Below are 144,179 nucleotides of genomic sequence, written 5' to 3' on the forward strand. Positions count from 1 at the left end.
CTATCCCTCAGGTGTAAAACTTACAAACAACAGATTGGCGAATCAGTTTCAAAGATCTTGGGGAGAAAACTGAATTGGATCCAGTGCAGTGAGGGATGGAATCTGGAAATGAAACGTGCTCCCATTAAGAAGCTGCTGCAGACATGAAGGAGAACAAGATATGTAGGAAATCCCAAGTGCCCCTCTCCACAGAAAGATAGAGGTATGTCTGAAGAAAAAGACTTAATTCCCTGCTGCTATTCCCAATGTGGGGGTAGGGGGTGGGGTGAGTAGAGGAAGGGAGGAGAAAAAGAAAAGAAAGAAAAGAAATAAACCCTCCTAGATGCTGTGCATTTAAGGAATAAATCCGAGCCATAAATGTGCATTGATTCTTCGGTTGCCATGGCTGAGGGAATGGTTTCTATGTTGTGATGGCTGTTGCCATATGTTCAGCTTCAAATCAACTGATTCCATTACAAAAGGACAAATGAGCAGAGGCGGGCCACATAGCCTCACCTATCCCAAGATGCCAGTTAGCACTGAGTTGTCTTATGAGCCTCGGTTCTGGGCCTGACCCTAAAAATATACCATGGCCATGGTCTCTAAGCAAACACATTTGCAAGAGATTCTTATAAATCACTCCCTGAGGAAGCTGATCAGTACCTAACCCAAATAAAGTGCTTATCTGTTGAAAAATGGCCTATGAGGTGATCTGAAAAGGATGCATTGCCAACAAGGGACATATATTTTAGAGGGGCAGCTGGTGCAACCCATGTCCTGTCTTAGGGAGCAGGAACTCGAGCATGCAGAAGGAATATGTGAATTCTAGGACCATAAGTGGAAACGAGAAGTGTTTAGTCACAGGAGATAAGTCTTGCTGCTGCTGCTAAGTCGCTTCAGTCGTGTCTGACTCTGTGCGACCCCATAGATGGCAGCCCACCAGGCTCCCCCGTCCCTGGGATTCTCCAGGCAAGAACACTGGAGTGGGTTGCCACTTCCTTCTCCAATGCAGGAAAGTGAAAAGTGAAAGTGAAGTCGCTCAGTTGTGTCCAACTCTTAGTGACCCCGTGGACTGCAGCCCACCAGGCTCCTCCATCCATGGGATTTTCCAGGCAAGAGTACTGGAGTCCTAAGTGAGTTTTAAGTGTTGGAAGGCGCCTGGACCCTTTGAAGCAACATCTCGAAGGGTAAGTTGGTCACATTCTTGCCCAAACTCTCCCTCCTCAAAAAATTTCATCTTTCTTTGTCTGATTTAATGTTATGATGCCAATTAGGGCATGACTATGTCCTCTGTCGGAACACAAATGAGTGTTTTAAATGTCCAAGAGATTAGTTTTTGGTATTCCTCCAGTGTCCTGTGAGTAAATTGACTGTTCACTGATAGAGGAGTTTATTTTTTTCTGGAACTCCGTGCTATACATTATTAGATTCCTGCTGCAGGATCAAAGTAACTCCTGAAGAAGCCAGAGCCCTTCCACAATGCAACCATGTAAAAAGAACTTTTGACGCTAAGAGTTATGGCCCCAATCTAGGCAATCTACATGAATTTGTTGTCTTTATGGTGGTTCAATTATGTCAAAGCACCAGATCATGTTGCTATGCACTTTCTAAATAGACACCACGATAGGACTTTCATTTATCAGAGCATCAAATCAATAAGGAAAAGACAGATTACCCACTAAACAAATGGGCAAAGATGCTTCACAAGAGAATGCCAAACAACCAACAAATCAAAAACAAGCCTAATCTTATTCATAATCAGAGAAATGCAAATTAAAACTATAGGAACATACCACTACCCATCCACCAGACTGGCTCAAATTGAAGTCTGGCAACATCAAGTATTGACGAAGCTATGAGGCATGCAGAGCTCTTATGTTGCTGGAAGGAATGTAAACTGCATAAACCAGTAGCCCCACTTTGGAAAATAGCTAGGCATTCCTCAATAAAATTGAAGAAAAGCAAATATTATGATCCAATAGTCGTCCTCTACAGTATGTGTTTCCAAGATACAATTGTGTGTGCACACCAATGAGAATGCTCATAGCAACATTGCCTGGAGTAGTACCGAGTCTGTCGGTACTAGAGTGGATCAGCAAATCCATATATCAAAAAAAATGTTATGCAGCATTGAACATGAGCAAACTCCAGCTAAACTTGAAGACACGGTTAACTCTATGGAGTAAGGAGTGTCGTCAAGAAGGCACATATGGGTGCTTGAGCTGGTGCCACACAGAATTGTATTTGCTGTATGTACACACACACACACATATTTTACTCCTCAGTAAAGTATACTCGCAATAGAAAAATGTTTAATGAAAAGCCAGTATCCAACAGGTGCCTCAAGCAGACAGTAATGACTATTTTCATGAAGATGTTATCCAAAAGTTTGGATAACAAACCTCAGTAACCATCTAGGAATGCGTTTTCCATTCATCTGTTTCACTCCCTCTTGGAGCTGCTTATATTGTCTACCTAACTGTTCTTTGGGATAATGAGTTTCACAGAGATACATGTAAAGAAAAATTGTAGAGGGACCAGAAGAAGAGTTCACAAAGCCAGAGATCTTTAGGAAGGCCAAAAAAAAAAAAGAGAGAGAGAATTACATCTTCTCTCTGCAAGGGGGCAGGGACTCAGGAATAGAGGATCCTCATCAAACTGTGTGTTTCCTCTGATGAGCTCTTGTTATGATAATTATTATCACTCCAAAGATGTTGATAATTATATTTAGACAGTTTTTAAAGCAATATTGTATAATATTTTCCTCCATTTAACACTCACGACAGAGCTGATGAATACTCAGTCAGATGAAATGCAGGGCTGCTGGTTTGTCCACAAAGTGCTCCCATCAACCGTGTAAGTGAGTTTTATAATGTATACATTATAGCAGGGGGAAAAACACACTCTTTTGGAAAGGACCGATTCTTGGCGCATAATCAGTTCCCATTGAATTTAAATGACTTTTGGTCCTACACTGATGCTGATAAAATACTTTCAAATGTACAGAATATTAACCAAATGTTTATATTAAACATCTCCTTTCAGGTGAAAATGCGCTCGGTGGAGCGTAGCTCCCTGGAGCAAGTTAGTGAATATTAATGTTCAGCAGATCATAAGGAGGTACAAGTCCTGCGATGTAAGAAGCCGAGGGGGAGATAAAAGAGCAAGGTTGGTGGATGGGCCCTGCCTGGGGAAGGTACAATCACATTGGACATAAACTCATTGAGATGGAAATGGAGTTTGAAATATAAGCAATTGGGGCTGCCAGGAACTAGGCAGCAGGCGCGGGCTGGGGAGGAAGAGCATTAGGCTCTGGCCCCTGTTTCCAAACTCAACCATGCCACAGACCTGGCCTCAGACCTGCCTGGGGTCCCATCAGCAGAGAAATTTACAGGATATGCCTCATAATTATCACCAGTCAATTGCCAGTTAATCACGGGCCCCGATTTCGAGTAAGTGAAGGCTGCTTATCACAGGAAACATTTGGAGTTATATGAAGTATTACAGTATTTCAAATCTGCCAAAGCACACTGTCCATTTTCAATTATCATTGTTTATCTGCAGGTTTCAGGAAATCACATGTCTCATATGAGGCACATAAATACACAGCAATCTAGTAAATATACACATATTTCAGAAGGAAGACAGCTTTTATCAACCAGGCTGGAGATCAAAAGGAATACTCTACCTATTTGTTGGTGGAGAAAAGGCCATACTGAGAACGCGAGGTCCAGTTGTGATGCTCAGCTCTAGCTAGAACATTGGGATTTCAGTCAGCTAGCCCCACTCTGGACTTCTGCTCCTCTATCCATAAAATGATATTAACAGTTCCAATAATCCATGTGAAGTGCTTTGAGCAGCTTGGAAGAACCACGCTCTCAAGCATAAAGTATTATTTATTAACCTAGTGTTAATAATGCTCTTGAGTTTGACATATATTTAAATTCTTTTGTTGTTATACTTATGGTCTTCCCTTCTGGCTCAACTGGTAAAGAATCTGCCTGCAGTGCAGGAGAGCTGGGTTCAGGTCCTGGGTTGGAAAGATCCCTTGGAGAAGGAAATGGCAACCTACTCCAATATTCTTGCCTGAGAAATCCCATGGTCAGAGGAGCTGGCGGGCACATACAGTCCATGGGGTAGCAAGTGTCAGACATGACTTGGCGACTAAACCGCCATATTTCTAGTGAAAGTGAAGTCGCTCAGTCAGTCTGACTTTTTGCAACCCTATGGATTGTAGCCCACCAGGCTCCTCCATTCATGGAATTTCCCAGGCAAGAATATTGGCGTGGGTTGCCATTTCCTTCTCCAGGGGATCTGGAGTGTGTTGCCATTTCCTTCTCCATATTTCTAGCAGTTACTTTTAAAATTATAAGGCTACCTCTCCTCAGATTTATTCAAGTTCAAAATGAACAATGGTAGAGGGAAACATACAATTACCATTTTACAGACCACAGATTATCAGACCTGAAAACTCTCTCTCAAGAAGACTTGTGTAATGACCGTGGGAACAACTCTCCTCTAAATGATTTCAAAATATGGACTTTCTCTCATCTTCAAATACAATTTTCTGGGAAAACAGAGACTAAAATTTTCTCTAAAATTAAATTCAAATCTCTCTTCATCTACATGAAGAGCCATCAGCTTGCAGATCCAGACTCCATGGGAGACTGTCACCCAGTGGCTATGCCTGGCAACACAAGTGGATTCTAGGGCTTTAAGACAGGGGCTCAAAATCAACACCACTAAAGGCTGAACTGGGAGAAGGCAATGGCACCCCACTCCAGTACTCTTGCCTGGAAAATCCCATGGACGGAGGAGCCTGGTAGGCTGCAGTCCATGGGGTCACTAAGAGTCAGACACGACTGAGCGACTTCACTTTCACTTTTCACTTTCATGCATTGGAGAAGGAAATGGCAACCCACTCCAGTGTTCTTGCCTGGAGAATCCCAGGGATGGGGGAGCCTGGTGGGCTGCCGTCTATGGGGTCGCCCAGAGTCGGACACGACTGAAGCGACTTAGCAGCAGCAGCAAAGGCTGAACCAAGATTATAATCCCCATTCAAATGTCTCCCCTATCATGCTAAATCCCCTTTGGGCCTATTGTCAATCAGATACTCATCAAGCATCCACCAAGTCTTCGGCCTCTGCTCCATTGCAAGGCAGGCACGGACAATCAACAACAAATACTTATTGAGTGCCAATGTGAAAGTGAGACTAGAAAAACAAACCCTTATGAGTCTTCCTTTTGCTCTAAGAGTTTACAATCCAGTTAAGAATAAAAATTAGGAAGATGTTCAATAGTTAAATTGCCAGATAAACCAATGCCAGCACAGTCAACAGGTCAGACAAAATGAACTCCAAACTTTTGAGGGCAGGCTCCCTAAGCTATGTTCTCTGTCTTCCAGGGCACTGCCATCACACATTAATGTTCATATGAATCTACCTGAGCATACTGTTAAAATGAGCTTCTGATACAGTATATCTGGGACAGAGTCTAATATCTCAATTTTCTAATAAGCTTCCAGGTGAAACCAAGGCTGCTGGTCCCAGGACCACACTTTAAGGCCACAAGGAGGTAGGTGCTCACTCAAGGATGTGACACTTGGTTTCACAGATCGAGAACAAAGTGCTGTAGGAACATAAGGAGGACACGATGATTCATTCTGCCTGGATGGGGAGTCAGTGGAAGAGTGTCTTGGTATATTTCATGGGGTGAAGTTGTTTGAGATGATGTGTGAGATGTGACTAGCATTTGTCCAAATAGAGGAAGGAAGGATGCATGGATTAGATGAACAGCATGAGCTAAAGAAAGCAGTGGACAGTAGGAGCCAATTCTAGAGAAGATATTTGACTGGACTGGGAAAGGCACTGCATTTTAAAAGTCCATACTTTTCTAAAATTAATCAATTAATTAATTGTTGGCTGTGCTGGGTCTTTGTTGCTGCACAGGCTTTTCTTTGCTTGCAGAGAGCAGGGCCACTGTCTAGCTGCAGTGGGCAGGCTTTTCATTGTGGTAGCTTTCCTTGTTGTGGAGCATGGGCTCTTAGGTGTGTGGGCTTCAGTAACTGCAGTTTCTGGGCACAGAGAGCACAGGCTCAAGAGCTGTGACATTCGGGCTTAGCTGCTCCGCAGCATGTGGGATCTTCCCAGATCAGGGATCGAGCCCATTTCTCTTACAGTGGCAAACTGATTCCTATCCACTGAGCCACCAGGGAAGCTCAAAAGTCCAAACTTTCAACGGTGGGATCCCTGAAATGATACACTGGTGAGAGGGGAATCATGGTGGGCAGGTGGAGGCCTGCATCCTGCCTTCCAGCTAAACCACGCGGCTAACATGCACCCTGTCTGCTCCTGGATTCAGCTCTGCTTTCAACTTTTAACAGGATGTCAGAGAGGTCTTCAAAATGTCATAATTGATAATGCATAATCATTCCCTTTCACTGGATGGGAATTATTCTGTTTTTTAAAAAGCCCTTGGCATTTCAAGGGTTCTTTTACAGGCATCTCCACAAATCTATGAAGCTACGAACTGTTTTTAGCAGTTGGAGACAGACTACTACTGCTTACAGGGTTGTATTCTTCCATTCTGCTTCAGATTTCAGTCCAGCTGTTCTGGGATCTTTTATTTTAGAAACTGGAAAACCAGAGCTATTAATAGTCTGGCAGCTAATTCAAATCTGATAATGTGCTGACACTTGGCTGCATACTTCAGCCCAGATGCCCGTGTGTACAATGTGTATTTATTTCTGTACAAATGTGTACATGCATATGTATATAAATAACAGCAAATACTATGAAGTCAACACAATTTTTCACAGGGCCACCTGGGAGTTATTCTCTTCCTCATAAAGAGGACATTCTTTGACATGTAAAAATCATTTAGAAGGTGATTTAAGCCTGCAGGTTCAGGGGTCAGAGTTATTAGACTATTGGAGGATTATACACAACTCTTTGTCTGGGTAGAAAAAAGACCCATTAAAACAGAATTCAAGCTATAGAATCCCTATATTTTCCCTCATATACATTAAACCACACTCAAACTACTCACTATTGACCATACATATACTACAAGTTTCCTCTTATTTTTCATGTTATTCCCTTTGTGTACTGGATGAGAGTTTGGGCTTTGGAATTACCCTTGGGTTCAAGTTGTAGTTCTGTCATTTTCTAGCTGAGTAATTTGCAGCAAATTACTCAGTAAACCAAGCTGTTCCCTCATGTGTACAGTGGTAACAGTCTCTTACCTCGAAAGACTATTGCAAGGATCTAATGAGATAATGCAAGTGAATACTCAGCACAATGGGCAAACCTAACTTCTGGTGAGAGAAGTCAGATCAGAGTTGCCCATAGTGAAGGGTCATGGGGTGTTGCTTGGATAGGGGCCTCAGGAAGCAGTCTAAGGTAATAAACATAGTGTGTATCTTGATGGGAGTCAGGATTGCATGGATATATTTTCTCTAATAAATGGGATTGATTATTATTATAATTCCTTCCTCTTTATTGCTGTTGTTGTAGTCGCTCAGTCACTCGTGTCCAATTCTTTGTGATCCCGTGGACTGCAGCATGCCAGGCTTCCCTGTCCTTCACCATCTCCCAGAGCTAGCTCAAACTCATGCCCATTGAGTTGATGATGCCATCCAACCATCTTGTCCGCTGTCATCCCCTTCTCCTCCTGCCTTCAATCTTTCTCAACATCAGAGTCTTTTCCAATGAGTCGTCTCTTTGCATCAGGTGGCCAAAGTATTGGAGCTTCAGCATCAGTCCTTCCAATGAATATTCAGGGTTGATTTCTTTTAGGATTGACTGGTTTAATCTCCCTACAGTCCTTGGCATCCTTGGACTCTCAAGAGTCTTCTCCAACACCACAATTCAAAAGCATCAGATCTTCGGCATTCAGCCTTCTTTATCCAATTCTCACATCCATACATGACTACTGGAAAAGCCACAGCTTTGACTATATGGACCTTTGTCAGCAAAGTAATGTTGACAAAGGATATAATGTTCCTCTCTATATCTAAATTCTATCCAGTTTTCAAACTTTACCTTAGATACTATCTCCTCCATTAGACCTGTGATAGTTGCCCTAATCAGATGAGATCCCATTTTAGTCTGATCCAACATTCCTATCTTTGCACTTTTAAGACACTTTGATTCTCCCTGGTGTTAAGGTCTATCTCTTTGTACATCTCTTATCTTCATGACTTCAGCCCTCTGATGAGGCACATCGGAGTGATTTTGAGATCCTACACAGGACAGCAATCCATTCATTCTTCATCTTCCCATTAAATCACTGTAGAAAGAGTGAGTTCACTTTAATTCTACTCGTGGGACACGTGATAAGGCCTTGAACCCCATGTCAGAACCTCAGTATATTCATAGTCCTCCCCAAGATTTCCATAACCACAGTTTCCTTCTGGCTTTGGCTATGCATGTTGACTCTGATACCTTGATCTAAACATAAAATTCCATGATTTTTTTTTTATAATTGACATGTGTACACATATCTGTCCTAGATACACATGTGTGAAATAGACTTTCCTGAAAACCTGGGGAACAGGGTTGCAAAGAGGTAGGTCTCATATCACAGCAATGTCAAGAGCTTCAAAGTCAGCCTGTTCTTAAATGTCTTTGCAGCCTCCTTGCAACCAGAGGTTTTACTCTGGCCCTTCACCTGATATAGCTGCCCAAACTTCTACCCTCACTGGTCTGTTCACTCCTCTTCCCTCACAGGAACAGAAACAAATGTCTTGCTCTGTCTCAGGTAGAAAAGTTCAGCCATCATCTTATTTTGCTCATGTCCCAGCCAACTTCTGTCTTTTCAGTCTCATCTTAAATTCTAGCACTTACTGCCATTATTTTTCCATATCATGCAGCTTCCGTCCACAAAATAATTTTGGTGATAGTAGTGAAGATCATTTCCACCCCCATTATAGAATGCACAAACAAAAGCATGAAGGGTAGGAAGAATGAAATAAAACCAAAAGGAAAGGCTGATGGCTCCTTAAAAGAGATCACAGTGAGGAAATGGTAGCTGAGAAGCCCACCTCCCAAATTATCCATCTTACTTGCTGCTGCTGCTGCTGCTAAGTCGCGTCAGTCTTGTCTGACTCTGTGCAACCCCACAGACAGCAGCCCACCAGACTCCCCTGTCCCTGGGATTCTCCAGGCAAGAACACTGGAGAGGGTTGCCATTTCCTTCTCCAATGCATGAAAGTGAAAAGTGAAAGTGAAGTCACTCAGTCGTGTCTGACTCTTAGCAACCCCATGGACTGCAGCCCACCAGGCTCCTCCATCCATGGGATCTCCCAGGCAAGAGTACTGGAGTGGGGTGCCATTGCCTTCTCCCATTTTACTTGCTACCAGCAGCAAAACCATACTGGAAGCATCACCTTGACCAGAAGAGATGAGAATCCTGGAGTTGAAAACAACTGAGTTGTTTCAACAGCCATTGAACCCGTGAGAGTAAAATAAAAGCCAAAAAGAATGACTTATATCTTGTGATAAGAAGACTTTTGCTAATGACTAAAAGGAAAGAATATATGCATTTTAAAAGATTTACCTAGAACAGGTAGGAATGAGGACATAGTTTACACATTCAAGCGACCTGTAAATTGGGTTCAGCTGTGTAAACAGTGCACCAGACATGAAGGAATATTAACTAGAGAATCCTTTGCTGTCTGCCGGAAACTGAGGATGGAGTGGCCATCCCTTGTGGAAGCTCCCACCTTTATTGATGGCTGGCCAGATACTTCTATCCATTCCAACACCACCCAGTCCAAAATGATCTGTGCTTGTTTAATTTATTAACTTTATAATTAAATACTTAATATTGAGGACATATACCATGTTCTTCACACTGTATATAATACAAAATGCAGTTAGGAAACGAGGGAAACTTAAAGACCAGTGGTTGTCAACCTTGACTGAACACCTATTTGGCCTTTCTAATTCTCTTTGAACTTTTCCTGCTGGTTCTTTCATTAATGAACTGAATAAATTTTTGGCTAGTACTCACCTATATTTATATGAGGATCCAGTTTTCAAATTTTGAAAATTATACCTTGACACCAGGTGATAGCAATTGCATCCAAGATTGGGATTCATTGCTCTAGACAGAAGCCAAAATCCTGGGAGGCATCCAAAGAGAAACCACTGTTTTCTCTACACCAAGCAGAACGACTGGTGATCCCTGTACATCTTTGGTGAATCACACCTCATAATAATAAAAATTAATGTTTACTGAGTGCTTACTATTGCCAAGCACTATTCTAAGAGCTTTACAAGCATTATTAATGCTTTATCATGACACAACCCTAAAATATAAGTACTCTCACCTTCACCCCACTTTTACAGATGAGAAAACTGAGGCACAGAAAGTTTGCAGTAACTTGTTCACAGTCATATAGCTGATAAATGATGGAGCATGGATTCACACCTAGGGAATGGGAACAACACCTATGCCCTTCATGACTAAGTCATGTCACTCTTCAAAAAGGAATTGGAAAGATTCATCTTGAGGGTCATTTATCCAGATTCAGGGAAGCCCTCATCTGGACACCTGAATTATTAAAAGAATCAAGGCAAGCCAAAAATTCATGATCTTATAACTGCTTTCTTTGGCAAGGCTAAAACCTATCTCCTCAATTTTTCCCCAACCCCTCTATTAGGATTCATCCTCATAGGGGCAGGTGTCCGGCATCCCAACATGAGTGTCTTATAAACAAATTTGATTATAAGCCAAACAGAAACCTTGATTGGTATCCAAGAGGAGACACGATATCATATAGAAATTTGAAACCCTCGTCATATAATTCTATGGATTCTCAAAGTGCAATAATAAAAATAGAAAAAGAAAAGGGAGAAATATTTTAAATGTCCTCCTATTTTAAACTTATACCCAAATCGACATTTGGGCAGGTCCATCAAAAAGCACTTGGTGAGAAATCATCTGTGCACTAAGTGCTTTTATACCACGAGCAAAGGTCTGAATTGTAAGTAATATTGGCAAGAACAAGCTATAAGTTAAGATGCAAATCCAAATCGAGTGTGCGGTGTTCTGGCTTCAAGCCTGGTAATTGAATTTCCAGTTTATTATCCTTAATGTTTTTTAATGTGAGTTTGCAATTCAAGTCAAAATGGAAAGCTGCTCCTCCAAATCTTTCCCCTGAAGCACTTCCAGGAACAATTTCTTTTCAGAATCAAGAAATGGTTTTGGGTCAGGAGTATACTTTGTAACTTTTTCAAATTCTAGAAAAGTCTGTTGCAGGGAGGGCCTAAACCATGGATCCACTGAAGGACGCTAAGCTGGAGACCAGGGATTCTAGACTCTGAATCTGACACTGGAGCTGCTTATAGAAATGGGAAAGCTAAATGCTGTGAGCTGCCTAAGAGCTGGGAATCCTAAGGACCACACATGGGATATGGAGGCTGTGTTTCAAATGAAGGCTGCTGCTTCAGCAAACTTGGTTTGTCCCCACTCAATAGTCTGAGTCTTTTGGATCTAACTGCTGGACCTTATCAGAAGCATACTGTTACATTTCTTTTTGCCCAAAACTAGCCCTGAATCATGGCTGAGGACTAAATTGCCTTGAACTGGTCTTCTTAATGGAGAAAGAGGTTTATAGGTATTAGCTATCTTACAGTGAGGATAATAACAAAAACAGTAACTATAAACCTAACTTAATGAGAGTTTATTATTTTGCAAGATATATTCAGCTGTATGCATTATTTACTATAAAATGCAACTCATAATAGGCTTGAAAGGTAGGTTGGTTATTTTCCCCCAATTTCATGTAATAAAACTGAAGCTTAGAGACTTCACGTAATTTTCCCAAGGTGATGTAACTGGAATGGGAGCTGAGCTAGGATTCACACCCAAACCCATCTGCTCTGAAGATTGTGTTCTTTATTGTTAGGCTAAGGAAGTGTATACTTTTGCTTTTCTTTTAAAATTATATGTGTTCTTATGTGTGTGAATGTGTGTATGTCTGTGTATGTATGTGTGTGTAAAAGAGTATGGAAAATAAAGGGAAAATGTACCACAAATCCATTGCCTACACATGGACATGACATGAAAATACACATGTAGTAGTAACATAAGATGAAAAGGAATAGATTTCACTAATGGTATTTGTACATTTTCTTCTGTATCCTACCAATAAAAAAGTATTCTGTAATGACTTGCAAAATACATGTATTTCCTCCTCCATATTTTGTTTTGTTTGTTTCCTCCTCCATATTGTTCTTCATTCATGAGACAATCCAATACATGCAATTGTACCTTAGCTTTTATTATCATATATTATATCCTGGTGCTATTTTCCTATATGTATGTAAATATATATTTTAAAAAAATCATTTAGTATTCCATCAACTTATTTAACTAGCTCCCAATAAGCTAATTTAGATTACATAATTTTTTTCTAATGAAAAAATTCTGTGCAATGAATATTCTTAAGCATATCTTCTGACATAGTTCTGTGAGTATATATCCACAGTTCTGTGATTATATAGCAGTCAGATATTTTTAGTCAAGAATCCTATGCATTGTTTAAAATTCCTGCAGATATTGCCAAATGTCCTTCTAAAGAGCTTGCATCAATTCACCCTCTCGCCACCAGACTGTGACCACTGCTTTTTACTGTGTCTGCTAACTTTCACATTCATGTCACCCGGTGATCCCACCAATGTTATGAAGCAGGTTCAATATGGGTGTCACCCTTGTTTCTAGCATGAATCAAGGCTAGGACCCAGATGTTCTGATTCTAAGTACAGAACGTTTTCTCGGACAAATTAAAGATGCAAAGATAAATCGAAGGTTGGTACCCTCTTTTTCTGCCTCTGACAGTTGAAGAGAGCAAATACAATGGGGAATCTGTGGTTCAGAGCTGTGGGATAAGGGCTTTCACCAAGTTTGGAAGCTACTAAAACACCATTTACTTAGAGTTTGGGGTTGAGCCATAACCCTCTATTGTTGAAAGGCATTTTCCTTTGTAATACTTCCATGGAAAGAAAAAGGACTTGAAAGTTGTATTTATTAAAAAGCCCCAAAGGCATGTGAACATCAATTTACATTTTTCTTTTTTATAGAAAAAAATAATGTAGTTAAGTGTAAATGAATGTCAAACATGTGGTTTATGTTTCCTTTAAGTTGCATGTGGGCTTTAAAAACTAATGGAAATACCTTAGGAGAAACACACTCCACAAAATGGTGAATCTAAAATATATAGAACATTTGGAGCAGGTTGGTTCTGGTAGAGGAGATCCTCTGACGCCTCACATGAGATTTCAAAGAGGGAGTCAGTCCTCTAAGCTCAGGGCTCACCTCTGTTTGTGTTCATGACTTAGAGAGATGTGAGATACTTCAAAGTTAAGAAGGCCATTACCATTTCTCCCTATCCATTTAATGAACACTTCTTCTGTTCCGGGAATCAGAGAAATGAAGACAAATTAGAGACAGCCTTGTCTTCAAGGAGCTGAAGTCCTAGTAAGAAACTAGATGAGGAGAGAGATAACAAAAATGGAATGTGATTGGTAAAATAAAACATAGTCAGGACACTACAGAGAGGAATGTTCACTCGCCCTGGGGTGAATGAAGGGTGAGGGAAGACATCCTAATGTCTTCCAATGTCATCCTAATGACATCTCAGAAACAAGGAGGATGGACAGGAGTAGCTGGGCAAAGGATTTACTGATGACATCACAGCACTGAGATAAGCATGTCTAAGGGGAGAGGTGTGGGAAGCCTGGCTTTACAATGGATGCTGGTACTTCCATTTGAGTGACATGTAGACTTGATTGTGGAGGGACTAGTTAGCAAGAAGGCTAGAGAAGCAAGCAGGTGTCAGGTCAGCTCACGCTAAGGTGAATTTTACTGGCAAGAGCCAGTAAAAGGTTTGAAGGGGAAGAGTTTTGAGTTTTAGAAAGATTATTCCATACTATGTATGGAAAACAGATTAGAGAAAAATAGTACTGAGGACAAGAAGGTCAATTAAGACTTGTTGCTGAAATTCTGTAAGTGATTATGAAGACAGATAAAGGGACTAGAGGCAAGAACAGAGAGAAGGGAATGAACTCAAATGGTCGAGGCTGGGATGCCTAGATGTGGTCAGGAGTAAAGGAAGGGTCCATGGTAACCCCTGGGTGTAATACTTCAGCTTGGACATTCAACCTCAGGAACAGATGTTTAGTCCGCAACTGGATAAGAGGCGATATAACCTATTGAAAAAAGACACTCACACTAATTTAATTTTCTTCTAAACAAAAATAGAAGTCAATAGAAATGGGACATATTAATGACTGTTCACATAAACTGTTAAAGGAATAAGATAATCCTTTAAGATTAAGTATTAAGGACTCCCAACAGACTTTAAAATGTAAGCAAAGGAATTTCTCACAAAAATTAAAGTTGACAATATCACACTCTGGACAGGATGTGAGGAAATGGTAACTTAGGTTCACTTTTGCTGGCAATGCATATTGATACAATCCAGAAAATCTGACCTTTTTGTATAAACCTTAGAAGAACTCTGGTGTACAGGTACATGTACAGGATATTAATTGAATCACTGTATATAAAAAATATTCAAAAGTGAATGGATAAAAATGGTGGTATGTTCATATAATAGAAGTGAATAAATATCAAAAAGATCATTTTAAGTGAAAAAATCAAATTGCTGAATGATATTGAAGCAATCCATTGTATTACTTATGGATACTTATGTTAGTAGTAAATATATTACAGTAGATATAAAAGAATATATAAAAGAATTCCTAGGGACACCTAACTCAGGGATAAAGGAGAAATCAAGGATGGATATTGAAAGGTTTCCAAAATGTCTGGTTTATTAAACCATTTATTTATTTTTTCAACCATTCCACTGTTGACATTTTGCAACAGATAATTCTTTGTTGTGGAGGATTTTCCTGTGCATGGCAAGATGTTTACCAGCATCTCTGGCCTCTACATACTAGAAACCAGTACCACTGCCCCTTATCAACCATCAAAAACATCTCTAGACACTGTCAAATTGGTCCCTGGGGGCAAAAACATCCTTGTTTACAAACTACTACTTTATTAGATTGATATTCTTTACAGTTTTCTTTTTAAAATAATTTATTTATTTTAATTGGAGAGTAATTACTTTCCAGTATTGTGGTGGGTTTTGCCATACATTAACATGAATCAGCCACGGGTGTACATGTGTCTCCCATCCCGAACACCCCTCCCACCTCCCCTCCCCATCCCATTCCTCTGGGTTGTCCCAGTGCACCGGCTTTGAGTACCCTGTTTCATGCATCAAACTTGGACTGGTCATCTGTTTCACATACGGTAATATACATGTTCTCTCAAATTCTCTCAAATCATCCCACCCTCACCTTCTCCCACAGAGCCCAAAAGTCTGTTCTTTATATGTGTGTCTCTTTTGCTGTCTCGCATATAGAGTTGTCATTACCATCTTTCTAAATTCCATATATATGTGTTAACACACAGGTTTTTTTTAATATTTTAGAATAAGAGGGGTGGGGGGAGAGTAGCACTCCTTTAGCTATTATTTTAATCAACTATAGCATATGTTGGTGTTCAGCTACCAAGATACATAAAATAGAACCCTATCCCCATGGGAATTCTTCATCTAGACAGATAAGGCAGTGTAAAGGCAAAGAGGCCTTGGAGTGGGACAGATAGAGATCTGAGGATGGATCCAGGACAGAACGAAGGACAGGTCCTGACTCTGCCACAAATTCGCTAGGAGCAGCTCAGCGTCCTCCAGTCTAAAGTAAATATTTTTCTTAAAGTGAGGTTTTATCTCCTAGAACTCTGAAACATAGCAAGCATGCAGGAAAGAGTCATAATGATGTTGCTCTTTGTTTTCATTATTATTCATATGCACATATGAATCATGTAAGACTGTGTCTACCTCCTCCTCAGCAATTTGCCTTTTTGTTGGTATCACAAGGAACAGGAGAGCAGCTTGCTCAGAGTGACTGCCTGTCAGATCACACAATCTCAGCCAGCTCAGAAACACCACCGTTTTGCAGTCACATAAGCATCACAGTGAAGCAAAGGGGAGGGAGGGCATGGGCCAAGCAGCATGAAAAAGCTTGCAAGACTCATGACCCAGAAGTAGGTACTCGAGAAGTTCTTATATACTCACTTGTGTTTTCATGCTCTTTATAAAGTCTAAACCCCTCCTTGTATTTTCTCTCTTTTAATACTACTTAGATTTCCTTCAACTCATTTGTAGGCCCTACAGGGCAATATCTGACCACACTGCCCCTAAGTGCTGCCTAATTGCACACTCAAATAAAAAACGGCATGTTCTTCTGTTGTGGGAAATGTTCTAGAGTCTTGGGAAAACTTGTCTGATACCTGAGCAGCGTTCCTTGGTAATAGTGCTAATACTAGTGATTTTCTCCCAAATATGTGCTACATATATTATATTTTGTAATAAAACATTTGTAAGAACCAGAAATTTAGTTGTCATTATATCTCATTTAACTATTCTTCACAAGCCACTGTTGAATTCAATAATGACAATATTGACATATATTACAGTCAGCTATATGCCACATCATTACATATGACAAATAGCTACAGAGTTGCTCCAAGGGCTAAGAAATGAGAGAATTCTTCTCTCTAGAGCAGAGTAGCCTCTAACCAGGGACCAGTTCGGTGGAGGGGGGTGTGGTGATTGGTTTTAGGATGACTCAAATGCAATCCATTTATTGTATACTTCATTTCTATCATTGTTACACCAGCTCCATCTCAGATTCTCAGGCATTAAGACTCCAGAAGTTGGGAACCCTTCCCCTTAGTTCAGTTCAGTTCATTTCAGTTGTTCAGTCATGTCCGACTCTTTGCAACCCCATGAATCGCAGCACGCCAGGCCTCCCTGTTCATCACCAACTCCCGGAGTTCACTCAGATTCATCATTCATCGAGTCAGTGATGCCATCCAGCCATCTCATCCTCTGTTGTCCCCTTCTCCTCCTGCCCCCAATCCCTCCCAGCATCAGAGTCTTTTCCAATGAGTCAACTCTTCACATGAGGTGGCCAAAGTACTGGAGTTTCAGCTTTAGCATCATTCCTTCCAAAGAAATCCCAGGGCTGATCTCCTTCAGAATGGACTGGTTGGATCTCCTTGCAGTCCAAGGGACTCTCAAGAGTCTTCTCCAACACCACAGTCCAAAAGCATCAATTCTTGGGCGCTCAGCCTTCTTCACAGTCCAACTCTCATATCCATACATGACCACTGGAAAAACCATAGCCTTGACTAGACTGACCTATGTTGGCAAAGTAATGTCTCTGCTTTTGAATATGCTATCTAGGTTGGTCATAACTTTACTTCCAAGGAGTAAGCGTCTTTTGCTTCCCCTAGAGCAACCAAAAAGTCTAGAATAGAAAGGAAGCCTCTGAGGAACTACAGGGAATGTTTGTGATTGGGTTAAGCAGGAATACAAGACAGGCAACCCATGTTCATACAAGAACAAACACACATCAAGGCAAAGCAATAGAAAATAAGTTCTACTGAGGAGGAGAGTCCTAAGAGGAGAACTATGAGTCTGGTTTAATCCAGAACATCATAACTACTTAATTAACAATTCATTCAGCAATTAACTGTGCAGCACCTAAAATGAATCTGGCACCTTACTAGGTGCTATGATATGTATGTACCCGGGATCTTTCTATCATACCAGGGAAGAAACGAATAATTATGGAGTTGTCAGGATCAATGGGTGGAAGGAGGACAGAAATGTGTATATTCTAGAAATGGAGTAAGGACTCCAGAGTGTACTTTGTATTACTCTAGTGCCATATAGTGTCACAAAGTGAAGTGAATTCGCTCAGTCGTGTCCAACTCTTTGTGATCCCATGGACTGTAGCCCACCAGGTTCCTCCATCCATGGAATTTTCTAGGCAAGAGTACTGGAGTGGGGTGCCATTTCCTCCTCCAGGGGATCTTCCCAGCCAAGGGATCGAACCCAGGTCTCCCGCATTGTGGGCAGACGCTTTACTGTCTGAGCCACCGGGGAATCATGACTCAAACATGTCATCTCAATTTGGCTCTGTTTGCTAACATATGAGTTTATATATCATCACCTTTTTGTAACTTCCTGGACAGAACATGACCCAAGATGTACCTTCACCAACCTCCTTTTCCATCACAATTCATGGTTCCCAAGGACTGCCTCTGTCCTAATGAATGAGCCCAATTCACAGAAATTAATTGTTTTCCAGAGTTCTTTTCATCTCTTGAAATATACAGTATCACAGTGGCCTGAGGGAAAGCTATAAGAACAATCTGCATTGCTGCTAAATGATCACATTCTCTGGGCTTTATCTGGGCTGCACATGCCTTTGATCTCCTTTTAAAAACATCAAAACTCATTTAATGTACTTCTAAAAATGAACAGGGCAACAGAAAAGGAACACATTAATGACTCTTCACATAACTTATTAAAATTTTAACCCAGTTTATTATTTAGTGTACTGTAAATCAAATTAATTACAAATATTGGTATTACTATGTATGCATAATTAGTTTCTAATCTTTACCACTTTAACACAGTTACGTTTCAAAAAAAGGCTTCTAAGTGCTATCTGAGCATATTATAGACTGCTTAGAAGTAAACTATTGTAATTCATATGCATTCTATTCACATATAACTCTCTGACAGATCTCTTCTGATACATAATAATCCAGTGCCAACATGGATGGAAATAATTTGGCCAGCACTTACCAGAAATGAAAATTAGTATCTGCTGAGAGATGACATGATTTTAAAGAAACACAACTTTCCAAGCCACTGTACTACAGCATATGGTTTTCAAAGGTTAAATTAATCCAAATTACAAAGTCAGTGTTCTGTTTGTATGAATTGAATTTTGTAATCATAAATTTAAATTAGTGCATTGTTAGATAATATGGCACCCCAAATCTACCTTGCTGCTGGAGACTGAAACAAATGTCTTTGAGATTGAAACAAATGTCTTCATTCTACAGATGAGAATATATGGAACTATCATAGAGGTTTTGTCTTATCCAGGCCCCACTCATAGGAAAGCCTGCCAACTCTAGATCAGTGTTTGATCCTCCATGCCTCATGAACACTCCAGGTGTCCCTCCAGGGCTTCCTATTGTGCTACTGTGACACCAAAAAAGGGGTGAGGTAGCATCCTCCCCGATGTGATTGATGGTTAAGGAACAGGATTCTCTCTATAAGCCAGAGCTTGGAATTTCACCATCTTTAATTATCCTTTGTGAATCTTAAGAGGTTTTATATATTATTTTTTCTAAAATTTCCTGTTGATAGGTAGTCTTTATAGAAGAAAATCTTAAATCATCAGTTACCACTTTGGTAGAAATTCTAGCAAAATAAGGAAAGAATTGTCATATGGCCGATGAATAGAGAGGTAGGATGTTTGAATGCACAGAAAGGGGAAATGATTTAAGCCAAATAGTTAGAAATACATTTCCTACAATCAGGGCAAAGTTAAATGGATGAAGATGGTGGATCTTCTATTATTGGGGTATTCAGTTCAGTTCAGTTCATTTCAGTGGCTCAGTTGTGTCCAACTCTTTGCGACCCCATGAATCGCAGCATGCCAGGCCTCCCTGTCCATACTCTGCCATAAAAAAGCAAGTGAAATCTTGCAATTTGTGATAGTGTGGATGGACACAGATGGTATTATACTGTCAGAGAAAGATAAATACTGTATCTGAATGATTTCACTTATATGTAGACTCTAAAAAGCAAAACAAACAAATATAACAAAACCTAAGCAGGGTTACAGATCAGAGAACAAACAGGTAGTTGCTAGAGGGAAAGCAGGTTGGAGGGAGAAAATAAATAGGTGAGGAAGATTAAGAGGTACAAACTTTCAGTTACAAAATAAATTATTCATAGATAAGAAATGTACAATGTAGGGAATATAGTCAATAACTATGTAATATGTATGGTGAGACTTAGTATAACTAGGGCTTCCCATGTAGCTCAGTCTGTAAAGCATCTGCCTGCAATGCAGGAGACCTGGGTTCCATTCCTAGGTTAGGAAGTTGCCCTGGAGAAGGAAATGGCAACCCACTCTAGTATTTTTGCCTGGAGAATCCCATGGACAGAGGAGCCTGGTATTGTGGTGATCATTTTGAAATGTATAGAAACTTCAAATTACTGTGTTGTATAAAATGGGAAGTAATAATGTTATAGGTCAGTTACACTTCAGATGAAACCGTGGAAAAAACACATGAGCTTTGTGGTTACCAGTGGTAGGGGCATGGAGGGAGGGAAATTTGGATGAAGGCAGTCAAAAGGTACAAACTTCCAGTTATAAGATAATCACTGGGAAGGCAATGTACAACATGATAAATATAATTAACACTGCTGGGTATGTTTAATATGAAAGTTGTTGAAAGAATTAATCCTAAGGGTTCTCATAACAAGGAAAATTTTTTCTAGTTCTTTAATTGTGTAGTGATCTGAGATGTATAGATGCTGCTGCTACTAAATTATTGTGATAATCATTTCATGACATATTTAAGTCAAATTACTATGCTATATACCTTATACAGTTCTGTATGCCAATTATATCTCAATAAAATTGAAGAAAAATAATAAATCATTTTTTGAAAAAAAAAAATCCTATGGATTCAAACAAAGAAGGCGATGGCACCCCACTCCAGTACTCTTGCCTGGAAAATCCCATGGATGGAGGAGCCTGGTAGGCTGCAGTCCGTGGGGTCGCTAAGAGTCAGACATGACTGAGTGACTTCATTTTCACTTTTCACTTTCATGCATTAGAGAAGGAAGTGGCAACCCACTCCAGTGTTCTTGCCTGGAGAATCCCAGGGACGGGGGAGCCTGGTGGGCTGCCGTCTATGGGGTCGCACAGAGTCGGACACGACTGGAGCGACTTGGCATGGATTCAAAATTAGGTGCAGACCTTGCATGGAGCCCACAGAAGTAAGAGTTCCTGAAGCTGTGGTGTTTCACAAGCAATCCAATAAAGACACCATTGGGTGGCAGGTATGACAAGAATCTGACCCACTCATCTCTCAAAGTGGCCTGGTGGACTTGAGGTGGGGACAGTGCCCCCAGACTAGCTGCCTCTAACCAGTCATGGATTTATTTACCCCTTTCAGCTAACATGTTACATCCATCGAGCACTATTCCTAGCAACTTGGAGACAATTTCACTTTCTGTGACTTCAAACACATTATCTTAAGTTAGAACTGGAAAGGACATCAGAACACACTTGGTGTTTCCAACTCTCTAAGGAATGTTAATCTCTTACACAATTTGTACCTCAAAACAATTCTGTAAGGCAATACAGATTTTATTATCCTTGCTTGATTAAGAGAGCAAACAGAATTTTTTTGTCATTTTTAAATGAATGTCCTTTTCATGTGCTTCTTTCTCTCACCTTCTTAATTTCCTGTCATTTATCTTCACTTCCACCAGAAAATACAAATGATATTTTCATCATTTCACAGGAGTGTCTTTAATGTGATTGCCATACTGGTGGCATGAGAACTATGTGAGCATGCTCACCTGTGCAGAAGGAATCCTGATACCATTTTGAGTCTTTCAGTCAAGATTCCATAAGCACACAAGCATCTTGGAAAAAAAAGAAAAACTTAATATATTTGCTACATATTGTTGTTCCAAACATATCACTTCCAAAATGCTCATTTACCAAGAGATCTGCATAATTAGCAGGTGCCAAAAAATGCTACAGAGGAATATTTCCAATCTGCTGAATGACAATTCTTTTCCCCTACAAAGGCTGCAATGGCTTGAGAAAAAGATGCTAAATTTTCTGTGCTGAAAAGTCACACAGGCCCCATCTGGGCATCAAAAAAGTGTTTCCAGCTTCTTCTGTTCATTCTAGGATGATCTGTGAGTCAGGTGAGCTTAGGTAGGACTGCAACAAACTAGGTTAGCATGGAGAGCATTTTGCCCCACTTATTGAAATTAAATGCTAATTGGTCCCAGAGCTGCAGACAATTCTGAGATACAAAACAGTGTGCATCCTGGGCATTTCTCCTCCCACTAGCGTGAAGTCTCCTCAAAAAGCACAGATGCTGGCCTAGAGTAGGTATGTTCCTTGTTGAATGAATGAAGGAGGAAAGAAAAGGGAGGAAGAGAGGGAGGGAAGGAGGGAGGGAGAGAGAGAAAGAAAGAAAGATACAAGGGGAAATTTCTCACTTTTGCTGGGATTTCAGTTTCAAAACTAACTCCTGGCCTATCAGAAGTTGTTAGTAATTGCAGTATTATTCACAACCTTTAATTCGCATGTACAAATCTCATCTAGCCACCCAGGGGATAATATCGCCTACCTTTGGCCTTTCAACAGGTCAGAACTTTCACCTATACTATCTCAGCAACTCCTCTGAGGGTAGACATTTTTATCCTCATTTGTCAAGTAAATAAATAGGGTCACTGAATGAGACTGGATTACCTACTGCTATTCATATTCTGAAAGCCTAATCTCCAATGAGATGGTATTAACAGGTGGGGCCTGTAGGGGACAGTAAGCCAAGAGTGGAGCCCGCAAGATGAGATTAATTTCATTGGGAAAAACAATCTCTTGCATGCAGCCTTTTGACCCCTACTTGGACACAGAAGGATGGGCCTTGGGCCTGTAACACTTCAGTGGTGCTGGTTTACTTGCTAAATCTTTTCCAACTCTTGCAGTTCTGTGGGTTGCAGCCTGCCAGACTCCTCTGTCCATGGGATTGCCCAGGCAAGAATACTGGAGTGGGTTGCCATTTCCTTTTCCAGCAGCATCTTCCCGAAGCAAGGACTGAACCCAGGTCTCCTGCATTGTAGGTGGATTCTTTACTGACTGAGCCACCCAAGAGATAAAGAGCTGGACTTGTCACCTTATGTGGGAAATCTTATCAGGGAAATCAGACTCAATGTGTACCCCTCTGCTTTGTCTAACCATGTGCATCATATAACACCTGCCTAAGCCCACTATCGTAACTGTCCTCTTCAAGAAAGAAACAAGGCCCTTCTGCTACAGCACAAGACAGGGTATGTGCAGACTGAGGGCTGCTGAGTGCGACCTGCTGGCCATGGAAACCCACAACGGAACCACATCTTGTCCTGTCTCTTCTCTACATGAGTAAAGCACTGTTGTATCCAGTACTTGCCTGGTTAGTCTTTTCCTCGGTGACTCTAACACCAAGATCCAGTGGGCAGAAGTGCTTGAAATTCTGCCTCTGATAGTGGATAACGGACGCTAGACAGCATCCCTTGCCATATGAGGATACAAGAAGTGAGTGTTCTCCAGACACTGGATCTGCTGGCACCTTGCTCTTGAACTTTTCAACCTCCAGGACTGTGAGAAGTCAGTGCTTATTGTTTAAGCCACCCCAATCTATGGTACTTTTTTGCTACAGCAGCCCAAATTGACAGAGATATCTATAGAAGTTTGAGAACAAGGAGAGCAAAGAAGTTTCACTGAAATATCATCTTCAGTCCACTGGTAGTGGCTTCTTGGAGTGTGATGCTGAGAAGAGAAGATACATCCAAGTTCAAAAGAAAGGAGAGGACTGAGTGCTTAGCAAAACCTGCCATGAACACTGAAGAGTAGTAAGTATGTGTGCCACATTTTGCTGATCCTAACTGGGAATTATACTTTACTCATTCTACTCTTAGTTTTTTATGGAAATGAACCGTTGCTTTTCTTTAATCCTCCAGAACTGAACTTAAGTACACCTTAGTTGCTCAATGTGGATTCATTCATTAAATCAACTAAATTAAAATGGCCTTCCATTGAGCTAGATGGCAAAGATCATGATGCTGTCAAGGTAACAAGAGTAACAATAACAACAAAACCCACTCACCATCCTGTTTTTATGAGCACAATTTGAATCTAAGACATGCAAAGCCTCCATAATGTGCAGCCTCACCTCCCTGATGAAACCACAGGAATTGAGTAAAATAGCATCTTTTCCCATGGAATGATCTCTCTCCTCCATCCACTGACTTTTAGTTGAAAATCAAATTTGAATGCTGTGTCTTCTCGTGCATCTTCAAGATTTATTCATGAGTCACAGCTGAATGCTCTATGTGTTGTATTTATGTGAACAAATACACATGAAAAAAAAATCAGTTCTATTATCTAGATAGATGTGTGTTTGTCAGCATCTGAGAGAATATCCATCCTGGATGGTATAAATATTCAGCCACTCTTTTAGAAACATCAGTCAGGCATTGTAAGACATATAACCACAGCATAAGCAATGACCCTGTGCGTGTCTTCCGTCCCATTTTATCTACACACTATGGAACAGAAACAAGTTGATATTGGAAATCTCTGTAATATCGGTTAAGAAGCTATTCATTTCAAATGTATTCTGCTTGGTGCACCAACCATAATTTTATTAACAGTGGCAATGTATTGAGACATTATTCAAGGGAATTCTAACAGGTATTCATTCATTCTACCTTACTACCCTCGACACATCAAAACACACACACACACACACACACACACACACACACACACACCCCTTTTGAGAAGAATCAGAGGGTTCTTTTTTTTCCCCTTCCAAAAAAGCATCCTATGGTCACTTAAAATTTTTATAACATTTTTTCAATTAAAGTTCTAAAACCTTATCAGGAGTATGGTATCTTCATACAGGAATTCTACTCTCCAAGCTTTGTAATATTTCAAATGACTTGGTTACAGGGATTAATTTATACTACCATTCTCTAAAAGGTAAATGGCAATTAGAAGCAAAAAAAAAAAAATAGCTTTATTTTCCTAGAAATTTTCCTAGGATTTTCCTTTAGATGTAGGTTGTATTATATTGGTGTTCCAGCCAAACTAAATTCCTGCTACCACTCTTAGCAACACTGGATGACTCCCAACAGTAGAAAAACTGGTGGCAGAAATATTGCTAATTATACTTCATGAAAAAAATCGTAATATAATTTGAGATACAAACTTTTGCAATTAGTCAACTTTGTGCCACCTGGAATTTTCACATTATCCACCTTAAAATTCATTGATCATACAAGTGCTCTGCCTTCTTCACAAGAGAAATCATGACATAATTTCCTACTAACTGCCTGAACACTTTTCAGTGCACGCGTGTGAGCTGCCATTGATCTTCCCCAGGCCGAAAACATAATAGAGTCAAAATGTGCTGTTTTCTAAACCAAGCATAAGCCTAAAAAATGATCTGATTTCATCAATACCTAGTTTCCTATTACCACTGTAACAAATTACTAGCAGCTTAGTGGTTTAAAAAAAAACAAAAACCCAAATGTATTTTCTTGTAGTTACAGAGGTCAGAAGTCTGAAATGAGTCTGAGAGCAATAAAAGCCAAGTGGTGACAGAGTTGGTTCCCTCTGAAGACTCTCAGGAGAGAATCTGTTTCTTTGCTTTTTCACCTTTTAGTGGATCCCTGGATTCTTTGTTTTGTGGCCTCTTTCTCTTCCTTAAAGCTCGTCACTCTAATCTCTGTTTCTTTCATCACAGTCCCTTTTTATCTTCTGAAGTCAAATCTCCTACCTCTTTCTTATAAACACATTATAATTATATGTAGGGCCCACTCAAATAATCCAGGATAATCTCCCCAACTCAAGAGTCTTCACTTAGTCACATATGCAAAGTCCTTTTTGCCATATAAATTAACATTCACAAATTTCAGGGATTAAGACCTAAATATCTTAGGGGGATATTATTCCACCAAACACATCAACTAATTAAGTTCCTTAGAGGGAAATAAAATTGACTTCTCTTTTAAAATTAGGCACTAATCACAGAGAGTAAATAGAATAGAGGTAGTAACTTGAATGTAACTTGCATGTGAGATTGTAAATCTAACCTGTAATATCAAGCTTAGTCTTTAAAATGGTATTTTAAGCAGTTTCTTGAAAATGAGTAGGGATCGTGTTACACAATTAAGAAATTGGAAGCAGAGCCTATGAACAAACAGGATTTTTAGTTCTAAGCAACCATATCCAACTCCAGCTAACTTAAGAAGGAAAAAAATTCATTAAAGTATCTATGAATCAGTGGGCAGTTACAGGGCTCAGCTCTGACTTTGAGAAAAAAAATTCGAGAGAGATGGGACATAATGAAACATGACTTAGGTTACATAATAGGAACAGTTTGATTCACATGATGTTTCTGGACTTTCGCTAAACATGCTTGGGTTTTTAAAGCTCTGATGGCTGGGGTTTCATCTAGCAACCTGCCTGCCTTAGTAGTAAACTGAGACAGCATAGGAGTTGTCACTGTTGTTTAGACACTAAGTTATGTCTGACTCTTTTGCGAGCCCATGGACTGTAGCCCACCAGACTCCTCTGTCCATGGGACTTCCCAGGCAAGAATACTGGAGTGGGTAATCATTTCCTTCTCCAGGGGATCTTCCTAACCCAGGGATCGAAACCATGTATTTTACCTTAGCAAAATACTAAGATTCTTTACTACAGAGACACCTGGAGAGCCACCAGGGAAGCCCATAACATAAGAGTACTCAATCCATAAAGCTATCATGAGGGTCAAATGAGATACCATATATAAATTATTTACAATGATGCCTGCCACATACCATTGAAAATAAATTGGAAAAATCACTGACCCTCACTATTTTTGCAAATCATATCATGAATAATTTCTCAACTGGCCCTGAGCCTTTGCCTCACTTTCCCAAGACTCAGACTCCTGAATTGGATCACTTGAATCCATCATTCCCTAGCTCTTCAAGAGCAGAAACAAGAAAGATCTTTCCCTTTATTTCCATAGGGAAAGCAAAGCCCTGTCTGGACCCTGAACTGTGATAAAGGAAAGGTAAATGGCACCACAGCCGATATTCACAGGTAGAAGGTAGAATCCAATTTATGAGAGGAGTGACCAATTGGAAGTAACACAGGGCCAGGAGCCATGTCCAGTGGAACAACTCAATGGTCACTTGACTGTTCTCCCACCTTTTCCTGTTACCCTGGTGGTGTTAGTTCATTATTTCAATTCTTATTTACCTGATTACCCCTTGATATAATTTAATTCTATATTTTATTTTTTGGAATACATAAAAAAATTAAAACACCAAGAAACAAACACTAATATAACTCATGGAAGTCTATTTATTGTACATGTCCATTGGATATTTTTATTTGAATGAATATTGTTAAATGGATGCATTTCAAATTTCAAAATGGAGCACATGGTAAGGATTTGGAGAACAGACTTTTGGTAGTGATCAAAGGAAAGTTTACATTCATCTGAAATGATTTTATTATCTTATTAAAAATTTTAAATTCAATCAGAGGCAAAAGTGGAAAAATTTTAACAACAGTTAAATTCTGGGTGGTGAAAACACATTTGAATTATATTTTCTACTTTCTCAATTTTTCAATTTCTCAAAAATATTCATACCAAGTTAGGTCATAATAAAACAGCAAATAGCCACAAAACATATTTTAAAAGCCCAAGTATTTAGTAATATGTACAAGCCCATAAACTGGAGAGGAGGGAGAATTCTTTCCAGTTATACAAAATGGAATTTAATAAAGAGTTCATTAAATTCGTTGTGTTTTGTCCAATGAAAACAGAATAGTCATACAAATATGAAAAAGACCACACAGCATGGAAGAGGCAAAAGGTCTGAATACTAATCACTCCAGTTTGACTTTGAAATAGCGCTTTGTTCTACTCTAACACAAAGGTCAAGAGCTCTAGAGAACAGTGGACTTTTCCTAACATGGTGAAGTGGAAAACTCCCCTCCATGAATGCAACGAGTCAACCAACCCTGTTCAAGGAAAGGCTTTCTGACAAAAGCAGAGCAGGAAGAGGAGCGAGGCAAAGAGAAGCCATAACTTATTAAACACTCTACTGAAAAGATCATACACAGCTTAGAATAAGAAGATACCTCAGAGGCTAATCCTCCCTGCATAGAGATGGAGAACCCCAGGCCCAAAGACAGAAGACCAGTGTTATACAAACAGCACCTGGCCACACGCAAGTGGAACCTAGGACTTCCCACCCCCTGACCAATGAATGTTAGCCCCCTCATTTGGATCCCCGAGCAGGGCGACAAATCTCATCCCTCTCTTCCTTTGCACAGGTGTCCTCTGTGCTTTGCAAAGCAGGTCAGCAGAGCTCTTCTCCTCCTTCAATTCTGAGCTCTTTCTTTTTCGAGCCCCTAACTCTCCATTTGAGCTGGTTGCCCATCTGCACTCCATAATGCCTGTTACCTTGCCTTGTCATAACTCCTCACATTTGCTGTGTTGTCTCTGCCACTAGACTGTACCACTGAGAAAAGGGGGAGCACAACTCTATGATCCTTTTAAATGGAGGGATTTATTGTCAAGACTCTATTGCACTGTGGGTCCAGGGATCTTCCCAGAGAGGGAGACGGGAAAATGCATTGCCACAGTGGTGATTATGGAAGCCATCAGCTCTGACATTCTGTCATTATGAAGCCCTGTCATTAAGAATCCCTCCTTTCTAGCTCTGGTTGAGGTATCACTTCCACTTGAAAGTCTTCTCCTTATTAACTCAACACTCAACACCCGATTGGACCCCAAACATCCTAGCAAGATGGCTGCCACTTCCTTTTGATGTGGGTGTCTGTCTCTTCAACTGGATGGTTAATTGCCTGAGGACCGGAACCACAGGGGGCACTTACCTGTGCCTAAAGGACTTTCATACCAACGTGTGTAATAAACAGTTGTAGATGATACTTCTGTTAGTAGAATAATGTTCCATAGGGGCTCTGTTATTGTTAGTATCAGGTTAAAAGATGCTAATGAATAGAGTGTGTGTGTGTGTATGTAATCAAGCTTAGAAATAAGTTGATCTCAGTGAGTCCCTGCCAGTAGCCTTGTGAGACATTATGAAAGATGGCATTGGTTTTTTATTTGTTTTTTCAAATATTTTAATTAATTACTTTATTTGCTTGCACCGGGTCTTGGTTGCAGCACTCGAGGTCTTTAGTTGCATCATGTGAACTCTTAGTTGAGGCATGCGGCATCTACTTCCCTGACCAGGGATCAAATCTGGGCCTTCTGCATTGGGAGCACAGAGTCTTAGGTACTGCCCTACCAGGAAAGTCCCTAGACGGCATTGTTGATAGATCAAAACAGATACTGGGTAGGAAGCCAGATAGAGCAAAGAAAGGGAACAGGGCAAGGAAAGTGCTTGCTTTTTTTTTTTTTTTAATGAATTTGTAAATCTTATATGTGTGAAAACTTCTCATGTACTACAAACTCATTGCTTTTCCTATTAAGTCTGAGTGGATCATTATAGATAATAAATCATGTAGATACATATCCATATTGCCTTGCCTCTTCACTGGTATCACGGTACATAGAAGAAGCCATGAGCTGGGGAAAATCAGACTCTTGCTCTCCCGGTGCCCTGTTGTCAGCTCTCTTGGCATCAGAGCCACCATGGTGCCTGCTGCCTGTCTGTTTCTGTGTCAGTGTTAACTCTCTTATAGAGGGAGAGTGAAAAAGGCATAACCACAACTGGCATAAAATGTGATCAAGTAAATTAGGAAAAATACGGGTCAGTTAAACAAGCCTTTTTACTGCAGGAATTCTCAGAGCCTTTAGTATGCAGATAATCCTCTAAGGAGGGTCTATAAAAATTCACCGAACTTCCCACACTATGATTTTCTATTTTTCAGGAGTAGAACTTTATGAAACATACCTTAAGGAATGCTGTATTAAATCAAATAAAAATCTACTAATGCATTAGAACCTTACCAGGTTAAACAAAGTTAGCATAATATGTAGGAATAGGAGAAAGACTCTCACTCACCATTAAACTTTTGTTTTTTAAACACATTTGTTTTACATGATCACCCAGCTGGAAAATAATGTCGTAGACAAGGAAAACTTATCCACCGTGGCATCATTTTATCTAACATTTCTGTTGATTTCTGGTTCCAACATTTCCCTCTTTGAGAGCACCCACATACTCTAGTCTAATTGGGAATTTGATTGCTAGCCAATTTAAGATTCTGGGGCTCTGCTAGAGATGGCTCAGTTCTTGAAACAAATTAATCTCTCATTGTGTGTCATTATCAATGACTACATGATTGAAGCAAATAAATCGTGAAATACCTTTCCATATATACATCCTGATCAGAATTTTTTTATTGAAAACCCTGTTCATTGGACCCAGTAGTTCCTCCCTCCTCCCTTTAAAAAACAACTAGTGTTTTCATACATGGCTTCCCTGATAGTTCAGTTGGTAAAGAATCTGCAATGCAGGAGACCCTGGTTCGATTTCTGGGCTGGGAAGATCCCCTGGAGAAGAGATAGGCTACCCACTCCAGTATTCTTGGGCTTCCCTTTTGGCTCAGCTGGTAAAGAATCTGCCTGCAATACAGGAGACCTCGTTCAATCCCTGGGTTGGAAGATCCCTGGAGAAGGGAACAACTACCCACTCCAGTATTCTGGCCTGGAGATCTCCATGGACCATATCATCCATGGGGTCACAAAGAATCGGACACAACTGAGCAACTGCTTTCTTCATTCTTCTCCAGTACCACAGTTTGAAAGTATTAATATTAACAAGAAAACAGAAAGACTCAGAAAACTGAATTTTGATCACTGATTTTGATCCTGAAAACGAAACTGCAACTGGTCAACTAAACTTAATGCTCAGATCGTCAGCCCAAGTCCTCCCAAGGTCAACAGCCTCTTTAGGGGGGCACCCAGAGCTACAGTGCTCTAATGTATGGCAGAGGGAGGTGTTTTTAAGCAGTATCTGTGGTGGTCAAAGGTCCATCTAGTCAAAGCTATGGTTTTTCCAGTAGTCATATATGGATATAAGAGTTGGACTATAAAGAAAGCTGAGTGCCGAAGAATTCATGCTTTTGAACTGTGGTGTTGGAGAAGACTCTTGAGAGTCCCTTGGACAGCCAGGAGAGACAACCAGGAAATCAGTCCTAAATATTCATTGGAAGGACTGATGCTAAAGCTGAAGCTCCAATACTTTGGCCACTTGATGTGAAGAACTGACTCATTTGAAAAGACCCTGATGCTGGGAAAGATTGAATGCAGGAGGAGAAGGAGATGTCAGAGGATGAGATGGTTGGATGGCATCATTGACTCGATGGACATGAGTTTGAGTAAGCTCCGGGAGTTGGTGATGGACAGGAAAGCCTGGTGTGCTGCAGTCCATGGGGTCACAAAGAGTCGGATATGACTGAGCAACTGAACTGAACTGTGGTGGCAAGTGCTTAGAAGTTACACTGGTTCCAAAACCAATGATGTACAGTGGAAAGAAATAGTGTGTTTTGAAATGTATCACAAAGTACAAGGTATTCCTTATTGTTAAGTAATATAACCTGAAAGTGTAAATAGACTTTTAGCTTGGAAATATGTGTGAACCTGTACTATGCATTATCTGCACATAGTTTGCATTTACTATGGATACAGCGTTCATACTTACAGAGGTTTAGTTCCTTATATAGAGTTACTTGAATTTTTAAAAAATATACTTACTATGGGCATTTTCAGATGAAGTTTAGAGTGATTTTCTCATCTGATTAAAGAGTAATACACAAACACTACAGAGAAGCTGGCTGCAAATTTTGCATAATGGCAAAAAACAAACACCATTGTGAAGAAACAGAGGTAAAGAAAAAATGGAAAATAAACTTCAAACTGTGTCACAGGAAATAAATTTCTATCAAGAAATATGCTCTTTTCTAAACTTCATATTTATAACTTTGAAAACACATTTTATTTCAAGCAGAAGCAATATAGCAAATGCATTTTACAAGGAAACACATAAACTTATACACATCAACTTTTAAACTTTATGAGAACAGTTCTAGAAGCCTGGTATAAAGATGATATCTGGCAAAATAAAGGCTTGGGGAGGTATTAATTGGCCCCAGTGGGTTTTCCTTTTGGGGAAAAGAGAAACTGAAAACTAAGATGAGGGTCTTCCCAAAGCTCATTATATGATTTCTGAGTCTGAGTTTTAGTGGCCAGTCTCATTCTTTGTCTTTGTAAAATGTTAGGATCCCTTTCCCTATTAGCAAGCAAGAGCACTGATGTCTATCCACATATTTCTGCCTCAGTCTAGTATTCAAGACCCTCAAGAATTTGGTATCACCTCAACAAGCCAACATCAGACCCTCATCATCCTCACCTCTCACAATCTCAAACCCCCATCCAAGCGATCTACTCATTATTTCCAGTCATAGACCAGTATACTTCAATGAGCTCTCTCAATTAATATGTTTCAGTATAAAGCACAATTCATAAATGCCTTTATTACATCATGTAACTGAGAATTTTGGAGTTGAAATAAGCTTCGGAGTGGCTTGATTCAGAGATCCCTCCCACTATTTTTCTCTGATTCCCTTGACCATGTCCTACTCTACCTCCCACCATCCCTCTCCAAGTGGTAAAGCTGAGTTAAAGAGCTGGAACATGGATGGGTCTTTTTTTCTCCCCCAAACCTTTCCCTGTTTGGCTAAACTTTCCTATGTTGAGGGTACATACATGAGACCAAGAAAAACATGGGCCACAGCTTTGCCTGCATCAGGGGCCATATTCATTTATTCAATTTCATTCAACACAGTACTGTTTGCACCCCCCAACAAAATGCTTGCCCATTATCTGAAGTCCAGGAATAAATAGATGAATGAGACCTGGTATTTGTCATCAGGAAATTCGCAGACAATGCCTACTGATAATTACAGATAAATAGATAATTACAGTGAAATGGTTTAAGTGATGAAATGAAGCCCTTCAATGGCATTAAGGGATTATAATAGAGGAAATCACTACAGGAGATGGTCTTTGCTTCATGGTAAGAGGTATAAGAAAAACATAGATAAAGAGATATGGAGTCTGCCAGTCCAGAGAGTGAATCTTGTGGCACCTCACTGAGCCCAGGCTTGGAAGAGACTCTGAGAGATCACTAACTTTAACCTCCTAAGCACCTTGGAAGCTCTAACCTTAAGCATCTAGCCTGGGAAAGATTAGGAGCAACTCAACTCAAGAGTCCAATCCCTTCTCCAAATCCTGAAGAAACAAAAGAGCTAGAGCAAATACAATTGCCATGTATCTATGAAAATAAAACTTCTAATACACTTAGAAAGACAAGAAGTTAGCATTGACCCCAAACTTTGATTCTACCTCCCAATTGCCTCAGTAATGGCTGACAGCTTTACTTTAAATCCAAATTGTACTGAAGACATGCTGAACCACTTACAGAACGGCCAGTTACCAAGAAGTCCTGACACCAAAGGATGCCTACACCATACATAGACTATAGCATTGAAACATATACATTACCGTATGAAAAATGGATGACCAGTGTGAGTTTGATGCATGAAACAGGGCACCCACAGTTAGTGCTCTGGGACAACCTAGAGGGATGGGGTGGGGAGGGAGATGAGCTCAGGATGGGGGTGGTGGACACATGGATACCTATCACTGATTCACGCTGATGTATGGCAAAAACCACAATAATGTAAAGTAATTAGCCTCCAGTTAAATTAATCAATTTATATAAAAAAAGATAAACCAAACATAATCTGGGCTTTCTTCCACGTTTCAAAAGATTTCCTAGGACACATTTCCCAGTTGAAGGTAATCAGAATTTCATCCTGTAGTTTCCCAGTTAATAAAATTCAGGGGAGGGGGGTGGGAATCATAATTTTTCTTATTCAAACAGCAAGACTTCTCTACAGTGATTAAAATAATATAACAGCTGAGTAAAGCAAAGCTCTTCTTTGGAAGGTACAGTCCTCCTAGTGCTTATGGAGGCCAAATTTAATATGGGAAGTCCTAGATAAGGAAAGGGTGATCATCATCAGAAAAGATGAAGGAGACCATATGGCGATGGCCAGATAAGTTGCTTGCACTGATTGCCTGCATCCAGGCCAACTCTATGGAAAAAATTGTTGGGAAATTGAGGGTTAGGCATGAAGTTATTTATGCCAAAACACGCAGCCAGCAAGTGGAGGTGCTAAATCTAGAACCTCAGCCTCTGCCTCTTTCCCCTACAATAGCCTTCCTCTGCTTAACCTTGTACCACCTCTACTTAGCTGGGCAGAAACCACTCATTTCTCTCAGAAGTCTTATAAACAAAAGGCATTTTTCAGAGAAGAATAAAATGTCACAATTGTGAGCTGCATTCTTCTGATTCCTTTTAGCACCATTCTGCTTTTTGCATGCCTGTGTTTTGCCCTCTGGTAGGTTCGGGGTTGATAGAGAAATACGTGAGTGAAGATGGCGATTTACAAACCATCCTACTGGGTGCCTAATAAAATACGAATCAAAACATGGGGAGAAGAGAAGTTCTCTGTCCTTCTCTTTACAAATAAAGTGTTATGTGCCACTTGCGGGGATCAGGAGCACCATGCTGGGGCTGCATCTGCTCTTTCTGACAGCTCCTCAAAGAGCCCTGCTTCTTCATTTTTGCAAGCCAGCAAGCTGTTCTTGGAGAGTACAAAAAGAAACCTGCTGCAGGAAAAAAAAAAAAAAGGTTTCTCTGACAAGCAAGAAAAAATTCAAAATCAACTGAAAAATCAAAACCCAAAATCTATGATAGTTGTTGATGGAAGAAAAACACAGAACCTAAAAAGTGCAAGTTTGGGGACATGACTGAGGACTATAGCCCTGGAAGGAAGCCAGCCCTAGACTTTCCTACTGGCTTAAACGGTAAAGAATCATCTGTGCTGCAGGAGACCTGGGTTCAAACTGTGGGTCAGGAAGATTGCCTGGAGGAGGGCATGGCAACCCAGTCCAGAATCTTGCCTGGAGAATCCCATGGACAGAGGAGTCTGGCGGGCTACAGTCCATAGTGGCCCAAAGAGTAGGGCACACTGAGTAACTAAGCCTTTCACCTTTTCATAAAACCCTGGAGACAGTCCCTCAGATAGCTCTGAGGAACTTCTCTTAAGACCTAAGGGAGGAACCAGATATAGATTTCTTTTTTTGTTGTTGAAAAAAAAAATAAAACATGTAGTCAAATATCAAAGTATTACTGATAGTCAAAAAAATTAGACATCTCAAATTAATGATTTTAGTGCTTTTCTGTGTATGGGGAGATGCAAGACTCTGGGCTTGTTGAAATTGTTCCTTTGATATACATCTTCAATATCTAAAGCCAGTATCCAAAGCACAGAATGCTTCCTGTTTTCCTCCATCCTGTATTCCCCTTAGGGTGTACCATGGAGCTGGGGAGGCAGCCACAGTGGTTGATGACTTGATCCTTGTAGATATGGAATGACTGGCAACATTCTTTGTTTACTGGAATGGCAGACAACGTTCCTTTTTCACTTGCTGCTAAGTTGCTTCAGTCGTGTCCGACTCTGTGGGACCCCATAAATGGCAGCCCACCAGGCTCCGCCATCCCTGGGATTCTCCAGGCAAGAACACTGGAATGGGTTGCCATTTCCTTCTCCAATGTATGAAAGTGAAAAGTGAAAGTGAAGTCGCTCAGTTGTGCCCAACTCTTAGCGACCCCATGGACTGGAGCCTTCCAGGCTCCTCCATCCATGGGATTTTCCAGGCAAGAGTACTGGAGTGGGGTGCCATTGCCTTCTCCGCCTTTTTGACATAGCAAAACCCAAACTCATGTTCTCAATAAAGAAAGTCCTTTTCAGTTAGGAAAAGGAAAGATTGAAAACTCATTGAGTGCAGGGACTGAATGTGTGGCTACGAGAGAAGGGACCACACAGGAGATGATTGGGAACTGGAGAAAGCATGGTGTGGGTGCTAAGTCGCTTCAGTCGTGTCTGACTTTTTGCGACCCTATGGACTGTAGACCACCAGTCTCCTCTGTCCATGGGATTCTCCAGGCAAGAATACTGGAGTGGGTCGCCATGCCCTCCTGCAAGGGATCTTCCTGACCCAGGAACCGAACTCACATCTCTTACATCTCCTGCATTGGCGGATGTGTTCTTTACCACCATTGCCACCTGGGAAGCCCGGAAAAAGCATTCTTTTTGTCAAATAAAAAAGACATTGTTCAGCTCTAGCCAATGATGCATTGAGGACAGGACCCACAGTCCCAGAGCTGGTGGACAGTATAGTTCTTAAAGAGACTAGGATTTGTAGATGTTTATGTGAAATCCTCCAGTTTTCAAGTTTTCCAAATTATTATTATTATTTTGCCAGGCAAACTGAATAGAATTCTTGGAACTCAGTGCTCCCCTTTCAGTGTCCAGGATGGTGGAATGCTAGGACCACCTCAAATACCTGAGTCCGGTCTGCAAAGGGAGACATCCTCCAGAAGAGAAATCCCCAAGAATACGCAAGAAGACACCTGGGGCTGTGGAACTGTAGAATTCCTTGGACATAGTGAGGTACATTACAGCAAAGCTAGCTCTGTGTTTATTGAAAGTTTAACATGTGCCAGGACCAGGGCTAAGCTCTTCAAAGACATCACCACATCCTGTCCTGACTACCACCCTATGAAGCAGGTATAATTCTTATCACCAACATACAGATGGGAAAGCAAGGAGCAACACGACAGCTAGTAAGTGATAAAAAAAGAATCTGGGTATCTTTTCCCTTGGGATTTAATTAAAAAACACAGCGGTGTTTCAAAAATGTCCATTCATACATGATGAATAAATTCTAGGCAGATCCCTGTCCCAGAGGAAGGGAAGGGACCACTATTTTTAAAGGCTGACATAAGAGATCTCTCGCTCATCATGTTGTTCAGGGATCCCCCAACCTCTGAGCCATAGATCACTACCAGTCCGTGGCCTGTCAGGTACCAGGCTGAATAATAGGAGGTGAACAGTGGGTAAAACCAAAACCATTACTACCTACCCCCACATCCACCCCTGGTGTGTGGAAAATTTTTCTTCCATGAAACCAGTCCCTGGTACCAAAAAAGTTGGGGACTGCTGATGTTATTAATATTGATGTTTAGAGTATGTTAATATATTTCATGAATTCTAAGGGGCAAGTCTTACTCTGTAAAATCAAAGCTAAATTCAATTGCAATTGTGTATTTCTTTTTAGTTTGCAGCCTTGTTATTCAATGGATGAAGTCAGATTAAAATTTTAAACTGTGACACAACTAATCAAATAATAAAATGTTTTATCCTTCTTTTAAACATAACTGAGTCTTCTCCTGAGAATTATCTTTTAAATTCTTTTAGTATGTTTTGTCTGTTCACAGACTTTGACAGTTAAATTCATTTCCTATGTTCAACTCACTTCTCCCAAATAGACAATGAGCTTTTCTGAGAAACAACCAGGAAGCTTTGGAAAAAAAAGACCTTGGATAAAAATGGCTCCAGTCATTCCTTATCTAGTCTGGCCTTCAAGACATGGAGCATGCTTACCAAGGAAATTTGGTACAGAAGGCTAGAGTGTCAAAGGAAAGATATATGTGGATATTTTTGAATAACCAGGGATAGGTCTAATTAAATGAGAGATTAAAAAGCTGTACCTGACGTATTTGGGCAGCACTAGTACCAGTAGCAAAAGTCACTAGGAAACAGTTTTCAATTCAACACATTAAGGACTTGGGAGGAGTCATGCTTTTAAGAAATTTAATACCAGCTTCCATGATGGTGGATTTAGACACCATTTCTGTTGCTGAAAGTTTCCAACTAAGACCTGCAGTGTCTATGAAATAAAAGATTCAGCTCAGCAGGAAGTTAGAGAATAAGGTCTTAGGCATTTCAACAATGTTATTATCTATTTCAGAAAATTGTTCATTTTTATTATTAAGACGTGAGTGTTTAAGAATGGTTCAAAGAAAGATAATACAGAGATATGTAATATATGTATAAAAGTTAATAAAGTAAGTATTGGGCTCCAAAATCACAGGAGATAGTGACTGCAGCCATGAAATTGAAAGACGCTTGCTCCTTGGGAGAAAAGCTATGACTAACAAAGACAGGGTATTAAAAAGCAGAGACATCATTTTTGCCAACAAAAGTCCATCTAGTCAAAGCTGTGGTTTTTCCAGTAATCATGTATGGATGTGAGACTTAGACTATAAAGAAAGCTGAGCACTGAAGAATTGATGTTTTTGAACTGTGGTGTTGGAGAAGACTCTTGAGAGTTCCTTGGACTGCAAGGAGATCCAACCAGTCAATCCTAAAGGAAATCAGTCCTAAATATTCATTGTAAGGACTGATGCTGAAGCTGAAACTCCAATACTTTGGCCACCTGATGTGGAGAACTGACTCATTGGAAAAGACACTGATGCTGGGAAAGACTGAGGCAGGAGGAGAAGGAGATGACAAAGGGTGAGATGGTTGGATGGCATCCCTGACTCGATGGACATGAGTTTGAGCAAGCTCCAGGAGGAGGACAGGGAAGCCTGGAGTGCTGCAGTCCACGGGCTCACAAAGAGTCGGACATGACTGAGCAACCGAACAACAACAATAAAATAACAAAAGAATCATCTAAGTACCAACTATCTTGATAAGAAATAGAGCCTTAAAAAGCTCATGTGTATTTCTTTTTATCAAATCCCTTTTCTCTCTTCCAAAGGCAACCAATATTCTGGATTTTGCATTCATACTGTTCTTTTCTTAAAGCTTTTCTATACATATATACATTTACTCCTAAAAAAATTCTGCTTGATTGTGCCTCACATGGAACTTCCTATAAAAACAGCAGGTATATTCTACTGTCTTGTTTTTTTCACAAAATATACAATATTTTAGATACTTACTGTGTTGAAGTGTGCATCTATAGCTTATTCATTTTCATGCTCATTGAATGACTAGCAAAATTTATTCATCCTTTCTATTGTTAATAAACAAAAGTTTCATTCCTGTTTTTTAATACTATGTGTTATTCTGGTCTGAATATTCTTGATGTGCACTCATAAAATGATTTTCTTTAGGATTCATATTTCAGGTCAGTTCAGTTGCTCAGTTGTGTCTGACTCTTTGCGACCCCATGGACTGCAGCACGCCAGGCTTCCCTGTCCATCACCAACTCCCGAAGCTTACTCAAACTCACATCCATTGAGTCGGTGATGCCATCCAACCATCTCATCCTCTGTCATCCCCTTCTCCTCCTGCCTTCAATCTTTCCCAGCATCAGGGTCTTTTCAAATGAGTCAGTTCTTTGCATCAGGTGGCCAAAGTATTGGAGTTTCAGCTTCAGCATCAGTCCTTACAATGAATATTCAGGACTAATTTCCTTTAGGATCTCCTTGCAGTCCAAGGGACTCTCAAGAGTCTTCTCCAACACCACAGTTCAAAAGCATCAATTCTTCAGTGCTCAGCTTTCTTTATAGTCCAGCTCTCACATCCATACATGATTCATATTTAGGAGGACACAAAGAGCTGGTTTACTGGGGAAAATGCAGGCTCACCTTTACCACATGCAGTAGGCTACTTCTCAGTGACATTGGAATAGGCAATATTTTATTATTTTATTAGGTATGACATGAAAAGCACAAGATACAAAATAAAAACAAACTGGACTTCACTTAAAATTTTTGTGCATAAAAGGACACCATCAACCATCTTTGTGGCTGAGTAGTATTTCATTGTATAAGTGTACCACATCTCTTTTACTTTCATTTATTTCTGGACACTTGGGTTGCTTGCACATCTTAACTATGGTATTTGAGTAATACTGCTGGAAAATCCATGGACGGAGGAGCCTGGTAGGCTGCAGTCCATGGGGTCACTAAGAGTCGGACACGACTGAGAGACTTCACTTTCACTTTTCACTTTCCTGCATTGGAGAAGGAAATGGCAACCCACTCCAGTGTTCTTGCCTGGGGAATCCCAGGGACGGGGGAGCCTGGTGGGCTGCCATCTATGGGGTCGCACAGAGTTGGACACGGCTGAAGCGACTTAGCAGCAGCAGCAGCAGCAGACCATTAAAGTGGAGAAGGCAATGGAAACCCACTCCAGTACTCTTGCCTGGAAAATCCTGTGGACGGAGGAGCTTGGTGGGCTGCCGTCTATGGGGTCACACAGAGTCGAACACGACTGAAGCAACTTAGCAGCAGCAGCAGCAGCTATAAACATGAGGGTGCATGTACCTTTTTGAATTAGCGATTTTGTTTTTGCTTTTTTCAGATATAATATCCAGCAGTGGAATTGTTGGATCACACAATAGTTCTATTTTCAGTTTTTTGAGGAACCTCCATATTGTTTTCCATAGTGGCTGTACCAACAGTGTACGAGAATTCTCACCAAGAGTGTATGAGAATTCCTCACAACAGAGTATTCTTCACATACTTGGCAACATTTTTTATTTGTAGATTTTTTGATGATAGACATTCTGACAGGTGTGAGGTGACATTTAATCTCATGATCAGTGATGTTGATCTTTTCATATGCCTGTTGGCTATCTGTATATCTTCTTTGGAAAAATATCTATTCAGGTCTTCTATTTTAATAATGCTATCTTTTTATATTAAGGTGTATGAGCTGTTTATATTTTTCCCTTATTGCTCATATCATTTGCAAATGCTTCCTCCTATTCAGTAGGTTGTCTTTTCATTTTGTTGATAGTTTCTTTTGCTGTGTAAAAACTTTTAAGTTTTATTAGGTCCCATTTGTTTATTTTTGATTTTATTTCCTCTGCTTTAGGAGATAGATCCAAATATATATATATATATATATATATATATATATATATATATATATATATATATATTTATGTAAGTGTTGTTAAGTCATAGTGTTCTGCCTATGCTCTCTTCTAGAGTTTTATTGTTTTAAGTTTTACATTTAAAATTGTAATCCATTTTGAGTTTACTTTTTGCGTATGGCGTGAGGAAATGTTCTCATCTCATTCTTTCCTGTGGGACTCTCCAGTTTTCCCAGTGCTGCTCAGTGAATAGACTGTCTCCATTGTATATTGCTGCTTCCTTTGTTGTAGATTAATTGAACACAGGTATGTGGGCTTACGGGCTCTCTATTCTATTCCATTGATCTGTGTTTCTGTTTTGGGGACAGCATCATACTATTTTCACTACTGTATCTTTATAGTATCATCTGAAGTCAGGAAGCACTGATATCTCCAGCTTTGTTCTTTCTACCTCACTATTGCTTTGAGGGCCTTTTGTGATTCCATATAAATTTCAGGATTATTTGTTCTTGTTCTGTAAAAAATGTCATGGGTATTTTGACAGAGATTGCAATAAATTTGTACATTTCTTTGGGTAGTAGGGCCATTCTAACAACATTAAGTCTTCCAACCTAACAACAAGGGATATCTTTCTGTGCTTTGGTATCATCTTTAATCCTTTATCAGTGTTTCATAGTTTTCAGAATATAGGTTATTCACTTCCTTAGTTATGTTTATTCATAGATATTTTATTCTTTTTGATGAGGTTTTAAACAGGATTTTTTTTTTTTTTGCTTTCTCTTTCTGATAGTTCATTACTAGTGTATAGAAAAGCAATAGATTTCTGTATATCAACCTTATATCCTGAAACTTTAATGAATTATTGGTTTTAATAGTTTTATGGTGGAGACTTTAGTGTTTTCTATGTTAAAATACCATGTCATCTGAAATTCTGCCATTTGCAACCACATGGATGGACCTAGAGACTATCATGCATAATGAAATAAGTCAGAGAAAAGACAAATACTGTATATTATCACTTCTATGTGGAATCTAAAAAATAAAATGAATGTATAAAACAGACAAAACAGAAACAGACTCACCAATACAGAAAATAAACTCGTGGTTACCAATAGAGAGATGGAAGAAGGGAGAGACAAAATAAGGATATGGGAATAAGAAATGCAAACTGCTATGTATAAAATAGATAAATAATAAGGACATATTGTAAAGCACAAGGAATTATAACCATTATTTTATAAAAACTTTAAATGGAGTATAATCTATAAAATATTGAGGCACTCTGCTGTACATCTGAAACTAATATAATACTGTAAAATGATTTTACTTTAATAAAAAATAACAATTTTTAAAAAAATGGACACCATCAAGAAGGTGAAAAAACAACCCCCAAAATGGGAGAAAATACTTGCAAATAATATATCTGACAAGAGATTTACATTCATAACATACAAATAACTATTATAAAGCAACATAAATAACATAATTTTAAAGCAGTCAATAGATCTAAATAGATATTTTTCCAAATAAGATAGCAAATGGCCAATAAAGACTAATACTGTCAGTTATTAAGGAAATGCAAATCAAAACCTATATCCACGAGGATGGCTATAATTAAAAAGACAGTAACATAATAATAACAGGTAATAATAAGTGGATAAGGACATGGAAACATTGCAACCTTCATACATTGCTGGTGGGAATGTAAAAATGGTACAGCTGCTATGGAAAACAGTTCTGAGTTCATGGTTCATTATGGTTTACTCACGCTGTTGTATATTCTATGTTTTGGATACATGTATAATGACATATATTCATCATTATAGTATTATACAGAGTATTTTCATCATCCTAAAAATCCTGTGTTCCATCTATTGATCCCTCCTTCCCTGTCCTTCCCCCAAGGCCCTGGCTGATCTTTTTACTGTCTCCCTAGTTTTGTCTTTTCCAGAATGTCATATTCTTGGAATCATAGAGTTTGTAGCCTTTCTAACTAAATTCTTTCACTTGGCAACGTGCACTGAAGGTTCCTCTTTGTCTTTTTATGGCTTAATAGCTCATTACTTTTTAGTACTGAATAATATTCCATTACCTGGATGTGCCAGAGTTTATTCATTCACGTACTGAAGGGTATCTTTGTCGCTTCCAAGTTTTGGCAATCAGAAATAAAGTAAGAATAAATGACCATGTGCATGTTTTTGTGTGGATGTGTTTTCAACTTCTTTGGATAAATACCAAGGGGAAAAAAATCACTGGTTTATATGTTAAGAATATAGTTTTATAATAAATCATCAAATTGGTATTCTCATCAGCAATGAATGAGAGCTCTTGTTGGTCCATTTCCTCATCAGTACTTGGTTTTGTCAATGCTCTGGATCTTGACCATTTTTTAAATAGGGGTAACATTATATCATGGTTGCTTTAATTTGCATTTCCTGATGCATATGATGTACAGTATCTCTTCAGATGCTTATTTCCTATCTGTATATCTTCTTTGGTGAAGTGTCTTTTAAGGTCTTTGGCCTATTTTTAAATCAGGTTGTTTGTTTTGTTATTGTTGAGTTTTAAGAGTTCTTTGTAAATTTTGGATAACAGTTTCTTATCAGATATTTTTGCAAATATTCTCTCCCAGCCTGAAATTATCTTTTATAGAGGAGAGAGGTTTTAAATTTTAATGAAGTTCAACTTATCAGCCATTTTTTCCATGGATTGTGCCTTGGGTGCTATATCTACAAAGTTATCACCATACCCAAGATTACCTAGGTTTATCTCCCAGGAGTTTTATAGTTTCTCATTTTACATCTAGCTCTGATCCATTTTGAGTTCATTTTTTGAAGCATGTAAAGTCTATGTCTAAATGAATTTTTTTTCGTATGTGAATGTCCAGTTGTTCCAGCACTATTCATTGAAAAGACCCTCTTTGCCTCACTGTATTATCTTTGCTCCTTTGTCAAAGATCAGTTGGTTGTGTTTATGATGAGATTTTTTAAGGCCATGGAAATATTTTTAAATTAGATGGTAGCATTGTTTGCACAAATGTGTGAATATAAAAATCACTAAGCTAAATACTATAAATGGGCAAATTATTATAACTCAATAAAGCTCTTTTAAGAAAAGACTGTGGCTTCTGTCATTCATTCTCACTGTCACTCTGATGAAGCTATAGCTGACATGTTGTGAGAGGCCTTATGTTGGCAAAGATCTGATAGAGGCCTCTCAGCAGTGGACAGCAAGTAGCCAAGGCCCCCTAGTCCAAAAATACATAAGGAACCAAATCCTGCCAACAACTATGCAGCTGAGCTTGGAAGTGGATTTTTCTCTCGTCAAGCCTTGAGATGAGATCAGAGCCTAGGCCGATACTTTGATTACAGCCTTGTGTGAAGCCGTGAGACAGAGAACCCAGCAAGGCCATTCCAGGATTTCTGACCCAGAGAAACTGTGAACAATAAATGTTATTTTAAGTCACTCAACTGTGTGGTATGTTGTGCAGCATAATACAATGAACACACAAGACAACCCCAAATCCTTTTCCCTGGTGGTGGTAATAATTTATACTCCTACTAGCAGTGGATGAAAGTGCCCAATCCTCCATGCCCACATTGTCACTTTGTTGTTTGAATTTTAAATGCATATCAATTGGGTGAGTCCGAAACAATATCTTGGTGATATTTTATTTTGCATTCCCTCACTTACTAATGAGATTGAGTATCTTTTCATATGTTTATAAGCTATTCAAATGTATTTTCTATGAAACATCTGTTTTTTATCTTTTGTGCATTATTCTACCTTTTCTTTGCTTCTTTTTATGATTAGATCAGTTTTCAAATATATTAGATACTAATCCTTTGTCAGTTATGTGTAATGCAAATTCTTCTCCCCATTTGTGCCTTACTCTTCAATCTTTATGGTATCTTTTAGTGAGAAGGACTGTAAACAAATTTAATATAATCAAATTCATCTATCCTTTCCTTTATTTGTAGCACTTTTTGAGACTTAGGAAATCCTTCCCTACTTTGAAGTCATAGGAATATCCTCCTATATTTTCTTCAAGCTATAATCTGGCTTTTCACACTCTAAGTTATTTTATCTTTAAGAAAGCTATGGCTTTTATCATAGATGTAGAATTTTTCACCAATGACTTTCCCCTCATATTTTTCTTTTCTTTTTTTCCCTTCCCAGAAGAAGAGTTCTTCTTAATTTCTCCCCATCACTGGTGTTTCTAGTCTTCTCTTACTCCTCGCCACCTTTCTAACTGCCTCCCTTTTAAAGAGCCCAGTGCGGGACCTCCCTGGTGGCCCAGTGGTTAAGAATTAGCTTTCCAATGCAGGAGACACGGCTTCAATCCCTGGTTGGGGAACTAAGACCCCACATGCCTCAAGGTACCTGAGTGCGCATGTTCTAGAACCCACACACCATAATTATAGAAGCCTTTTTATCACGACAAAGACGTGGTGCAGCACTCCCCAGTAAAGTCCAGTGGCCCATCTATAAGATGGTGAACAAATAAGTTCTGGGTGCATCTATACAATAAGGATGTCATATGTCACGGCTTTTAAAGAATGAAATAAAACTGTATGCTGAGATGCGAGAATATGTGATGAAAGCATGCAACAGAATAGTATAGCTGTGAGGATGTGGGAGTGGATGTACACATGAATAACTGTGGAATAAATATCAAACTTACCAGCAGCTATATCCTTCAAGGACACGACACAGCTACCTCAAGGATTTTACACACTTTTCCTACTTTAATCTATAATCTTTGGTGGTTTTGCAATGGGCGTGTATCACTTATAATTTGCAAAATAAATAAATTAATTAAATAGGAGGCACGAAATAAAACTCCCTACATATCATGTATCTGATAAATATCTGCTCATGCAGAGGCCACATCAGACATTGGGGGCCACAACAGAGACAAGGAGGTCCTAACTTTCATGGAGATCACTTCAATAGACTGGCCTCAAAGTCTCCATCCCTTTCGTTGTGCTTTTGCTAACTGCCCTACCCTGTAACATGAGTCTTCCCTACTCTGTGCTCCTAAAACACTCCTGCTCTTGTCCATTCACTCACAATGACAGATTATCTGATGTGAGGCACTGTGTCTCCTTAAACAAACCTCATTTCCCTGAACAAATTAAGTAAGGCTTCCTAAGGACAAACACCATTTTTCACATGGTAAAGTCTCCCCCAGCACGCATCAAAGTGGAGAAAATCAGAGTGGGCATTCGATGGACAGTTGCTGACTGACTTGGATGAAGTGGAAGTTGGAATGTGCCTTTTGGGAAAAATCGAATTTCATATTTTCACTCTAAGGAAAGGTGGTCATTCTAACTCATATTGCACTCTGAGAATAAAAACTCACCATCCTGCACAAACAAAATGGGGCAATTGTCAATGTAGCTATTAGAATATTGTAGGCATCAATCGATTGTCTGCATGCTTGTTATCCACTTTGTGGATTATTTGTGGCCACACTGATATCTTCAATTGGTTGCCCCCTTTCTGACCTGCAGCCTTCTGCTTGGTTGCAACACCGGTGGGTACCCAGGGAACACCGACTAATTTAAACATCAGCTCAGAGCAAATGTAATTAGGAAGATAAATTTGCTGCAAAGCTACCATACAATGTCTACTCAAATGAAACAACAATAACATTATCATCTAGTGTTTTAGCTGATTCATGATTCTGCTCACCTCAGTAACCATGAATAGTCATAATTTTCTCATGAGAAATTTTTTTTCTTATAAATTTAAACATACCATAACCTAAAATACCATATGACCCAAGAAATCCCACTGCAAATTGACTTGGTGTTTACTCAAGTGAAATGAAAACTTAAATTCACACAAAGACCTGTTACATAAATGTTATCCCCAAACTAAAAACAAATGTCCTTTAATTGGTCAACAAATAAACTATGGTATATTGATACAATGCCATCCTAATCAGCAATAAAAAGCACCAACTCCCAATATCTGCTTTAACATAAATGAATTCAAATGCATTGTGCTAGATGACAGAAGTCAGACACAAAAATCTGTACACTGTTTGATCTGATCTATATGACACTCTGGAAAAGGAAAAATTATAAAGGCAAAAAGAAATGGATGTGTGCTCCCAGGCTGGGGTGGAGAAGAGGTTCAGTACAAAGGAGCAAGAGAGCATTTGGGGGGATGGCAGCACCGTTTTTGGTGCTGCCGAATGTGGTGGTGGTGGCGACGCAACTGAGTGTCAAAACTCTGAAAAGGATGAGTTTTACTGGATGTAAATAAACCTGACTAACAACAAGTTCACCACTCCCTGAATCCTAGTTTCTCTGTCTTCTACAGAGCTGCTTGTATAACACCTTGGAGTGAGAAGTCCTCCTTATAGAGGCATTTGGGGGCTTCCCAGGTGGCACTAGTGGTAAAGAACGTGCCTGCCAATGCAGGAGTTGCAGGCTTGATCCCTGGGTCACAAGATCTCCTGGAGGAGGGCATGGCAACCAGCTCATGTATTCTTGCCTGGAGAATTCCATGGACAGAGGAGCCTGGTGGTCTACAGTCCACAGGGTCGCACAGAGTTGGACACAACTGAAGTGACTTAGCACGTGCACACACACACACACGCACACACACACACACACATGCACACACACACCATGGTTGCAGACCCTAAATCACAATTCCCTGCTGATCCTGAATAAATTTATGTTTAAAAAAAAAAAAAGGCATTTGATAAGTGCTCCTGAGAGTAATGGTGGAGCAAGCTCTGTCACCTCCATTATCCAACTATGCTATATCCTAGGTTTGCAAACTACTAACTGAGGCTCATTATCTAGCCTTTAGGAGGAAGAACCTAGATAGAGCTTTATTTTTTCATACACTTTTATTTCAGTAACTTGAAAAAATTTTAATCCAGAGTTTTCATTTGCATCAGCATTGAATTTGATAAAGCAGCTTAAATTAGCAGAGAATCACACACCTGTGTCAAATTTTCATATCAACCACCTCAAAGACTTTGAGTCAGGGAAGACTTTATATACCCAAAAATGATCTCTCATTTCATCATGCACATTGGTATGGAGGAAATAAAACTTGTTAAAGGAAATAGTAGAATAAAAATAAAATCAAAGAGGTGATATTTGTTTCTACACTTACATCTGATTATGAAGCAACTCTCAGAGACCAAAAATACATCAAGTTAGTGATGAATATGTATCAAAAATCAATCCTAATTGTCCTATATTATGTCTAGCCAATGTCAGGATAGATCATTTTAGGCATTCACTAGTATGTTTTGTGCTCTGTGCATCAGAACATTTTGTGAGTGAAATTCCACCCAACAAAAGGTTATGAACATCCATGAGACACTAGGACCTGTGCTTTCTAGCGTAACACAGAAAGATGAAGCAAGTCATGGGCCACAACCATAAAACTGAAATTTAGTAAGAGAAACAGGCATGGAAACAACTCTATGTAATACACATCAAGGTGCAGTCAATGTTATAATAATATGAGGTCACAGGAGATAGGTTAATTTTGATGCACATACTGGGAAGGTTTCATGGAAGAGGTGGTATATGGTCTTGGTGGGGTTTCAACAGATAGTGATGGCAGCAAGTGCCACTCTGTGAGTGGGGAACGTGAACAGCAAGGGGTAGCATGTGACTGGGAAATGAATGAGCTGCATATAGCTAAAGCTGAAGGGTACAAGTTGCAGAAATGTCCTGCAGAGACAATAGAGAGCAAGAATTCCAAGAAGGGTGGGGAACTGAAGAACAGCAAGATCAGACTAGCATTATGGGCTGGGCATTAACCATATCTCCTGGGAGGCAGAAGAAAAAATAGTGATTAAAGCAAATGCTAAGGAGCCAAGAAACCCTGTAGTTGAGTCCCAGGCCTGCTGTCTCAGAACTCAGATTTGTCTGGCAAGCAGGGACGTCTAATTTTTAGGCCGTGCCACTCAGCATGCAGGATTTTAGTTCCCTGACCAGGAATCGAACCCATACACCCTGCACTGGAAGAGCAGTCTTAACCACTGGACCACCAGGGAAATCCCTGCAGCTGTGTCTATACAACAGCCATTCTTTTCTCGTCACTGCTAATAAAAGTTTGATTTTGATTGGTTAGCTGTTTGTCCATAACTTCAGGAGGTGAATTACTAATTGTCTAAGAGAGCAGTTTTAAAAGTGTGGTCCACAGACACTTGAGGTCCCTAAGACCCTCTCAGGGAGTCCACAAGAAATGAACTATTTTCATAAGAATGCTAAGACATGATTTATCTGTTTTCACTGTGGTGAAATTAGTAGTGGGTAAAATTGCTGGTACCCTAGAATGAATCAAGGCAGGGCACCAAACTGCTTTAGTAGCCAGGTACCACCATAAAAAATATAAGGTCAGTTTCACTGAAAAGAACCCTTGATGGAGCAATAAAAATTACTGACACATTAGTCCTGACCTTAATTTAAGTCCTAACACGTTAAATTCTGACCTTCAAATATCCATTTTTCAGTGATCATGTGCAGTAAAGTGAGAAGCACACAGGAAGCATTTCTGGGCATACTGAAGGACTGTGTCTCAAGGAAAGGCAGCCTGCGCAAAGGTTTGAGTTACAGGCTGAACTAACCACTTTTTTTATTTTTTTAATATCATGGAACATCCGTTTTACTTAAAAGAACAACTAAAAAACCATGGTTATCCAGACTTAGGTATCTGGCAGACGATATGAACTTCATACTTCAAGGAAAACAACGGATAGTGTTTACTGCAAATAACAAAATATGAGCTTTCAAGTGAAAATTGGAATTTTGGGAAAACTTGTATCTGCCACTGAGAGCTTGATAAGGTCCCAATATGTAAAGATTTGTGATGAGATCAATGGTGATATGGATGAATATGATTTGCATATTGTGTAATAAAATATAATATTTGGAAGATCTGCATAACTCAGTGAACCAATATTTTCCAAATGACCAATGCACGAGGTTACAAAGTCATATGTGGGTGCAAGACCATTCAAATTACAAAACAGACCAGTGGATTTTGATAAAACAGAATTCAAAATGTTTATTGATAAGGTTTCAGGTCTCACATTGCAATAAATCTTAAGAAACTACCACTTGGTGAGTCTGGGTAGTGTTAAGAAAGAATATCCACACTTATCTAAAATGGGCTTTAAAAATATACTAAATATTTCCCACTAAATATCTGTATATCTGTGTGAGATTGGATTTTCCTCACATGCTTCAGCTAAAACAACTTATCACAACAGATTGAACAGAAGGAGCTATGAGAATAAAGGTGTCCTCTGTTAAGTCAGACATTAAAGAGATCTACAAAAATGTAAAGCAATACCACTCTTCTAGCTAATTTTTTGGAAAATATTTTTAGTAAAAATATTTTAATATTAAGATGCATTTTTCTTGCTATCTTTAACACACTACTAATTTTTTAATTTACCAGTTTTAATTTCTATTAGCGATAACTAATAACAATAGCTACAACTTATATAAACAAAGCTCTCTGTTTTTAATAGTGAAAACAGGTCTTGAGACCAAAATGTTTGAGAACCACTATTTTAAGCCCCTGGTAAAGAATCCACCCACAAATGCAGGAGACAGAGACACGGATTCAATCCATGGGTCAGGAGGATCCCCTGGAGAAGGAAATGGCAACCCACTCCAGTATTCTTGCCTGGAGAATCCCACGGACAGAGGAGCCTGGCGGGCTACAGTCCATGGTGTTGCAAAGAGCTGGGCATGACTGAGCACACAGACGCTTCTAAGCCCAGCAAGGCAACTTCATTTCCCTTTGCCACATATTCATTTTTCCAGCTTCCCTGGAAGATGAGCATGATGGTATGACTTAATTCTAACTAATGAATTGAAAAATGGAATCTTCTGGGGTCCCCTAGGAAGGATTTTCATTCTGAGTATTAAAGAGCAGGACAAAGAAGGGGCCCTATGACACTTCCTATGTTGTTTCCTGCTCTGGGTGTTTTTCTATGAAGATGTCATGCTTGGGGCTGTTGCAGCCATCTTTCAATACACTAATGATTCATTGAAGTTGTTAGAAAAAAAGCCTCAAAGGAGACTGAAGCCTTAGGGACATTATTGAGCACTGGTAAGGCCTGCTTTGAGATTTCCTGTAAAGCAAACAGTAAGTGATTTTACCAGTTTAACTCTGACCAGGTTTAGAAAGTATTCCTAATCTTTCCACCTAGGGATATTGTCATCATTAAATGAGAGATACAAGATACTAAAAACAGTGCTTGACACATAGGAAGCACTCAGTTAATGTCAGTGATTACTATAAATTTGTATGTGCTATGCTCAGTCACTCAGTCATGTCTGATCTTTGCAACCCCATGGACTGTAGTCTGCCAGGCTCCTCTGTCCATGGAGTTCTCCAGGCAAGAATACTGGAGTGGGTTGCCATTTCCTCCTCTGAGTATCTTTCCAACCCAGGGATCAAACCCACATCTCTTGTATCAGCAGGCAGATTCTTTCCTACTGAGCTACCTGAGAAACCCATAGACTTGTTGTGAAGACCAAATAAAGTAACATATGTAGTAGTGTTTAACCAACTTATTATTTGCATAAGAACTATTTGTGAGAAATCTTTCTTAATGATACCTGTGTACGTATGAGCTCATATTGTCTTCTTATTCTTTTTCAGGTTGAAATAGGTTGGATAACCAGATAGTTTAACAGCTATTATTATAGCAAGAAAGAAATCAATGTTTCCTGATGGCAAAATAGAACTTTTAAGGTGTTCATATTAAGTTTTATTTGTAGTTGTCATATTCCAAAAGGCAAGAAGCTTCCAAACCATGCAATTATCTATAATTCCAGTGAACATGCAATTGTTTTCTATCTATAACACTGTTATTTTGAGGCGTCACTAGGCACTTAGCTTACATGCTTAGATAGATGTTAGCCACAGGAAAATCTAGAATACAAACTAACATTCAGAAATCTGAAATAATTATAAGGGTATTTTCAGGCAACCAAAAATAATAGAGGGAAAAGAAAAATACAAATGTCAGGATCCTAGACTAACATTAGTTAAAGTGAAAAAAAAAACTGGAATAAGACTCTAGAGTCAGAAATGATGAGGCTGCCTCCATAAAGCTATGACTATATCTTAAAACTATATTAATAAAGATACAATATCTAGAAGAACAGACCTAGAAGTCTTAGTTTAGTCTATAGCCATACCACCCTGAATGTGGCCAATCTTGTCTGATCTCAGAAGCTAAGAAGCTTGTGCCTCGTTAGTACTTGGAAAGGAGAAGTCTTAGTCTACATAACTTAGAATATGCCTGAAATGCTACCTTCTGGGAATCTCTTCCTACACAGAAATTTTAGTAACTCAAGGAATTTAGGTCTATGTGCCTGGCACTTTTCTAGGAGAGTTCACCCTAAAGCCAGTGTTTGACAAGGGCCCAACTATGTCTTACTTGGACTTAGCCTGGCATAGGTTTTAAAGATGGATCTGCCATTTACTGGCAGCATGGTTACAACCTTCTCTCTAATCAATGAATGTTTGTGTTGAGTTTTAGGAGGTTATACTCCCCTTCTGTCCCAAGCCCATCCAAAAGCCCTCCATGCTAAGAGCTTGTCCATTTACCCTCCCAGTTAGGGTGACTAAATGCCCTGATTTGCCCAGGACTGAAGAGGTACTAAGATGTTGTCTTTCAATGCCCAAACTGGAAAAGTCTCAAACAAACTGGAACCAGTGGTCACCATACTCCCAGATGAAAGACTGGTTAGAGGCTACCAATATAGGATACGTTTGCAATGTTTTGATTTTCCATTGGAATACCTGTAAGGAATGAAAAAGGAAAGGAATAGGGCCTAAGAAACTGGAATCCATTCTGCAGCCAGTTTGATAGAGGCCTCCACAAAAAAAGACAGTAAATATAGGTAGTTATCCAGATGAGAAGGGGACTGGGGCAATGGGATCAAAAATCAGGACAGAAACAGAGATCACAGGGTGGTTACCTGGTCCCACGCCTGATAATGGATTCTGGGGATTAACCATAGAAAGGCTGCAGGAGGGCTGCCACCAGGAGGAGCATCACAGAAGGAACAAATGTGCAAGAGACAGACAGACTTGGGTTTGAAATTCATCTGCCATCTACAAGGCCTGAACGTGTAACCTAAATGATTAAGCTTCGGTTGTTGCGTCTATAAAATGGAAAAATATTACAGGGTCTCCATAAGACTCAGTGCATTCCTCCTTGTCTAAGTACTTGGCACACTCCTCTGGATTTGTTAGGTATTACATTTATTATCATCATTATTTTATATTAAAGATTCTTGTAGGGACTGATGATGGTCAGCCTGAAAAAGTAGTGGATGGGGCTGAAGGGTCATAATAGAAAGAAAGTGAAGTCGCTCAGTCGTATCTGACTCTTTGCGAAGCCATGGACTGTAGCCTACCAGTAGCCTTCCTCTGTCCATGGGATTCTCCAGGCCAGAACGCTGGAGTAGGGTGCCATTTCCTTCTCATAGCTGCCTTTAAATACAAGTGGGCTAACACTCAGAAGCAGGACTCACCTTTCGCTGACTAATAACTAAAATAATTAAAATAAAAACACTCAAGGCCCACACAAGACTCTCTAGTTCCTAAAGTGTCTTGACATATACTAGGGACAATTAGAAGCAACAAATTAAAAAGATACAACAGTGGAGATTTTTAGATAATAAGGGAAAATTGTTTTTTTAATCACAAAAGACTATCTAGAGGTTCAGAGAGTTCTCCGTCAGGTATGTTGAGGCTGGCCTACATCTAGAATGTTAGAAGGGGTTAGACTAGACCTCAGCAGCAATTTATATCATTTGGCAGGCAGTTGAGAGGAAAAGTCAAGAATATAGGCAGCCTGCCTTGGTTCAAATGCTAGCCCCAACACTGAACAGCTGTGAAACCGTGGGCAAAACACTTAACCCTCCTGAGCCTCAATTACCAACTTATTAAATTGAAGCCAATACTTACACTGACCTCAGAGAAAATGGAGAACAATCAGTGAGCCAATGCACCTAAAGCAGTTAATAGGGTGTCTAGCACGTACTGGCACTCAATAAATATTACCTATTTTTAGCTAAAAATGTCTGGTGAAAAGTTGGAGTATTTTAAAAGCATGAATATTTCATCATCCTTTAATCTTTGAAAATTGCTAAAATATTAGCAACAAATTAGTAATTATCAGTTAATCAAATCTCTAACTGCATGGTATATCCCATTTCCTGATCATTCTTGGTTAAAAAAAAAAAATGAAGAGCAGCAAAGTGTACTGAACAGCTTCAATCCACAAAGTATTGTCTGTCTTACACACTGTGTCACTGTTTCCCCAAAGATAGTCACCTATGATGTATAGTAACACACAGTACTTAATGGATCAAGAGATTTGATATGGGCTTTTAGTAATAAATCCATGGTCCAAGAAGGGGGAATTTTCTTACAACCTTTTCTCCCCAAAGAGCTATTAATAAAAAATAACTCAGAGGATATATTTCTACTAAACCAAGATTCCTGGGATGTAAACCCTTACTCGAGTCATGCTGAGCCCTTTATCCCTACTGAAAAAAAAGCACGCAATGATTGATGAATCCTGCCAGGAGACTGTCACACATTTTGCCTTGCACCATTATGTACATTTCATATGTAGTAAACTTTAATGTGGATATCTTTCAAGCTCTACCTGGAAATGGGAAAGTGTAAAGGAGGCCTTTCAGTTTAATAGCCCTGCAATTTGAGTTCCCATTCTGTATCAACCATGAGGTCACTTAGTGGGAATGGTGAGAGCCCTTCACCTCTCATCACATCTGATTCTACCCACCAAAAGTGAAGCCAATGGAGACCTGTAAATCTGGGCTCCAGGGTAGAAAGTCCAGAAAGCTGGCCTCAACAGAAATTTCTCCTGATTGATGGTTAATTTGGAAGCAGAGCCCTATATAAAGAAGAGGCTGTTCAAAAGAAAAGTTGAACTTGCCTGAATGAAAGTTACAGCTAATAATTATTTCACAGCTTACAATAAATATGATTGAACTAGTGAGGTTTAATGTATCAAAGGGTGTCTAGCAATTCCAGTAGTAATGGCATCTCATTATGTATCTGAAGAGGAAGGTTTGAGTTTGTCAAATGACTCATCCAGGAAAAGAATTTTAAAAGAGAGAGAGAGAGGGAGAGAGACCCTATCAGCAATGTGAATTTTGAAGTTTTCAGATCTCAGTCAACCCAGGTCAACAACTTTATGGTATTTAAAAAAAAATTTTTTTGAGGAACATTCACAGACACACACATAATTAAAGTTTATTCTAAGTAGTTATAAAACTAAAAACATGCTTGTGACAGTTATTGACAAGTCAATCGGGTATCTTAGTAGAAATCAAAAATAAAACTTCCTTGCTCCGTTTTCCTAGTTTACCTTGCCATATTATTGAGATGTGGCTAAATGCTGCTTCTACTCTAAATTAGGGCTTCCCAGGTGGTTCAGCAGTAAAGAATCTGCCTGCAATGCAGGAGATGCAGGTTTGATCCCTGGGTGGGGAAGATCCCCTAGAGGAGGGCATGGCAACCCATGCCAGGAAAATTCTACAGACAAAGGAGCCTGGGGATCTGTAGCCCATGGGGTTGGAAAGAGTGGGACACGACCGAAGCAACTAAGCACGCACACACTCTAAATTGTGGATCTTGTTTACAATATTATGACAGGTAGAGGTGTTGTTAATTAAGTTCACCTGGAATAATTCACTTGCTGCCTGATTTCAGAGACAGGGATTTACATCGCCTCTGGTCAGTCCACTGAGATGCAGCTGCAAAGAGTATGTTAACAATCTGAGTCTCCAGAAGCAGGAGACAGTGCCAGAGGTGGCCTCTCTTTTTCTCAGACCCAAATGTACAATTTTCCCCCAGGCCAAAAGAAATTGCTCCCCAGTCAGACAAGATACCCTGGAGAATCCCAGTGGAATATTTTTGCTCTGTCAGAATCTACACATTACCAAGGGAAAGCCTTTCTTCACAGATCTGAGACCTAGAATGATTCGGGAAAGAGTGTGTGTTATATGTTGCCACTTTAAAAAAATATCACTCAATAAACCAACCCAAGAACTTGCCCAGGGTTAAAATTATCCTTCTTATGTGCATAAACTGGTCTGTTTATACCTATTACTTAACCAAGAGAAGCTCATCTTTTCTTCTTTCCACGGAAAACAATCTTTAAAAGCAATAAAAAGCCTGCCCTCCATGAATTCAGGAGAGATAGGAGCCTTTAGGGAGAAAAGAAGCAGCTGTGTAAGTCAGAAATGTCATTTGGAGAACATGTCATTCGTTCTGCCCAGCTCAGTAATCTTGACACTTAAAGGGGCAAGGCATGCTTTGCCCCATGATAAAACGTGAAATGAAATCGTACATTTATAAATAAATGATCTGACTCTAATTGGCATTTCCAAGCCCTCTCTGGGTAGTAGCTTTCTTGTTAACAAGCTACAGCATTTGACACTAGTGATATAGGAGCCTCAGAAGAGAAATTGCAAGACTATTTCTAAACTCCTATTTAGTAATAGAACCTGGAAACTTTCTTTTAATACCTGCACCTCTGGACTGACATATGGAGAAGTTAACAATAAAAGTTTTTGAGCACAGCTAGAGCTGAAAATAAGAAGCAAAACATTCTCAAGGAAGAAAAAAGTAGATTTTTAAAGGTTCCATATCTTAGGAGAAGTATACATTTGGGATAAGAGATATACAAAATGAGCCTGGAGCATCTCTTCATAGCTGAAAGCAAAGATGTACTAAAAAACTAAAAAGCATAGAAAAACAAAAAATCTACACTGATATGGACATATCAAAGGGACAAAGGAGCCAGCTGAAAGCACTCCCAACTGACAATGCTGGAACAATTAGGCAGCAATATAAATTAAATAATATTAGATTATAACTCAAAGTATATTATAAATATCCATTAGTTCCTATGGACATAGTTGAGCAAATTAAATTAGGGGAGAAGTGATGAATTTGTCATTCAGAAGAACTGCAAATATTTCTATATTATTTTCTCCTTCATGGGTGTGTGTGTGTGTGTATGTGAGCTCAGTCGTATATGACTCTTAGTGGCACCATGGACTGTAGCCCGCCAGGCTTCTCTGCCCATGGAATTTTCCAAGCAGGGACACTGGAGTGGGGTGCCATTTCCTACTCCAGGAGATCTTCCTGACTCTGGGATCAAACCCTCATCTCTTGAGTCTCCTGTACTGGCAGGTGGATTCTTTACCACTAGCACCACCTGGGAAGCACTTTCTTCAAGGAGGTGGAGCATAATTTCCCACTCCTTAAGTGGGGCCTGTGCACAGTAACTTTAAAACCACAATGAGGTACCATTTCATGCCAGTCAGAATGGCTGTGATCCAAAAGTCTACAAGCATTAACTGCTGGAGAGGGTGTGGAGAAAAGGGAACCCTCTTACACTGTTGGTTGGAATGCAAACTAGTACAGCCACTATGGAGAACAGTGTGGATTCCTTAAAAAACTGGAAATAGTTTTATGACCTTATGACCCAGCAATCCCACTACTGGGCATACACGCCAAGGAAACCAGAATTGAAAGAGACATGTGTACCCCAATGTTCATCGCAGCACTGTTTATAATAGCCAGGACATGGAAGCAACCTAGATGTCCATCAGCAGATGAATGGATAAAGAAAGCTGTGGTACATATACACAATGGAGTACTACTCAGCCATTAAAAAGAATACATTTGAATCAGTTCTAATGAGGTAGATGAAACTGGAGCCTATTATACAGAGTGAAGCAAGCCAGAAAGAAAAACACCAATACAGTATACTAACGTATATATATGGAATTTAGAAAGATGTTAACAATAACCCTGTACGAGAGACAGCAAAAGAGACACAGATGTATAGAACAGTCTTTTGGACTCTGTGGGAGAGGGAGAGGGTGGTATGATTTGGGAGAATGGCATTGAAACATGTATAATATCATATATGAAACGAATATATAGTCCAGGTTCGATGCAGGATACAGGATGCTCGGGGCTGGTGCACTGGGGTGACCCAGAGGGATGGTACAGGGAGGGAGGTGGGAGGGGGGTTCAGGATGGGGAACACGTGTATACCCATGGTGGATTCATGTTGATGTATGGCAAAACCAATACAATATTGTAAAGTAACTAGCCTCCCATTAAATAAATTTATATTAAATTTTTTTTTAAAAATAAAGTGTTTAGGAAAGAAAAGAGGAAGGAAAAGAGTGACCTCACCTGGAGACACCTGACAAACACTTCCTTAGCCAGGTGATCAGGTCAATAGCAACAGTGACAAGTCACGTTGATCGTGTAATTCCTTGATGAAAATGGTACTTATTTTTGTGACCTTCTTCCCCTAAACTCGGGCTTCCCTGGTGGCTCAGACGGTAATGCATCTGCCTGCAATGTGGGAGACCCGGGTTCGATCGTTGGGTAGGGAAGAAGATCCCTTGGAGAAGGAAATGGCAACCCACTCCAGTATTCTTGCCTGGAAAATCCCATGGACAGGGGAGCCTGGTAGGTTATGGTCCATGGGGTCAGAAAGAGTCAGACACGACAGAGCGACTTCACTTTCACTTCCCCTAAACTCACAACTCTGGTATAATCATGAGAAAAACATCAGACAAATTCCAGTAGTGTGGCATTTTAAAAAGATGACCAGTACTCCTCCAAATTGTCTGGGTCATCTAAAAACGAGAAGTCTGAGAAAGTGTCACAATCATGAGGAACTTGAAGAGACAGGAAAACTAAATGTAACTAAATACTGGAACAGAGAAAGGCCTTAGGTAAAACTAAGGGATTTATGAACTTTAGTTAATAGTGATGTGTCAATACTGGTTCAACAAGTGTAACAAATGTACCATGTTCGTGTAAAATACCAACAACAGGGCAACTGGATGCAGGTGTAAAGGAATTCTCTGCACTATGTTGTCAAAAGAAATCCAAAGAAGAGGGGATATATGTATACGTTTAGCTGATTCACTTTGCTGTACAGTAAAAACCAGCCCAACATTGTAAAGTAACTATACTCCAGTAAAAAACTTTTTAAATTTTTCTCTGGAATTCTAAAACTTCTAAAAAATAAAGTTGGTATTTAAGAAAGGATACAAAAATAGGGTGAATAATAAGATTTAGGACTTATTTAGGTGAACAACTTCAAAATGAAAAGTAAAACCAATCTAGCATTTCCAGGCTTTTTAGTACCTGAACTGTATCCCTGAAAGTCAATCCAGTTGCCACCCAATCAGTTAAGAAGACAGCTCTAGATTTTACATAGACTCACCTCCAGCTCAATTCTTGGGTGTGAAGGCAATTAAAAGATGAGGGTACTTTGCCAAGAACGTCTTTCCTCCTTGTGAATAGTAATTGCACAGACCTGCATCGCATATTACAAATTTCTACTACTGAGCAAACCTATCCATTACTTCACCCCTTAACAAATACTTATTGACACTTTTGGATTATAGGAATAATATTATAGACCTATACTAGCAATAGTCACCTAACTGAAATAAAAGACAGGGCAGTCTCTCATGGACCTCACATTCTGGTGGACGGGTGGGGGGCGTGGGGGGAGGTGCAGTAAGCAACAGCAAGTCAGTTAATTTCCAGTTGCTCCCACTAGTCAATGACACCAGACCTTTTCAGATGCACCCCTCACCCGCTTCCAAGCTTTCTTAATTTTCTATTCTCTGATTCTGCTTCTTGGATTTAACATATAAGATCTTTTGCTCTCTCTCTGTAGGCAGCTTGAAAAGAGAAAATTTTTTCTAACAGCCAACTAAAGCAAGAAGAGGCAGCTGAATCCATAATTCAACTTCCTTATTTTTACAGATAAAGAGAGTGAAGCTCGGAGCATTAGACAACAAAAAGCCAGGAAATGGGACCCTAAAACTAACAGTCTCCAATTCAGGGTTCCTTCTAGGATCCCCAGAGCACCCACTATAATATTGTAAAATCTATAGAGTCTTAAAAAAGTTCTCACTCTGATATTCTATATAAATATCCAGATAGATATTCCATCTCTAAAGACCTCCAGGGAAACATATCAGCTCTATCTACACAGTCAAGTATTGTGCAATTGACATCCCAGGGAAATCTGACTCTTTTCTGCCTGTTAGCAAAGCGGTGAGGACTTAGCAAGTGAACAAAGGATAAAAATGGGACAGAAAATGTGCAGGCTATGAAAGAAGTATCTTGGATTCTTTTCCTTAAAATATTGTGACATCCTACCCATAGCAGACGTTATTTTCCCTATGATTGCCAGTAATCTAATTATTTCAGCATGTTTTACAGCAGCAAGTAAATGTAGCACCTAACGAGAAGAAATGCTGTGACACACTTAGCAAAATATTACCCTGTGATGCTTTAATCAATTATAGCATTGATGGCTGGTAAAGTTGGCAGAGCCCTGGAACCTCTGACCTCCTGGTCCCTGTTAATACCTGATGCTATTTTATCTGAGAATCTAATTTGGGTTTGTCAGTAATTAAAATGCATGAAAATCAGTCCACTGTTAACCCCAGGTCTACCCTTCTGGATCCCAAATCTCTTATGAAAAGCTCTTCACCTCAACAAAATGTCAATGGCTGTCTTGGATATTTAGATGTGTATGGATTCAGCAATAGAAAGAAGAGGTGCAATGATCCAGAATTCCATTTTAGAGATGGAGATACAGAAAAGGTTAGTCAGCTAACTACTTGAGGAATAGCCACAAAACTATCATTATCTCTTTTTCAAAAATGAGTAATTGTGAAGAAAATGAATAATCAACTTAAGCAATATCTAAATAATATGCTTTGTAGGTATTAAAGTGATATTTGTAAAGACTGTGAAGTGAAATTGAAGATATATATATAGGATAATCAACCATGTTAAAAAAGAAGAAGACTGGAAAGAAATTTATACCACAATAGTGATTATACCAGGGTGTTGGAATTTTTTCTACTTTTTAAACTATCTTCTAATTGTCAATTTTCTCACAGCAGTAAAGAAACCCAAATCTTAAAAAGTGTTTCTAAAATGTCAAAAAAGACAACAACAAAATCTTAGGAGATGACCCCAGCCGTCTGCCTTCTATTTTTTTCCCTCAAAGTATCAGAAGAATCACTGCCACCTCCCTTCCCTCATTCTAAAAATTGGTTAAGAGGAGAGCCTGTCATAAATCTGGTAACACTTGAGATGATCCACATCTATTTGTGTTCCACTCCGGGACCTTACATTGAAAATAAAGCTGCCGCCTCCCTTCCTGTTTGACACCAGACTGCTGAGTGGCTTTGCTTAGCACTCTTTTCCTGAGGCACTTATTGCATGAGTGATATCCATGATGGAGCCTATAAATTTATACGACAAACCGAGGAAATGTTTCCTCACAAAGCTTTAAGAGGCAATATTAATTAAATATGTCTTTTCACATGGGATCATATAATATCTATTGCTGAAGTAATTAAGAATGAAGACATAAACTCATTAGATGTGTACTGTAAAGATGAAAGTGCTCAGAAATTATCGACTGTTCATATATCACCACCTCCAGCCATTTAGAGAAAGTCATGTGCCAAAGGTTTGAGTGAGAATAAAAATAAGTACATATTCTTTTATTGTTTGTGCACATTATTAATTAGCCAACTCAGAAAGTCCTCTAAGAAAGCAATTTTATTTTCTTTTAAATTGAGTATGGCTGACTTTTCTGTTTTTCATCCAATCTTCACAAGACACTTCAATAGGACCTTTAGATAATACCACACAGCCAGAATTCTTAAAAGGAAAGGAAAAAAAAAACAGAAAATAGTAACTGTTGGCAAGAGCTGACAAACTCTTTACGTTGCTGATGAGAAAGTTGATTGATATACCAATTTGGAAACTATATGACACTACTGACAAAACTGAACATTTGCCAACTCTGTCACCAAGTAATTCTCCTCCCAGGTAATTCAAAACGGAAATGCATACGTGTGTTTATTAAAGACATACAGACTATTTATGGCAACTATTAACTAAAAACTGGAAACTAGCTAAATGCCCGACAAGAGGAGAATGGACAAAAAATGGAATCCTAGACAACAACAGGAGTGAATCATTGTCAACACCATGTAAGAACGGGGGTGAATCTCACAAACAAAACGTTTAACAAAAGAAGCCAGTTACATAAGACTACATGATCTATGATTCCACTTACTTAAACTTAAATAAGCCAAACTAATCCATGCTTTAGAAACCAGGATACTGATTATTCTTGAGTGGATAGCGACTAGAAAGATGTTCAAGACGGCTTCTAGAATACAAGAAATATTGTGTAATCTGGGTACTTGTTACACAGGTATGTTGAATTATTGAAATTCATAGAGCATTGTACTTATTAATATACTTTTGTTTCTATTCATATGACACATCTGCAAAAGTTTATTTTTAAAGTTGTGGGATGCAGCTAAAATGTTACTTAGAGACAAAAGTATGTCCTTTAAATGTATGAATCAGAAAATTAAAAAATTATGAAAAAAAATGTGAGCAATTAAGTTGTACTACCCCAGGAAATATGTTCAAGTCCTTGTCCCTGGTACCTGTGAGTGTGGCCTTATTTGAAACTAGGGTCTTCTCAAGAAGTAATCAAGCTAGGATGGCGTCTAACTGGAGTAGGGTGGCCCTAAATCCATTAGGACTGATGTCCTTACTAAAGAATAAGAGACAGAGACACAAGAAGAAGACCATGTGAAGGCAGAGACAGAGACTGGAGTAATGCTATCACGAATCAAGGAACAGCCAGGGCTACCAGGAGCTGGAAGAGGCATAGACGGGCCCTTTCCTGGGAGCCCTATTGTGCTGTTGGTGTGAATATAAACTGATGGAGCCACTATGGAGAATGGTCTGGAGATTCCTAAAAAGCTAGGAATAAATCCACCATATGACCCAGCAACCCCACTACTTGGCATATGCCCTGAGAAAACCATAATTCAAAAGGACACATGTACCCCAGTGTTCACTGTAGCACTATTTACAATGGCCAGGACATGGAAGCAACCTAGACACCCATTGACTGATGAATGGATAAAGAAGTTAAACATATATACAATGGAATATTACTCAGTAATAAAAAGGAATGAATTTGAGTCAGTTGAATTGAGGTGGATGAGCCTAGAGCCTGTTATACAGAGTGAAATAAGTCAGAAAGAGAAAAACAAATATCCCATATGAGCACATACATATGAAATCTAGAAAAAAAATGGTACTGATTGACCTATTTACAAGGCAGGAATAGAGACAGGGACACAGAAACTGGATTTGTGGGCACAGTGTGGGGGGAAGCAGAGAGTGGGATGAGTTGAGAGAGAAGCACTGAAATATATACATTATCATGTATGAAACAGGTGGCTAATGGGAAGTTGCTGTATAACTCAGGAAGCTCAGCCTGGTGCTCTGTGATGACCTAGAGGGGTGGGATGGGAAGGTGGGACGGAGGCTCAAGACAGAGGGGTTATATGTACACTTATGGCTAGTTCACACTGTTGTACAGCAGAAACTGACACAACACAGTAAAACAATTATCCTCCAACTTAAAACAATTTTTAAATGGGTCCTTTCCTAGAGGTTTCAGAGAGAACATGGTCCTTGATCTTAAACTTCTAGCTTCAAGAACAGGGAAATAATAAATTTGTGTTTTTTTTAAATCACTTAGTTTTTGGTACTTTATTATAGCAGTCTTATGTAATAAATTCACTAAATGACACTATGCTGCTGCTAAGTCACTTCAGTCGTGTCCGACTCTGTGCGACCCCATAGACTGCAGCCCACCAGGCTCCCCCGTCCCTGGGATTCTCCAGGCAAGAACACTGGAGTGGGTTGCCATTTCCTTCTCCAATGCATGAAAGTGAAAAGTGAAAGTGAAATCGCTCAGTCGTGTCCGACCCTCAGCGACCCCGTGGACTGCAGCCTTCCAGGCTCCTCTATCCATGGGATTTTCCAGGCAGGAGTACTGGAGTGGGGTGCCATTGCCTTCTCCGAAATGACACTATAAAGGTAACTAAAACAAAATTCAAAGGAAGGATGAGCTAAAAATAAAGTTGATAAATAATAATAAACCTAATAATAAAAGAACAATAAAACCAAAGGAATAGAAACAATAATAAAAAAAGCTGAATCTGTTTGGGAGGGGATAAAAATTTTAAAACAACTTATAAACTAAGAAAAGGGAAAAGCCACTCAACAATAATAGGGATAAAAAACTACTAAACTAAAAATATACCAAATAACAGATATAATACATTTTTAAATACTTTAAAATGTTTTTAATTTTTATTTTATAATAATTTCAGAATTTTAAAAGTATTGGAAAATATATAACCCTCATCCAAGTTTCCTTAAATATTAATGTCTTCCAATGTTAACACAGTATAATGATCCTAAACAAAAAATTAACATTAGTACAATATTAGTAACTAATCTACAGACCTAATTTGAATTTTGCCAATTGTCCAACTAATATCCTTATCTAGACCACGATTTCATAAGGTTGCACTTCATTGTCTTTATCTCTTTAGTACTTTCATTTTGAGACAGTTCCACAGTGTCCTTTCTCTTTATGACTGATATTTTAGAGTTATTTTATAAAATATTCCTTAGGGCTTACCCTACATGTTCTCACAACTAAACTTTGGTTATGCATTTTTGGCAACAAAATCACAGAAGTGATGTGTGTCCTTATCAGCACAACATATAAGGACTATGTAATATCAGTGTGCCTTTTACTGGTGATATTAACTATAACCATGGGGTTAAGATAGTTTCTCCATTGTAAACAAGTTACCTTTTTCTCTTTGGAATTAATGAATATCTTGTGGGGAAATACACTGCTGCTGCTGCTGCTAAGTCGCTTCAGTCGTGTCTGACTCAGTGCGACCCCATAGACGACAGCCCACCAGGCTCCCCCGTCCCTGGGATTCTCTAGGCAAGAATATTGGAGGGGGTTGCTAGGGAAATACACTGGGGCGATACAAATACCTGTCATAGCATAATAATTTCTCCCACTAATTTCAACATCTATTGATGATTTTTATCTGCAAAAATTATTACTATGATGTTTGTAAAGTGATGACTTTTTGTATCATTATTCATTCCACCTCTATTAACTGAAATCCTCTGTAAGGAAAAGCTGTCCTTTTCCATTTATTTATTTAAACACTTATCCAATATGTGTTTGGACTTCAATATCAATATGGACTTATTTGTTATCGTTCAGTCACTAAGTCATGTCTGAATCTTTGCAACCCCATGGACCTCAGCACGCCAGGCTTCCCGTCTTTCACTCTCCCCCAAAGTTTGCTCAAACTTATATGCATTGAGTCAGTGATGCCATCCAACCATCTCATTCTCAACCCCTTCTCCTCCTTCCAATCTTTCCCAGCATCAAGAGCTTCTCTAGTGAGTCGGCTCTTCACACCAGTTGACCAAAGTATTAGAGCTTCAGCTTCAGCATCAGTCCTTCCAATGAATATTCAGGGTTGATTTCCTTTAGGATTGACTGGTTTGATCTCCCTGCTGTCCAAGAAACTGTCAAGAGTCTTCTCTAGCACCACAGTTTGAAAGCATCAGTTCTTCGGTTCTCAGTCTTCTTTATGGTCCAACTCACAGTCATACATGACTACTGGGAAAAACCATAGCTTAGACTATATGGATCTTTGTCAGCAAAGTGAGGTCTCTTCTTTTTAATATGCTGTCTAGGTTAAAGGAGCAAGTGTCTTTTAATTTCATGGCTGCAGTCACCATCCACAGTAATTTTGGAGCCCCCCAAAATAAAATCTATTACTGTTTATACTTTGTCCTCATCTATTTGCATGAAATGATGGAACTGGATGCCGTAAGCTTAGTTTTTTGAATTTTGAGCTTTAAACTAGCTTTTCCACTCTCCACTTTCATCTTCATCAAGAGGCTCTTTAGTTCATCTTCAATTTCTGCCATTAAAATGGTATCATCTGCATATCTGAGGTTGATATTTCTCCTGGAAATCTTGATTCCAGCTTGTCAATCACCCAGCCCATCAAATGATGTCACCCAGTGCATCATTTCCCATGATGTACTCTGCAAAGAAGTTAAATAAGCAAGGTGACAATATACAGCCTTGACATATTCCCTTCCCAATTTTGAACCAGTCCATTGTTTGACATCCAATTCTAACTGTAGATTCTTGTCCCCATATAGGCTTCTCAGGAGGCAGGTAAGGTTAACTAGTATTCCCAAGAATTTTCCACAGTTGGTTGTGATCCACACAGTCAAAGGGTTTAGCATAGTCAATGAAGCAGAAGTAGATGTTTTTTGGAATTCCCTTGTTATTTCTATGATCCAGTGAATGTTGGCAATCTTATCTCTGTTTCCTCTGTCTTTTCTAAATCAAATTTGTACATCTGGAATTTCTCAGTTCACATACTGCTGAAGCTTAGCTTGAAGGATTCTGAGCATAATCTTGCTAACATTTGAAATGACAGCAATTGTGCAGTAGTTTGAACATTCTTTGGCATTGCCTTTCTTTGGGATTGGAATGAAAACTGACCTTTTCCAGTCCTGTGGCCACTGCTGAGTTTTCCAAATTTGCTGGTATGTTGAGTGCAGCACTTTAACAGCATCATCTTTTAGGATGTAAACTAGCTCAGTTGGGGATTCCATCACCTCCACTAGCTTTGTTTATAGTAATGCTTGCTAAGGCCCCGTTGACTTCACACTCCAGGATGTCTGGCTCTAGGTGAATGATCACACTGTCTGGTTATCTGGGTCATGAAGACCTTTTTTATACAGTTATTCTGTGTGGATTCATGGGTATTTATTTTATTCTATGAATTATCATTCAATACTAGCTATTATTATTTATTGTTCATCTAATTATCTAGGAAATGGTCATTCGGAGCTCTTGGATGAATTTCTGTGTATTTTAAACATGATACCATTATGTTGCAGCACATCTTTTCTTTAGGACATCATAAGATGTTTTAGGTTCATCTTATATTTTGGTGTCCTCAACCTGGGAAGCAGCACTTATCCAAGAAGGCCCAACTACTTTTACTGGGAAATAGATTTAGTAAATAAGATACTAAAATTAAGAAATACCATTATCTAATTTATACCAATTTTTCTTAACTTGGTTGAAATTGATATTTTAGGGGGAAAGTAGTCAAAAATAACTTGAGAAGATACATAAACAAACTCATCATCATCAAATAATTCTAATTTAATAGGAAAAAAGAAATCTTTTCCTTACAAAGATACCATGCTCAGACATTTTACACTAATTTTTCCATGAACAGCAAAAAGATAATTCCTGCATTTCACAGCTTTACAGTTTCAGAGACTAGCAATAATAAGATAAAGTTTCCCTAATTATTTTTTTCTTTTCATTCATTCATTATTAAGAGCTTTATTAAGATATAATTCATATACCATATAATTCACCCATTTAAAACATAAGAGTTGATAGTATTTATTTATTCATAGTTGTGCAACCATCACGGCAATTTTGGGATATTTTCATCACCACCCCCAAAAAACTCCATCCTCTTTAGCAGTCCCCATTCCCCTCATCCCACTCAGCACTAGGCAACCACTAAACCACTAATCTACTTTCTTTCTCTATGGATCTGCCTATTTTGGACATTTTAAATGGAATCATACAGTATGTGGTCGTTTATAACTGATTTATTTCACTTGGCATAATGTTTTAAAGATTCATCCATATTATAGCATGCATAAGCCTTTTATTCCTTTTTATTGTGAAATAACACTGCACTGTATGGATATACCATTAGTTGATGGACATGTGGGCTGTTTTTACTTTAGGGTTATTATAAATAATGCTCTTACAAGCATTTGTTCAAGTATACATTTTGTGTTAACATATGCTTCCATTTATCCTGAATATAAACAGGAGTTTAATTGCTGGTCACATGCTGTTCATTGTTTAGCCTTTTGAGGTACTTCCAGATGGTTTTCTAGTGTGGCTGCAATATTTCACATTCTTACCAACAGTGTATGATGATTTCAATTTTTCTTCACATCCTTGCCAGCAATTATTATTATCTGTCCTTTTTATTATGTCCATCCTAATAAGTGTGAAGTGGTATCTCGTGCCTTTAATTTACATTTCCTGACGGCTAATAATGTCAAAGCTTATTTTCATGTAGTTACTGGCAATTTTTATACCTTTTATGGAAAAATGTCTATTCAGATCCTTTGCCCATTTTTCAGTTGGGTTATGTGTCTTTTTATTATTGAGTTGGAGGAGTCTGTATACATTCTAAATACAAGCCTCTTAAATATGGGACTTGCAAGGATTTTCTCCCTTTTTGTGGACTGCCCTCTACATCTTTGTTAATCTTCAGCATAGGTGTTTTACATATTTTTTAAGTGGGATATGAATGCTTCCACATTACTGTTGAAATATCTACTTCTAACTCTCATTCTGTCAGTTTTTATGCTATATATTTGGGGCTCTGCTTTTAAAGGGGGCATGTATTTTATAACTTATATTTTCTGAAGGACAGACCATTATAAGATGTCCCATGCTTTGTTTTCTCTAGTAAAACATTGTTCAGGAAATATTTTATCTTATACTATTATAATCACTCTAGCTTTCTTATGGTTGCTATTTGCATGATATATTTTTTCCATTCTTTTTCTTTCAATCTATTTATATCATTGAATCTAAAGTATGTCTCCTGTAGACAGCACATTACAGGATATTATTTTTCTTCTTCCACTCTAATAGTCTCTGCCTCTTGATTGAATTGTTTAATCCATTCATATTTAATGTAATTATTTGTGCAATTTGCACTTTTACTTTTTGTTACTATATGTCTCTTTCTCTCTTCTATTTTTAACTTTTTTCTTTTGCATGAAGTGAATATTTTCCAAGGTAACAATTTAATTGCTTAAAGATTTTTTCCCTCTATTTTTGAGATATTTTCTTAGTTTCTTTAGGGCTTTATTTCTGAAAGATAGCTTTGCTGGATATAAAATTTGTCACTGACAGCTTTTTTATTACTATTACAGTGCTTTGAATATATCATCTTATTGACTTCTGGCCTTCATTCTTTCTGATGAGGAGTCAGCTTTAGTCTTATTGGAGTCCCCTTGTACATGGGGGACTCCCATAATGACCCCCGTGATGAGTCATTATTCTCCACTTATTTCAATATAGTATCTTGATATATGACTTTCAGCATTTGTACTATGATGTGTCAGTGTGTGGCTCTCTTGCATTTACTCCATTTACAGTGTGCTGTGCTTCTTAGATGCATCGAAGTTTTCATCAGACTGGGAAAACTTTCAACCATTATTTCTTCAAGTATTTTTTCCGACCCTTTCTCTCCTTTCCTATGTATATGTTGGTGTATCACACATTTGATGGTCTGTTCATTTTTCTTCATTGTTGGCCCCTCTATGTTCTTCAGATTGCATAATCTTTAACGATCGACATTTAGGTTCATGAATCTTTTCTGATGTCAGTTCAAGTCTACTATTGAGCCCATCAGTGTTTTCCATTTTAGTTATTGTACTTTTAAACTATAATTAACCCTTCAACAGTGAGGTAATTAAGGACACTGATCCTCCATACAGTCAAAAATCTGTGTATAACTTTACAGTTGGTCCCCCTATCTGTGGCTCCACAGCCACAGATTCAACCAGCCGCATATCATGTAGTACTATAGTATGCATGCATTGAAAAAAAATTCAAATATAAGTGTACCCATGTTGTTCAAGGGTCAACTGTACAAAATATTTTGTTCTGTTTTATAATTTCTATCAATACTCCTTATTTTATGCTACACTAGCATCATACTTTATTTCTTTCACCATGGTTTTCTTTGAATATGTTTAGAATGGTGACTTTGAAGAGCTTCTGTTAAATTCAACGTCTGGTTCCTTTCACATGAAGTTTTTGTTGTCTGTGGGGTTTTTCCTCCAGTTTATGTATCATATGTCCCTGTATCTTGGCATGACACATATTTTGTGCTGTGGGGTGATGTGACATTTTATATATATAAATATATACATATATAGTAACAACTTTGAATACTGGTGCCCTATCTCTGGGGACTCTTGTTGTTGTTTGTTCGTTTTGTTAGTAATGGCTGGAGTATTTTAAATCTATTCCTCACCACTATCCCTATGGTATGTAGCCTTTGATGTTGTCCCTCTAGAGGTACGGCTTTGGGTATGACCACAGTCACCCTGGAATGACAGAAGTTTGAGCAGGACTCCTTTTGAATGTATCTTTCCATGATCACACCCAGCCATTAGGCTCCATTAATCACCAGATAATCACTGTATTGTTTTTGACAATGCCCTGGAGCATAAAAGATTCCAGTCTGCTCCAATTAAATCTGGATCCCTTTGCATGGGTAATTTTTGAAGCTATTGTTTGAGGTTTGTTCTGACCAAGGAAGAGCTCTTAGATGTCTCTTTTCCATGATTTTCCTTGGTAAACTAACTGGCTTAGTATTTAGCTTATTGCTTTTACCTCCAAGACCATTATTGTCTTTGAGAGCACTTTGAGGTTTGAACTTCCCCCACACAGTTTGAAATAAAGTCATTTCCTTTGGGAAGAGCTTTAAAGTTCTCAGTTATTAAGGCTTGCCTCTCTCCCTGGATGAAATTTCTGAGCCACAAGCTCCAGAGCTGGATACAAGGACAGAAACCTTGTTTCTCTCTAAATAACAACTCACTTTGCTTTAAGAGCAGGCTACTAGGTAGGGCAGTAGCCTATGTTTTTATTTGCTTGTCTTTCCTGGCACAGAATCTCCACTCTATGAGTAAGCTAGAGTGAGGATGATAGTGGACCCAGGATTTCCAGCATGTCATGACTGAAGTAGAGCTTCCACACTATTAGTAGTGGCTGGTTGAAAGAAAGGAGCCCAACCTTCAGCCACATTCACCTGGAATTTAGCCTCTGAAACTGTAGCTGGAAAAGATAGGAAATGCTAGTAGCTTGCCCTGCCCAGAACTATAACTTAGATCTTAACTTACAGCTTATGGGATAAGAAGTCCCATGTTCTTGCCTGTATCTGCCTTGAGTATGGTTTCAATACTGAGCTGAGAAGGATAGAGAGGAAACAGGTCATGATTGAAAAGCCATAGATTGTCACTACTCTTACTAAGATTTAGTACATTTTCTTGAATTTTTCTTCATTTACTATTTGCCCTTAGGAAAATTTCCAGAGACTTTAAATGGTTGAGTTTCTTTTCAATAAATTTCCACAATTATGTTTGCTTTGCTGAAGAGCAGATTCATAGAACTAATCATATTGCCATTTCAATAGTGAAATGCCACTAATTCATTTTTATAAGCTACTAAAACCACAATGCATAAGCAAGCAAAGTCAGTCAGGAAAAGTAAATTATAGGCCAACCTTAAGTAAAAGTTCCCAATAAATTGTTAATAAAATGAAACTAGCAGTTTATTTGTTAAAAATAATCTTACTTGGACATGATACATCATACCAGGAATTCAAAGACGTTTCAAGGTCATACCTGTTCATCTTAAAAGATAAAAGCAAGTTACAGAAAAACATGCCATATGGTCCTTTCAAACACATTTGGAAAGTACAAAAAAATTGTATGTGTTTTAATGAATGTGGTATATATGCAGTAATGTAGTACAAGTAGAAGAAATGGGCTGTACATATAAATTTTCATGATAATGTTTATCTCTGGGAAGGAAGGAAAGAAAAGGTCATAGTAGAAGTGGACATAGATTTCAAGTTGGTCTGATGGATGTTTATTAATATATAAAGAATATAGTCTTGAGTTAAACTCTCAACAAGTCTTAAGTTCTCAGCTCTGCCACTTATCAACTATGTGACCTTGAGCAAATCATTTAACTTCTCTGTGCCTCAGGCTCCTAATGTTCAAAATAAAGTTTATAATCCCTACCTTTATGAATCATTGTGAGAACTGGAAATCATGAATTCAAGTATCTGGTACATAGGAGATACTCAAGATATTAGAATCACTATTATTATTATCATGGCTATTGTTTTTACTACTAATATTATTACAAGAGTTTCCTTACATGTATTAAAAATCAATATTGTTGTATATATTCTATTCAGCACTATATCATACCCATTAAAAGATAATCTATAAAATATGGCCCCAACATTGGTTACTACCATATAGACACAGACTGAGTTTCCAAATTGACATGCAACATTAATCTCTTCTTAATGGATATTTCCTCCTCCCAGCTTAGGCTACTCTCTACAATAGTGAAGAATTTAATGTACTACGGCTAGTGAATCTTAATAAACACAAAGCTTTTACTGGGTCCAGCTGCCTAAACTCAACTCCAAAGGTGGAGTGTTACTCAAGTCAGAGTTATCAATAGAAGAAAGATCTATTTATTTCAGATTGTCTCACAAAACAGCAACAAGCCTTGGCTCTAAATCTGTCTCAACTTTGCTCCAATTGCCCTCTGAATTATTGACAGACCTAATTAACTCAAACCATCTTTCGCTAGGCAACAAATCTGATCCCCAAGCCTAGATTTGCTAAGAAGCCTAAAAGAGACAGCAAATAGTCATATCAAAGCCAAAAACTCTATCAAACATCCTGTCAATTAAAATCTTTTATCTCTCATAAAGGACACATGTCAATTTTAAACAAGAATTAACCTTTTCATTTTCATTTTACTTTTGAAGCTTAAGATTAAAAACGGACAGAAACTGATAAAGGAGACACTCAGGAACCACTGCTTTTGGGTCATGGAAATCTTTAAAACACCCTCAGAAACACATAGATAAATCTTTTGGTGAAATACTTCCAATTCTTTAGAGGCATTTTTAGCAAACACAAATGTTTATCCCAATGTGCTTTCAGTGCTGTCAGCACAAGCTTGGCATGTTTATAATGCAGTTTGCATCAAGCTCAAGTCCAAAATCTGGGCAGTTTTCAGAGAAGGCACCCAGAAACCATATTGTCTGCATTATTCACAATGCTGGAAGCAAGATCAATAGCTGCAGCTCACCAACAAGGCTCCAAAGCCCAGCAAGGAGTCATTTTTGACACAGTGAATTTAGTGAGAAAGATGTGCTCTTTTGCTGAACCCAAAGAGGGGTATTCTCAGGTTAACAAAGACGATAATGAAGTAGAAGCCTTCGGGCCAGAGAATACCACCTGGGATCCATTCTTACTGGGAAAGAGCTGTGTGCAAATACAACATCCAAGAGAGGAAAAATCACAATGGAGTTATTGCTTAAACCAGGGTATATACCAATGGAGGAAAGTGCCCATAAAGAGCACAGCCTAGGGAGAGGTCCCTCTACCCGCTCCATTCCCATCTGCCAGCCCGTCTGAAGACCATCAGGTCTTACACAAACTGAAGTCCTGAAGTCTCTTGGTTCTACCACCAGGAAGGGAAGACCCCTGGGGTTCTTCTTGGGAAAAAAGCACCAGGTAAGGACCACAGTGGATTTATCAGACACAATGCAGGGAATGGTGTATAAGGAGTCACTTGTTAACCACTGGGTATGTATACAGGTGGTCTGGAAAACTTGAACAAGGCGAGTCTCTGACAAGAACATCACTGGAACCAGAGGGTGAGTTAAATCCTTTTGAGAGGTGCCAGTACAAATTGAACCACAGTCAGAAGTGATTCTTTAAGTATCAAGACACTTTAAGTAGGAAGATGTTAAGTTAGAATAACCTAATATGATGTGTAAACTGTCTTATGATTAAATAGGTACCTAACTTAAACATAATACTACTATTAGTAACAACAGAAGGAAACCACCATTTCTTGATGGTCTACTACATGTCAAACATCATTAGGTATATTATTTCATTGATTCTCCAATGGGCCAAAAGATGGAGAACGTGTATACCCACTTTAGTGATAAGAACTTAAGCCTTTAGAGCAGGACCAGCAGAATTAGCATCACCTAGCAAAAGAAGAAGGGGGTGGCAGAGGATGAGATGGTTAGATAGCATCACTGACTCAGTGGACATGAATCTGAGCAAACTCTGGGAGACAGTGAAGGACAGGGAAGCCTGGTGTGCCATAGTTCATGTGGTTGCAAAGAGTCAGACACGACTCAGCAGCTGAACAACAACAAGGAACTTGTTATAAATGCAAGTTATCAGGCCCAACACCAGCCCTACTGCATCAGAAACTCTGGAGCTGGGACCAGAAACTAAGTTTAAACAACCTCTCCAGGTGATTCTGATGGTGGCCAAAATTTGAGAATCTCTGCCTTGGAGCAATGATTCTCAGCCTTGGCTGTACACTGAAATCTGAAGTTTTTAAAACTACTGATGCCTGGGTCTCATCCCTATATATACATATGATTTAATTGATCTGGGTGCAACCTCAGTATAAGATTTTTCACCCAGGGGACTTACAATGTGCAGTCAAAAATAAAAGCTGCTGCTAAATCGCTTCAGTCGTGTCTGACTCTGTGTGATCCCATAGACGACAGCCCACCAGACTCCCCCATCCCTGGGATTCTCCAGGCAAGAACACTGGAGTGGGTTGCCATTTCCTTCTCCAATGCAGGAAAGTGAAAAGTGAAAATGAAGTCGCTCAGTCGTGTCCGACTCTTAGCAACCCCGTGGACTACAGCCCACCAGGCTCCTCCGTCCATGGGATTTTCCAGGCCAGAGTACTGGAGTAGGGTGCCGTTGCCTTCTCCGAAATAAAAGCTACCACACTGGAAACTGATTTCCCAAGTTCCTCCATGATAATGAAAACAATGGAGCCAAGGTTTAAACTCAGGTTTAATTGTGTGCTGTGTCCATACACCTTTGCCGCTCAAAGCCTAGCCCAGAACCAGCAGCATCTGCATCACCTGGGAGCTTCCTAGGAATGTAGATGCTAGCTTATACTCCAGACCTATGGTATCAGAATCTACACAATCACAAGATTCCTAGAGGATAGGCATATTTAATAGAGTTTGACTGGCAGGATGTTACTCAATACTAATGAGTAGTATTAGCTAGTCATAGAGTCATACAGACATCAGTTCCAATTTAATTGTCCTTATCAGTATGGTAGATTTATTTTAAGATATTGACTGAGATTTCTTTTCCCATCCAATCTCTTTTTCCCATTTCCTTGTATCCATTAATCATCTGATTCTATTCATCAACAGAAATAGCTGGTTAAGAAGAAGTAATAGTGGGAGAAGGAGGAAGCTTACACAGTCTGGAACAAAGAAGTGAACTAAATGTTTAAACTCATATATTAAATCTATGCAGGTCTGGTGACTCAGACAGTAAAGAATCTGCCTGCAATGCAGGAGACCTGGGTTCAATCCCTGGAAAGATCCCCTGGAGAAGGAAATGGCAACCCACTCCAATATTCTTGCCTGGAAAATCCCATGGACAGAGGAGCCTGGAGGGCTACAGTCCATGAGGTCATGAAGAGTTGGATATCACTGAGTGACTAACACTTTCATTTTCACTTTAAATGTATATTAGAGAAAGAAAAGGAATCATGTATGACCTTAATATACTTACATTATTTAGGAATACATAAGTTTATAGTTAAGTGTTAGTTACTCAGTCATGTCTGACTCTTTGTGACCCCATGGACTGTAGCCCACCAGGCTCCTCTGTCCATGGAATTCTCTAGGCAAGAATACTGGAGCGGGTAGCATTCCCTTCTCCAGGAGATATTCCCGACCCTGGGATCAAACCTGGGTCTCTTGCATTGCAAGAAGATTCTTTATCACCTGAATCACCAGGGAAGCCCAAAGAATACCCCAAATATATCAATATGATAAATACTAAATTCTGAATAGTGGTTGCCTCTTCTGAAAAAGAGGGGAGACAACCAGGGAGAGGGTCATACAGAGAGTTTTAAGTAACTAGTAATATTCTGGAGAAGGCGATGGCACCCCACTCCAGTACTGTTGCCCAGAAAATCCCATGGATGGAGGAGCCTGGTAGGCTGCAGTCCATGGGGTCGCTAAGAGTTAGACACGACTGAGTGACTTTACTTTCACTTTCCACTTTCATGCACTGGAGAAGGAAATGGCAACCCACTCCAGTGTTCTTGCCTGGAGAATCCCATGGATGGAGAAGCCTGGTAGGTTGCAGTCGATGGGGTCACACAGAGTCGGACATGACTGAAGTGACTTGGCAGGCAGCAGCAGTAATATTCTATTTCTTAAGCTGGGAGGTAGGTTTATGGGTCTTTGTTATAGTAGTCTTTTGTATGTCCAAAATATTTAAGTAAATTTTAAGAAGAAAAGAAAAAACAATTCTCTCTTTTTCCACTACTTGTTGTTGGGGATTGAAATTTCCAAGCTTAATATGAAACCAGAATGGCTTATATTCAAATTACTGTTTTCCTAGAAGAAAAGTCCTTTTCCATATTCTGAATGTTTTATTAATTTCTATCTGTACAAAAAAATATTACATAGATCAAGTTGAATAAACCTATAGCAATGTCCACCTCTAGGGTGTGAAAGTTGGAACAGCTGGTGGAATGCTAGAAAGAGTAAATTCTAACTTTCGTCTGAGCCGTGGTTTAAAAGTTGTCACCTGGTCTATTAATACTTCAGATGGGGAAATGAAATAGGATTAATGTCAAATTGATTCTGCTTGAAGTGCAGCTGTTCCAATAAGAAAATGCTTGTAAGTGCTTACTCTCTTCCAAGCACTGTTCTAGTCTTATTAGATCAGACGATGGATTAATGCTATTATGAATTTACAGTAAATCCTATGAGGTAGGTACTATTATTACCTTATTTTACACATACAGGAAGACAATGTATTTAATCAAAATCACAAAGCTTGCAAAAGTCAGACCCAAGATCAAAATCAGGTCGTCCATTTCCAGGGCTCATAGTATCTTCTAGAAGTTCTTAACATAAGATGTTGACTCAATAAAAGAAAAGACCTTACTAATAATTGAAGCTTCTCTCAAATAGTAGGAATTGTCTTTTGGTTGAGAGTTCCATATCTCTAGAAGAATTCAAATAGGATTGAAAAAGAACCTCACTGGTTAAAAAGTTATTCTAAGTCCTTGCAACAAGAAGGATGATCCCTGGATCAGTAGCATCACTGGAGCATTTATTAAAAATGCAGGATCTTGGGCCTCATCCCAGATCTACTGAAACAGAACCTTCATTTTAACAAGCTCCCCCAGGGGAGAAGCACTAATCTAGATCCAGGTTTTGAATCATTAGCTTGAAGGTTCCTGTGTCGCATCACAAACACACTAAATCAGTATTTCTAGATTTTTTTAAAAATCTATATTTAACAAATGCTCTCAATTGCTTCGGATGAGCAATCAGATTTGGAAGTCAATGGTCAGGTGACCTTTAAGAGGCCCCTCTGTCTCTCAGATGGTAGAGAATCTACCTGCAATGCAGGAGACGTGGGTTCAATCCCTGAGTTGGGAAGATCCCCTGGAGAAGTAATGGCAACCCACTTCAGTATTCCTGCTTGGAAAATCCCATGGACAGAGGAGCCTGGAGAGCTACAGTTCATGGGGTCACAAAGAGTCGGACAAGACTGAACAACTAACACTTTCACTTTCCCATCTCTGAAAGTGGATGATCCTGGGTTTCATCCTTTCATCTTCCAGGTGGGGTTCAAGTCAGAGCAGGCAGAGAAGTGATTTCCCAGTCATCTACTGCTAACATGAGAATCCCACCCTGACAAGGTTGGTATATCCTGTCATTTGCAGGGCTTAGGTCATGAAGTCAAGGCCTTTACTTTATCAAACACCACATCTGACAATGGAACACACGTGCTTAGGAGGCTCCCTCATCTGACAGGGCAAAGAGATGTGACTCGTATGACTTCATCAGGGTTCAGAGGCGGATTCTTCCCCCTGCTCCCTTAGGTGGGGAGAGATGCTACTCACAGACCACAAGTGGACCGGCTATTTCCCCTTCAGAATGTTAAGGGATGTTTCAGGGCTTCCCACACTCACTACATTAGGCTGAATTTAAAGGCTGTCCGTTGGCCTGCCTCTTATTCCCAGATGAGTCAGTCTGTACATCTGACTCCATGTCAGATTAGCCCCTCCTCTCACTGGAAACTCCACTCCACTTTCAAGAAACAAAAATAAGTTTGAAATGCTCCAGTCTACATTTTCTCTGTTCCTTTCTTTATATAAATAAAAAGTTTTAAATTTACTCAGTATTGTCCATTGTTAGCATCTAGTCATATTTGAATGGAAAAGCCTCATGCCAGGTCTCAGAACCCAGACACCACTCTGGCCTTGCCTCTCTTACCCAGCCTCCTGCAATAGACCCGCCTTCCTCCTCCCTGCCCAGTGCTTAGCCCCTTTTCATACACTCTCCATGAATCGGTTCACATCCTTCCACTGTTCCAATCAGTAGGTATTAAATGTAATGGTATTAAATGCAACTAGAAATTATAAACAGCAAGTTAATCCTATAATTACTTGTTTGTCTGCCTCCCCTGCTAGACTGTATGCTCCCAGGCAGGCCTGTGGCCACTGTACTCAGCTTCTGTCCCAGGACCTAGAACAGAGTGGGTCGTGCTGGGTGCCAAGTAAATATTTTTTGAATGGATGAATAATTGAGCAAATAATTTAAAAAAAAAAAGATGAATAACCCAAGTGAAATTAGGAGGTAAAACCCACTGGGAAGCAAATCACTGAATATTTCCAAGAGTCAAGTAGGAATACTGAGAATACAACAGGACCAGATTCTGAAGCCAGACTTCTAGGTTTGAACCTGGGCTTTACCCCTTTCTAGCTGTGTGATTTGGGGCAAGTTTCTTAAATTCAATTTGCCCCAATTTCCTCCTATAAAAAAGTGGTAACAGGGGACTTTCCTGGTGATCCAGCAGCCAAGACTATGTGCTCCCAGTGTAGGGGGCCCAGGATCGATCCCTGGTCAGGGAACCAGATCCCAAATGCCACAACCAAAGATCCCACATGCTGTACCAAAGGTCAAAGATCCCACGTGCCACTACTAAGGCTCAGTAGCCAAATAAATAAATACTTTTTTAAAACAATAGTACTTTCCTCAGAGGACTGCTATGACAATCAAATGAGTTTACATACATAAGGACTGGGTATCTTGTACATGGATATCCTTGTAGATGCATCTATTGTGTTAGTTTATTATCTGTGCATCTATTCTGGTCTTATTTGTGGAGATAATGAACACTGAGCCCACATCAAACTCTCCTAGATCAGAATTGCATTTGAAGGATCACAGAGTGTGTTGACTGTCAAACTCAATTTGGGTCTTAAGGACAGAGCAGCAACTTGGCAAATGCACACAGGGTGGGTATTTTGGCAGTTGGGAAGGAGACAAGAAATGCCAGAGAAAAAAAAAAAGAAAAGCTACATAATAATTATGTGGAGTCATATATGTGAACGAAAAGAAAACCTGCTTAGGTTCAATGACAAGACAAATGACCAAAAAGTCACATGAGTTTTGTTTGGTTTTCAGCTTTGTTAATTTTTTTTTTTAAGATTTTTTTATGTGGGCCATTTTTTAAAGTCTTTATTGAATTTTTGTTACCATATTGCTTATGTTTTATGTTTTGGTTTTTCGGCCACAAGTCACGTGGGATCTTAGGCCCCCAACCAGGGATCGAACTCTCAGCACCTACACTGGAAGGCAAAGTTCCTAACCACTAGACCACCAAGAAAGTCCCTATTAATGCTCTTTTAAGGTTTTCCAGATGATGCTAGTGGTATAGAACCTGTAGGAGACATAAGAGGCCCGAGTTATGTTCTTATCTATTCCTCGGTCAGGAAGATTCCATGGAGAAGGAAATGGCAACCCATTCCAGTATTCTTGCCTGGAGGATCCCATGGACAGAGGAGCCTGGATGGGGTCACAAAGAGTCGGATATGACTGAAGTGACTTAGCATGCAAAGCAATTCTGAGCTCCCTGAAATTCCAGCAATCTTACACAGTCCTGAGTCAGGCCTCCTGAGGTGGGTGGAGGGATTCTGACACGGAGTCGTGGCTGCCTCTTCACCTATGGCAACTCCTTCATCTCTACAGGAAAGGTTGAATGACTGGGCCTCACATCTCTCAGTCATGACTTCTTCAAGATTTCAGTTTCTGCCTAATGTGTTTTTCTGGGTCTAGATTCCATGATAAATGTGAAGAAATAGTGAGTGAAAAGAGGTGCTTGTCGGGAAAACTTACTAGAGAATAACCAGTTGTCAAGGGTCAGCCATCCCCTAGCTAAAGTGAACTAGAATCAATTCTCTAACTGAACTCAAATAAATTAGCAAAAATATCTCCATAGACACAGTGTCTCTCATCAAGAAACCATCTTAAGCAATGAAAAAAAGATTAATTTTATTGCCGAGGGAAATGTCCTCAAATTCCAGCATGACGACTATATTTTCACCAGGGGACACATATTTTTTTTCTATTAGCTGAAGCTCCTCCAACACAATATTCTGCTATTGCCTTTGAAGGGAAAAGAATATATTCTCATTAAATTTCTGTTTACTTAGAATGTAAAATGTGGGCAGAGAGAAGGGATTTTTAGTCAGGTGTTTACCATAAGAAAATCTCAGTCTTATTCCCCAATGGCCATTCCAAGCTCCTGTGGCCAATAATGCCTTTAGTTAAATCTACTCTTAGAGAATGGCGATGGAAACACATTAGCAGAATAAGTCATTGGCTGCCTCTTCACCATGTTGAAGGAACTGCAGAAAATCACGCTTGCCTCCCTAAATTGTTCCAATCTCTTTCATTCATGCAGTGATACCTAGTAAATTTTTTACTAGGTATGTCAAACAATAAAAGATTTTATCTGCAAATAAAAGTTGGCTCCAAGCTGGTATAAAAGTCTTAGTGCCACTACTGGGTCAGGGCACCCTGCTATGGCTATCTTGTTTTGCTCCTGTTTCAGTCATGGGCTGTTTCCTTCGGGTAGGGGCACCACAGCCAGTCTTTGCCCTACCACTGAGGACTGGGGCAGCGTCACACCCAAATGGAAGAAAATTCAGCTGACCCTGAAGTGGTTGAAGGGAATTTGTCCTGTAAAAGGTCCCCATGACTGATGGGAGGGAAACCACCCAAGGGAACGCTCACTGTGGAGAGTGAGAATGCAGAATAAATGAAGAAGATGGTAGGGTACTCAGCTCAGGTTCCTACCTGTAAAGAAGATGAAGACTGGGAAGGGGGTACTTCTGAAGGCTTGCATGTGGGGAGAAACAGAATCTAGAGTGTTAGTGTGACTAACACTAACTTCTGAGGCAGATTCTTGTTCTGCCTGGAATCTTCAAGGATCCTTAAAATATACTTCCATCACTCTCAGTCAACTGACACAGGTTTTGTCCTTATGCCCAAGGAACCTGCTTGGCTGACACTATATGGCTACCTCCAACAAAGTGAGATCTCAAACCCAAGAAAACCCTGGCAAACGTAGGTGCCAGGCATTGAGGTCCATGCTTTACATGCATTGTCTCACAAGACCTCCACTGTAATTCTGAGATAGGTTGGAAAAATCCTCATTTCTTGAAGTGAGGAGACTGAGGCTCTGGAAAGGTAAGGACTTTGCCTGAAGTTATCCAAAGGGCAGGTGATAGAGCTGGGGCACAAATCCAGACTGTCGGATAGAGTTTGTGGTCTTCACATCATGAGCTAAAACACCTCATCATGTGTACTTTATTTAGTCCCACAATAACCCTATAAAGGAGGTATGATCACCTCTCCTTGAGCTTGGAAGAAAAATTGATGAACTTGTCTTAATGACATTGCTGATGCTAGGTTTACCTGTCTTGGGAGTCCAAACATTTAACCACTCTGCTTAAAGAATACAGAAGAGGCTGTCCTAAATGGCACAGAGCTCGGTTCTCTTAGGACATGTCTTTTCTAAGAATATTGGTGGTGGAGGGCAGTTCATATCTTTTAAGGGCACAGAGGTACCTGAAATGCGCAGTATTTGTGTATCCTGCCCATCATAATCAGATGGTTTCCCTAAGATCCTACTGGTCTATCTTCTGAATTCATTCCCTACAGAACACACGCAGCCTAGGGGAGATTTAGTTAACAAAAACTCAATCCGTTTGATATTTTAAGGTTTATTTTATTATTATTTTAACTAATAATTTGCCTTGGTTATTCTCCATTTGACAGCAGTTCAGCTGATGGAGAAAGACACTTAGGAGAAGAATGACCTGGCTAGCAGGCAGACCATTGTATCTGAAATAAAAATCAATTGCCCACCATTCAGATTGCAGAAGAAGTTGCAAATAAAATTACTGTAAATTTAATTAAAACATTCCAGTCGAGTCCATACATTTGGTATTGATTACCTGGCCTGCAATTTCAGGGAGTTAATTAACACAGCCTGCGCCTGGACAACAAGCGAAAGCTGGAGCAGGAACTGGTTGTCTTAGCAACAGGTAGGCGAAAGCAGCTCACAGATTAAATGGGAGGAAATACAGAATCTTAGTGAATTAGACTTAAACGCAATGACTGAAAAATACGAAGAGGGAACTTAAAGTTCAAAACCCACTTTATGAACACGAGTCATTGTGTGTTTCTAATTGGGCCAGAACGGAGTGTTTAGACTGAAGGATGGGACGACTGAGTGGGAAGGCTGAAGATGGGGTTCATTTCAGATAATCTGTTATGAGAGGACCTCCTCAGCATTGCTGGCCCAGGGTACTGACTCCTGCAAGAATTCATTTGAAAAAAAGAAAAAATGCCATTATGAATAATCTCCTAGATCCATAAGTAGAATGGATCTATTTATTTTCCCTTCCCCACAATGAGGCATCCTATGGAAAGAAAGCACATTCAAGGGGATTGGTTAATAGGGTGACCACCATGGAAACTGCTCCTGCACCCTGATAATACACATGCCCTTGACCACCGCCTGGGTGTGCACCCAGGGCTCTCTCCTTTGCTTTCCTGTGTGCTAGAGGTTTTATTTTTTTCAGAAAAGAAACACATCTCTGCATTTGGTGGCATCAGCAGAGGATAACTGGTGACTGTGGTCCCTAACAAAAATTAGGGACCATGCATTTACAGAGAGATGATGTCACTTATATTAGGAACTAAATCCCATCCCTACCATCTCCCCTCTCCCCCACCCACCCTAGAACACACACACCCTATTCTCAGATGCCTGAAAGTTCCTTACTGAGTCTAGTATTCTAGCTTAGAGTTTTGCATCTTCTTAAAACACAAATAACTTTGGGAGAGGTGACACAATGATGATGATGATGATGATTAATAAAAAGTTTCCCAGTTATCTAGTATCTGCCACATGCCAAGAATGATGTCAGGTGCTTTCCTATATGTTGCTTCATTTGATATTCAAAACAAACTCTAAGAAACAGGGAAACTGAAGAAATTGAGGTGCACAAATGTCAGTTACCGTACCCTGGATCACATTTCTGGTGTATGGCATGGATTTCCCCAAAGTCTGTGTTCTTTCCACTATACAAGCACTTTTCCAGCTTTTGCTAAGTAACCCCTCACCAATCCCCCTTTTAAAAAACTGAAACAGAACCCTATGTGGCAGGGGCACTCAGACTTATAAACTAGGTAAACGCAGAGAGAGCATGGCAACAAAGCTCACTCAACTCAGCTGCCGGCACACAGACCCCAGCCTCACAGAGGCCCTGGGACTCCTCTGCACAGGTCAGGGTTTTGAGGACATGGTGGCAATGGCCCTGGACACTATCATGACCTCCCCACTCAGCAGAGAGGAGTCAATTCACCGCCTGCCTCTCCCTCCCTCGTGCCACTGCCGTGGAATCCCAGCTGGTGCTGTAGGTCTTGGCTTTTTCCTCACTGGGGATTACCAATAAACAAACACATAATCAAAAGAAAAAGACAGAGATCCTATTCCAAAATGTATTTTAGCTGGCCTTGGAGAGCATGTTTTAGGGATTTGATTTACTTTCCTAATCTCATTTAAACTCGAGTCAACATTAACTGGCTCTCCTTCCACATGTCTTTGTAACAATGCTTGCGTTTAACTCCTGATCTATTAATTTGTTAACAAACATATTGAAAAGGAAACGTTATGTGCTTACCATAAATTTAAAGAACCAAAGTTCTTTTCTAACATGCATTCACATAACTACAGTGGAGGATCGGTCCATTACCAACTAAACAAATTACAGTACCAGCAGTGGTTTGTGTACTGGGCTCTGAGAAACGCTGGAAACATTAGAAACGTTCATCTCTAGGTAATTTCAAGAGCCTCTTCCAGCTCTGCCCTCTTGGAATCTAAACTTCTACTGCAATATGGTAAGGGAGATATCTGAGCAGCATGCAAGGGGACAGAGGGACGTCCAAGGCAGCTGAAGGAAGGCAGGCAGACCGCAGCTAGGCATAGTGGAGATGGCCAGAGGCAAAGGAAGTCGGCCAGGTGGGAACACAACCACCTAAGTTCTGTCAGCTACTCTCTGACCACCTAAAGTTCCCCTCTGCCCTTGGGATTCCTCCCACCCCAGAGAGCTGAATGGGAGGCAAACACACGGATCATCAGGTCCATCCCTACATACGGGCTCCCAGGGTGGACACATTGTGTTAGTCACTCAGCCACATCCGACTCTTTGTGACCCCATGGACTGTAGCCACCAGGCTCCCCTGTCCATGAAATTCTCCAGGCAAGAATACCGGAGTGGGTGCTACTCCCTTCTCCAGGGGAGCTTCCCTACCCAGGGATCGAAGCCAGGTCTCCTGCATTGCACATGATCCTTCATTATCTGAGCCACCCAGGAAGCCTGGGTAGACACGGGAGCTATACAAATTCCATTCTAGGTGCCCCCCTGCTCCACTGTCCACTGCTAACTTCTACACGAGGCTGCTCTTCTGTTCACAAAGTATATTCACATATGTTATCGTTTCTATGAGATACGGAGGTATCTAATGCTCATTTTGCAGCTGAAGAAACTAAGGCTTCTAAAAGGAAATGAGCCACATTGGACATGTCAACCTTCAAACTCAGTCCTGTTTTCCTCCAGGCTGCAGCTGCCTCTACATGCTACAGGCAACACAAAATTCTGATCTCTGAACTCAACAACCACTTTCACAAATTTTTTTTAAGTTTCTCTAGGGAGTTTGACTGAGATGTAGGAATTGTTCCAGTTCCTGGGGACAGGGATGCACAGGCGGACAGTTTCCCCCATTGCTGAGAATGGTTTTGATACATTCGGCCAGTGAGCCACACTCTGAATGTCACTGTTTTACAAAGTTCTAGGAAGGAGCATGGGGTCCTGGGAGTTAAAACCCCAGACCTGCCACATTCTTCTCTCAGCTTGTTTCTTCCTATGCAGTTGAACCCATCATGCCAGGACCCAGAAGGGTCTTTGAGCCTCCCATTTCAGGACTCTGCAGCCCGGCCTGTGTGTGGAGTGGACTGTCAGGTACACTAATTGGCACAGTATAAACGCCTCCTCTCTCTCCGCTTCACAGGAAAATCAAGTGTGTATATTTATTTGGCATGAGGGTAGGGGTGGGTGGGTGTGGGAGAAGGTCCTCTAGAATGAAATGGCCTTCGCTCAAAATCTGGACCTCACCTTTACTAACTGTGTGAATATAGGCAAGTTAGTTAACGTTAACTTTTCTAAACCTGTTTCTTCAACTATAAAATAGGGGGAAAAAAACAAACATCCAAATGACTGATGATCAAATGACGTGAACTCTAAGAGAACTAATATAATATAATACCTGGCTTGTAGTGAATCCTTAAATAAAATAGCTGTTACGAGGATGACTAAGATATCTTTGTTCTCTGCTCCAGCTCTGCCTAGTCCTCTCTGTAGTTTAGAAAAGAAGCAAAGAACTGGCAGAACAGCCTCTGAGGAATCAGCCATATGTTTAGACAGCCCCCTACACACACAGGTGTTCAGTTCCATCTTCCCTAACAAGACAGCCATTAGATTCGGGATGGCGTGGAGTTGTGTTTCAGGAGAGGGACAGAGGGAGGAGGAGTCCAGAGGCCCTCCACTCTAATTCTCCAGCCCAAGGTCACCATCCAACCACCAGTGGGCTTTCCCCGCCTGTGTGTTTCATCAGCCTATAAAATGGCATGAGGTTTCTTGAGCTGCAGTTAGGAGAGTGCATACAGACCAGTAACTCTGTGTGGAACCTCATTAACGTGAGTGATAAAGTGAAGGTCAGCTGCCTTTACAAGGACAAGAAGTGAAGAACCTAATACCCAGAAAGCCAGGAGGCTAAGGAGAAACAGGAAGCACTTTCAGCGCTCAGGATGAAAAGTGGGAATCTATCAAGGGGGCATGTACTCATCAGGAGCATGCCAAAATTCACTGAAAATAGTGCATAAAAGACAAATATTTATAAAGATCTTAAGTTCAGAGGCTTCCAAATAAAACGAAAATAATATACAACAAACCTTTATAGGATACTAAGCCAAAACAGAGATCCTACCTCTTGTTACACAAATTTTTCTAAGCATCTACTATACTCCAAGACTGTTAGAAAGGGAGAAACACGTTCTTTAATTACCAATCACCCCACATCCTGCTACTATTCATTATTCTATGTCTCATCATTCCATGTATCTAGTAACTACTAAGTGTCTCCAAGCTTTTCAATACTCCCCGAGGTATGAAACCAATGGGGATTGTTTCAACTGCCCACTACATATTTCCCTTAGGATGAAACAGCATGTGCCCACAACCAGAAGTAGGGCAGTGAATCATCTGAGTGTTTTCTGTCTCCATGCTCACAGGAATGGTCTATTCTGTGCTGTACTCAGACGCTCAGTTGTGTCTGACTCTGTGATCCCATGGACAGTAGCCCACCAGGCTCCTCTGTGCATAGGATTTCCCAGGCAAGAATACTGGAGTAGGTTGCCATCTCCTCCTCCAGGGGATCTTCCTGACCCAGGGATCGAACCCATGTTTCCTGCATTGCAGGCAGATTCTTTACTGCTGAGCCACTGGGGAACCCTGGAATGGTCTGTAATGGGCACATAGACATAGCCTGCTTAGAGCCCTGCTCTGGGGCTTTTTCACTGGAGATGATGACTTTTCTTTATTCTGTGGTCAGGGAGATGGGGAACTCTGTCTCTGTGGCTGTCAAAGGACTACATCCCCCAGCTGGTAGAGGAAATGACTCCAGAAATGACGAAGTGAAGTGACACACAAAGAGAGGCAAATGTGTGCGTGCACGTGATGTGTGCACACATGTACTTACATGTGTACCCATGGGTATGTGTATATGAGAGAGACAGAGAGAGGGATGAAGGTGGAATGTTTTCAGGGTATTTTATCCCAGGATCTGTAACACCCAAAGCCAACTTTACTTTTGCTCTGTTCTTGTTGTATTATAAAAGCCAAGAAATTACCTAAAGTTTGGTTCCTATAACTCACAGAAAGAGAAGAGGAAATAAAATAGAAAATAGGCTATGATCTCAATTTTCAAGGAGCTTAACACCTAGTTAAAGAGGTAAGCATAGCCATTCGAACCTCTAAGCAGCACAAATGTCCACTTATAAGAGTGTACAAGAATATGAATGACCATAAAACAGTGGGCTCGTCTCTCTAATGGTTGTGTTCTGTGACACTAAACAATATACACCATTCCCTCCTTCAAACTGCTTCATTTCAGTCCATAAATCAGTCCTCGAGAGCAAGAAGATTAGGACAGAAACCCCGTAGAAACCTATTATTCCAAGGCAAGTACAGTGGGCCAGGGCCACATTTCCCAGAAGATTCCTTGAAACATTGATCTCAGGAGATGTGGAACTGAGTATACTCTTCTCAAAATGGCACACCCTGTAACTAGCAGAGAGCCTCGTGTGTGTGTATGTGTTAAACACCAAATATACATTTGTTAAGTGAGTGAATAAGGACATCCCTGGTGGCTCAATGGTAAAGAATCTGCCTGCAAAGCAAGAGATGTGGGAGACACAGTTTCAATCCCTGGGTCGGGAAGATTCCCTGGGGGAGGAAATGGCAACCCACTCCAGTATTCTTGCCTGGAGGATCCCCATGGACACAGGAGCCTGGTGGGCTACAGTCCATGGGGTCGCAAAGAGTCGGAAACAACTAAAGTCACCAAACACGCACACACAAGTGAGTGAAAAAAGCTGCCACGAAAATTCAATCCCTTGTCAAATAAGTTTGAGAAGTGTTACATGTTTTGCCCTCTTCTTTGAGATCCCCAGTCCAAATGAGAAAAAATAAAGCCTCTGAGAAGTTCTGCAGGAAAGAAACATGTTTCACTTGGGTTAGTTCACTGTTCCCCCAAACTGTTTAAGGCTAACACCAGTTAGCACCCTGATTCTCAGATCTAACGCATGGACCATGCACGGGCGACACAGACAGGTGCCACTGGTCCAGAAGTAACCCTTTCCCACCGCGTGGCCTGGATTGGCCAGAGCATGACAAGCAGGAAGCCCAGAGCTTCCCAGTAGCACCTGCTCCAGGCTCCCAGCCCATTTCCATTTCAGCAGGTCTGCTTTCCAAAGGGGTAGAGAGCAAGGGGTGTACCCTCTTAACCTAGGCCCCCCTGCCCCCTATACACACACACACGTATCCACAGCAGCCCAAACAAAACACTGGAGGGTGAGCTTAACCAGGAGTATTTAAATATCAAGGCAAGGAGAAAAGCTCTGAATCTGAATGTAACAGGCTGGCACAAATTAGGAAAGATTAATAGAGTCAGACACACACTCTTTGAGTCATTTTTAGATAATCAGTAGGTTCTCACTGGCATTATCCTAATCCAGCACCACAGTGGAAGAAAATTCACTCGATGGCTCTCATGGTCAACTCCACAGGAACCAAATAAGCTATATTAATGTGCAGAAAAGATCAGGGCCAGGGCAGAAGGGGCAGAGAGCTAATTCCAAGTATGAAATACTGCCAGAATTCAGGAGCGCTGCTTCTTTAGGGAAGACTGACATTCTCCGTAGGAAAATTATATAGTTACAATGATTAATTACATCCATTTGAGTTAGTCTTTGCAAAGCAGACCTCAGGAGCTATGCTCAGGAGTTGATTCTTCAAAGTTCTTAGCCCAAAATATAATAGGGCAAATGGCAAAATGAGGAGCCAAGATAGCACTGACCTTCTCAGCAGTAGTTTCTTTTTTTTTAGTGGAAATTGAAACTGGAGATACAGCCATTCATTAAAGAAAAAAAAAAGGAAGGGAAGGGGTGATGGTAACCACTGCAGTCCTCATTTAGGTAGGTCCTTTTGGCGAGTCACTTAAAACTTTTATTATAGTCAGCTTCACACAATTGTCCCATCTCCAGGGGATCTTCCCAACCCAGTGATCGAACCCAGGACTCCCACATTGCAGGCGGATTCTTTACCAGCTGAGCCATGGACTGTATAGTCCATGGGGTCGCAGAGTCAGACACGATTGAGCGACTTTCCCTATCACTTTCACACAATCTTTCCTAACTTTAATGGTCATATCAGAAGTTGATCTGTCCAGTATGCTTTCTCCTTCTTCTGAAAAGAAATCCTTCACTTAATCTGAAGAATTATTCACCCTGTACTCTATGTGATTCTGATGGGGCAGCCAATTACCATGTCCTGTCCCCAGTTCCCAGGTGTTCATACGTGCCCACACCATTTGAGTCCCATGGTCCCAAAGATTGGGCCAGGGATTAGCACGTGACCCAGACCAGCCAATCAGAACACTTTGCATGGTTATCCTATAAACTTTGGAAGAAGAACAGTTTCCCCACTCAGTGAGAAGGACTTATTTTTTTCTAGGGTTGCTGGCAGCCATTTTCCCATATGAAGGAAGAGAGCAAGACTAATGCGGAGAAGCTCAGGACAAAGAGATGGAAGTGGTGAGGCAGGAATAATGGTGAAATTGAGAGAGATTTGATTATACTGCTTGAGTTCCTCATGTTAATTATGCCTGAAGCCATTAATTTTTTTTTTTAACTAAGGCTAGTTTTTGCTGGATTTTCTGTCACAACTGAAAGAATCTGACCTTAAAGTGACCCCACTGTCAAAACTGGATTAGTGTATCTTCTCTGAAAATGGCACTAATTGCAATAGAGTTTTAATTGTCCATTTTGATGAACTGACAGTGAGCTCAATGAGCACTCCCAGGGCAGAGGAACCATCAATTTTTCCCCAGTTCTTCAACCTGTAAATGACAATTGGCTGGCATAATAGTTCCCTAATACTGTTCTAACAAACTGCCATAAACTACATATTTAAAAAACACATTTATTGTCCTACAGTTTTGAAAGTCATAAATCTAAAATAAACCTTACTGAGCTAAAGTCAAGGTATTGGCAGGGCTGGTTCCTTTGAAAGTTTCCGAGGGAAATCTGTTTCCTTGTCTGTTTCAGCTCCTGGGGCCACTTGCATTCCTTGGCTCCTGGCTGCTTCCTCAGAACACTCCAGGCTTTTGCTTTTATTGTCACATCTCCTATTACTCATTCTGTTCCTCCTCCCTTCTTCTTCTAAGAACCCTTGCGAACTTTTAGGCCTGCCTACATGACCCAGAATAATCTCCCCATCTCAAGATCTTTAACTTAATTACATCTGCAAAGTCTCCTTTACCACAGAAGGTAGCATCTTCACATGTTCCAGGGGTGAAGATGTGGGCATCTTTGAGGAACCATTATTCAGCTTAGCATGCTAAGTTGCCTCAGTCATGTCCAACTCTGTGCAACCCCATAGATGGCAGCCCACCAGGCTCTGCTGTCCCTGGGATTCTCCAGGCAAGAACACTGGAGTGGGTTGCCATTTCCTTCTCCAATGCATGAAAGTGAAAAGTGAAAGTGAAGTCACTCAGTCGTGTCCAACTCTTAGCAACCCAATGGACTGCAGCCTACCAGGCTCCTCGGTCCATGGGATTTTCCAGGCAAGAGTACTGGAGTTGGGTGCCATTGCCTTCTCCGCAGCTTAGCATAGCTGGATGCAAACAGCAGTTGTAGAAAAGAAGTGTGTGGTGTATTTGCAGTCTTTCCAAAGCCCAGTGTTGTAAGACTCTTCTATATCAGGGAAGGCAGAGGATTATAGCCCAGAACAAAGAAGAATAGCCACCAGATCCTCCCTGTGGGCCTGAGGATCCTTGCTGTCATTTTACAACATCCGAACTCCTATTTTAAGTATTTCCTTTCCTAATGTCTTTGTCCAAAGTACATTATTTGCAGTTCTCTACATCAATATGACCTTCCAGCACTTGAAGCAAAAGAAATTTGGGGACCCAAAGAGCCTTCCCTTTAAATCATGCTCTTTACTTGGATCTAAGCATAGATCTGGGCTTGCCCTCAAGGGAGGGCATCACAGATTCTAATTATAGGGAAGATCCATGCTCTTCCAGAGCCAAGGCAGCTAGCTTTTCAGATGCTGGGTGGGGCTGACAAGATTGTTCCTGAATGTCAGACATAAGCTGATGCTGACTCACTCACCAGATTTCATGACTTACAGAGAAACACATTGTAATATATGTCAGTCAGCTCAGTTCCCATTTCTTCCCCTAGCTAATGTCCAATTGCCTATCAGGTTAAGAAAACCAAGACAGGATTCACCAATTATTAATAGTAAGAGTTTTATCCTTGAGTATTACAAGCCTCTTATCCTTATCCATCAGAGGGCCAACAGAATGAAAAGCACAATCACAGAAAACTAACCAAACTGATCACAAGGACCACAGCCTTATCTAGCCTTGTCTAGCTCAATGAAACTATGAGCCATGCTGTGTAGGGCAACCCAAGATGGACAGGTCATGATGGAGAGTTCTGACAAAATGTGGTCCGCTGGAGAAGGGAGTGGCAAACCACTTCAGTACTCTTGCCTTGAAAACCCCATGAACAGTATGAAAAGGCAAAAGATAGGACACTGAAAGATGAACTCTGCAGGTCAGTAGGTGCCCAATATGCTACTGGAGATCAGTAGAGAAATAACCCCAGAAGAATGAAGAGACAGAGCCGAAGCAAAAACAACACCCAGTTATGGATGTGACTGGTGATGGAAGTAAAGTCCAATGCTGTAAAGAACAGTATTGCATAGGAACATGGAATGTTATGCCTATGAATCAAGGCAAATTGAAAGTGGTCAAACAGGAAGTGGCAAGAGTGAACATTGACATTTTAGGAAGCAGTGAACTCAAATGGACTGGAATGGGTGAATTTAACTCAGATGATCATTATATCTACTACTGTTTGCAAGAATCCCTTAGAAGAAATGGAGTAGTCATCATAGTCAACAAAAGAGTCCAAAATGCAGTACTTGGATGCAATCTCAAAAACGACAGATTATCTCTGTTTGTTTCCAAGGCAAGCCATTCAATATCACAGTAATCCAAGTCTATGTAATACTGAAGAAGCTGAAGCTGAACGGTTCTATGAAGACCTACAAGACTCTCTAGAACTAACACACAAAAAAGATGTCCTTTTCATTATAGGGGACTGGAATACAAAAGTAGGAAGTCAAGAGATACCGGGAGTAACAGATAAAATTGGCTGTGGAGTACAAAATGAAGCAGGGCAAAGGCTAACAGAGTTTTGCCAAGAGAACACACTTGTCATAGCAAACACCCTCTTTCAACAACACAAGAGAAGACTCTACACATGGACATCACCAGATGGTCAACACCGAAATCAGATTGATTATATTCTTTGCAGCCAAAGATGGAGAAGCTCTATACAGTCAGCAAAAACAAGACTGGGAGCTGACTGTGGCTGAGATCATGAACTCCTTATTTCAAATTCAGACTTAAACTGAAGAAAGCAGGGAAGACCACTAGACCATTCAGACCTAAATCAAATCACTTACAATTACACAGTGGAAGTGATGAATAGATTCAAAAGATTAGATCTGAGAAACAGAGTGCCTGAAGAACTATGGACAGAGGCTCCTGACATTGTATAGGAGGCAGTGATAAAGACAATCCCCAAGAAAAAGAAATGCAAAAACACAAAATGATTGTCTGAGGAGGCCTTACAAATAGCTGAGAAAAGAAGAGAAGATAAAGGCAAAGGAGAAAAGGAAAGATACATCCATCTGAATGCAGAGTTCCAAAGAATAGCAAGGAGAGATATGAAAGCCTTCCTCGGTGATCAATGCAAAGAAATAGAGGAAAACAATAGAATTGGAACAATAAGGAAAAGACTAGCAATCTCTTCAAGAAAATTAGAGATACCAAGGGAACATTTCATGCAAAGATAGGAACAATAAAGGACAGAAATGGTATGGACCTAACAGAAGCAGAAGATATTCAGAAGACGTGGCAAGAATACATAGAAGAACTATAAAAAAAGCTCTTCATGACCCAGATAACTACAATGGGGTATGATCACCCACTGAGAGCCATACATCCTGGAATGCGAAGTCAAGTGGGCCTTAGGAAGCATCACTATGAACAAAGCTAGTGGAGGTGATGGGATTCCAGTTAAGCTATTTCAAATCCTAAAAGATGATGCTGTGAAAGTGCTGCACTCAATATGCCAGCAAATTTGGGAAACTCAGCAGTGGCCACAGAACTGGAAAAGGTCAGTTTTCATTCCAATCCCAAAGAAAGGCAATGCCAATCATTCTACCACACAATTGCATTCCTCTTACATGCTAGCAAAATAATGCTCAAAATTCTCCAAGCCAGACTTCAACTGTACATGAACCATGAACTTCCAGATGTTCAAGTTGGATTTAGAAAAGGCAGAGGAAACAGAGATCAAATTGCCAGTATCCATTGGATCATCAAAAAAGCAACAGAGTTTCAGGAAAACATCTACTTCTGCTTTATTGACTACGCCAAAGCCTTTGGGTGGATCACAACAAACTGTTCAAAATTCTGAAAGAGATGGGAATACCAGACCACCTGACCTGTCTCCTGAGAAATTTGTGTGCAGGTCAGGAAGCAAAAGTTAGAACTGGACATAGAACAACAGACTAGTTCCAAATCGGGAAAGGAGTATGTCATGGCTGTATATCGTCACGCTGCATATTTAACTTATATGCAGAGTAAGTAAAGTTAGTTAAGTTACATTGCTCAGTCGTGTCCTACTCTTTGCGACCCCGTGGACCGTAGCCCACCAGGCTCCTCCATCCCTGGGATTCTCCAGGCAAGAATACTGGAGTGGGTTGCCATTTCCTTCTCCAGGGGATCTTCCTGACCCAGGGATCGAACCCAGGTCTCCCGTATTAGAGGCAGACGCTTTAACCTCTAAGCCACCAGGGAAGCCCAGATATATGGGGCTGATATATGCAGCCCCATATATATGATATCATTATATCATGATAAATGCTGGGTTGGATGAAGCACAAGCTGAATCAAGATAGCCGAGAGAAATATCAGTAACCTCAGATATACAGATGGCACCACCCTTATGGCAGAAAGCGAAGAAGAACTAAATAGCCTCTTGATGAAAGTGAAAGAGGAGAGTGAAAAAGTTGACTTAAAACTCAACGTTCAGAAAACTTAGATTGTGGCATCTGGTCCCATCACTTCATGGCAAATAGATGGGGAAACAATGGAAATAATGAGATACTTTATTTTCTTGGGTGCAAAATCACTGCAGATGGTGATTGTAGCCATGAAATTAAAAGATGTTTGCTCTTTGGAAATAAAGCTATGACCAACCTAGACAGCATATTAAAAAGCAAAGACATTACTTTGCCAATAAAGGTACATCTAGTCAAAGCTATAGTTTTTCTAGTAGTCATGTATGGATGTGAGAGTTGGACTATAAAGAAAGCTGAGCTCCAAAGAATTGATGCTTTTGAACTGTAGTTTTGGAGAAGACTCTTGAGAGTCCCTTGGAGTACAGGAAGATCCAACTAGTCAGTCCTAAAGAAGATCAGCCCTGAATATTCATTAGAAGGATTGAGGCTGACACTGAAACTCCAGTACTTTGGCCACCTGATGTGAAAAACTGACTCATTGGAAAAGACCCTGATGCTGAAGGTGGGAGGAGAAGAGGACAACAGAGGATGAGATGGTTGGATGGCATCACCGACTCAAAGGACATGAGTTTGAGTAAGCTCCAGGAGTTGGTGATGGACAGGGAAGCCTGGCGTGTTGCAGTCCATGGGGTCACAAAGAGTAGGACACCATGACTGAGTGACTAAACTGAACCAGAGAGTATTATCTCCCATCTGTTGATGATTGCTATATCCCAAATGTATTGTTATCCACATGTAGTAGTTACGATCAAACAAGCTGCTATAACAGATGAACTCCCACATTTCAGGGGCTTAACATAATAAAAGCTTATTTTTTCACTCAAACTGCAGTTAGTAGTGGCAGAGTAAAGAGTTTAGTTGTGCTCCATGCAGCCAAACAGAAACACAATGGATTCCCTCATATGGATCCCTCATTCCCCATAGCCTTGGAGACTTACAAATAGCTGGAAGGCAGAGAAAGACCCTCATGGAGGTGCACCTCTAAGAGGCTTTTATGGACCTGACACATATGACTTTCATATTCCAACAGCTAGAACTTAGTCATTTGACCTCACCTAAATGCAGAGACTCTTGAGAGTCCCTTGGACTGCAAGGAGATCCAACCAGTCCATTCTGAAGGAGATTGGCCCTGGGATTTCTTTGGAAGGAATGATGCTAAAGCTGAAACTCCAGTACTTTGGCCACCTCATGCGAAGAGTTGATTCATTGGAAAAGCCTCTGATGCTGGGAGGGATTGGGGGCAGGAGGAGAAGGGGACGACAGAGCATGAGATGGCTGGATGGCATCACTGACTCGATGGACGTGAGTCTGGGTGAACTCTAGGAGTTGGTGATGGACAGGGAGGCCTGGCGTGCTGCGATTCATGGGGTCGCAAAGAGTCGGACACGACTGAGTGACTGAACTGAAATGCAGAGGAGGCTGGGAAATGTAGGCTGGTTCTGTGTCCAGAAAGAAGATGGAGAAGCTTTCAGGAAATGCATAGGAATCTCTCCGAACACAGGTTTTTCACATGATCTCAGCTAATCCCACCAACAAGTGTACCATTCTCATTTCTGTCATACAGTTGAGCTACAGAGAATTCAGGTACCTCGCCAAGTTCACTCAGCCCAAACTGTACTCAGAATGCAAGTCGTTCTGACTCCTAAACCCATGCTCTTAACCAATGGTTCTCAACGGGGGACAATTTGCCTGTCTACACTCCCCCTACAGAGATATCTGACAATGTCTCTAGATATTTTGATTGTCACAGCTAGGGTGTTGGACCATAAAGAAAGCTGAGTGCCCAAGTATTGATGCTTTTGAACTGTGGTGTTGGAGAAGACTCTTGAGAGTCCCTTGGACTTAAAGGAGATCAAACCAGTCAATTCTAAAGGAAATCAACCCTGAATATTCATTGGAAAGACTGATGCTGAAGCTCCAATACTCTGGCCATGTGATGTGAGGATTTGACTCACTGGAAAAGACCCTGATCCTGGGAAAGATGGAGGGCAGGAGAAGAAGGGGATGACAGAGGATGAGATGGATGGATGGCATCACCGACTCAATGGACATAAGTTTGAGCAAGCTCTGGGAGATGGTGATGGACAGGGAAGCCTGGCGTGCTGCGGTCCATGGGGTCACAAAGAGTCGAACACAACTGAGCAACTGAACAACAACAGGGGGTGTTGGGGGGTGGGGCAGCAGTACTGGCATTAGTCGGAAGAGACCAAAGATGCTGCTACATATCTTACGATGCACAGAAAAACCCCCATGTTCAGACACGACTTAGTGACTGAACAGCAACAACATCTGTCCGAAATGCCAGCTGTGCCCCGATTGAGAAATGCTGTTCTTAACATTATTTGTTGTTGCTCAGTCACCAAGTTGTGTCCAGGTCCTGCGAGCCCATGTACTGTAGCCCTCCAGGCTCCTCTCTTAACATTATACAATTCTATAATTCTAAGGATAAGGGGCCAACCTCCAGAGGTTGCCCCACTAGAAAAGCTCCTGACACTGACATGAAACTGTTAAATTTAAGGGTTACAGGGACTTTTTTCTTTAATGGAAAAAGCAAAGTGCCAAATTATTTAACTTATGATGGAAATTATTGCTCCAATAAAAATATATCCTTTGGAAATATGACTGCAAATAATCGGAGACAGAGCCAAACCAAAAGTCTGCTTCAACCAGAATAGCAAGGGGACGTGGGGGGAGGAGTGCCAGAAAAAAGCAGGCAGATGATTTGTGCTATTAATTTTTGTTTGTTTATTTTTAGGACCACCTAATCTTGGCTCATGTGCTGGAATGAGCACTTATCCAAAGTGGTTTTGGCACAATGGTTATTCTTCACCACAATTCTGAACCTATTTTTTGACAATACAGGTAAGAATATGAGCTGCTTCTCGCATCAAGAAAACTATTTTTCTTTGCCGAGCTCCAAAGCATTTCCTCCAAGGATGAGGGTAAGACAGAGAGAGGTGGATTACATTCAAGTGGAATTTTATAAAGCTCTAGTTTAGGAAAGCTGATTTAAACCTTGGCTCTCCCTTTCCTAGCTGTGTGATCTTGGGACTATTATTCTTTGAGTCAGTTTTCTCGCCTATAAAATGGGAATAATAATGGTATATATTTCACAGAGTAGTAAAGATTAAGTGAGATAATCATGCAGTGATTAGCTCGGAGCCTGGCACAGAGCCCTCGAATGCCAGCCCTTAGCCACATCTTCATCACTATTACTAGGAACACTGCAGGGAGTGGGTGGTGGTAATATCAGGCTAAACCCTGGAGGCAGAAAACTACCATGAAAAGACTTAACTGACTCTGCATCCTGGTAGGAGGGCTCCAGCTTTCCTCCTTCTATTACTGTGAGCCTGGCCACATCAAGTAAGAGCCTCTGAGCCCCAGTTTACCACCAGGGAAAGGGAGATAAAACTAGGCTGTGGCCCCCTGTCTCCAGGCAGCCATAAGGAAGCTGAAATGGGGCAGGGTGATGGCATGGGCTTTGGGGCCACACTGCCAGGGTTCAAACACAGGTCGCACGAATCACTGGCCAAATGACCTTGGGTGAGTGACTCACCTCATCTGTGCCTTTAGTTCCTCCACCTGTAAAATGGGGATAATAATTGCTACCATTAGGGAGTAAAAAGCATAGGGCAGGGATCTTTGTCTATTTTGTTCACATTTTGTACCCCCAGCACTTAGGGCCGTGTCTGCTACGTTGCTCACATTTAACAAGTATTTTTTGAATGAATGGGTGACTGAATGAATGAACAATGTCTCCTGTCACAGAGGCTACAGTGTGACTTAAATGGGATTATACCAGTGAAGGTCACAGAAGGCTACCTGGTCCGTGGTATGCCTACAAGAAACGCTGGATGTCATAACACTGTCCATAGCTTTGTCCAAGTGAGGGATTGTTGTTGCTGTTCAGTCACTAAGTCGTGTCTGACTCTTTGCAACCACATGGACTGCAGCACGCCAGGCCTCCCTGTCCCTCACTGTCTCCTGGAGTTTGCCTGAGTTCACGTCCATTGAATTGGTGATGCTATCCAGCCATCTCATTCTCTGCTGCCCTCTTCTCCTTTTCCCTACAATCTTTCCCAGCAGAGCAATCTTTTCCAATAAGCTGGCTCTTTGCATCAGGTGGCGAAAGTATTAGAGCTTCAGCTCAGTCCTTCCAATGAGCATTCAGGGTTGATTTCCTTTAGGATTGACTGGACTGTCGAAAGTCTTCTCCAGCACCACCATTTGAAAGCATCAATTCTTCAGTACTCAGCCTTCCTTACGGCCCAGCTCTCACATCTGTACATGACTATTGGAAATGAGGGATTGCTGCTGCTGCTGCTAAGTCTCTTCAGTCGTGTCCAACTCTTTGCGACTCCATAGATGGCAGCCCACTAGGCTCCTCTGTCCCTGGGATTCTCCAGGCAAGAATACTGAAGTGGGTTGCCATTTCCTTCTCCAATGCATGAAAGTGAAAAATGAAAGTGAAGTCGCTCAGTCGTGCCCGACTCTTAGCGACCCCATGGACTGCAGCCTACCAGGCTCCTCCGTCCATGGGATTTGCCAGGCAAGAGTACTGGAGTGGGGTGCCATTGCCTTCTCCGAAATAGACACAGTAACAGCCTCAGATTTGATTCACCAGAGCAGGAACAGCCCTGAGTGTACAACCAAGGTGGTCATCAGGAGGGCTTCTTCCTCCTCAGCCTGCTCTCTGCTCTCTGGTTCGCCGCTGTCCCCTGGCAAGGTGTCACGTGAACTTGATGTCTCTCCATGTTTATCTCCCTGGGTTTCTTCTCCCAGCTAGATGTTCACATTTAGACCCCTGGCTGAGCATCCATGGCAGTTCATGAGTGACTCTCTCTGATGTGGTGTGTCTGTCCCTCCGTGAGCTTCTGCAGCTTTGTCTCAGCAAGATGGCTCCATCTGGGGAAAGCTTTCGGCACACAGACTGCCCGTGCGGGGCCCTGTGGATTGTTCAGATCTTAACTGCAGCAGACATCCGTAATGGCCCTCCATGCAGTGATGGAGATGGCCATTCCACTTCCATTTTACCCTCTCTCTAGTGGCTGCAGATGTTGTAAAGCTAAAGACTACTTCTCTGACTCCCCGGGGTTCAGGATGTCGTTTGGGTTTGGCCTCACCAATGCACAAGACTTGGAAGGCAGCAGTGATGCAGAGACCATGCTTCTCTTACTTCTTCCAGCCAGAGTTGCCCTAACAATGTTTGATTTTTATTCAGCAAAGTCAGCAGAAGTCCAGGGAAGAGGCTCACCAACTTTGTAGGTGTCAAGAGGCAGGATGCAGGGTGTGGATCCAGGAGTGGCACAGCTCTGGACCCAATGGTTCTGATGGCAAATGTCCTGAACCTCTGATGGCAGGAAGGTGGCATGACCAGGAGGCAGTGTGGCAGAGCAGCTCCTCAATTCTCTACTTCCTGAGCATAACAGAGCCATTCCCTATGTGGACCAATTCTGTATTGCTCTTCCGAAAGTCATTCCTGGAGCCCAGCTCCAGTTCCTCCAACCATTTGCTAAGCACTGAATATCCTGCAAATTGCTTTCTTCTGAAAAATAACCATTTATGTGTTCTGCCACTGAGCCGTGACTACTGGATCCTCCTTTTCCACTATCAGTCCTGATTTCCAGCTGAAGGCCCATCCAGTCCTATCTCAATCTTCCTAGACCTTCATGGGTAGAATATACAACCCAGGCCTAGGCCAATGAAAGGCCCCAACCCTCTTCACGGAGCCACTGTTTCTGGGGTAAGAGCACATGACCCAAGGCTCCCAAGTCAGAGAAGTTTTCTGGGAATGCTAAAAATAAAAACTAACTCTTTTCTGCCAGACTCGAAGCTAGCAGGAGGGGACCCTGAAAAGCAGAAGCAGGCATCTTGCAACCATGAAAAGAAACGCATCTAAGAATGAGTTCTCCAAAGAGAAAGCTGGGCCAAGACATGGAGAATAAATCACATCTGTGGTGACTTGAGTCCTTATAACTAGCTGCACCTGAAGTAAGATCCACTGTTAGTGGGCGGGCTTCCCAGATGGACTAGAGGTAAAGAAGTCACCTGCCAGTGCAGGAGACCTAAGAGACACAGGTTTGATCCAGGGTCAGGAAGATCCTCTGGAAGAGGGCATGGCAACCCACTTCAGTATTCTTGCCTGGGAAATCCCATGGACAGGGGAGCCTGGAGGGCTACAGTCCATGGGGTTGCAAAGAATAGGACAGGACTGAAGTGACTTAGCATGCACACACCCTTGATGGGTAAGGTATAGAAGCCAAGAGAGTTTCATTCTCTTTTTTTTGGAAACAAAGCCAGTCAGAGCTACATTCTCCAACATCTGCAATCTAAAACCCTGTCTCATCACACAGCCCAATAAAGTAGTACATGTTGTAGGCCTGTCTCTGCTTTGAGAAGTAAAGGTTATATGGGCAGAACATGCAGAACCTGAAGCCAGAGACCATCGCTTTGCTCTTCTCTCCACCTCTGGGCTGCCCAGGGCCCCTTTCCTCCCAACACCCCTGAACATGCATTCTGAGGACCACTCTGCAGAAACCACGAGTCCAGAAAGCCGTTGTCTGTCTAACCCACCAGCTTAGGCTTCTGACAGAAAGGAGAGTTTGATTGTTTGTCACTTATTAGAATTGATTCGTTTCTCCCTAACTGTGCACTCAATCTCGATTCCCTTGGCTGTAGACAGCAATTCTGGGGTCCAGAGCTCCAGGAAGTCTATTATTAGCTGCACATAATTTGTCATGTGAGGGAGCATGCATTTTTGGTGGTCATGGAGATGACGAATGGTTTGGGAAGAGTGAGTTCAGGAACTGGGCTAGTTTGCTGTGGAGAAGAGAAGTGTGAAGGAGTCTTAGAGGGGTCAAGAAGGAATGTAAAAGAGAACATGCAGAATTCAGTGGACTTGCCCCAATCCTGGACACAGGGTCCCCCTGGCAAAAGTCACAGCCACCCACACTGGCCACCATAGCACTTCTGTAGTGACCACTGTTCCCAGACAGAGTTTGGGATTCCAAGGGTGTCAGATATAAGATGATTCTTTCTTTGCAAGGAACTGGATAAAAGCAAAATTGTGATGTTACTGTAATATCCTTATCCACACTGTGGCTTGCATTACTGGGGGAAGACTTCAGATGAGCTGGATTTATTTAAAATGCACAGGAACATCCGATAGATGTGCTAAATGAACAGGCTTGACACCACTTTTATTTTCCCTTTTGCTTGCTTTCAATATTAAGATGAAGGCATTGACTGAGGTATTCTTCGTGCAGGATGGAGCAGAATATTACAAAATGCATTTGCAAGCAGGCTAAATCATGATTGACAAAACAAAATTTGTTAATACAATGGTTTGAGGCACTTGACAGAAATTTTTGTCAACGGTATAGATTAAGGGATACAAAAAAAAAATGAAATTTGCAGATGAAACGGCTTTGATGTTTCTCACGAAAAGCATTTTGTTGACAGACTGGATCACTGTGAAAAAAATGTGCGTTTTCTCAACGCACAGGTTGTAAGTCTTTGACAAAACACGTATTCATCCTGCTGTTTTTGCGTGTTTGCCATATACTCCATTGGCCTAGCCTTTAGCCATACAAAGTGTTTGGGTATGCGTCGAAACAGTGTGAAAACCACCTTGAGAAAACTTCACACTGATCCTATGTGATGGTTGTGATGTTCAGCCCTATCGTTTTTCAAGTGCTTATTGATGAGTTCCCAGACACTTTATGTTATCTTCTTCTATTAACTCTTCTAAGAATAAGATTCTTTCCTCTTTAGAAAAGATATATCAGGACAGTTTTGGTCATAAGCAGCAAAAATCAAACAGTCTTATCAGCCAACGGTTCCCAAAGTACGGCCCATGGACCAGTAGCAGCAACATCTCCTGGAAAGTTACTTGAAGTGTAAGTTTCCAGTCCCTACCCCAGACCTCCTTTCAGGTGAAGCACAGCAATCTGTATTTTAACAAGCTCCTCAAGTGGATTTCCGTGGTGGCTCAGATGGTAAAGCATCTGCCTACAATGCTGGAGACCAGGGTTCGATCCCTGGGTTGGGAAGATCCCCTGGAGAAGTAAATGGCAACCCACTCCAGTGTTCTTGCCTGGAAAACCCCATGGATGGAGGAGCGTGGTAGGCTACAGTCCATGGGGTCACAAAGAGTCGGACATGACTGAGCACCTTCACTTCACTTCAAGTGATTTGATGCACACCAAAATCTGAGAACCACTGACTTGAACAACAGCCAGAAAGAAAGAGACTGGTTCATACAACTGAAAAGTTCATGCATATAAGAGGCTTCAAAAACAACATCATTAGGACCCTGGCACCAATTTTTCTTCTTTAGTCTAGAATGGCTGAACTCTAAGATAACTTCTCCCTCTGTGGGGGCAAGATGTCCGCAGCCCCAGGTTTATCTCTCAGGCCCCTGACTACCATACAAGAGAAAGAATGCTTTCCCCCAGTAGCTTCAACAAAAGTCTCAGAATAGAGTCCCATTTGCTCTTACTGGTCCAGTCCAGGCTTTGTGCCTTCCCTGAACCTATCATAGTAGCCTGAGGATATCAAACTCTGAGTCATGGTTTACACTCCAGAGAGCTTGAACTCTAGGAGAAGGCAAGTGAGGGCTGATGGTTGCCCACATAAAATCCAGTGTGGATGGAGGAAAACAGGAGAATGGACACTAGCCAGATTGAAACAAAATGTCCATAAGAGGTATAGTCCTTGGTCTTCCAATAAATTCCAGATTAAGGAAAGGGTAGCTTCCTAAATCCACATATCTTACAATAATAGCCTTACTCTAGATACTAAAGGTGGAACCCCACCCCTTTCAACCCACCCTCTTCCGTGGGCCCTCTCTGGCTTCTCAGTTAATGCAAAGAGTGGAAAATTAGTTCTTAATAAGTGCAGTCCCAAAGATCTAACTAAGGCCCCGGTTAGATGTCTTAGCAAGTGCTTCTCGGAACACCGTTCTTAGTCTGACTCGCTGTTTGTTTGTACCTTGCCCTCTACACTGGGACAGGGGTCATGTTTAATTCTTCCTGTACCTTCAACGCCACACACAAGCTCCAGCACTGAGCAAGGCCGACATGTCTATAAATAGAGAGAGTTCCTAAAAGTTAGCGATGGGGAGGAGTCTAGAAAAGGACCCCCCAAGGAGCATTAGGTGCTGCTCCGTACAGAGGGTGGGGGAGCTGCCATCTTTGACCCCACTGCCTCCCTCAGTGGGGCCTTTCATTTCCCGTAGTTCACAGAGGAATTTATTTAGCAAAGGAATAAAGAACCCATGTACACAGTTTGGCTTTCATCTTCAAACCAGGACTGAAACTTTGAGCTGTCATAGTTGTGCCACCTCAGCAGTTCAAATTCAGTGTTTTACAAAAGAGAAGAGAAGAAAGAAAACTTTATCCCTTCCCTGTAGCATCATCTCTGTACAGAACAAGAAAATGTTTTCCTTTTTTGGAACACATGAAAATGCTCAATGAGTAATCTCACTCTAACTTGAGAATTACTATCAAGAACAAATGTCTCGTCAAATGCCTCTTATAACACTGTTCCTGGTCTAGCTTGCTGTGTGTTTTTTGCCCAGCCCTCCACACTGGGATCTCCCCCAAGGACAGGGGTGATGTTTAACTCCTCCCTGCATCTTCAATGCTGCATACAAAAGCTGGCACAGAGTCAATGTTGTATATATAAAAGTCACATTGAATTAGGTGTAGAGTGTTCTGTTTTCCAGCCCCACTCAGTTCTTCATACACTTGGATATTCTCTGGTTTCTACCCTGGAACATTTGTCCCCTCATCACTAGTCACAGTGTTGACAAGATGGGCAGTTTTAAGCACTACCTAAAGCCACCTTTCTCCTTTCTACAATCTAGTTATGTAAGGATGACCTTGAGACATTTTTATACCCAACTCCCTCACATGACCACTAGAGGGAAGCAGAGAACACAATGATGGCACAATGACCATTTTGTCCAGCCTTTGTCTTCAGCTCTCCAAATCCCTCATCCCTCTAGCCTTCATCCTTTTGTTAACTTTGGTTTGATGGGGTCGGGGGTGGGGGGTGGGGGTGCAAGTTTCAGTATGGGACAGATTGCTTTGTTTCAGAACAAAGAAAACCATTCCTTTCTTTTAATGAAATTCCTAGAAAAAAATAATTTCATAGGGAAGACAAATTACTCAAAGTTTACAAGATGCATCTTTTTAAATTTTAATATGAGCTTGCTTTTCAAAAAGATTTTTAAAAATCTTATATATCCATATTAGGCTACAGCCTTTAGTTCTGAGGGCCTTTCCTGTAAGATCTTTAACTGAACTGTTCTATCGTTGCCCCTCCAGCCTCCATTCTTCTTCTGATCCAAAATCCAGTCTGGGAAAAAGCTCCCACTGGAAGGATAATTAAAGTAGATGAACAAGTCCTTCAGTCTCAGTTAATCCTAGTAAGCCTAATTCAGCTTCTATACATGGAGGGATAAGTATGTCCTCCCATCAGAGTCATTCATAGCTGGACTGCAGCCTACACCAATGAATCACTCCCCAGATAAACACAAGGTCATGGAGACCAGGTTTCTACATAAGATTTAATTTGGTCTAGGTTTGATCTAGGGGCTTCCCAGTTCACGCTAGTGGTAAAGAATCCTCCTGCTAATGCACGAGACTCAAGAGACATGGGTTCGATCCCTAAGAAACAAGGTCCGATCCCAGCCTTGAGAAGATCCCCTGGAGAAGGAAATGGCAACCCAGTCCAGTATTCTTGCCTAGAAACTTCCATGGACAGAGGAGCCTGGCGGGATACAGTGAATGGAGTCACAAAAAGTTGGGCACGACTGAGCATGCACACACACACACGTTTGATCCAATTGCACAAGCCAAGGAATAACTGCCAAAAAAGAAAGGCTACTCAGAACTAAATTTCAAGAAGAACCAACACCCTGAATCTTTGCCTCCATGCAAAATTTTTCTTCAATCTCCAGGAAAGTGCCTGTGTTTTGATATGCAAATCAGAAGAGTCTTTTACAATAAAAATATAGCAACAACTATTAAAATGAATGCTTCCTTTTCTAGAAATTAGGATAATCACTGCAGCATTATTTGTTAGAGCAGATAATTGGAAACAATCTAAATGTCTATCAATAAGGTATTCTTTAGACACATTTTAGTATGTTCATACTATGAAATACCATACAGCTAAATAAAAGAAAGTGTGTGATAGATCTATAATTAATGAAAGGAAAGAATGGCTAAAAAATATTATGAGCAGTATACTAAAATACTAAAAATATGCTGTTTTGAGTTTTAAAAATTGTATTACATAAATGAATATGAATACAACCTATTTTTACCAGGTCTGGAAGGATTTACAACTGGTTCTGCGGGAACACTGTGGATCTGGGAGAGGAGTAAGAAGGTGGACATTTCGCTGAACTCTATCACTTGCACAATAACTCTTTTTTTATGTATTTTTATGTATAAAAATTTGCTTATTCAACAGGGCCCAAATTAGCAAAGGTCAATTGTTTGTTAGCTAAAACTGCATTTATCTCAGTCTCTATTTACCACGTGGTCTTCAGATCCCAGGGATAAAATAATAGGTTTTTTTAAGTTTTCACTCTTCAAAGATTTTTAGAAACTAATGAAACTCTGACTGAGCGACCGAACTGAACTGAACTGAGTGAAACTCTGTTAGCCTGAACAAACACAGCACATAAAGCACTGGGATAGACATCCTCCTCAAAAGGAGGGCGAGCAAACATCCCCTTACTGCTGCCTTGCCCAGAGACGCACAGTAAAAATTAAGTTTGGAAGCTAGCAAGAGAACTTCGAATTTTGCTCAATGCCCCCTCATTCACAAATGAAGAAAGGGAGGCCCAGCAAGACCATGGCACTGCTCCAGCCCATAAATGTGCAGCCGAATTCTCTGGCTTCCCAGGCCACCTCACGGAATGACCATGTTATTTATCATCTAAAACCAGGATAATTTTGACAGTGAAAGGTGGAACTATTATTGGACAACAGCTGTAAACCAGGACGGCCTTGGGCTATGTGGACACATAGTCACTAGACCAACCCCTCTTCAACTGCACTAAATCCCAAAGGAACGTGTCTATGAAGTCTGTACCCCCAACACCACCATCTGCCAGGAACGTGATGAGGATCTTCCCTTCCAGCTCCCCCTTACAGAAGTCATCCTGAGTGCAGTTACTCCTTATTATTTTAGTTCATTATTCATTAAGACACATCTTCCTGGCTTTTCAAAGGAAGAAGCCACATAGCAAATAGTTTAACTATTCCTAGGAGAAATAAAACCAAAATAGGACAAGGGTTCTTCTCTATCGTTCTCTCTCTATTGCTCTCAGAGACCTTGTAAGGTGACACAGACATCCAGGTCTGGCTTTCCAGCCAGGGTTAGCAGTGAAAACACTGAACATCCTGTTAAATCTGACTTAATCATCCAATATTTGGGATGTACTTGTAATAAATAAATAAATATATATATATATATATGCACATTTATCTGAGAGTGGAATTTAATGGATATCCTGTATTTCCTCTAACCACCCTGTGACTTTATCTCACCCTGCCTCGCTTTTCTGAAGGTCCAGAACTTGCCTGACTGCTTAGGCTTTAGGAGCTACTGATTGGTGGCAGGAGGAGAGAAGCCGCCAAGGAACATACAGAAAAACTGCATGAAATATTTCCTCATACTATTCCAGGAGGCACCCTAGGCTAGTAATCAGACCAAATTTCTCTTTGTCCTTCAACTGCTCAGCAGGAAATAGAGGAGAGACAATAAGCGCCGATTTTGCTGGTCGGTCTTCAGCTAAGGAGGGCGTCCTTCCAAACCCCGCAGCCCCTAGCCTCCTCACCTCAGGCTCCCACCACCACCCTGCTCCTTTCATCCTCACCCCTGCCACACCCCAACCACATGCTCCTCGGCTCCCTGAATCACACCACCCACCTGTGGCTTCGTTCAGGCTTCTGCACCTTCCCAGATGCTTTTCTCATCTCAGCCTGGTGAAACCCTACGACCCTTTAAGTCAGCTGCTAGAGCACCTTAACCTACACAGCCCCTCTATCCCCCTCCCTTGCCTCATTTTCTTCACATCACCAATTTACCTGACATAGCATGCTGTTGGTTTTGTTTCCTTGTTTGTTGCCTGTTTCCCAACCTCCTCACTTCCCCCACAAAAATGGAAGCTCCATAAGGTCAAGGGCTCTGTTGGCCTCAATGACCATGTCTCCAGTACCTAGAAGAGGGGCTGATGCTGGACTTCTCCGATGGTCCAGCGGTTAAGAAACTGCCTGCCAATGCAGAGGACACAAGTTCAATCCCAGGTCTGGGAAGATCCCACATGCCGAGGGGCAACTAAACCCATGTGCCACAACTACTGAAGCCCTAGTTCACACCCTAGAGCTGGTGCTACTCAACAAAGGAAGCTGCTGCAATGAGAAGCTTGCATACTGCAACTGAGAGTAGCCCCCGCTCACCACAACTAGGGAAAGCCCACATAAAGACCCAGCATGGCCAAAAGTTAAAAGGAAAAAAAAGAAGAGTGCCCAGTGCTTATACACAGCTGGAGAATGAATGGATGGCAAGACACCTCCACCTGGAAGCCTCTCTTCACCACCCTCAGAAAAAATTAATGACTATCTCCTTTGCAATTCCACAGTCCCCTAGTCTTCTTCATCTAGGCCTCCACTCAAAATAGTTACTGAGTACCAACCATATACAAAGAATTCATAGCACATTGCATAACTTAGTTATATGCTTATCTTGTTCTTGCTGTTGTTCAGTTGCTAAGTCATGTCTGACTCTTGGAGACTCCATCGACTGCAGCACGCCAGGCTTCCCTGTCTTTCACTATCTCCCGGAGTTTGCTCCAATTCATGTCCATTAAGTCAGTGATGCTATCTAACCATCTCATCCTCTGTGTTTACCTATCTCCACTCTAATGAATAACATTCTTGAAGAGAGAGAATGACTTATTCATTTAATGGCCCCAATAATTAGGACAGTGTTAGAGGTGCCATTTAAACAGGTTCATTTATGTTTTTTAAATTTTAATTGGAGTCTAATTACTATTCAATATTGTAGTGGTTTTTTTTTTTTTTTTTATTGTAGTGGTTTTTGTCATACATTGACATGAATCAGCCATGGGTTTACATGTGTTCCCCACCCTGAACCCCGCTCCCACCTCCCTCCCCATCCCATGCCTCTGGGTCATCCCAGTGCACCAGCCCTGAGCACCCTGTCTCATGCATCGAACCTGGGCTGGCGGTCTTAAACAGGTTCATTTAAATGAATATCTAGGGACACGACTGGGCGACTTCACTTTCACTTTTCACTTTCATGCACTGGAGAAGGAAATGGCAACCCACTCCAGTGTTCTTGCCTGGAGAATCCCAGGGACGGGGGAGCCTGGTGGGCTGCCGTCTATGGGGTCGCACAGAGTCGGACATGACTGAAGCAACTTAGCAGCAGCAGCAGGGACCTGTAGGAAGGAAGAGGCTTCCCTAGTGGCTCATTGGTAAAGAATCCGCCGGCCAATGCGGGAGACTTGGGTTCCATCCCTGGGTCAGGAAGATCCCCTGGAGAAGGAAATGGCAACCCACTCCAGTATTCTTGCCTAGGAAACCCCACGGACAGAGGAGCTTGGTGGGCTACAGTCCACCACGTCTCAAAAGACTTGTACGTGGCTTAATGACTAACAACAGCAATGACTAAACAACAACAACAACAAGGAAGAGAGACATGATCTGTTTCCTTATTTTATTTATAATTGAGACAGCATATTTTAATTGCTTATATAACAGATTTTTTAAACATCTAGTTTGGGTAAGCCTGCAGATAAAGGGGCAGTTTCACTCTTTGCAGGTAGTGCTGTGCATCGGGGGCCCTTCCCAAGGCTGGCCTGGCTTGTTGTGAAGACAGTCTGATAGCATGGTGTCCTCTGATGTCACAGCTCCTCTCTGGGAATCTGTCCTAAGGGAGGGAAAGGTGTGGAGGAGGTCCGTGCCATAAGTGTTTATAATAATTTGTGGTTAGAAAAGACACGATCAGACATTCAATGTGGAACTATGCAGCCATGGAAAATCATTTGTTAGAATATTTAAGAATGTCAAAAGATTTTCAAGGTCTGGTGTTAGTTGAAAAGAGTGGCAAAAATGATATTCCCAATATGATTTTGATAAGGAAAAAAGAACACACACACATACTGATGAGTGGATTACACAGCCAAAATGTTACCAGTACTTAAACCTGGATGTAGTATTAATATTACGTTGCTGTTGTTCAGTTGCTAAGTCTTATGTGGTATCGATAATGGGAGAGGCTACGCTTTGTCGGGGAGTGAGGGGACCTGGGTAGCTGGGAACTGATTTTATGTTCAATTTTGCTGTGAACTGAAAAATAAAGTCTATATTAAGTGTATTACTTTGATAAGAAGAAAAAATCATAACTAACTAAAAGAAAAAAAAAAAAAAACCTGTCTTGAGAACTAGAGAAGATCAGACAAAGTAGGAATGAGTTACTGGAGGTAATTAGAGAGAAGCCAGCCATGCTGACAGAAGGCAGCCTAACACCCAGAGCCTTAAAATCCTGGGCTGGCCTGCTTGCTTGCTCCCCTGCCTGCCAGCAGAGCAGCCTCATATGTTCCTGAGAGAAGGGGCCACACATCCAGTTGCACACACACAGGCACCCCTAAAGGCATGTTCTCTCTTCACCTTCACACGCATACCACCTCACTCACCTTCAGAAAGGAAAAACTACCCTAAAACTCCTCTCCAGATTCCCGTTAAAAAAATCTGAGGGAATCCTGTGCCTCCCAGAAGGCTTGATCAGGAAAGTACTCTGGGGAGTTGCAGGCTTCTTTTTTATGAGCCCATAACACACATCTACTAAGTGCTGAGACTTTGACAGACATTTTTTCTTGGGGGCGGGGGGTTGTTTTGATGGGATTTGGAAATCACTTTAAGACTGAGAAGTTGCCCCCTTGAGAGTAACCAAGTAAGGTTCAGCTTCTGATCAAAACAAAGAAGTGATGATCAGATTCTGGGAGCCCCAGAATCAAGTAGAAGACTTATGAACAACCATTAGCTTTAGCGCCTTTAAGGATGACTTCCTCCCTTCCATGTATACCTGTAATCTTCTTGCTCCAAATCATGGGCACTGAAACCCTCCAGGGTCAGTTTCCCAGTGGAAATTATTAACAGCCTCCTGACTCCGTCATTCACACTGTCATTGGGAAACACTTAGAAATGTCATTAAAGGCACTTGGTTCTATAAGAAAGGATGGTGAGGGCTGATTATTCCAGGAAGCAGAGAAGGCATATCCGATAAGTGTTCTCAGAAGGATGAGAGAAAATGAGGCATCAAGATAGTACAAGAAGCAAGCATACACAGTAGGTGGACCTCTTGAGAGGTAGTTGTAGACAGAGTTATCATGCTGTCATCCTAATTAAAGAATGGTGATGAGATCAGGATGGAAGAGACTGAGAATGTATGTGATGGGTCACTAGCTAACTGTGTGTGTTTCCTCTGTCCTTTGTAGAGCTCAGTTTACTGTCTATAAAATCAGGGTGTTATGCTGGAGGCAATTGGTTCCTAAATCCAACTTAGCATCAGCTTTTCAAAAATAAAGATTCCAAGATCAGAACGCAAACCTTCTAAATAAGAATTTCTGGGCGTTGAAGTCCTAGGATCTGTATGTTTTTAAAGATCCCCAGGTGTATTGACTTGGACACAGTCAGTCAACAGAAAACGAGTTTGGGCACTGCTGGTTTATATGTATCACTGGCCTTTTCCACTTCTATCATCTCCTAATTCAAAAGAATCAAAGGAACGCCCAAAGGACCAAGGTGTATAGAGATGTGATCATCCAAACCTTTATGGATTTTAAGTGAGGAAATACTGAATATGGCCTGAGGTGATAGACAAGGTAGATATTGTGAGTACACCATTGCAAAGCTTAGATCTAGGGTTCACAGAAAATAAATCCATAGGAGTACAGCAGGAATGTGGCCTTTTCTGTAATATTTACAACACACTCAAGTCTTTCTTTTGGTTGGTGAAAAATACCTACTTGCACTGGAACTTTGTTTTGTGCATTTAAAAATACAATCATCAGAATTTCAAAATTATCCAGCTATGTTAATGTCAAATACACGAGGAAAAGGGATTACCTGAAATTAACATAAAAATACAAAACTTCAGTCCATAATCAACACCTCTGAACAAAGTTATTCAGATTAGTCATTCTCATTCAAGATGATATCACAATAAGGACTCTGAAAGAGCCTCTGAATGTCACCCTGAATAATTCTATTCAAGGAGGAATTTTGCATGAATATAGAAGTTACCACCATAAGCAACTGCAAACTGGGAATTAACTTAATGGTATTAAATGCAGCACAAATCTTCAAGAAAGACTTGATTGGTCCCAGGGATTACATGCCATGTAGGCAGTGAGGAGACTGGCGGTGATCTTGCCATAGTCCGCCAGGTTCCTTTGTCCATGGGATTCTCTAGGCAAGAATACTGGAGTGGATTGCCATGCCCTCCTCCAGGGGATCTTCCCAACCCAGGGATCAAACCCATGTCTCTTATATCCCCTGCATTGGCAGGCAGGTTCTTAACCCCTAGCGCCACCCGGGAAGCACACCTTGCCTGAGGGGCTCTCATCCTGGCCGTGTTGAGTCACTGCATATTCCAGCTTATTGCCCTTAAAACTTTGGTGGCAGAGAACTTAACATGTTTTTTACAATTTGTCCTCAAAGGGGAAACAAAGTTAACTCTCCTTTAGAAACCATTACACTGTAGAGGGGATATGCTCTACTGAAAAAAATAAACAAACAAACTTAAGGTTGATATAAGTGACCACATCCCAAGCAAGGACATAGGCTGAAACTATTTTCATGCTTTCAGGATTGAGAACATCATTTTGGATCTTTGGAATAGCTCTTCTGGCTGGGTTTCTTGTGTGTAAATGAGACTCACATGTTAAATATCTGTCATGCTTGTCTATTCTGCACAACAAGATAAATACGGAATGCTCAAATGTATCTACCCTTGGATGTAGGGGAAGTCATCCCTGGAAAAAAGGAATACTGGACAACTGAATTAGTGTTTTTATTGTCTAACTTGATGGCTATATTCATATATTAATTAATTCATAATATAATTCATAATTATTCATCATATTTCTTGGTCACCTCCAATCTCCTTTTAGGTTACCAACCTTACATTGCATAAGAACATAAGAGAAATAGACAAGTAAACAAATAAGGTGATTTTAAATAGCTATAAGTTCTGTAAAGAAAATGAATAGGAGACATTGAAGATGGTGGCTGGGAAAGGACTACTTTAGAGAGATGGTCAAAAAAACCTCTCTCTAAAAATACTGAAAAACCCTCTGGAAATCAGTGTTTCCCTCAAGATCCAGTATTGAAAAATACCCAGAATTCACTGATGCCCACCCTTATATACAAACTATATAGTCTCACCAAAAAACAACCAAAACTGGTTAAATCAGGACTTTGACAGAAATATAGAAAATATTCATTTGGAGACTAGTTGAAAACTAATCAATAACTATACTTACTGAGTCATCTCTAGTGGAGGTGAGAACTGGAAAAGGTCAGTCTTCATTCCAATGCCAAAGAAGGGCAATGCCAAAGAATGTTCAAACCACCACACAGTTGTACTCATCTCACATCCAAGCAAAGTAATGTTCAAAATTCTCCAAGCCAGGCTTCAACAGTATGTGAACTGTGAACTTCCAGATGTTTAAGCTGGTTTTAGAAAAGGCAGAGGAACCAGAGATCAAATTGCCAACATCTGTTGGATCATAGAAAAAGCAAGAGAATTCCAGAAAAACATCTACTTCTGCTTCATTGATTACACCAAAGCCTTTGACTGTGTAGATCACAACAAAGTGTGGAAAATTCTTCAAGAGATGGGAATACCAGACCATCTGACCTGTCTTCTGAGAAATCTGTATGCAGGTTAGAAAATAACCTAAATCTGTATGCAGATTAGTTAGAACTGGACATGGATCAACAGACTTGTCCCAAATTGGGAAAGGAGTACGTCAAGGCTATATATTGTCACCCTGCTTACTTAACTTACATGCAGAGTACATCATGCGAAATGCTGGGCTGGATGAAGCACAAGCTAGAATCAAGATTACAGGGAGAAATATCAATAACCCCAGATACGCAAATGACACCACCCTTATGGCAGAAAGTGGAGAGAAACTGCAGAGCCTCTTGATGAAAGTCAAAGAAGAGAGTGAAAAATCTGGCTTAAAACTCAACATTCAAAAAATTAAGGTCTTGGCATCCAGTCCCATCATTTCATGGCAAATAGGTGTGAAAACAATAGAAACAGTGAGATACTTTATTTTCTTGAGCTCCAAAATCACTGCAGATGGTGACTGCAGCTATGAAATTTTAAGGTGCTTGCTCCTTGGAAGAAAAGCTATGACCAACCTAGACAGCATACTAAAAAACAAAGACATTAACTTTGCCAACAAAGGTCCATCTAGTCAAAGCTATGGTTTTTCCAGTAGTCATGTATGGATGTGAGAGTTGTACTATTAACAAAGCTGAGTGCCAAAGAAGTAATGCTTTTGAACTATGGTGTTAGAGAAGACTCTTGAGAGTCCCTTGGACTGGAAGGATATCAAACCAATCAATCCTAAAGGAAATCAGTCCTGAATATTCATTGGAAGGACTGATGCTGAAGCTGAAACTCCAATAATTTGGCCACTTGATGCGAAGAACTGACTCATTTGAAAAGACCCTGATGCTGGCAAAGATTGAAGGCAGGAGAAGGGGGTGACAGAGGATGAGATGGTTGGATAGCATCACCGACTCGATGGACATGAGTTTGAGCAAGCTCTGGGAGTTGGTGATGGACAGGGAAGCCTGGCATGGGGCAGTCCGTGGGGTCGCAAAGAGTCAGACACAGCTGAACAACTGAACTGAGCCATCTAACTAGATACCATATGGAAGATGCAATCAAAACAAAAAGGTCAAATACTGTTGGTTAGTTCTGCCTTTGAGGAATTTTCCATATCTTAGGAAGCATATAGTCTATTGCTCAGAACATTTCAATACCAAATAGGCTATTCAGACAACAAAAACTCTGTCATAGCTTTGTGGATAGTCCTTTATATTTCACAGTGTAACACGCAGCACAATCCTATGAGGTGGGTAGTATATTTCCATTATACACAGAAGAAAAATGAGGTTTAGAGAGGTTATACACCTCATCCAAGACCACACAGCTAGTAAGTAGCAGTATCTAGATGTGGACTTCAAGTTTTCTGGCTTAAACTATGAAGCTTGAATCATCCATATTGTATTTAGGAAAAGGAAAAATGGCATGCTTATCTCTCAGTCACATTTTGCTTAAGGTATAGGAATAAGAATACAGAATAGACCTATTATCTTGGGGTAAATCTTATTGATCTGGAAGAGGGTAGTAATCTTAACACTTCACAAGAGTGAAGCTCATTAAACTACTGTAAGGATTTCATATAATGTATAGCATCTTATTCTCACAGTCACTTAGAGAGGTTCTTCAAGAGTCAATTTAAGCATTTCTTCCAAAGTATTCTAAGCCATCACAACTTCCAGTGACAAGTGGTGTCCAATTCTGAACTGAGATTGTTCTACTCTGACCTCATTTAGTTGATAAAGTCTTGTGCTGTTTTCGACAGTATCTGTCGATGGTACATCTCCTCAACTGGATTTTATGCAACATGTGGGCAGCATAATGCCTCCCACCTGGATGCAAAGCAGGTGATAAACTAGAATCTCCATTTTATAGATCAGAAAACAGAAGCCGACAGACACAATGCGGCTTCCTTGGTGCTCAAATAGGCAAAACCATAACTAGAACATCTCCAGAAAGCCAGCCTCTACTCACTTCTCAAAATGTCCTATCCCCTTTTTCCAACCCACCCCTCTAAACCCACCCTCAGGCATGCTTGGCATTGAGAATTACCAAAGATGTAAAGCCCAGATTAGGAATCAGATGATCTAGGCTGGAGATCTGACTCTGTAGTAAGTAATTCAGGGAACTTCTTTTGTTCAATCAATATGTATTCATCCAGCATCTACTACGTGTGCTCACAAGCACACACACACATACACACAGTGCTTTAAGCTCCTTAGGAAAGACAAATTTGAATTATTAAACACATTCTAGGAACCTGGCACTGTGCTAATATATATTCCATTCATCTCCTTCCTGCTCTCAAACGCCTATGCTTTATGCTCAAATGCCAGCTGTGGGCACCTGGCCCCTTCCCGAGCACCGCAACCCACCTCACCACTGTTACGTGTTCCACTCTCAGGTCCTATCACCCCCTCCCTCTGGTTCCCCCCTTCCTCACAGGCATGTGGTGCAATGGCCTGCCTCTCCTCTTTCCTCATGCTCGTGTGTGTACGGAGAAGCAGTTAGTCCCTCCTCCCTTCCATTCACCTGCTCTCAGGCAGCAAGACAACCATAACAAAGCCCCACTAGGGAGCTTGGATAGGCAAGACCCAGTCAACTGGGCCTTCCAATCTTTCTCAAATAGGGTTGGCTGTGAGACCCACTGGTGGTCCAGACTCTGAGCAAGACTCTCTGATCTCTCCATGGGAAGGTCTTTTCACAGGCCTCAACCAGGCGCAAAGTGGCAACAAGTCAGTGGGGTAAACCCCATAGAGGCTACCTCCCTGCTTTGCCACACAAAGTAAATGGCTTCCTACGCTTAGAGGACCCGGGCAAAGGAAGATGAAAATAAAACCAAACAAAACAAATAAAAACTCTTCCTGTTCAGACTCAAGAACCCTCACAGAAGCCCTGGAATTTTCATATCAAAAAATTTTACCCTCTTAAAGCCACTGAGACTTAGTGGGCACTTAGAGGCAAGACTGCTGCTAATTGCCTACTGGATGTAAAAAGGGATTAAAAGAACTCCAGATAATTCCCTTCAATTTGACCCAGCTAGAGCTATGTAGCTATGCAAATGACCTCACTACTGCTTCCCCTGGATTAGTTGAGTATTTCTGTTGCCAGGTATGGAAGGACAGGAAGTATGTGTTAGTTGCTCAGTCATGTTCGACTCTTTACAACCCCACAGACTGTAGCCCACCAGGCTCCTCTGTCCATGGGATTCTCCAGGCATAGAGTGGGTTGCCATGCCCTCCTCCACAGGGATCTTCCTGATAAGCTGATGTTAAATCACTTAAGAGGTTACACCGGTCTCAAATGGAGGTGAGCAAGGGTCACGGAAAGAATCTGGAATTGGAATCATGGAAAATTGGATCCAATTCTCCCTGCTGCTGTTTATTAGCCATGTGACCTGGGACCTTCGTTTTTGGTGGAGATTTTGGATGGTGGATGGGCTGAGATAAGAAGGGAGAAAAGGGACATTCAGAGGATAGTTGGATATAATGGTGTGACATATGTGGAGACCTGAACACTCAAAAAATATTAGTCTCCATCTTCCTTTGCAGACAAGCCTAACACGGGTGTCTTATATTACAACGAAACATTCTCCTCTGTAAGATATAACCTGGTATGTTCTGTAGAACTTGCCCAAATCAAAGAGAAGATCTTTTCTCTCTGTATTTATACCTGTATAAGAGAAAACAGAGTTAGGTAATCTTGCTACAGAAGGGTCACAGAAATTATCTGGTGTAGCACCTTCATATCAGAGATCAGAAAACTGAGACCCATAAAAGAAGTAACTTGTTTTTTGTCAAACAGAAATTTGGTAGGACAAGGATCCAAATCAGTTTATTCAACATAACAAAAAAATGGCCCATGAAGAGGTGAAGTGTAATCAATGTCACAGTGATAAGACCTACAATTTGTGTATCGCTTCCTACATTCCCAACATGCACTGACTCATTAATTATCACAACAGGGTCATGAGATATGTTCTAATATTGTTCCCCATGTAACAGATCAAGATAGTGGAATAGAAGGACATGGAGCTCACCTCCTCCCATTACCTACATGTGGAATAATTCTCACAGAATACCTACCATATAACAGATTACCCAAGCTTTTACAACGGTGGAGCCAGAATTTGAACTGAAGACTTCTTGGCTCCTTTGAACCAAAGCCCTGCTCTCACTCACCACACTCAACGGCCTCTCATGCTCACTCACCAATCACCATCAAATTGCCTAATATGGAACGGCCTCTAGAGAAGATAAAGTTACAACACAACTCTTATCTTAAAACACCTAACATTTTAATTGAAGAGAAAACAAAATACACACACACTTAATGATTCATAGCAGTCAAAGATGACATGCTCAAAGTGATGAGATGCTATTATCTAGATGTGAGAGAAAGAAGAAGAATGTGGGTCCAAGAAGTGAAAGAGGTCTTTCAGATGAGATGCTACCTGAGCAAGCCTGGAAAACAAGTCTGTCCTGGGAGCCCATGCTAGTGTCTTGTTTAGGCGGTATAGTGGTTTTAAAATACACCCACAATTTCTTCAATGTGTCTCCCTTCAAGAGTTAGAATTTCATTTACCCCTTCAATATGAGTAGGACTTGGTGACTCACTCATAATAAACAGAATATGGCAAAAGAGACAAGGAAGACACTGCAGCTTCCTTCCTCTCTCTTGGATCAATTCCTCTTGGGGAAGCCAGCTGCCATGCTGTAGCCACATTCAAGTAGCTCTATGGAAAGACTCTCATGGCAATGAATGGAAGCCTCCTGGAAACTGAGGGACTGAAATCTCTTGCCAAGAGCTATCCTTCATCTTCCACCTTGACATCAAGTCTTTAGTTGACTAAAACGTTGGCTGACATCTTGAGGGTGACTTCTTTAGAAATCCCAAGCCAGAAACAACCATCTAAACTGCTCCCAAATTCCTGACACACAGAAATTGTGAGATAACAAACATTTGTTGCTTTAAGTAGCTAAATTTGGGGGCAATTGGTTACACCACAATAAATAAGTAATCTAGATGGTAATGCTGCCTATGTATTGAAGGGATGTGAAAAATAAAAGAGGATGTGGATAATAAAGTAAATGGCAGACTCTGCATCTTCAAACTCTAGTTCTAATGCTCTGAGACCTAGAAAATGCAGGTTAAGCTGGAGTTAAGTGCAGAAAAGACATTTATCCAAGTTAATAGCCAGAAGCCAATTTCCTGAAAGCTCAGTTAGTAAATTTACCAAGCAACTATCCAGGGTCACTATGTGCCATCAAGAGTGGTGAATACTAATTAATTTTTCTCCAGAGGGGAGTCAATTGGGCCCAGAATAGAAATATTCCTCTCCAATGTACCCAAGGGCAGTGGAAAAAACCCAGGCTTCTCACGTGCAACCTGACTTTTTAATTACAATTTCAGGTAGCAATCATTACGCATATACCTCCACCCCTCAATTTACAGATAAGCATCTACCTGTGCGTGCACACCGCAGCTAGCAGAACACCATTCATGCCCAGTGCTGTGTCCTTCACCTGGGTCACCCATCACAGAAACCTCTGCAGCACATGATCTTAAAGAAATGATTACCATCTGTGGTTCTAAATAGGCCCACGTTATTTTCTACAAGTGTCAATTTTCCCCTGCAATATTACATTTTCCAACATTTAGTTTTCCAGCATTTTGCCATGACTATCTGTGTAGATTAGAAAGGTTCTTAACTGTTATCTGTAATAGATTTTGCCTGCAGCAAAATTCATGCAGGCATAATAGAAGAACAAAGTGTACTCTGATGAAATTGCAACCATAATTTCCAGATGCCTGACATTTATTGCTTATTGCTATTAGAATTCAAGTGCCTATTTGTTTTGTACTTTGCTTTTATTCTTACATCACAACATATAATGGAAAAAAAAAAAAGATATTTTAAATGTTGGGTTAAGTATAACAGATCAGCACGAGGTACCAACATAATCAATACTACTTAAACATACTTCTCGGCAATTAATTTTTAAAGAATCAAATTGTTGTACCACATCAAAATTTATAATGATACCAGAAAGGGCGTTACATTCTTTATTGTTTAATTAAAAGCAACATTTAGCACTCAGGCAGATAACTGTTAAGACATCACAACGTAAAAAGTTTTGCTTATCATTATGCTGAGAGAGGTACAATTGACTTCTACATTTTTTACTATTAAATGTTAATTGTACTTAATTAGCTAGCAGGGATTTATCAAATTAGTAGAAATCAGAAGGAGAGCTGTAAGAAGCAAGCTTAATATAGCTATCTTACAGTGACCAGGGCATTGCTGATACTTGATATCCAGATAACTGTCTTCTTCTGAAAGAAGACAACAAGTGGGTTTTACAGTGAACAAGTTGATAAAGTTGAGTCCAGAAAGTGGCAGAGAGTAAAATATGCATAGCTTCAGGGAAAGACACAAGAAGATGCATATACAGAACAGAGAAGAGACATGGGAAATAAAAGCAAGTAGAAAATTATACTGAAAGATTCAAGCTGAAAGAAATAAAGACAAAGAGGGAGGGGAGAAGAAAGAACACTTAACCAGCTTCTGGATTCCTACCCAGAGGACTACAGATTCAAATAGGTGGGTGAAGCTGTTAAAACTCAGTTCAGGATATTTGCCCAATGCTGAGGCACTGCCCAAATGCTCAGACGGTGTTTAGACTCTTAAGAGAAAAATGGTGGGTGGAATGAGAGTATCTTGCTGACTATCAAGTTCATGGACCACCTGGGCTGATTCATAGAATGTTAAAGGGGCCTGGAGGACTTCCCTGATGGCTCAGCAGTAAAGAATCTGCCTGCAGTGCAGGAGACACAGGTTTGATCCCTGGGTTGAGAAGATCCCCTGGAGAAGGAGATGGCAACCCATTCCATCTCCAGTCTTGCCTGGGAAATTCCATGGACAGAGGAGCCTGGTGGGCTACAGTCCATGGGGTTGAAAAGAGTAGGACACAACTTAGTGATTAAACAACAACAAAAAAGACCTGGAAAGGACTTAGAGACAAAGTAGGCCCTATCATGGACCCTTTTGATTAATTTTCCCCTACAAAGTCCACATGTGAGAAATTCTGTCTAATAAGTAATGTGATGCTATGAAGGTAAATATACAACTTCTGCTGGGCTTTTTGCAGTACTGAAAGCAACCCATTACATTACTTCATTACCACTGTTCAGACTCCAATCTAATTCTTTTACTTTATGGTTGAGAAAAACGATGGCTTCACTAATACGGTGACACTGGAGCCTGACTCCAAAGATGGTAATACACCCAGGAGGCAGTGAGCACTGGCCTGGTCTGTAAAGGCAGCTCCACATGCCTGTGCTTTCTACGGGGATAGGACCATGGTCTCACAAGCTACAGTAGCTCTACCCTCTGGCTCAAGACCCTGCAAATGAGCGAATCTTCCTTGGGGTAAGCTCTATCACTATGAAAGTACCTGTCATAGCCTGTAAGGTCTGGGTTCTGAAACTGGGTGTCCAGGCAACTGCTCTCAGAAGTACATATGCTACATAATGATTCCAGAGAAACGAGGCATTACAACAAAATCCCCCTCCAGGAACCTATCAAGAGCGGGCCTGTGAGACAAGTAGAAAATTTACACATTATTCTACAATTAGGTAAAGAAATTACAACTACTCCAGTTTCTGTAGATGACCTCATCTTCTTGATGACATCTTACCCCTAGTCAAAACAGGCAGGGAAAGGATTTAAACATACCATCTACTGGTATTTCGGTCAACTGAGTCTCTTTTTGGTAAATAAATCTTGAGAATGTGTTTCATACTCTGTGTGCACATGTATTTATATTAATACAAAATTTGTTGCCGTTGTTGTTTAGTCACTAAGTTATGTCTGACTCTTGCGACTCCATAGACTGTAGCCCACCAGGCTCCTCTGTCCATGGGATTTCCCAGGCAAGAATATTGAAGTGGGCTGCCATTTCCTCCTCCAGGGGATTTTTCTGACCCAGGGGTCAAACCTGCATCTTTTGCATTGGCAGGTGGGTTCTTTACCACTGAGCCACCAGGGAAGTTCTTACATAAATTTATATCACATCATTTAGATAATCATTGAAAACATCTTATCAAGAAGAAAGATCTTCTTGGTATCTTAAGTTCAAGATACCATGAAATTCAGTTCACTAGGGAGGACTGGACTCAACAGGAACAATCTGTAAGTGTGAATGTACATGTGTGTGTGTGTGTGTGTGTGTGTGTGTGTGTGTGTTTATACCCAGGAGGTGGGTGTTCTAGGTTCAATCAAGAAAGACTTCCTGGATCTAGAATGAGTTTGAATACAAACTAAGGATTGTGGGTTCAACCTCATGGGCAGCCTCTGTTGATACAGAACCAGAGGCATTAGGATAATATAGCATTTTAGGGAAAGATGACTAGCAGGCTTTGCAAGATAGACCAGGAGGAAACAGCAAAACTTCTTGGTCTCTAATCCAGGCACAGGTTCACACAGGGCCAGCGTAGTGGTATGGAAAGGAAACATGGGTCCAGCGAACACTGATGAGAAGCTCACAGGGTAGGAGATAACAGGGCTGAGGGGAGAGAGACAGGGAGGAGAGCAAGCTGGCTTAGAGATGAACAGCTTGGTTGGGATGTTTTTTTGAAATGCTGTCTTTCAAAAGTCAACCAGACATTCATGCAAAGATCTGTTGTTGCTATTTTCTCTAGTTATCTGAATACTTGTGATACAGATTACGATGAAAACAATCAGAATGGCACAAATTCTAAACCACTCTACCTGATATTTCCCCATAACTTATGATATAGTAAGGGCAGGAGAATAAAGGTTGTGTGTGTGTGTTAGTTGCTCAGTCGTGTCCAACTCTTTGCAACCCCATGGACTCCAGCCCATCAGACTCCTTTGTCTGTGGGACTCTCCAGGCAAGACTACTGGAGTGGGTTGCCATTAATAAGGATAAAGGATAGGAGAGAAAATTTGTTCACCAATCCTAACCTCCTTTTACATATCACTAGATGGTTTGACACAATAGGAGGGTAATTATTTTGAGGCAATGTTTTAGATACACTAACAAAAAGAATGCAGAAAAACAGAATCAATTCTTGTACACCCACTGAATGGTCACTTTTGAAACATATGCTTGAAGAACAATTAGCTCAGGGCAATGTTGCGCCAGCCCACTTAACATTGAATGTGATGTTCTTTCTCACAAACCCTTCAAAAACATTTGTGAAGCATTTTCCGTGACTGTTTAACATTCTTTTTTTCAAATTGCAGACTGATTCAGCAGATCCCACAACTGTCATGATTTTTTATAATTTTGAAAGAGAAATAACACATAAATGTTGTTTAAAAATCCAAAAAGTACATAATGATATAAAATTAAAATGTACAAGTCTCTCTTCTTCCCCAACCTTTTGCATATCAAAGATAGCTATTGTTAACAGCTTCTCGTTTATCTTTCCTTAAAAAGGACATAACACCACATGCACTATTTCATTTTTAAATTTACACCAATGCAATCCTATACCTTGCTTATTTTGTTCAATTTTGCATCACTGGAGTATTTCCCTATCTATACATATCACTCTGATACATACTTTTAACAACTAGGTGGATGTGCCATATTTATATAGCTGGACAGGTAGGTTGTTACCAATTCCATATCTAAGAAATTATAGATATTCTTTTATATATATTTCTTATATATGGAATTTCTGGGTAGGTAGGTTGTTACCAATTCCATATCTAAGAAATTATAAAGAATATCTATAATTTCTTAGATATGGAATTTCTGGGTCAAAGGAAATATTCATTTCTAATTTTAGTAAATTTTTCCACATCACTTTTCAAAACGATTTTCCTAATTTACATTTTCACCAGAAGTTGTAAAAGTACATATTCCCTTATAACCTTATTTAGCTGACTTATAAAGCTGACATTAATGAACAGTCAATTGCCAATTTGATTTAACACTGCCAATTTGATTTGTTTCTTTAATCATGAGTATAACTGAATATATTTTTTGAACAGAGATGAACTCTTTGTATTTCTTTTTGAATGAACTTGGGAAAATCGCAAGAACATGTTATTGCAAAGCATTTTTATCAAGTGCCTTTCCTAGTTTTACACTGAGAATCATTACCTAAGAGGTTTCCCACAGCTTGTAAAATTCCTAGAGTCAAGTCTCTGGTTCAGCGAGCCTCATCAAGAATTCACATTTCCAACAAACATGACCAGGGCTGAGGTTGTCTTATAAAAACAACAAGATAGAACCAATGACATTTACATCACATTCAACTTATGAAGCACAGCAGTAGGTGAAATTACCTGAAAAGAGACATATTTAGTGTCTTGAAGGAGAGATCTGATCAAAGAGAGATGATTGATGCCTTAGCAGTAAGATTAATGTTACGATGGTAATCTATAATATAACTGAAGGAGAAAAGTGAGTACCAAGAATATCTTTTAGATATTCTTGGGTGGGATGGGAAGTGAGGTGGGAGGGAGGTTCAAGAGGGAGGGGACGTATGTATACCTATATACAAAGTGAGGTGGGAGGGAGGTTCAAGAGGGAGGGGACATATGTATACCTATGGCTGATTCGTGTTGAAGTTTGAAAGAAAACAACAAAATTCTGTAAAGCAATTATCCTTCAATTAAAAAATAAATTAATTTTTAAAAAAGAGTACCTTTTATCTGAATTTCTAGACACTGCCATTTTTGAAATAGTTCATTTTATATTTACAAAGTAAGATGGGAATGACTGAATGGTGGCACCAAGATGACCCCCAGAGTAGGTATAAAGAAACAGATATGACGAATTCAGGTAATCCTGGCCTGTAATTAATGAAATCCAATGTGTAAGTCTTCAACCTAGACTGTACATTAGAATCATGTGGAGAACGTTTATCTTTTCTGGCTGTGCTGGGTTTTGCTGCGGCCCACGGGCTTTCTCTGGTCGCAGAGCGTGGGCTTACAGCTTGCAGGTTCAGCAGTCGCAGTGCACAGACTAGGCTGCCATGAGGTGTGTGCAATCTTAGTTCCCTGACCAGGGATACAACTGAGTCCCCTGCACTGGAAGGTAGATTCTTAACCACTGAACCACCAGGGAAGTCCCTGGATAGCTTCTTAAAACATCTAATGCCTGGATCCTACCCCAGACCCACTGAGTCTAGGCTTAAAACACTGGTATTTTTTTTTAAGTTTCCCCAGAAGATTCTAACGTGCAGCTAAATTTGGGGACCTCTTCATTAAGATTTATATATATTTTCAAGAGCTTCCTAAGGTCTTTGCTAATCTAGGGATCTTTCCTGAAACCTCATGATTACTAAGCCTTGCTGTGACAATCTGAAATCAGTATTTGGCATGATTTCTATTAGAAGGCCATGTATGCAGAAAAGTTAGCCACATCAGGCACAATGAAAGGCAATGACTATAAAGTTCCTGTGGGTCCCTGAAGGAATTAATCTTTAAAAAAAGAAGAACCTGACTCACTCTACTAATGGAAGCATAATCTGAAGATATTTTAGCAGTTTAAATCAAGAGTCTTTAAAATGTGCATATCTGTTGACCCATAAATCCCATTTCCAGAAACCAGGGATATGTACAAAGATGTAGGCATAGACTAGGATGTTAACTCTTGTATTGTCTGTATCACAAAATTGGAAACAGGTCATCTAGTAAACATTAATAAATTCAATATTTCCAGTGGAATATTATAAATCATTTAAAATGTGCCTAAAGTATGACTATCAGATTAGTCATTCATTGACTTAAAATGAATGACATGGAAAATGTTCAAATATATTTGAAGTGAGGAAGCAAGTTGTAAATTTCCACATGTAGCATATCTCACTTCTTTACAAATGATGTAACAGTAGCACATTTACCAAGGGTTTTCTGAATTCTAGGTATGGTTCTAAACATTTTATAAATATTCATTCATTCATGCTTACAATCCCAGTGGTACCACTATTTTTTAGTCCACTTTAGAGATGAAATTGCTGGGACACAGAGAAGTTACTGATGTACCTGAGGTCACATAGCCAAAAAGTGGCAGAGCTTGGCTCTCAAATTCATATACTCTGGCCACAGCCCATGCTTAACTGCTACACTATACTGCTGCAGACATGTGTTTATATGCATAAAGTATCTAGAAGGAAAAAGGAAAGTTTTACTGCCTACCCTTTGCTAATAAATAGTCTGTTTTTTCTATAATGAGCATACATGAAATACATTTTTTCAAAGTTAGTACATATATATATATAATATATATGTATATATATACACATATGTGTGTGTGTGTGTGTGTGTGTGTGTGTATTTTTTAGCTCAATGTGGCTTAGATGGTAAAAAATCTGCCTGCAGTGTGGAAGACCCAGGTTTGATCTCTGGGTCAGGAAGATCCCCTGGAAAAGGAAATGGCAACCCACTCCAGTATTCTTGCCTGGAGAATTTCTTGGACAGAGGAGCCTGGCAGGCTACAGTTCATGAGTTGCGAAGAGTCAGACATAACTGAGTGACTCACACTTTCACTTTCATATATTTTTAACTTTTTATTTTATTTGGAGTATAGCCACTTAGCAATGTTGTGATAGTTTCAGGTGGAGCGCAAAGGGATGCAGCCATACATGTACATGTATCCATTCTCCCTCAGACTCCCCTCCCATTCAAGCTGCAACATAACTCTGAGCAGAGCTCCCTGTGCTGTTCAGTAGGTGCTTGTTGGTTATCCACTTTAAATGTAGCAGTGTGTACAGGATGATCCCTTCTAAATTTTTAAAGAACGGAAAATCCATTGACCATAACAAACAAAAATTAGAGAAAAATAAAAAAAGATGTACAAAGGACAGGGAGGCTGGGCATCTGCCCAGTGAGCAAAACTAAGGAGGAGAATCAGTCTCTAAAAATCTGCACAGGTCCTAGCCTAGACAGGTCCTTTCCATACCTGTTCTGCTGTACAACAGAAGGTACAAATATGCAAAATGAGGAAGGAGGCAGCAGCCAGAAGGTGAACGGGCAAATTCAGCTGGGTAAGAGTTCTTTCAGGATAGGAGAGAATTTGAGAGGAGAGTTGAACAGGGAGAAGGAGCCAGTGAGCAGACAGTAAAAATGCATGACAGTGAAGAGACTAGGTAAGTGGGAGGGTTAGTTAACTGAAGATGAAAGAAAGCAGAGAGAGACAAGACCCCACTTATACAAGACCTTAAGAAGTGTGTAAGGGAACAACCCATCCACACCTCCCCTGTCCTCATGTGATCTGATGAGCAGCTGGAGCTCAGAAAAGGCCAAACATTTGGAGTCGCCAACTTACTGACGAAAGGATGGAGCTCAACATGGACACGTGGAATAACTTCAAAGCAGTGATTTGGAGCCCAGCAGAAGCTAGATACCAGCGATCTGTGATGGTGCTCTTGAGCCGGTTAGTCTACTCCAAGTGACACCAGTAGAATTAAAAGACAGCACTCAGGCCTTTGGCACGATGCTCTGCCCACTGACCCAGTGGCCCAGGCTTCTGGCTCACTGCGGTCATTAATGTCTGTCAGCCCACGATGCTAGGTTGTAATTCTCTCCCTTTGACCAAAGCTTCAGTGGGTAGAACTGCTTTGGAAAGTAGGACATTCATTCTGGGCTAGGGAAAAATTCTAGAATATATTTAAAGAAATGCAGCTGGCTGTGTTACTATTAGGACCATATAGTCATTCAAACTATAATAACAAATTCAAACTATTGCCTAATAAAAATACTTCGGGAATAAGTGACTGATATATAACCAATATATAAATGTGTGCTTCTGAAGTACTTGAAGGTGTTAGAAAACAGAAATTAAAACAGATTCTATTCAATATTTTAAGGATATCACTCCATCTTATTCCCATTTTCAGTTTCTATTTTAAGAAGAACTCTTCCCTTCTTCATAGGTTCCCCATTCTTATTACTGCCAATATAAGGCTAAATAAATATAGTTCCACTCCACATTTTGCTTCACTTAGCAGACGTACTCAATATTTTCACACGGTCACATTTAGAATTACAGCAAAAGACCATATTCAAGTCAAGAAACAATTGTCTTTCACAATCATTCTACAACCAGAACTCTCAAATTAATGAGTTTAATAGCAGATTTTTCCTCCTTTGGACACTAACCTCTTTCTGTCTTTAGATATAACATATGATACCTGGGAAGCATGCAGAAATTATGCACAGACATGCACTCAGATTGTAAAAACCTCATTGTAGAAATAGCTATCCCTACAGTAAGTAGTCATATAACTTTTTTTGCCTCCTTATTATTGCAGTACATAATTCACTCCTCTGCAAGTTCAAATTGCATATTACAGCACATTAATGTTGGTCTTCCTTTATAGCAACCTATCATATGGTTAGCATTCTCATTTATAACTTAAATTACTTTTATTTCTTCAGCCATTTCACCTAACTACTTTGAATCAAATGGGAAAACCTTCATATATCCCAGATTGCAGAAATATGCTGTCGTAAGAGCTGGCTGGAGTGCAACGTTACCTGTATATGTGGCTGCACCCCTGTCTGAGGTCAGTGGCCCTTCTGAATCCACAAAAACCAAAGGGATGTGTGTGGGGCTTCCTGACTCCATTTAGAAGCAGCCTCAGAAGTGGGTAGAACTGAAGACCAGCTATGCCTTTAATAAAGACCATAGCCAAATATATTGTTTTAAATAGAGAAGAACAAAGGTAGGGTGGGGTGGGTTGAAACCCTCCAGTGGCTTCCCATTTACCCTAAGATGAGAATGGAAGCATTGGCCTTTCCAGGTCTGGACCCTGTCTGCCTCTCTGGTCTCCTCATGCACCCCTCTGCTTTGCTCCCCACCCCACCCTATAGAGATAATTTCACCTCTTTGAAAACAACTCTAATTCAATCATTAGATCCTCTCAGAAACTCTTTCCTGGTCTCCCAACTGAATTACTTTGCTCAAGCATATAATCTTGGGCAGGATAATTTACTGAAAAAATTTTGTAACATATACATATGTGATTTTTCTTTCTCACATTTCAAGCTTGTAGTTTGAACTTTTTGTTCTTCTTTGCCTTACCAAGTTTTGCAGAGCAGAGAGCAGAAGCCTCCTGTTTTGCCAGCAGTTTAAAACCATTGAAGAGATAATGCTAGACCTTCAGAGAAGAGACAGGTGAGAGATCCTATAAGCAGTGGAGACCTTCTCCTTGCTCCCAAATGGCCCTTCAAAGAAATGGCAAGACTTCCAAAGGATGGCTGAGGGTGTTTCTGGAGAACTTAAGAGTCAAATAGAGGCAAGCCTCTGACCCTCAAGGATGCTTATGCATTGAACAATAAAGATATCAGCAAAGACCATGAAGGCCTGTGACCTGGAAGCCTATACTGCACTGTCCAGGTACTACCAGAGTTCCCTGGGTTTGGAGTGACCAGGAGGATGATGCAATCCCAACACAGACAGAGTTGGAATCTCCCACTTACCTGGCTGGAGGAAAACTCAGGCAATGTAAAAGAATGTGATACTTCTCGCATATCTGAGTTTTAGATACAAACATAATGATCATATCTGCTATAGTCTCATCTTGCTCATACAGTGCGCTCATCTATAGTTTTCAAATTTTCAAACACATATATACATTTTTTCTCATTAATGTCTTTTTTCTAAGTTCTGTGAGAGGGACTGTCTGTGTTTGCTCACTATCCAACCTCAGGGTCTAGAACAACACTTAACACACAGTGGGTGTTGATACACTCCTTTCTTAGATTTAACTGCATACAGTAAAATGCACAGATCCTAGGTGAATTTTGGCAAAGGTATCTCCTCATTCAAGTAACACTTCAATCACTGTATAGAGCATCACCATCACCCTAGAAAGTTCTCTCTTGTCTCTTTACAGCTGTATCCCTCTTTCTACCAGTGTGTGTTGGTGTGGTGTGTGCGCACTCAGTCGTGTCTGACTCTTTGTGACCCTATGGACCACAGCCCACCAGGTTTCTCTGTCCCAAGATTTCCCAGGCAAAAATACTGGAGTGAGTTGCCATTTCCTTCTCCAGAGGATCTTCCCGACCCAGGGATTGAACCTGCATCTCTGTCTCCTGCATTGGCAGGTGGATTCTTTATCACTTCTCCACCTGAGAAGCCCTTTCTACCAGAGGTGACCACTCTTCTGAGTGCTATCACCACAGATGAGTTCTGCCAGTCCTTTCACCTGATGTAGATGGAAACATGCTGTATCAACTCTCTTGCATCTTGATTGACTGACTCATTATAATGTTTTTGACATTCACCCATGTGTTATATGAATGTGTAATTTGTTCCTTTTTTGGCACACACTATTCCATTGCATGGAGTTACCACCATTTGTCTGTCCATCCACAAGAAAATGTAAACATGTTGTTTTGGGTATTTTACTATTATGAATAAAGCTGCAATGAACATTCCTGCATTCGTCATTCTGTAGAAATATGCTTCCACTCCTCTTGGATAAACAGGTAGAAATTGAATGGCTGGACCATATGGTAGGTGTATGTTTACATAAGAAACTGTCAATTTTTCACAGTAGTTTTCTCCACCAACAATACATCAGCAGTCCAGTTGCTCTGAATCTGTCCCAGCATTAGATATTGTTAGTCTTTTCAAATTTTATAGGTTTTAGTAAACATAGTAGCATCTTTCTGTGTTTTGTTCTGTTTTTTTGTTTGGCTACACAGCACAGCTTGCAGGGTCTTAGTTCCCCAACAAGAAATCAAACCTGGCCGCAGGCAGTGAAAGCACCAAGACCTAACCACCGGACTGACAGGGAATTCTCATAATACTGTAGTTTTAATTTGTCTTGTCCAGCAGGCTTAGAGTTCAATTTTTAATGAGTGTTTAGAGCTATTCAGGTCATCTATCTATTCTCTAATCAGTTTTGATAAGCTTCATTTTTTAAGAGTATTGTATAATTTGGTGGCATAATCTGATATCCAGTTTAATAATTAACATTGATTTTTGTGTTTTCTCTCTTCTTTCTTAATCAGTCTTGTTAGGAATTTGTCAATTTTTTAAATACTTGTTCAATAATCAACTATTGGGCTTGGCATATTTATCTATTGCTTTCCATTTTTATGTTATTTCTTTTTTCTTCCCTGGTGGCTCAGATGGTAAAGAGTCTGCCTGCAATGTGGGGAGACCCGGATTCAATCCCTGAGTTGGAAAGATACCCTTGAGAAGGAAATGGCAATCCACTCCAGAATTCTTGCCTGGGGAATCCCATGGACAGAGAAGTCTGGTGGGCTACAGTCCATGGGGTTGCAAAGAGTCAGACATGACTGAGTGACTTAACACCTTTCTTTTTATTTACTTTGACTTTTGTTGCTGTTTTTCCTAGCTTTTTAAGGTAGAAACTTACATAATTTTAGATCTTTCTTCTTTTCTAAAATAAGCATTTAAAAATAACAATTTTCTGTCTTAGCACCCTTTCAAAATTTGTAGGGTTTTTACTGTTATTTAGTTCAAAGTATTTTCTAATTTCCCTTATAAATTCTTCTTTGAATCATGGATTATTTAGTAGTGTGTTTTTAGTCTCAAAATATTTCAGGAATTTGTAGACACATTTTTACTACTGATTTCTAATTTAATATTGCCATAGCCAGAGAACACATTTTTGTATTATTTCAATTTTTGAAATTTTGGGGGGTTTGTTTTATGGCCCAGAATTGATCTATCTTGCTTAGTATTTTATGTACACTTGATAAGAACACATGCTACACATTTGTTGATTATATCGCTTCAGTCGTGTCTGACTCTGCGACCCCATGGACTGTACCCACCAAGCTCCTCTGTTCGTGGGATTCTCTAGGAAAGAATAGTGAAATGGGGCGCCATTTCCTCCACCAGGGGATCTTCCCAACCCAGGGATCATGAACCCATGTCTCTTGTGTCTCCTGTATTGGCAGGTGGGTTCTTTACCAATAGTGCCACCTGGGAAGCCCCATAAGAATGTTATAAATGTCTATTAAGTCAGGTTGGTTGACAGTGTTGTTCAAATCATCTATACCCTTTCTGATTTTTTGTCTCCTTTTCGATCAGTTACTGAGAAGGGAACACTGAGTCTCCCAACTCTGATTGTGGATTGATCTATTTCTCCCTTTAGCTGTGTCAATGTTTACTGCATGTAGTTTGATGTACTATTTGACACACATACATTTAGGATTATCGTGTTTTCTTGATGAATTGACCCTATTCTTATGAAATATCTCTCTCTTGTGTCTGGTAATATTTCTTGTTTTGAAGTCTTTTTTGTCTGATTAACAGAGGCATACCAGTTTTCTTACGAGTACTGTTTGCACAGCATACCTTTTTCCTTTTTGACTCTTCATCTATCTGCAGTTTTATACTTAAGGGACATCGCTGAAGACAGCACTTAGTTGTTTACCCATCCTGATAATCTTGGCTTTGTAACTGGAGTATTTGTTCCCATTTAAATGTAAATAGTCATTGATACAGACTGGATTTTAATATACTATTTGGGGTCTTTTCCCTCTATTTTTCTTCTTCTAGTCTCTGATCCTTGACTATCCTTTCCTGCAGTCTTTCGTACTCATTGAGTACCTTTTTAGAATGTCATGATTTTCTTGTTTGTAATTTGTGTGTGTATTTTCTATTGCTGCTCATGAGAATCATAATAGACACTTATTAACTGAGTAAATGGGCGTGCAGTGTGTACCCACTCCTACTAATCCCTCATCAAGCCTGGGAGGAGAACACCACGAACCCTAGTGCAGCCAAAATTGATAGCGTGCCAGTGGAGTAGAAATGCTTTAATTTCAGGTTCACATTTTGACATGAAAGAGCTCTAGTCTCAACTCTAGCACAACTGCTTCTTGGTTTGGTTGCGGTTTTACTCCTTCCTTAATCCAATTATCTTTCCATCTATTAAATACACATTTCTTCCTCTGGCTATATGTCAGAATTACCTTTGAAGATTTTAAAAACTATGGATGGCTAGATCCTATCCAAGATCTACTGAATCAGGATCTTCCGAAAGCTTCCAATATACAGATAAAGTTGAGAACCACTACATTACTGACTGTCCATTAAATTCTGGGCCCTGGCTATAAGTAATAATCCTTTAATGCCTCCTACCTATGTGCCACAAAGCAGGTTCCCTAAAAGAAATGTATACGAGTTCCTTCTCTCTTCTAATTATGTACAAGGCTAGAAGGGGGGAAAAATAGAAACTAACGAAGCTCATCAGGTTTCTAATAGGTTTTTTTTCCCCCCTTTTCTTTTCTAGAGATTGGACTCCTTGAGGCACATTGTAATTCAAACTAATACCATAGGAAAAGGGAGGAGTGTTGGAATTGCAATGGCAAAACCTAATGGCAGCAAAAGAAAATTACCAAAAAAAAAGAAAGAAAGAAAATAGCCTTATTAATAATGTACTAGATATTAGCCATAAAAAGGAATGCACTTGAATCAGTTCTAATGAGGTAGATGAACCTAGAACCTATCATACAGGGTGAAGTAAGTCAGAAAGAGAAAAATGAATATCGTATGTTAACATATATATATGGAGAAGGCAATGGCACCCCACTCCAGTACTCTTGCCTGGAAAATCCCATGGACGGAGGAGCCTGGAAGGCTGCAGTCCATGGGGTCACTGAGGGTCAGACATGACTAAGCAACTTCACTTTCACTTTTCAGTTTCATGCATTGGAGAAGGAAATGGCAACCCACTCCAGTGTTCTTGCCTGGAGAATCCCAGGGACAGAGGAGCCTGGGGGGCTGCCGTCTATGGGGTCTCACAGAGTCAGACGTGACTGAAGTGACTTAGCAGCAGCAGCAGCAGCAACAGCAACATATATATATGGAATCTAGAAAGATGGTACTGATGAACATATTTGCAGGGCAGCAATGGAGACACAGACACTGTTGTTGTTGTTCAATCTTCAAGTCGGGTCTGACTCTCTTTGCGACCTTATGGACTGCAGCACACCAGGCTTCCCTGTCTTGCACTATCTTTCAGAGTCTACTTAAACTCATGGTCTTTGAGTTGGTGATGCTGATATAGATGCAGACATAGAGAACAGAATAGTGGACCCAGTGGGGGAAGGAGAAGGTGGAAGGTGGAACAAATCGAGAGTGTAGCACTGAAACATATATGTTACCATATGTAACATTAGACAGCCAGTAGGAATTAGCTGTATGATGCAGGGAGCTCAAATCCAGTGCTCTGTGACAACCTAGAGAGGTGGTATAGGGTGGGAGGTGGGAGGGAGGTTCAAGAGGGAGGAGACATGTGTATACCTATGGCTGATTCATGTTGATGCATGGCAGACAGCAATACTGCAAAGCAATTATCCTCCAATTAAAAATAAATAAATTTAAAAAATAGTGTACTAGAAAAAGAAGCATTACCCCTTCACATTTCCTCTTTATGTTCTCTGTGTATGGACTGTGCATTCTTATAATGCCCAAAGTATTTCTAAGCCATTGACTCCATCTCTACTCAGTGGATGCTCTGGTTGGTCTATCATGACCAGCTAGCAGAAGCCAGTGGACACTCAGTGCTGCAAGCAGGGTCTTGGGGCCCTACAAGGCCATAACCACACCCAAAGTCCAGTGAATTCCTTAATCTTTTCAATGAGGCAGAGCATGCTTTGGGATTTACCATTCACCCTGAAAGTCTCGTTGATGGTATCTCTCAGAGTTTCAGCAAGGAGAATGGAAACCTGCTGTTCTGGTGGGAAAACCCAAAACACCTTTCCACCAATACTTATTGCCCTGGAAGCTGTACAGCCCAAGAAAAAAGAAAGAAAAACAGAAAACTGCAGCAAGGCCTGGTTCATGGAATTACTACTGTAATACCAGAGAAATATACTGGTGCCTTTAATGATAGCTGAGACACTTGCTCTTTTCCAAATTACTAGAGTTATATGTGCTATACCATGAGTGTCATAACATGTGGTTTTACCTGGTTTTTGTTTTTAGTCCATTTTGGGGTAGACAAGAATCATGTGATTATAGTGATACTTTGCATGGCTGCCTAGAAAATCAGGTAAGGCTGCCATACGTGAAAATGGGCACCAGGCAGAGGTGCCCAGAAGCTAAACTCAAAATGTACACTAACACCTCCCTTACCTCATGGGCCTAAATGCAAGCTGGAGGGGAAGTAGGGTTTCACACACAGGTGAGAAAGCCTTGTAGGCTGTCCCACTAGCTTATAGGAAATCCTGCTGGGAACAGAGGAAGCAAGCTTCTCCCAAACCAGAGGTTTCAAACTGGAAGCATGCAGGCTGGAAATAACCGCATCAAGGTTTCTGCAGCCCTATATACACCTGTGTATGAGTCAGAAGGGCTTCCCTGGTGGTCAGTGGTAAAGAAAAAAAAAAAAACCTGCCTGCCAAGGCAGAAGACACAGGTTCAATCCCTGGATTGGGAAGATTCCTGGAGGAGGAAATGGCAACCTACTCCAGTATTCATGCCTGGTGAACCCCACAGACAGAAGAGCCTGGAGGGCTTTAGTCCATGAGGTCACAAAGAGCTGGGCACAATTTTGTGACTAAACAATGAGTTAGAAAAAGGTACTCCTAGGTCACCTGTGTAGACCTACTCAAGGGCCCTCAGCTAAAACATAACCTTCCCAATTGTACACGATGGCCACGGAGGCCATACATGCTTTGTCTCTCTTTTTTTTTTTTTCTAATTTTATTTTATTTTTAAACTTAACATAATTGTATTAGTTTTGCCAAATATCAAAATGAATCCGCCACAGGTATACATGTGTTCCCCATCCTGAACTATTTTCAGAATATTTTACCAAAAAAACTCCACCGGATTTATATTTTCTCTTGAAAAATCAGAATGGTGGCACACTGAATTCACATTCCCCCATGACAGCTGTCATAAATGTAATTAGCAGATGCTCATTTGAGATGTGCCATGTGCTCTCCAGTTCAGTGCCATCCATTCCACTCCCCAATGTCCTTCACTCAGCTCACTTTGCTCACTAACCTGCCAGACACTAAGGACATTAAAGTTTGCAGCCACTCAAGGATTTCAGGTCCCAGAGTAGCACGCAGTGTCAGGGGTAGTTTTCCTTCTTGCCTCCCTGAAACAGTGAAGAGAGATTCCATGGGAACCAACACTGCTCTTACATGTAGGTTAAACTGGTGGGATCTGGAGTTAGCTTGCCCTGAGTTTAAGGACCTTATCTGCCACTTCCTGCCTTTTTGACCTCCACCTGAACTCTGATTCCTACTCACTTCTGCCTTTCCTTTAAGGTTCAGCCTGAAAGGCACCTCCTCCCAGAGGCTCTCTCAGACTGCCTCCCCCTGCAGGGATCAACCTGAACCTCAATACCAAAGGTAAACACCCTATATAATGAGCCTACACGCCCTCATGACAGTGGTCGATCATCTAGGTAGGCTTCAGGGAGTCTATGCACCTGGCTGAAATGAAATGTAAAATATTGTGTATATGTGATTTTATGTATTTTGGGAAGAAGTAGTAGACAGCTTTCACCAGATCTCCAAACGGATTTGCAAACACAAAAGCTTTAAGAACCACTATTCAGAGCCTTTATCTATACTAATTTTCCCCATGTGGAGTTTTCCTTTTAATATCTTATCACTCTTAATTATTATGTTTATTTACGTATCAGGTAAGATCACAGCCATGGTGCAGAAACAAACAACTCCAAAACCTCAGGAGCTTACAATAATAAATGTTTATTTCTCACACAAAATCCACTCTGGTGCTAGATAATTCTTCCAGGCTACTGCCTTCCATTTAATGAGTCAGCTCATACTTTTATAGCAGCTTATGCTTCCACAACTGCCAACAAAGGGATGGAGAATCTCACACCAAGCAATCAAATCCTTCTTTCTAGAAACAAAACATGTCACTTGCTCTTCCATTTCAATGGGCAAAACAAATTCTTACCTAACCTAGTGAGGGTAAGAAAGTTCTAACCTCCATATGCTCCAAAGAAGAGAACTGAAAATATTAGCAAGCAGTTGACCTAAAAGAGTAGACTACTGACCTAACTAACTGTGGAAAATGGTATTTTGACTAGAAACTATAAAGCTAAAAAAAAAAAAATGCATATAATCTTTGCACTTTAGTTAGTAGTTTCTCTCTCAGGGATGTGGGTTAATAATTCTGGAGCTATGTGTTCAAGTCACTAGACTTGAACAAATATGTAAATAAATGGTAGATAGTGGGAGCCAGGATTCTGTCAGAGAAAGAAATTTGCAAATAAGCAGGCAGGCCTGTATGCAGGTCAAGAAGGAACAGTTAGAACCAGGCATGGAACAATGGATTGGTTTCAAATTGGGAAAGGAGTATGTCAAGGCTGTAGATCATCACCCTGCTTATTTAGCTTATATACAGGGTACATCATGTGAAATACTGGGCTGGATGGATCACAAGCTGGAATCAAGACTGCCGGGAGAAATATCAATAACCTCAGATATGCAGATGACACCAGCCTAATGGCAGAAAACGAAGAGGAACTAAAGAGCCTCTAGATGAGGCTGAAAAATCTGGCTTAAAAGTCAACATTCAAAAATCTATAATCATGGCATCTGGTCCCATCATTTCATGGCAAATCGATAGGGAAATAGTGGAAACAGTGGCAGATTTTATTTTCTTAGGCTCCAACATTACTGCAGACAGTGACTGCAACTACAAATTAAAGGACACTTGCTCTTTGGAAGGGAAGCTGTGACAAACCCGCTGCTGCTGCTGCTGCTAAGTCGCTTCAGTCGTGTCCGACTCTGTGCGACCCCATAGACGGCAGCCCACCAGGCTCCCCCGTCCCTGGGATTCTCCAGGCAAGAACACTGGAGTGGGTTGCCATTTCCTTCTCCAATGCAGGAAAGTGAAAAGTAAAAGTGAAGTCACTCAGTCGTGTCTGACTCTTAGCGACCTCATGGACTGCAGCCCACCAGGCTCCTCCGTCCATGGGATTTTCCAGGCCAGAGTACTGGAGTGGGGTGCCATTGCCTTCTCCAGTGACAAACCTAGAGTATACTAAAAAGCAGATACATTACTTTGCCAATAAAGGTCCATATAATCAAAGCTATGGTCTTTCCAGTAGTCACATTCGGACGTGAGAGTTGGATCATAAAGAAGGCATGCATATGCATGCATGCTAAGTTGCTTCAGTCGTATCCTGACTCTTTGCGACCCTACGGACTGTAGCCCTCCAGGCTCCTCTGTCCATGGAATTATCCAGGCAAGAATACTGAAGTGGGTTGGCACTTCCTTCTCCAGGGGATCTTCCCAAACAGGGGTCAAACCTGCATCTCCAGTGTCTCTCTTGCATTGGCAAGCAAATTCTTTATTACTGAGCCACATGGGAGGCTTATATATACATATATGTATATGTGTGTATATATATATGTGTGTGTGTATGTATATATAGCTAAATATAAAATATAAAAATACATTCAATAATTCAGTATATAAAATAATTCAATAATTAACCTAGAAACTGTCTGACACATAAATACTCAATAAATATCTTATTAGTATATAAGATAATAAAAAGAAGAATCTAGCTGCTGATATGGATATATTCCCATGATATACATTCAAAAAATCATCTCTCATACTAACTGAAAGGTTTTTCTGGGGTTCCTTATCGGTCCTAGAAGTGAAGGAAGAGACAAAGATTCCTTCCTACTCAACCCTGTTGTCTGAGTAGGGGGTGGGGGACTGAGGCCTGAGGTCTCAACCTTGGCATCTGGGCCCACTGCCTCTCAGAAACAGCTGCTCCTCTCTCCCTTGCCACTCACAGGCCAGAAGGGTTAGCGGAGGTGGATCTGAGCAGATGACCCCTGGGACCCACAGGTCAAACACAGGCTGGGAGAGGGGAGGGCCCCAAGGAGTAGCAGCTGCTGTTTGCTGGGCTGGGTCTCCTGGGGATTATTTGTTTAAGTTTCAGTGAAATGATTTTAATTTAGTGGATCTATGTTTTATGTTTAGTTTTTCAAAAAAAGATTTTCAATCTAGCCTCAGACCTCCCTAGAGGTTGTTGATAGTAATTTAAGTACTCAATTATTTGGTCTGATATGAGAACAATTGTTTGAGGTCACAGGCTTGACCAGGAGATCCCTAAGTCAACCACCAAGACACTTCCTTCTGCTTGTGTTATTTTATTTTATTCTTCAAAACAAATAATATAGCTAGATGTGATTTGAAATATTAAATCTACCAAAGACTTGCCTCCTACTCATCCCGTCATCTAGTTCATTCTTTAAAGGCAATGACTTTATTAGTTCTCAGGTGTGCTTTTTGGATTCTTCCAGACTTTTGGTTTTTTTGCCCAAGCAGGCAAACATTCAAATATACATATTTGGTTTCAGTTTTGTTTTCTGTTATTTCTTTTAATAGGAAATTTTTCTCAGATCTCCATGATAGGTGCTACGTTTGTTTCCGTGTGCTAAAATGCATTCTGAACTTAATGACATTTTAAACAAACTAGTGTTTTAATAATAGCATCCTCATTCATTTGAAAACAGTTCCTATGGGGGTTTAAGAGCACCTTTACTATGCTGTATCACACAGCAGCTTTAAGGAAAGGAGTGGATATATCTGTAAAGTACTAAAAGATCCACTAAGGAGAAATGTTTTGGAGTAACTGTATTTACGCTTTGATTAAAACTGTCTCCAAAATATTCCAAAGTCACTGAGAGCGCACACAGAAGCATACAACAATCTTCAGAAAGTTACATGCCAAACCAAGAACAATAGGGAAGCGAACAAAATGGATGAGAGTCAGGGTTGGGCGGTCAAAGGGGTCATTAGCAGAGTACATACTGTGCTAGGACATACCATTAGGTGGCACTTCTGGCTTCCTGGCTGGCATCAGCCCAACTGGTCGGTGCCCGTACCACACTGCTGTCAGGCATTTTGAATCTCACCTGGTCATTAGCCTTATTTTTACTGTTCAAGTACTTCAGCAAATTAATTTTCTTTTGAAATTAAACATGTATCTAATAAGAAAGGAATCTATATGCAAGGTTTACATATTTTATCCACAGAAAGAACTCAGTGCCTATGGCTGTGCAGTCCTGCAATCCACTGATTTATAAACCATAGTTTTCCAAAAGCTAAAGGATGCTTCTTCAACACTTCCAGCTGGACTCGAAATGTACCAAGGATTCCACCTCCAGTCTGGGAATGGTCTCTCAGTGCACTGAGGTGGATTAACTCCCTATTGTTCAAATCCCAAATGTGATCTTCCTCCTCAGCCTAAGCCACTTCAATGCTGAGTGAAAGGGGAGGAGGGTCCCTCTAGGATCATTCCCACCTAATAGGCTGCACAGATAAGGACTGCTCATCAGAAATCAAAATCACCTCCAACAACTTTCAGGAGTCAGCAAACACAAAGGGCCAAATAAGTATTTCTGGCTTTCTAGGCCAGATGGTCTCTGTGGACATTACTCAGCTCTGTCATTGCCGTGCGATATGGAAACAAAGGGGTATGGCTGTGTTCCAATAGAACATTCTTTACAAAAAGGGGCCTATGGCAAGCCATGGTTTATAAACCACTGAGGCTGACCACTACCATTGCCAATCTAACTCATCACTGGTCTGAGGTATCAAAAACCCAACAGCAGATATGGACTCTGAGTCTTGGTTGAGACTTTATAGATTAGGAGACCTGAAGAGAATAAAGGCCCCAAAGCGATTCCACTCAGCACTGCCTGGTGACCCCAAAGATAAAGGACTCTCTGATGGTGTGTGACATTTGACCTCCTGTACTCAAGGAAGTCCTGGTCCTCAGAGGCACAAGTCCACCCAAGACCCCCAAATGAGGAAGTGAACAGGAGCCAGATGAAGAAGGGAAGTTTCCATTTTTATTCTCCAATCTGAGTTTTTCTCTCTCTCTGCATTTGAATACTTGTCTCCAAAATTTAAGTAGGAATATATAGAGAATCAAGGGCTTCCCAAGTAGCTCAGTGGTAAAGAATCCACCTGCCAATGCAGGAGATGCAGGAGGTGCGAGTTCGATCCCTGGGTCTGGAAGATCCCTTGGAGGAAGAAATGGCAACCCTCTCCAGTATTCCTGCCTGGAGAATTCCATGGACAGAGGAGGCTGGCGGGCTGCAGTCCATGGGGTCTCAAAGAGTCAGTCACAACTGAGCGACTAAGCATGCCCACATGCATATAGAGAACTGAAATGTATTAGTCAGTCACAAATCCCACCTGGGTTAGGCAGACTTTCCCTGATAAGACCCTATCTATTGTAAAGCTCCCACATCACACAAGAAATCTATCTTTATCTTAAGTAATAAGCATTATGCCAGTCAATCTTTCTGTGGCAGGTTGACACATCATTAAACCAAACATGAGGATTAAAGAAAAACAAAGCCCCATCAAACTATCAAAACTCCCATTTCTTTTATATGTAATAATACAATAAAGGCAACTCTTAAAATTATAGGATGTCCCACATTCAGCCTGACCAGGTGGGGTTATTCCAGGTTTTCTCCAAGCATGCCATACCAACTGGAATGCCAATCTTAAACACAGTACTGAGGAGCTCAAGGAACAGAAGAAGCAAATATAACAGAAACAATCATTTTCAAGTTCTCCTAAAAATGGCTGAAAGGTTTTCTGGGGTTTTTTGGTACCCAATTAGAGGTAAGGGGAAGTGGAGAAAGATCTAAAATTGTGATTAGTGTATATTTTTCCCTCTTGCTCCCAATTAGAGAGAGGTTTTTTCTTTCACTAGAGATGCATAGTTATTAAATCATGATGTCTTTCTTTAAAAAACCAATTTATAGCAGAGGGCTCCATACTGCTGCCACTTCTGCAAGGTTGCTTATAATTGCTCCATGCAACGCTTTGACTAATTAAATCACACAAGAGATTGTTTCTTAGTAACACACCTGGTCCACGCTTTGTTGTTGGCTTTCATTAAAGCACTGTGTCTCACGCTGCCTTGTAGCATGAAAGGATATTAATCAGGTAAATGGCCATTAAAAGTCATATCAATGTTTGCGGTGCAGTGATTATTTTTTTAAATCTTGAACAAAGGAGTTTTCTTTGAAATCTCAGGGCTGGTCTCCAACCACGGGAGAGAATAGCCACACTGAAATGTGTTTTTCAACCTTACCAAGAAAGAAGGGGAAAAAAAAGGAGCAAAATGCAAGGTGTGGCAAAAAGTAAGATTATATTCTCTTTGTTCTCGTGGGCTATTTGGGGCAAAGAGGAACAAGCTGAACACGCTGAAATCAGTGTAGGGCAAGTGGGGACAACAGGCAAGAAGTGCTCTCTGAAGGCCCGCTATTCCCCAGGAGAGAAAAGTTTCACTTTGGAGGCAATGCTGCTAATTAGGCTGCATTTCAGAGCTCTGGTTAGAAATAAAAATGTCCAGGGAATCAAATGCTACTTACATATTAAACTGAAAAGGGAGGACGTCACAAATGTCTCCTTCTGTCCACAAAGTACCCTTAATGGTCTCACTGATTAGATTCTAAATCTGGACCTGGAACATGGTCATGGAAGTCTGACTCCCCAGTCAGTTACTCTGCCCCTCAGTCCTGAAGCACCCCCCGCCAAATCAATATGTATTTATATAACTATGCCTACTTCCAACAGAGCCAACATTCCATTGAGTAGAGGAAGAAGTGTGGCTACATACACACACATTGGAAAAAATGACTAGCTTGCCAAAGGCATCTACCTTGGATCCTGCAAACTTTTCTTTTTTCCACCATAAATGACTATTTTTCTGGGTTGAGTAAGTGGCCTTGTTGAGGCTGGGATGAAGCATTCTGCTTCAGAACCCAGGCTCTGGTATACAAATTCTGGGGTTTGGAATTCCAGGTCTGCAACTTCACAGCTGTGTGACTATGAGCAAATTACTTGAACCCTCTGTGCCTTGGTTTTCTCATACATAAAGCACACACGGTAACAGTAATAAACTCCTATGGTTATTAAGAGAATAAAATGAATTTTTATATTATATATATAGTCGGATATATACACAATATGTATCATATATATGATGTCTGATACACACTCGGTCTTCAATAAACATTAGCTATAAAGCTCCTGATAGCTACCAAAGGCTTACAAAATACATACTTCTATTCAAAGCTGAGAATCAAGCAGAGGGCTCAGTAACTAAATACTCTACTACTGGTCACCCTTGGTAACACTGTACCATGAGAGGGGCATGAACTTGGACTGGTTCTCACCGAATTTATGAGGAAACTAAGTCAAGGGACTTAGGATTATCCCAGCAACGTTCCCAGTGAGAGGCTTCTGCCTAAGGCCAAGTACTCCATGCCTGGGCTACCCCTTGAGGCCACTTTCCACAGTGTTCCCTGCACCAGATCACCCAGAAAAGGGATGGGCTGAAATCAAGCCAGCGCCCCTCTCTCCACGCATGTGGACGTGTCGGCCCAGATCAGGTATCATTTTCTGCTCTCACGGAGCCGGCGGGCTGGCTTCGCCCAAGAGGGCCCACTGATGCAGGAGGCCTCTGGGCATCTTCGGCTAGCCAGGAGACCTAAAGGACACTTCCCAGGGGAGAGAGCAGGTCAGTCAGTCAGGTCGCCAACCTGCAATGTGACAGAAGGCCCAGTTTAAATTATCTCAGCTAGAAAGAAAGAGGAGGGTTGCCACAGCTAAGAAGTCCAGGGGTGGATTCACACATGGCCCAGTTCAGACATCCGACTACTCCAGGTTTCGTTCTCTCTCCCCTTGACACATCGTAGATTTCAGGGCTGACTCCATTGTCGGTAGGCAGTCCCCATGGTGACTGGACCGCTGACATCGTCTCCTCCACACAAGTGGAAGAGCACCTCTCTCAGTGCCGGGAACTCGCCCCTCATTGGCTGGAATCTGGTCACGTGTCAACACCTGACCCAATCACTCTGGAGAGAAGCGAGTTCATACGTTGATTGGTCAGGTTGGAGTCACCGGAGCTTCTGGAGCTGTGGGTGAAGTCAGAACTACGGGATCCTCAAGGCTGAGAGTTCCGGGTTAGGGAGGTTTGTGGAACCGAGATGATTACTTCTAGAAGCAGCGTGAAAGATGCTGGCCCAGTAAAATGGCAGGTGTTTACCAGAGTGAAGAAAGAAGAGGCCTTGTAGGACTGGAAAGACAGGTAGGAGGAGAGCAATAAAGAAGGTTATCTCCTCTTGGGTGTCCATTTACTGGTCTACTGGCCTGTCCGAAGAGGGTTGTTCACCACTAAACTGACATGGACACCTCTGGAAGGCCCTGCAATGGCTGCGGAAACTACGTGCTTCTTGAAGGCTGTGGTTCTCACATTGACTGTATATTAAAAACACCTGAGGAGTATTCTAAATATCCTAGTGCCTAAACACCACCAGAGATTCTAATTTTAATTGATAAGGTAGGGGGAGGTGAAGCCAGGTATGGGTATTTTTTAAAAGCTTCCTCAAGTGCTTCTATTAGCAGTCATGTTTGAGAAGCACTGTCTTGATTTGGGGGCAAGCTGGAGGCTGCTCTGTTGGCTAATGAGAGAATAAGTATATTAAAGAGGACCACACTTCTCACTGTTTTGCTTTACACTACTCCTAATATTTTTTATCCTCATCTCAACAGACATGATATTATCATGCGTGCTAAGTCACCTCAGTCGTGTCCAACTCTGCGACCCTATGGACCGAAGCCCGCCAGGCTCCTCTGTCCATGGGATTCTCCAGGCAAGAATACTGCAGTGGGTTGCCATTTCCTTCTCCAGGGGATCTTCCCAACCTAGGCATAGAATCCAGATCTCTCATGTCTCCTGCACTGGCAGGCGGGTTCTTTACCACAAGTGCCACCAGGGAAACCCAATGTCATTATATTCGCTTGCAATACAAATTGTCGAAAAGGTGGAGATTCTGGAAAATGTGCTCCGGAGGAGAAAATTATTCTGATCACTGGTTTCATTTCTGTTCCTTTTATCCAGAAAAAGGAGGGGACCTCCTTACTGTTTACAATGATACCCCACTAGACATTTGTATGAGCACTCCTTTTACTAATTATAAGAAGAGAGTGGTCATTTAGGGAGTCAAGTTTCTGATGACGGAGTGAAAATAACCAGCCAACATATTAACTGTGAATCATCTCCACTTGCTGGATTGAATTCCAAGGAAAGATACATCCACTGCTGGGTTGCTAATCTGCTTTGATTCATGGAACTGTTTGTGCCTAGTACCTTCCTTGTTTTTCTAATCTGTGATTTTCTTGAACCATTTAACAGGCTCAAGAAAGGCTTAAATTCGTGAAGAATGGGTCTATAATAGATTTGTAAGCAGGAAGTTAAGCTATGTGTCTTGGGCTCATCATCAGTGTGGGCCTATTATATTCATCCACAGTCATTCCATGACTTTGAAAGCAGAACCAGAATACTACCAGGATGCTTC

The sequence above is a fragment of the Bos javanicus genome, chromosome 18 (genome assembly GCF_032452875.1).
Source record: "Bos javanicus breed banteng chromosome 18, ARS-OSU_banteng_1.0, whole genome shotgun sequence".
Classification (NCBI taxonomy): domain Eukaryota; kingdom Metazoa; phylum Chordata; class Mammalia; order Artiodactyla; family Bovidae; genus Bos; species Bos javanicus.